Source organism: Peromyscus maniculatus, chromosome 18 (assembly GCF_049852395.1).
Source record: "Peromyscus maniculatus bairdii isolate BWxNUB_F1_BW_parent chromosome 18, HU_Pman_BW_mat_3.1, whole genome shotgun sequence".
Classification (NCBI taxonomy): Eukaryota; Metazoa; Chordata; class Mammalia; order Rodentia; family Cricetidae; genus Peromyscus; species Peromyscus maniculatus.
The window spans coordinates 48,920,508-49,026,380 of NC_134869.1; the positions used below are offsets into that span (position 1 = coordinate 48,920,508).

Sequence of the window (105,873 nt, forward strand, 5' to 3'; positions counted from 1 at the left end):
AAGGACTTGGAAGAAGGAGGTGTTCGCTTTTCTGCCTGCTTGCCTTCAGTCTTGCTAGTGAGCTAATGTATCCTGTGGCTGAGACATTCCTTCTACGGTCGTAGAACCCACGGAAGACCAGCAGCTCTCTGGGAATTCCCAGGTACTCCAGCACCAGATCGGGACTGCTGAGACATCCAGCTACTGAATTCTGGGCCTTTCTGTTGGAGACCGCCATGGATGGACGAGCTGGACCACAGCCTGTAAGCCATTCTAATGAAGTCCCCTTCATGTGTACCTGTATATATACGTGTATGTATACCTACGCTTTCTACGTTAATAATGTATATTCACCCTGACTAACACAGTTGGTGACACTGATGCGCTTCTGTAGAGTGACTGGGGAGAAGTCACGACAGAAACAAAGCTGAGGGACAAACAGGGTTGGCTAGAGTCGAGAAATTCTGAATCAAGAGGCCAGACTGTCACGTTCCTCTTCACTTTTTCTGAGCGAGGACTGTAGATCGGGTTTCTTCATCTGTGAATGTCACAGCGACGGCGATTCTAGCTCTTCTAGAGAGGAGCACGTGAGAAAAGACAGTGAAGGGGTGACTGTATCCTTTCAAGTACTCCTGCAACTGGAAGAAGAGGGGGGCAGGGGCAGAGCATGGTGATCCCAGCCGAGACAGGAGGGGCTAGCCTGCGGTACCCAGCTATAACCCGGCCTCTATAAACAAAATGGGTGGGAAGGTGTGGAACAGTTTAAAAAAAAAAAGTTTCACTGTTGTAAGAACAAGACCTCTGAGCATGTTTACAATAGTACAGTTCTTTAATACCTCCTGACAAAATGGACCCGCATGAGAGCCATGGCTGATGAACTCCTAAGAGTGGGCTGTAATTTGAAGCACTTATCTGTTATTCAACCTCTATTATGAACTTCTTCATCTACAAAATCAGGAATAGAGCTGGAGAGGTGTACTTGATTGAGTACTCACTGCTCTTCCAGGGGACCCAAGTTTGGTCCCAACACCCTGTCAGGTTGCTCCCAACTGCTTGCACCTCCAGCTCAAAGGGATCCCTCACCCTCTTCTGGCCTCCTCAGGCTCCTACATACAATACATACACACAAATAAAAATAAAACAATTTAAAAATAAAATAACAGTACCTACCTCCATACAGTGGTTGGGGATTAATGAACGTATAAACACTTAGGAGTGTGTCCAGTGTATAAAACACGCTCTAACTCCCAAATGCTGGGATTAAAGGTGTGAGCCACCCACCACCACCCCCTTAAGAAGAGGCAGTAGGTTTTGCTTAAGACTCCCCCTGGGAAAGAATTTCAGTGACGTTGATAAATAAATGTAGCTGTTAAATGGTTACACCAATTTTACCCTGCTTCTTCCATTTCCCCTCCTCACTCCAGTCCCAAGTTTTGTTAGCTCTGTTTTGTGGTACTAGGGCAGTGGTGGTCAACCTTGCTAACGCTGCGACCCTTTCATACAGCTCCTCATGCTGTGCTGACGCCAACCATGCGGTTATTTTCATTGCTACTTCATAACTGACATTTTGCTACTGTTATGAGTCATAATGCAGTATGTGTCTTCCAAAGGTCTTAGGTGACCCCTGTGAAAGAGTCATTAAACCCTCTCCCCCCATTGGTCGAGACTCACAACTGCTGTGCTAGGGATTCAAGTTAAAGGTGGTGGGGCAGAGGCAGGCACACTACCACTGAGCTCTATCTCTAGACCTCTTTATTTACCTTTTTGTTTTGTTTTGTTTTTGTTTTTCCAGACAGGATTTCTCTGTGTAGTTTTGGTGCCTGTCCTGGATCTCACTCTGTAGCCCAGGCAGGCCTCGAACTCAGAGATCCACCTGGCTCTGCCTCCCGAGTGCTGGGATTAAAGGCGTGTGCCACCACCACCCGGTTTTATTTACCTTTTAAGATAGGTATAGCTAGCCATTTTGCCCTGGCTGGCCTTAAATTCGAGATCCTCCTGCCCCAGCTTCCCAAGCAGCTTGGATCACAGGCTTGCAGAACAGGCTAGGCCTGTTCGTTCTTTGTGGGAGTCTCTGACTGCATCCAGCCTGTATTCCGTATGTCCTGAACAATCAGGTATTTAATCTAAATATTGAGCTAGGTGTGGCGGCACACACCTTTAATCTCTGTGCTTGGGAGGCAGAGGCAGGCGATCTCTTGAGTTCCAGGCCAGCCTGGGCTACAGAGTTGAGTTCCAGGACAGCCAGATCTACATAGTGAGACCCTGTCTTTAAAAAACAAAATAAAATCTAAATGTTGAATTCACTGTGTTGTTTCCTCTGGGATTAATACCTTTCATTAGGGAGGGGTGCGCCTTAAAACACAAAGTATTAAAGGGGGGTTGAAACATTCCATGCTGCGAGCTCAGGGACATGAACAACTGAAAGGTTTCTGTGTCTTTAAATCCTTTCTGTTCCTGTAAGTAGCTAAAGTAAAAGTCACTGGTTCCCCAAGCTAGCCTCTTGTGTTAACCTTACTGTGGTCTGTCTTCAGCACCCTATCTGCTCCCACAAAGTAAAACAACTTGGAATCAAATAAATAAAACAACAGTTGGAGCCCAGCAAACAACATAAGCACTAGACTTTTTTGTTGTTGTTGAGACAGGGTCTCTCTGTGTAACAGCCCTGGCTGTCCTGGAACTCAGTCTGTAGACCAGGCTGGCCTCAAACTCGAGAGATCCGCCTGCCTGGCTAGACTTCTTATGAACACTTTGTTTTTTGTTGTTTTGGTTTTTGAGACAAGGTTCCTCTGTGTAGTCCTGGCTGTCCTGGAACTCACTCTGTAGCCCAGGCTGGCTTCTAACTCAGAGATCCGCCTGCCTCTGCCTCCCGGGTGCTGGGATTAAAGGCGTGCGCCACCATCGCTCAGAATGCTTTTCTCTTCGTGAGCAAAATTAGTAACATCTAAACTGGGCATGGGGGCCCATGCCTGTAACCCTGGGGACTTGGGACTGCTAGAGTTTAGGCCAGCCTGGGTTAAGTTACAAGAAAAAAAAAACGAGTGACCAGCCTGGGCTTCGGAGTGTGATCCTGCATCGAAAAGCAAAAAACAAGTGAGTAAAAGCGCAGCGAATTTTAAAAGGCAGCCAGCATTCAACAGATCCTCAAGCTTGAGGTCTCTTGCTAGACACGTGGAACACCCCCCCTCCCCGGAAAGGCATTCAAGCACGTGACACCAACACGTGGTCTAAACCTTCCCACCCACGCTTTCCAATCGCTGGCGCCCAGCACTCTAAGCCATCCACCGCCTTGACCAGTCCTCTCTGCAAGACGTGGATGCTGCTTCAAGCCGCTTGCCCGGTTCTTTAAAAGCCTAGCGCGCATCAGGAACCGGCGGAGAGCAGGAGGAGGAGGAGGAGGAGGAGGACCGGATGCGCTCTCCCGGCATGCACCACGAACCCCGCCGACCACGCCCCCCTCCCCAAGCCCCACCCCACGCCGCCCCCTCCCTGCGAGCTCCAGGGAGCACGTGTGCGCGGCCCGCCGCCTGGGAGGAGGAGCGTCGCTTGCGCTTGCGCGCTTGCGCTCGCGCGCGCTGCACGCTGGGAGTTGTAGTTTTCCCCTCCCCTCCCCCGGGGAGGGGGGCGGTGGCGGGAGGGCCCAGCCCGCGCGGCGGGCCGGTCTTGCACTCTTCCCATGAAGCTGCTGCTGCTGCTGGGGCTGCTGGTGCTGCTGCTGGCGCTGGCCCGCGCGGCGCGACGCGGGGGGCGTGCCTCGCGCTGACTCAGCGGCGGCGGCGGCGGCGGCGGCGTTAGCGGGGCCCTTCCTTGCGCAGTGTTCCTTCTTCCGAGGCCGCCGACCCCGCCCGCCGGCTTTAGCCAACCTGCCCGCCCCGCTCCGCGCCACGCAGAGCAGCAGGCGCGCCCGGGGGACGACGCCGAGCGAGCGCCGAGCGCCGCCGAGGCGAGCGCGGCCCGGGCCAGCTCGGGCGCTCTAGCGCGGCGGCGGCGGCGGCTTGGAGCGGAGGACTACGGCGGCGGCGGCGGCGGCGACAAGGACGAGGGCCGCTCGCCGTCCTCCCTGCGTGCGGCGCCGCTCCGGGCGGCCGGCCGGCCCTCGGGAGTGCCGGCGGGGAAGAGAGATCGGAGGAGTGATGGTGACTGGAGGCTGGGGGGTGGCGGGCCGGGGACCCTTGCGGGGCCCGGGCGAGCCCGGGCTTGGTTGGGCTTAGGGCAGGACGGGCGAACGGTGGCGGTGGCGGTGGCGGCCACGTCCCGACTGCGTGGCTGCCGGTTGCCGGGTGTTTCATCACCCGAGTGGCCACGAGGCTTCGCCCAGGGAGGGATCGGGGCGAAGGATCGGGGGGCGAGGCCGGCCTCGGAGGCTACCTCTCCCCCCACACACACCCCACCAACCCCATTTGTGATAGTTTTGGAGTGCGTCCCACCAATTTCAGCTGTAGATGTGCACAAGTTGGTATGCTCCCCACCCCGGCACCCATAGGAGAGGGGGGAGAAATAAGTGATCTTTCTGCGTAGTAATTTGCCAGCACGAACAGCCAGCTCTTCTCTCCCCCTCCTTCTTTACAGCCTTGCAGCAGTGGTGGAGGAGCGTGATGTTTCCCTGTAACCTGAAAAACGAGTACTTTTTGAAAGCCTGCCTTAGTTGTTGCTGGGTGGGGGGGAAGTTACGTTGTATTAAAGCGACATGTCAACTTGATTGTTAAAAGGCTGGAACGATTAAGTCAGTCTCAAACGGGCTTGAGTAGGTGTGGAGGAATTTTCCACGTTGTTCGATGTTTGACCTGATGGCTAAGGAAGAATTACGGCTCCATAGTTATATTTCTTATGTTACAGTATGGTAAACATTTTATACACCCCCGGTTTCATCCACCTTTGCAGGGTGTATAAAATGTTTACCATACTGTAACAATGTTTAAGCCTGCCAGGCTCTGTGGGCCAGCATGCTAAGCGTCCAGTCTTTATTAAGAAGTTACCTTTTTTAACATTAGCTGTAGCTTTTCAATGTCTTATTCACAGATAAGTGAACATTTAATTTTGATCACCCTAGTGCTTTCTCTGAATGTGTAGATGGCGAGTGTTGGTGCGGGATTCCTTCCCTATGGACAACTGTAACAAGTTGGCTTAGGGCTTTTTTGTTGATCATGTGTTTCCGTGAGGCCTTTTTTTCCCCCTCTTGTCAAGATTAGAGTGAAATGGCAAAGCTTAGGCAGTTTTTCTCAAAGTGGAGGATGGAAATGAAGTTTTAGAAGGTTTCTCAATCAGGAGTTTACAGAAATTCTTAAACTGACTTTTTCTCTCTGAGCATTTATAAGAGGAATACTACGTTACTTTTCCTGGTGGAACCATTTTACTTTCCCATCTGTTCAAAATACCATTCTAGTTTAAGAATGCTTCGAAGAGTTCGTCCTGGGTGCCTACCTCTAAACTTATAAGCCAGCTATTAGAGGCATGCTTTGCCTACACTGTAGTCTTGAGGACTTTGCCTCTTTTCCTCTGGTAGAAAGGAATGCATACTTTTTTTTTGTCTCTGTAGCCTCAATTATTCTTTTTTTCTTTTTGAGACAGAGTCTCACTCCAGCTCTGGCTAGCCAGATCAACTGTATGCAGATATACCAGGCTGGCTTTGAAGTCACAGATCCTCTGCCTCTACCTCCCAGAGCAATGAGATTAAAAGATGTGTGCTTGGCCGGGCGGTGGTGGCGCACGCCTTTAATCCCAGCACTCGGGAGGCAGAGGCAGGCGGATCTCTGTGAGTTCGAGGCCAGCCTGGGCTACCAAGTGAGCTCCAGGAAAGGCGCAAAACTACGCAGAGAAACCCTGTCTCGAAAAACCTAAAAAAAAAAAAAAAAAAAAAAAAAAAAGATGTGTGCTGCCTTGACTAATGACTGGGTTTGGTTTGGTTTGGTTATGTATTTTTCTTGTTTGGTTTTGTTTTTCAAGGCAGAGTTTCTCAGGTTGGCTGTCCTGAAACTCTGTAGACCAGGCTGAACTCTCAGAAATCCTCCTGCCTCTGCCTCCCCAGTGCTGGCATTAAAGACGTGAGCCACCACTGCCCCAGATGCTTTTTTTTTTTTTTTAATGACAAGATTGGAATATAAATCTTGGACATAAAGAATTACATGTATGTATTTATCTTACATATACGTGTGTGTGTGTGTGTGTGTGTGTGTGTGTGTGTGTGTGTGTGTGTACACAGCAGTCAATCCTCTCTTTCACCATTGTGACTCTAGAGAATCAAGAGCCTTTACCCCTGAGCCATCTCCCTGCTTCAAACCCAGAACTTTAAAAACCCCCCAAACCTGCCTTTTTAAACCCCAGGAACGTAGTGATGCACATCTCACAGTCCTTGTTCTTGACGGCTAGTGAGGGAAAACTGGCTGGCAGAGCTCGGGAGGGGTACCTAGTCCGATTGGTCGGGTCAGGCAGCGGAGGTCAGAGCCGGATTATTGCGTGAGGTGATCTGTAAACCGACATCGGAAGGCCTCTCGGGGTTTGCCCACACAGCTGAAGAGAGCCATGCACGCGCAGTCGAGTAGAATGCCACCTGAGAGCGGCTGTGTAAATAGGGTGCTGCTGGCCTGGCTGAGTATCGTGCGGAATGCTAGGGGTTGGGTGTTTAGAAGTGTCTGGATCTTAGTCCTGCGGGCAGTCGGGGATTTGGGTTGCCTTGCTGTGGTCTGCAGGTTGCCGTGAGTGGTGAGAGAAGAGGCTGGCCTTTATTCCCAAGGCTCTCAGCTTATATTCTGATGGTGATTCCAAAAGGGACCGTAGAAAACAGGGTAGTCTAGGGATCCTGCATCCTGGCCCGGGTCTCACTGTTTCTAAAAGGCTGCATAGGACCTCTGTTTGTCTCTTGGCCTCTTTAAGTGCACTTCAGTTCTAATAATGAAAAGTAGATAAATAAAGCAGCTTTATAGCTTCGTAATAGGAATGTAAGGCCTAATTTCCTTACCCTCACAGTGTTCCAGAAAATGTCATTTGTGTGTTTGGTGTGTCTGTGTGTGCTTATATGTGTGCAGTTGGAAGCCAGAGGTCTATATCAGGTGTCTTCCTCCATTGATTTTCACTATATAACTTAATTTTTGGCAATTTCATCTATGTACATAATGCATTTTTTTTTTCTTCTTTTGAGACAGGGTCTTAGTGAACCTGGAGCTCACCAGTTTGGCTAGAGGAGCTGTCCAGAAAGCTCTGAGGGTCTGCCAAGTGTTTTCTCCCCACCTCCCCAGTTCTGCCACACCTAGCTTTTCCGTGGGTGCTGGGGAGTCACCTTATGCAGGTGCAGGAAGCCCTTGACTGGCAAACTCTCCTCCCCTGAGAACAGCGTCACACTGTTGGAGTTTGTTCCACGTGTATGCAGAAAAGCATGTTGTGTGTGGAAGAGCTCGCTGTCTTTGGGAGCGTACCGTGTTCCGGTGTGAGGATGTTAGACTCTGTATTGTGAAGTAGATTGCTTTCCGGGGATGTCGGGGAGAGGAAAGCTGGTGTGGGATGGGGGAGTTCTGAGTGAGGGAAGTCATTTATGAAATACATTTCTAGAATTGGCTGGCAAGAGCAGAGACCTGTAAAAGGCAGAATTGGCTCCTTGTTCCAACACTAATGACTGGTTCTTCGCTCTCTAGCCCTTCCTCTTTCCTTGGGTTGCCCTACTGGTAGACCTCCAGGAAGGGTACTAAACCCTGAGGTGAGCCATTCTAAGTGGGTGCCGGGCCCGTTCTAATGGCTTTAAAAGATGTTTATGGTCATCTCTGAGAGTAGGGAAATTCTTACAGCATGAAACCAAGGTCATATAGATAATATTCTCTCCAGCACACATTATGCTCCAGACAAGTCCCAGCGCTGCATGCATCCTTCTAGAAGAGTTACTTTCCTTTCGGTACTTGGCTGGCGAGCTTTGCAGGACAGTACCACCTGAGAGCCTTAATGGCATACTTGTTTAGACTGTACAAAACTAGACACTGGTGTGTGCCACAGGGTCCACTCTGTTCTGGCGAGACATGGGCTCCCTTGATCTCAGGGTGGACTTTGCATCTACAGAGCTGTGTCTTTTCAGCCACTTCTTACATTCCAGATAATCGTCTTTTTGTTTTCTGTGTGCAGATGATTGTGGATTCTTCTGTGGGATTAGAAGCCACGTCTATTGTGATCGGAAAACTCCAGGAATAACAGCAGACATGGATGAACAGGCTCTTTTAGGGCTAAATCCAAATGCTGATTCAGACTTTAGACAAAGGGTAAGTCCATCGATTTAGTCGTTTTTAAAAGCATGCTACCACAAATGTACATGGGAGGATTTAAACAGAAAACACATCTGACTTGGTAAACATCAATAGGACCCGACAGATTTGAGGTGAGTACGTTCTGGATATTGAAACATCAAGGGTGGTGATTGATTTTTGTTAAGTTGGTTGAGCCAGGGTGCGGAAGCCGACTGGCTGGCCGGCCTGTGAGGGCCGGTCCTGTGCAACATCGGTCATTTCTTTTGTTGCAAAGGTGTCACACAGTTACAGAGGCAGAGAACGTTTGCACTAGCGTAGTGCACATTCTACTTGACCCTTGCTCGCCTGGGACTGTAAGTTGCTTTACTCGTGTGTTGTTTAGTCTTTGCAGACTGGAAATAAGCAGTTTTAATATGCCACATCTTAAGTTACATGAAACGATTTCGTGACGTGAAATTCATTAGGAGATGCTGGTATATTCGGGTAAATGTAAGCAATTAAACCTAATAATGTAGCTTATAAATCTAATAAGGACTTTAGCTGAATGATAAAAGAAGACACTAAAAGAACAGGCCTTTAATTAATTTTTAAAGATGTGAGTGTTCCGAAGTTTATGATCAGAGGAAAGGGGGAGTTTTTCTTTCTTCCTATTCCTTGTAGCAAAGAAGGGAACTTGCTGTAAATGAGCTCAAGTTAGCAGTCTCACTAAGCTTTTAAGTAGTAGAAATTTCTTTTAAAGTGGTTTAAAAAAACAAATGAACAAAAACCTCCCAAGTAGTTTATGATATGATAAGATGTATGCCTCTGCTGATAAAAAAGTAACTAGCTCTCCAAATATGGCAAATAATAGGAATCTAGAAGTCAGTATTGGAGCGTTAGAAATCTAGAAGTCCAGGCTTTTTGTATATAAGTGGTTTTATTTTCATAGAGATTTAAGCTACCTGCTTTCATAATAGCTGAGACATTGCAGTTTGACCTTTAGCCTACCTTGATGTTGCATGCTGATTATAATTAAAAGCTCTTGGCTGTTTTATAAGTGTCAGGTGATTGTGGGGTTTGTTTTTATAATATTTTTATTGATTATCTGGGATTTTCACATCATGAACCTCCAGCACACTCACTTCCCGTTCCTCCCAGGTCAACTCCCTCAACCGCCCCCCACCCCCACCCCAAGAAGAAAAAAGCTCAGTGTGTGCTGCCCATGTACTCGCTGGCATGCTCACACTCCTGGGCCAGCCCCTTAAAACTAGTCCTTCCCCACCCACACCTGACAGAAGCCATCAGTTGTGAAGAGCGACACTTTAGCATCCTTATCAAAATTGTTTAATCATAATTTTTATTGATTCTTGGGGAATTTCACATGGTGTACCCCAGTCCCACTCATTTCCCAGTCCCCCCATATCCGCCCTTCACAGTTGCAGAGACCTCCCCCAAGAAAAATTTTAAAATGTTAATTAAACCACTTTGCTCCTCCGTCTTTCCCACCTCTCCATCAGCTCTTGGTTTGTCTTGTTGGCATTGGGAGCTGCGGTGTGTCGGGAAGTCTACCCCTTTGTCCAAGCAGCTTGACTTGCAGTTGTTCATTGCAAGGAGCTGTTGGTCTGGTCCAGAACCTCTGGCTTTGGTCCTCTTCACAATTGTAGGTTTTTCCCGACAGGGTTTCTCTGTGTAGCTTTGGCTGTCCTGGATCTCACTCTGTAGACTCTGTAGACCAGGCTGGCCTCGAACTCACAGAGATCCGCCTGGCTCTGCCTCCTGAGTGCTGGGATTAAAGGTGTTCGCCACCACCGCCCGGCCCTCTTCACAGTTTTTAAGAGTTCTTTTTGGTGGCTTTCTGTTTGCGCTGTTACCTGGGAACTGAACCCAGGCAAGGGCTCTACTCCTGAGCTTTACGCTAGTGTTTTGTAGTGGTTTGGGTTTTAGTTTGTGAGAACAACTTTCACTATGTAGGGTCTTCATCTGAGCTATCTTGTAAGCGTTGTTCAGTTTGTTTGAGGCAGTGTCTTGCTGTGTTTTCTAGACTGACCTGGTACTCAACTATGTAGCTCAGGTTCATCTTGAACTCACAACCGTCCACCTGCTTCAGCTTCCAGGCTGTTGGAGGTACTGCCCCAGTCCACCATACCAGCTTTTCTTGTTTGAAGACATTCTGTTATTAGTGTGCTCACGGCATAGGTGTCGGTGTGAGAGGACAGCCTTGTGGAGAACCCTCTCTCTCTCTTCCCACTTTGCTGTGGGTTCCGGGATCCCAGCTCACACAGGATGCACTTTTGACCTGCTGGGCAACCTCCCTGGCCCCCTTCTTCCGCTGCTCTCCTCTGTTTGTGGGGCTGGTTGGGCCGGGGGGGAGGGGAGGGGAGGGGACTAGGGTTTTACATGTACTTGTTTGGTGGGGTGAGAGCATCGTGAACCTGCCATGGTGTACACATTTGTGTTCAGAGGACAGCTTGTAAAAGTCTGTTTCCTCTTTCTCCACCTTGTGGGCTCCAGGAATCAAAAAACTCACGCACTGAGCCTCCTTGCTAGCTCTGTTATTTTTGTTTTGTCTGAAACAGAAGACAGAATGTAGCCTAAGCTAGCAGTGGAGTAGCCATGTAATTGAGGATGGCGCGGCACTTCTGATTTCCCTGCCTCGGCCTCCCAAGTGCTGGCATTCTTGGTGTGCACCACCATGTCTGGCACTTCCTGGTCGCTGTTTTTGTTGTTGGTGTGAGACTGAAGCTCTCACTGTAACCCAGGGTGGCCTCCAACTTTTTTGATTTTTGAGTCGTGGGATTGTAGGTATGAGTCACCATGTCCAGTTCCTGTCCTTATTTTTTAATGTATTCTTTGTGAATTCTGTTCATTTTGTTTGTTTTTGTTTTTCGAGACAGGGTTAATCTGTGTGGCCCTGTCTGTTCTGGATCTCACTCTGTAGCCCAGGCTGGCCTGAGATCCGCCTGCCTCTGCTTCCCAAGTGCTGGGGTTAAAAGTGTGCGCCACCAATGCCTGGATTCCGTTTTTAAGTTCCAGCACTCAACACTTTACAAATTAATGAATGAGCCAGCGTGCCGGTGTGGGCGGGGAATGAGGGCCTCAGGGCTTGCACGGAGCCGCTCTTTTCTTTCTGTCTTGACCTGGGTTCCGGGAATTGAACTCAGGCGCCTGTTCCCTGCTGCGCCTTCTTAACAGAGACAAAAGCGGAAGGAGTTCTGGTTATTTCCTCCCTCTTCCCCAGCTTTGGCTTAAAACCTTTCATTTAATTTTTCTGAGACAGGGTCTCATGTAGCCCAGGCTAGCCTCAAACTTGCCCTTGAGCTTTGCTCCTCCCACCCACACCTCTTGTACTGAAATAACAGACAAGCACCGCCACACCTCTCTGTGTGTGTGTGTGTGTGTGTGTGTGTGTGTGTGTGTGTGTGTGTGTGGTGCCTAGGATTTAGCTGGGGCTCTTACTCCAGGCAAGCCCTCCATCCCCGGAGCTGCATGCCTGGGCCTCGCTGTTGTTCAGAGGAAGCACTGTTAGTGAGAGTCTTAGCTGATGAACTCCTCCCCTTATGGGGAGTGAAATATTAGCAGCGTGTATACATGACTGCGTTTGCACACTGCCCTGCCTCCCGAAAGGTTCCCAGTGGTAGTCGTGGGATTTGTAGAAACCTGACATTACCAAGGATTCGGGGCAGGCCTCCCCAGACCGCCCTCCACTTCAGATAGCAGTTGTGAAGCCGGACCATCTGCACTTTTTCTGCCCGTCCCAGATTAGTTGTGGGCCAGAAAGCTCTGTGTTCTCTTTTGTTCAGCATTTACCCGTGGTGGGAGGCCGCGTGTGCTCCGAGCACCCTTCCCCGGCCCTTCTGTGGTTGTATTTATTAATATATATTAATATTAATATAATACCTTAATATTATTGCACTTGATAAAAAAAAAAACACTTGGGCACTTCTTCTCTGTCATCTCATAACCCAGTGATGTCTGCAGGGCGATCTCGCGCCAGCTCCTTTACTGAAGGAAACTGTTGTTAGTGTCTAACTGATAACCGGTCACTGATCTATTCTTAGGAACGAAACATCTGGACTGTGCACATATTCAGAAGCCTGGATTAGATGTTTTAGCTGATGTATTAAACCCAAATCGTTGTTGACTATTGGTTCACTCCAGCCTTTGTTTAGTATGAGTAGGGCATCAGAATTAGTATCAACTCTGTTGCTTTGTTTTGCAATCTTTCAGGCCCTGGCTTATTTTGAGCAGTTAAAGATTTCCCCAGATGCCTGGCAGGTGTGTGCAGAGGCCCTAGCACAGAAGACATACAGGTAATTAACACAGATCTCTGTATTGTCTGGAAGGATTGACTTTTCTATGAACATGAAACATTTTAAGTTTTGTTTTGGGAAGTGTTTTTATAAAAACATTTTGTGACTTACCTTTTTGAAAACTGTTAGTAGCATGAAAAAAGAAAAATAGCAAACCAAATTTTTGAGCCAATTCAGAATTGATTTTTTTCAGTCAAACTCTCCTTTTTAAAATGTATTTTTATTCTGTTGGGGTTTTGCTTGCTTGTATGTGTGCCTATGTGTATGCCTGTGTGAGGGTGGTGGATCCTGGAGTTACAGACAGTTGTGAGCTACCATGTGGGAGCTGGGAATTGAACTTGGGTCCACTGGAAGAGCAGTCAGTGCTCTTAACTACTGAGCCATCTCTCCAGCCCAAACTGTCCTTTCTTTATGTGTATTGTGTACCTGATAGCCAGTCCTCACTGGAAGAGAGTACACTAAACATGCCATTGTCTTACGGTTGGAAGTTGGTGAAGGAGGTGATTATTAATGATCTGTATCTTAATCTAAAGCCTTCACTTGGAGTAAGTATATCAATATTCAGCTACTATTGGTGTGGGAACCCCAGTCTTGTCATTAGTATTCATTGCAGTCTTAGGGTGATACTCATAGTCCACCTTGTACGGTTTCCAGTGCGGGCCTCTGAGGAGAATTCAGGAAGGGTGAAAGCAGGTCTCATAATATTTCTCTCCAGCTCTTATCCTCTGATTCCTGAGGCCACGTACCACGTGTGAAAAGGCTCTCCCCTGCAATGTGGCCTTCTGGGTAGTCTTTCTAAAGCGGCAAACGCAGTTTCATAGAAATAGAAACTTGTGTACTCATTTCATCATTGTTTAAGTTAGCTTCTTACTAAAGAAGACAGCCTGGCATGGTGAGGCTTGTGGGAAGCTGTTAGTTACCGGGACACAGCAGCCTGCTGCTGGGAGCGGGAGCACGGGGCTTGAGTGATGGCCCTCTGGCTGGAGTGCTGGGGTGCTGGGCCGTAGTCCTGTGTGGCGGGCACCCTGTGTGGCTGCAGCCTAGTTGGGTTTACTGAGGCTTCTTTTTCTTGAACATCCTAGAGTGTCTGCATTTCTGCTTGGACCACTCTTTCCATAGGAAGCAGGGTCCCGCACAAAGCCTGTCTCATGCACCGTCCATCTGGACTGAGCAGATTCCCGGACTCTAAAGGAATTTTGTCAGAATTGTTGGCTGTATCCCCCTAGGGGGAGTTAGAAATAGGTCTTTTTTTCCCCTCCCATCTTACAAAGGTGGATTTATTTGTGGTTCAGTTTCTTGTGTGAACTTTGAGGGTGGACTGAGCCATCCTACCCTGTTTATGTTGGATTTGCTTGTAAGAGGACTAATTAATAAAGCTTAAGTTTCAGGTAGGCCATGGCGGCACCTTTGATTTCGTTAGTCTCCTGCTGCCCGCTATTTGCCGTCTTGATCTTCCTGATCATTCTAAAGTAAAGCACAGGAATTGTTCCCGGAGCTTTGACTCTCCACGTTAGAGTTTGGGGCAGTGGCCTCCACTCACAAAGCACTGTGTTTAGGGTGTGTATTAGAACACGTGGTTATGTTGCTTATTAAATGTAATGGGACTGCCATGTGTTGTGAATTGTATTTAGAGCACTTTTACCCTGTTTAACTCAGGGCTTGGACCTGTGGCTGATGGGTAAAGCCTTTGCCTGAAATTCATGAGGCCCTGAGTTAGGTACCCAGTGCCATAAAACAAACAAGACAATACTATAAATGAGTAAAACATGATTGGTTAGTAGAAAGCCAGGCAAAAGCCTAGTGTTAGCAACCTCACCGTTGTTACTGGTGAGGTATTTTGCCATTTTTTTCCCCAGTTATTCTCTGATTTTCTAATTTTTTTTCTTTTTCAGTGATGATCACATAAAATTTTTCTGCTTTCAAGTATTAGAACATCAAGTGAAATACAAGTAAGCCTTTTCATTGTTTTTAATCTCAAAGATTTGTTGAGACAGGCATATTTTAATTTGTTATTCTGTCCTTGAGGGAACCAAAATACAGATAGTAAACTACCCGTGTAGAAATTGTATCTGGGCTACGCATGTGTTCTGATTTATTCAGACTGAGTTAGCCAGTCTGCGGGCTTATTCTGTAGACCACAGACCTCAATGCGTGGTTGGTTTAAAAAAAAAAAAAAAATCACATAGCTGTTGTTGAGCGTGAACTGAGCCACAAATCTGAGGTCACTGACTGTAGCCTGTCTGACCGGCTCCTCTGTGTGTTCTTTACGACTGTGTTAATGGACATCCGCAGTGTATTTGAGGAAACCTGGTACCAAAATGCCGTAAAACTCTCCCTTTTGATAGATGAGGTTTACGTTCACCGCTGCCGCCGCCTGCAGCAAATGTAGTCACTGTTGCCTCTTTCTTTCTCAGGTACTCCGAACTCAGCACAGCCCAGCAGCAGCTCATCAGGGAGACACTCCTGTCATGGCTGCAAGCTCAGGTAAAACCCTTCATTCATTCGGTGCCTCAGTCAGCCAGCTGCCCCCTCTTTTATATGTAAAGTGCTGGTCTTGAAGATCACGGGCAGAAACAGCAATAATTTAAGATTGTATTAATAACCAAAACTGCTCTGCTTGCCATAACCTTGTGGACACCTTTCTCTTTTTTTGAGACAGGGTCTCACTATGTAGCCCTGGTTGACCTGATACGCTTGCCTCTGCCTCCCAACAGCCAGGATTAAAGGTACCCACCACCACACATGGCTGAAACTTTAGTTTTAAAAAGTAATTTATTTAGCCGGCAGTGGTGGCGCACGCCTTTAATCCCAGCACGCAGGAGGCAGAAGTAGGCGGATCTCTGTGAGTTCGAGGCCAACCTGGTCTACAGAGTGAGTTCCAGGGCAGCCAGTGCTACCTAGAGAAACCTTGTCTTGAAAAGCCAAAAAAAAAGAAAGAAAAAGAAAAGAAATTCTGTACATGAAGCTTAATAACCCTTGGTTCACACCTGTGTCTCAATACCAGCAGGCAGAGGGAGGAAGATTGTTATTTGGAGGCCAGTCTGGAGTTTGAACAAGTTTTAAAGGCCACCTGAGCTGTTAGTAGACCTTGTCACATGAAAACAAGGCCTAGGCTGGACTGGTGGCTCAAACCTTTGATCCCACAGAGGCAGAAAGCCAGGTGGATCCCTCTGAGTGAGGCCAACCTGATCTACATAGGAAGACCCTGACTCCAAACAGGCAAACAGCTCCCCGCCCTCCCCCAAAAGAGAGAATGTTTGAGTAGTGTACAGATTTATTCCCAACGCTGTGGGAAAATTTAAAAAAAAAAAAATTTTTTTTTTTGAGACAGGGTTTCTCTGTGTAGCCCTGGTTGTCCTGGAACTCACTTTGTAGACCAGGCTGGCCTCGAACTCAGAGAGATTCACCTGCTTCTGCCTCCCGGTCTAAGAGGCAGCCATTAGTCACTTGCTCATCATGTGACTGGTCCCTTGCACCCATGGGTAAATTTGCAGTTTGCTGTGCTGCTGCCAATCTGGGCAGTGTTGAAATTTAATTGAGTTTTTGCCAAATAATGATAAATAGGAAAAAAAATAATGTGCCTTTGAATAGTTTGGATCTAATTTTGTGGATTTTTCTGTTTGCCAGATGCTGAATCCCCAGCCAGAGAAGACCTTTATACGGAATAAAGCAGCCCAGGTCTTCGCCTTGCTTTTTGTTACGGAGTATCTCACTAAATGGCCCAAGTTTTTCTTTGACATTCTCTCAGTCGTGGACCTGAACCCCAGGGGAGTGGATCTGTACCTGCGCATCCTCATGGCCATCGATTCAGAGTTGGTGGACAGGGATGTGGTTCACACATCAGAGGCAAGTCACCATTGAGTGGGTTCTTAACGTATGCTTTGTCAGGAAGGTGAGCATGTGGTGAGGAGGACAGGAGGTCTGGTCTGTTGCATTTCTTTTTGTTTGTTTGCCCCTCCCCCACCCCTCCCCAAATGCCCCCACCCCACCCCTCACTCTCCAAGGCAGGGTTTCTCTGTGTAGCCCTGGCTGTCATGGAACTCAGATCCGCCTGCCTCTGCCTCCCAGTGCTTGATTAAAGGCGTGCGCCACCACCACCCCCCCCAGGCCTTTCGCCTCTTCTTAAACTACAAATGTACCTAGCATCTTGAATTTGCTGGCAATGAAATTTAACCTCTCCCACCACCGAAGATAGAAAATACAGCATTACATTAGATTTTTAAAGCTAAGCCACTGTGTCACCAGAGATGTACACCTTACTTTCTCATAGTTCCGTGAAACTATCCATACTGAATGCTTCTGAACAAGTGAAAAGAAGTAGCTTATGAGTGTGGAGGTCTGTGCTGTCTCCGTGGTCTCAGCCAGTCGTGGCGCCCAAGACCTCTGTCCTGGTCTTTATGCATCTAGACATCTCTCTTGCCTTCTTTTGTTTTGTTTGTTTGTTTGTGTTGGTTTTTTGTTAAGTAGCGCTAGTAATTGAATACAGTGTTTTATCAGTGCCAGGGAATCTTTGCAGCTGAGGTACATCCTTAGTCGAGCCTTATTCCTAAAGTAATGTTTAGTGCTTGTGAACTAAGAGAGCTGTTGCCTAGTGTGCAGGAGGCCCGGGATTTGATCTCTATCTCTTCAACCTAGAAGTAATTAATAAAGAGTGGGAAGTGTAACTGGCTCTTCCTAGCACTTGGGGAACTGGGGTAGGAGAGCCACCCTGAGTTACATATTGACAACCCTGTCTCATGAACAAAAAAGCAAAAACCCCACTGGAAATGGCTTAACTTGTATATAATAGTTTAAGACAATTGTAACTAAAAGATTCATAAACTTAAAGGATACTGTACATTTAAGTCATGGCTGTTTTTTGTTTTTTTTTTAAATAGCTTAAGTATCAGTTTTGTCTACTGTTTAGAAATCATTTCACAAGCCAGGCGGTGGTGGCGCACGCCTTTAATCCCAGCACTCGGGAGGCAGAGGTAGGCGGATCTCTGTGAGTTCGAGGCCAGCCTGGGCTACCAAGTGAGTTCCAGGAAAGGCGCAAAGCTACACAGAGAAACCCTGTCTCGAAAAACCAAAAAAAAAAGAAATCATTTCACATTCTTGAAATTTCTAAATAATGCTTATTTATAGTTTGTATTTAATGAATTAAGTCTGGCACCACAGAACAGAACGGAAAAAGGAAACACAGAGAATCACAGGATGTAATTTTAGAGCAGATAAATAGGAAGCCGTGGTAGGGACTGTTGAACAAGCCTGGAGTTTGGTGCAGAGGAAATCACTGTGTGCAGCTGCGCTCGGCTGTCCTAATCTCCCTTGTCTTTGGGTTCTGTTTGCAGGAGGCGCGCAGGAATACTCTGATCAAAGACACAATGAGAGAACAGTGCATTCCAAGTCTGGTGGAGTCGTGGTACCAGATCCTACACAGTTACCAGTACACTAACTCAGAAGTGCTGTGCCAGTGCCTTGAAGTCGTCGGGGCTTACGTCTCTTGGATAGACTTGTCCCTTATAGCCAATGATAGGTACAGGCGCCGATCACGTTTAAACTGAACTTGTCAGAGTCGGGGTCGGAAACCGGTGAACTGAAAACGTTACGGTCTTGATTTCTCCTTCCCCAGGTTTATAAATATGCTGCTAGGTCACATGTCAGTAGAAGTTCTGCGGGAAGAAGCATGCGACTGCCTGTTTGAAATTGTGAACAAAGGGATGGACCCTGTGGATAAGATGAAGCTAGTGCAGTCCTTGTGTCAGGTGCTGCAGACGGCTGGGTTCTTCAGCATTGACCAGGTCGGTGCAGTTCCTACGTGGGAGCTCTGACAGCTGTCACAGAGGCTGAACTGTTTTCCCTCTGGGTTTGGGGCTGTCCTTGAACTGATGGTAAACCACCGTGTTCTGAGAGCCCCAGCTAACATCTGTGGTGTTTTCCTCGCACACTTAGCAGTACCCATTCTGATACTTTACAGTCAGAATGGTGCATGCATTTTGCAGGTTTGCAGTGTTGATCATGCCCCGAGTAACAGGAAATACGCCAGTTACGCCATAGTGCATGTGACTGTTTGACCCAGGTTAGACCTAGTAGCCATAAAAGTCTTCATTGTAGGCTTGATTTTTAAAATAATTTTTCACATTTTTATTTTATGTGTATGCCTGTTTGTCTGCATGTCGGTCCATGCACCACTTGTATGCCCAGTGCCCAAGGATGCCAAAAGAGGGGGTCAGAGCTCCCGGGACTCGAGCTGCAGGTGGTCATAAGTGGCCATGTGGGTGCAGGTCCTCTCGAAGAGCGGACAGTGCTCCCGCATCCCTGAGCCCGCTCTCCCGCTCCCTGTTCGAGTTTTAACTTACCCGAGATTGACAGGAAGGCTTTTTGTTCTTGCGTGTGTGCCGGGGATGGAGCCAAAGCTTCCCGCCGGCACTGTCACTGAGGCACACCTGAGCCCGGGGCGGCATTTCAGATTTAGCTGCAGCTGAGGAAAAGCGTCTCTAAGAATGCTTTGAGTTCTTTATTGGGTTTCTTTAGTGTGTATGTGTGTACATGTGTACATGCATACACCACGGTGCACGTGGGGAAGGAGCTCAGAGGACAACCTCGAGTCAGTTCTCTCCTCCCAGGTGGGTCTGAGGATGGAACTCAGGTTGTCAGGCTTGGTGGCGCCCGGCCCGGCCCTATGACAGCTTTGTATGGCGATAATTTCAGTAATGTGGCCTTACTTAGTAGGTTCCCTCTTCATGCACCGAAGGTAGTTCTGTGACTTTCTACTGTCTTATTTATTTAATATCTGGGGTTTTTAAGAAAAGGAAATCTAAAATGGGAAAAGTAGAGCCTCTGTCTGAGGGAGAACAGCTTATAGATAACTAGTGAAAATAATCAGGGTCCGCCTGTAACGATGGCAGCGCCCGAAGCAGCAACTATAATAGCAGCTTTGTGTCGGTGTAGGCAGCTGAGGCCTAAGTCACACAGTTCCAGACAGGACTGTCACAGTTACACATGCAGTGCGACACCGTTGGCCTCATAGAAATGTTCAGAAAGTGGACAGTTGGGGAAGGCGGCTCTAAAACGTCTCCCTTGTGAAAGCTCTTCCCTTCCTTTTTTTTTTTTTTTTTTTTTTTTTTTTTTTTTTTGGTTTTTCGAGACAGGGTTTCTCTGTGTAGCTTTGCGCCTTTCCTGGAACTCACTTGGTAGCCCAGGCTGGCCTCGAACTCACAGAGATCCGCCTGCCTCTGCCTCCCGAGTGCTGGGATTAAAGGCGTGCGCCACCACCGCCCGGCTTCTTCCCTTCCTTTTTAAAGTTGGGAATATCCACAGGACTGCCAACAGCGTCAGTGCCTCACGGTGGGTGGTTAAGAGCACTGGCCGCTCTGTCAGAGGCCGAACTACAGTTCTGGGATCCACTGCCCTCTTCTGGCCTCTCTGAGCACCAGGCACACACGCTGCACAGATGTATGTGCAGGCCAAACACCAAACATACAAACTGTTTCTTTAATTACAAAACAAAATAGCTGCTTTTAGAGTACTATTGGATAGTACTGGTAACAGAAAGTTTCACATTCTGATAATTTTCCTATCATAATGATGGAATTGGTAGCTGCTGTCTTAACATTGAATCCTGGGGGCCAGAATGCTCAGCAGATGAAAACTCTTCCCGTGAGATCCTTAGGACTTGAGTTTCATTCCTGAAACCCCTGTTGGAGAAGACTGACCCCTGAGGATGGCACGTAGACACCCACACTGACCTTCTGTGCCACACAGATTACATAACCATTTTTTAAAGATTGAGCCCTGATGGGCACCGCATCATCATGCCGCAGGTCAGAGGTCTGCCTCTTCCCCAGGCAGGTGGTTGTAACTGTGGTCTTTGCTCATTGCCCGTAGGAAGAAGACTTGGACTTTGTGGCCAGATTTTCCAAGCTGGTCAATGGAATGGGACAGTCATTAATAGTTAGCTGGACTAAATTAGTTAAGAATGGGGCTGTCAAGAATGCGCAAGAGGCACTTGAAGCGATCGAGACAAAAGTACCACTTATGTTACAGCTGCTAGTTCATGAGGATGATGATATCTCCTCTAACATTATTGGATTTTGTTACGATTATCTTCATATTTTGAAACAGGTGAGTCGTTGTTTTGTTCTTTTTGTCCAGTAGATTTATAAAGAGCTGTTGAAAATTGAAAATAAGAAAATACCCATAATTCTGGTTCATATGTATATATGTGTGTGTGTATGTGTGTGTGTGTGTGTGTGTGTGTGTGTGTATATAGTGTTAATTACTGTATTTCTTTTGTAGTTTGTTTTTCTTTTTTAAACTTAAGAAATGTAGACAAAAGATGATTAAGTTATTTAGCAGGTGATTTGAGGGCACAACAGTGGCAGTGGCTTCCTGTCTAGCTCATGACTTCCCCAGCCTTGGTCTTGGTCTGGGTACAGTACCTGCAGTGACTCCCCATCCAGTTTGAAAGTGTGGGCCACCCTTTATCCGTAGCACATTCTGCTTGGCCCGTTGATGCTGTTGTACTCAGGGTCGATAGATAGCTGAGTAGACTGAGCATGACAATCCTCCCCCAGCATGTTCAGGTTTGGTTTATATTGGGTTCATTGACTCATTCAAGCTTAAAGTAACTTCTTTGCAAAAGGGTGTAGCTTTCTTCATTTGTGTGTGTGTCCACATGCTTGTGAGTGTGCATTTGTCCGTGTGCCTGTCTTTGTGTTGTGTGTGTGTAAAGACCAGAAGTCAGAGTGGGTCGTCCTCCTTCCTTTCTCTACCTTCATTTTGAGTCAGGCCCTTGGTGAACGTGGAGCTCACTGGCTGTCGGCTGGCTGGTCAGTGAACCCCAGAGTCCTGTCTGCACCCACCCATCCTGCTCCCCACGTGTGCCGCGTGCTTGGCTCACACAGATGGTGGGGATCCGAGTTAGGGTCCTCAGGCTTGTGCAGCAGACACTGTACCGGCTGCACCATCTCCCCGCCACGTCATCCGTCATTGTTAGGTTCTGTTTGCAGTGCTGGAGACTGGACCCAGACCTTGTAAGCTGTGATCTTTGCTTTGTTTTAAGAAGCTGAGCATGGTCATGCATGCCTTTAGTCTCAGCTGTTGATGGGACAGAGGCAGATCTCTGAGTTCAAGGCCAGCCTGATCTATATAGTGAGTTCCAGGCCAACCATAGCTACGTGCTAAGACCCTGTCTCAAAACAGTAAAAACATCCTTTACTGCTGTAAAGCTTAATTCTTTATAAATACATGATAAACAACTTAATCAAATCAATCTTCTTATTGCCCGTGTGTCAAGTTATTTACTAGACATGGAATTACTACATCTGAAGTTGGGAACGCATTAACTATAGATTTGCTGTCATACTACTCAGCAGAAATTTGTGTATTTTATTTTCTTATGCTGGAGATTGGGCCCAGGGACTTGTACATGCTGGGAAACTGCTCTGCCCCATAACTGTACCACCAGCTCCTGTGTGTAGTTTTAGAAGATATTAATTGCTTAGAAAACTACTTCGGTAACCAAGTAGAACATTAGAAATAAATTATTCATTTAACCAATAAATTATTGTTTGCTTTTTATTCGAAGCTTCCAGTGCTCTCGGACCAGCAGAAAGCTAATGTAGAGGTGAGTGGTTTCTTGAAGCCAATGGTAGATTTTCTTCCCCCAAATCAGTGTGTTTACTGGGGTTCTTTAGCTGACTGTGGGTGAGGGGTTACTTACCAGAGCAGAAGCAGCTCAGAGGCAGCTGCGTCATTGAAGAGCCTGCCCAGCTTCGGGTGCTAACTCCCAGAAGCCACAGCGGTGGAGCCGCTCCCAGCAGCCCTCCATGAGTGTGTAACGGGGAGGGAGGGGCTTAGCAAACCTGCTGAGTTGTAGGGACTTGTGAGTTGTGTGTTTCCCGAGTCCCGGGTACCCTCCCTCCAGGACGGATTGTTGTAACTCCGATTTGTACACAGCACCCCACTCCTTGTCTGTTTCACCTCCTCTTCAGGAGAGTCCCTGAGCCCTGGAGTGAGTGACAGAGATGCCTTTCTAAGACTCATCAGTTCTTTGTCTGAAATCTGCCTTGAAATGTAGCTCAAATTCCAGATTAAAAAGAACAATTAACAAATGTTATTTCATTATTAATTTTAGGCAATCATGTTGGCTGTGATGAAAAAATTGACTTATGATGAAGAATATAACTTTGAAAATGAAGTAAGGAAATTTTGTGTCAAAGAAAAACTGGTTTTAATTGTATTGCTTGTTTGCATCAAATTAGTATTTTTTTAGTTTCAGAGCCTTTTAAAACAAGAAATAGTGTTTTAAATCAATCATGTTTATACTGATGTAGTAATTTATGTTAATGTCAGTTTGGGGTAGCACTCATAGAGACCTGAATCCTTCACTGTCTAAGGGATTGGAGAGGTGACTCGGTTGGTAATGTGCTTGCTGTATAAAAATTAGGATCTGCATTTGGTGGCTGTAGACGCCTGAATTTGGTGGTGTGTGCTGTAGTCCTGAGCTGGGAAGGCAAACACCATGAGTCCCTGGGGTACCCTGGCCAGCCAGCCTGGCCTAGGCGTTGAGTCCCAGGTCTCAATGAGAGAACTTGTCTCACACACACAAGGTGACTAGCCCGTGAAGACAGTGCCTGAGATTGGCCTCCTGTCTGCACACACACGAATGCTCGAATGCACTTGTACACTTACACATACATAGAGAATCTTGTAAGCTGGGCTTGGTGGCTTATGCCTGAAGTCCCAGCAGTTGGCAGCCTTAGGCAAGAATATTGCCATAACTGTTGAGCCAGCCTGGGCTACATACTGGGTTACAAGTGAGAGCCTGTCTCAAACAAACCAAAAAGAATCTTTATTAAAAAAAATTTGGGGCAGGAGGAGGGAAGACGGGGGAATCTGTGGTTGGCATGTAAAATGAATAGGAAATCTCTTAATAAAACAAATAATTTACAGGGTTTGGGGTATAGCTCAGTGGTAGAGCCTTTGCTTACTGCATTCAGGCCCTAGCTTATATCTATAGCAACCAAAAGAGAAAAATAATGCTTTGTGACATTGAACCTACAGGTGACAATATTATTGATGCTTTTATCTCAGTTACTAAGAGTGGTAGCTTGAGGCTCAGTCAGTGGAGGAGGAGGAGGAGGGTGAGAATGAGGCTGAACTGGACTTGTTCATCTAGAAGTGTGTCCAGGTCATGAGAGGGTCGCTTCCCACTAACTTTAGGGCCATGGGGTGCTTGCTTAGGTGTGTGTGTGCTGTCAAAGGATGATGGTGATAATAACTAACACATCAGCCCCCGTCCTAACTCTGTTGGCACTTTGGGGAAATAAAAGGTGAATGAAGAGACCAGGCAAGTCTAAGCCGAATGTGGGCCCATACTGGCTGTGTTCTCTGTGTTCTCCCAGCCCTGTCCCCTTGTAGGCTGGGTGTGCCCCAGGCCTTTGATGGCTATGGTGTTTTTTAGAATTACTAACTACGTGAGCAGGAAGGGAAGTGCTACCCAGCATTTGGATTTTTCTATCCAAAGATAAGAGGGCCGAGGTAACTGATGGTTATTTATCAGTATGGTGAGGGTGGGCCAGGGTGTAGCGGTGGAGGTCGGTTCCCTCCTCCCGCCCTGGGCTGTGGGTGAGGGGTGCGGCCTCAGGCTCTGGCCGCAAGTCCTCCTAACCACCGCGCCATCTTGATGCTTTCGACTTGTGCCGCAGGGTGAAGATGAGGCCATGTTTGTAGAATACAGAAAACAGCTGAAGCTGCTGCTGGACAGGCTCGCTCAGGTGTCACCGGAGTTAGTGCTGGCTTCTGTCCGCAGAGTGTTCAGTACCACACTGCAGTAAGTCCTGCCCTTCGAGTAATCTCTTCCCGCTCCTGCTCTGACTGGCCATCCTCCTCCTCACGCCTCTGGAAACGGTGTCGCTTGTGTAATTTATCTTGTGTCCACCTCTGTGCTGTAGATTACATTGCTTGGAAAAAAAAAAAAAAAAAAGTAGTTTGACTTTTTGATCATTCAAGAGATTTTTAAAAATGGTTTTTATTGGGGGCTGGAGGGATGGCTCAGAGGTTAAGAACACTGGCTGCTCTTCCAGAGGTCCTGAGTTCAATTCCCAGCAACCACATGGTGGCTCACAACCATGTATAATTAGATCTTGTGTGTAAGCAGAACACTGTATACATAATAAATAAATAAATCTTATAAAAAAATAAAAAATGGTTTTTATTAGCATGTCAGCTATGCTGGGTTTCATTGTGGTATTTCCATACACGCACTTAATGTAGCCCAGCCGTTTTCACCTCCCAAACTGTTACTTCCCCTGGTCCTCTTGCGCTGTCTTGGTAACCAGTGAGTTTCACCGGGGTTGGTCACAGGAGCGTGGGCACCTTGCCAGTGGCCGAGCCGTTTTGTGGGTGCGTCACTGTCCCGAGTGTTGAGAGTCATATAAAAAGTCTCTGTTCGGGTCTCACAGACAGACACTCTGGTGCCTTGGCAGGAATTGGCAGACCACACGCTTCATGGAGGTGGAGGTGGCAGTGAGGTTGCTGTACATGCTGGCGGAAGCTCTCCCCGTGTCCCACGGTGCGCACTTCTCAGGTGACGTTTCAAAAGCTAGTGCTTTGCAGGACATGATGCGAACGGTAGGTATACTGAGCATCCTTCACTCTGTTGTGCGATAAGCGCCAGGGCCGCCTTCCTTGTTAGAGCTTGGGCTGTTTTTACCGAGGGAGTTTGGATGCTGCGGGAAACAAAGATGGGTTTCTTCGTTGTTTTTCCCCCTTTCTAGTTGGTAACGTCAGGAGTCAGTTCCTACCAGCACACGTCTGTGACCCTGGAGTTCTTTGAAACTGTTGTTCGATATGAGAAGTTCTTCACAGTTGAACCTCAGCACATTCCAAGTGTACTAGTAAGTGCGCGCCTCACTCCCACTTCAGTGATGAGAGACTGTTCTCTGTGACTCCTGACTAATGCTGGGTGACAGGTCTATGTGAATCAGGTCATTAAGATCTTCCCTGCATGTAACGTGTGTAACTTTCCTCCTGTACTCCTGGTCCTGCCCAACAAGTACAATTTGATGTGAGCAAAAAGTGCAGTGTGACAATGAAACCCTTGAATCAGACCAGAAATGATCAGTGTCTCTTTCTGTAGATGGCTTTCCTAGATCACAGGGGCCTGTGGCATTCCAGCCCTAAAGTCCGGAGCAGAACCGCTTACCTGTTCTCCAGATTTGTCAAATCTCTCAAGTAAGTGTCGGCTTCCAGGGCTGGTTGTGAAGTGTGCGCTTGGAGGCAGCCGGGAGTTGAACACACACACACACACACACACACATACACACACGCCCCCAACAGGAGCACTGGGTGTTCGTGCTCTGGCTTCCTTCCTTCCCTGCTGACTGACTGTTGCTGTATTCAGCACTAACAGATGGCTTGTGTGCATACTGTGATTGTTTTGTAGATTCTATAGATTATGATTGAGTGGGTGTTGGTGTAGATGGGAGTAGAGCTTTCCCATGTGGGATCAAGGTATCAAATTCAAGTCTTCGGGTTTGCACAGCAAATGCATTTCATTTTCAATTCAAAGATGGCTGAGCCATCTCCCTAGGCCAGGGTGCATGTTTTTTGTTTATTCGCTTGGTCCTGGAGATGGCAAACTGATTCCATTGCCGCTGTCTACCTCCCAAGTATGGGATTACAGGCTTGCCTGTGATGCCCAGCCTGAAAGTACATTTTTAACATAATCTGTCATATAGAGTATCTGTATAAGTCCTGGGGGCCGGGGAAAGTAGTACTATCGTCTTGGTAATGTATCACTGCAGAGCAGGTGGACTTTCTAAATTGCTCATAAGCTAATTTTAGTGATCAGATTGGCTAGCATAAAACTGAGCCTTGGTTCCTTCCCTTTTAAAGGGGTTCATATTTCAGCAGCTTGTGAGCACATGACTTACCCTTGTTTTTCCTTTTGATCTCATTCAGTAAACAGATGAATCCTTTCATTGAGGAGATTTTGAATAGAATCCAAGACTTGTTGGCCCTTTCTCCCCCGGTAAGTATCCTCTGAGTGTCTTCCCCGGATATCGAGACTGCCTGTGCCATCCTAACCAGCCTCACCCTGCCTCTAACTTGGGGAGGGGAGGTGTGCGCACCGAGTTTATGTGGATCTCTGTATCAAGATTGTTTAGATGACAAGCATAATAGGAATTCGGCAGCGTGGAGCATGTTCTGATTTCTCTGCACTGTTAAACGCAGCAGACATAGTTCATGGAGAAGAGAAGAAATCCAGCCTCTAAATTAGTCTCTAACGTGATCATATTTCTCGTTCCCAGGGCCACTTAACATTGAAGTTTTTGTCTTCAGACTTAGGGTCTAAAACATTCTGTCAGTGTCACTAACTAAAAGGATTGAAGTTGAGATCATTTATAAGTACAGTTTGATTCACACGTGGTTTTTGTTTTATTTTTATTTTATTTATTTATTTTATTTATTTATTTTATATATAAAATATATTGGTTTTTCAAGACAGGATTCCTCTGTGTAACAGCCCTGGCTGTCCTAGAATTCACTTTGTAGACCAGGCTGGCCATGAAGTCCACCTGCCTCTGGCTCCCAAGTGCTGGGATTAAAGGCGCGTGCCACCACTGCCTGGCAGAAATTTCATTTTTTTTTTTTATAAATGCCCGGTTTATGAGCCGATGTGGTGGATGATATTTCCCATCTCTCGTGTTCGTTCTTGATTAAGTAAATGAGAGGCACTAAATGTAAACCCTCGGTTAAGACGAAATTCCCGCCTAGGAGAACGGTTACCAGTCCTTGCTGAGCAGCGACGATCAGCTCTTCATTTATGAAACAGCTGGCGCCCTGATCGTCAACAGCGACTACCCTGCGGAACACAAGCAGGCCTTAATGAAGGACCTCCTGACGCCACTGATGGAGAGGTTCAAGGTTCTGTTGGAGAAGCTGATGATGGCTCAGGATGAGGAAAGGCAGGCCTCTCTGGCCGATAGTCTCAACCATGCGGTTGGATTTGCCAGGTGAGCTCCATTGCAGTTAAATTAAAATGTGAGTCTACGTAGGCCGAACCTCTGCTGTGGACCTTTGTATCATGGATACACTTAAGTGTTTTCAGAGCTCTGATTGTCTAAACTGGCTAGCAAAGAGGGTAGGTCATTTGCTGGCTCTATTTTTACCATGAGAACTGTCTAAATCCTTAGGACTCCAGCTTCTGACTTGAGTGTCAGTCAGTCCTGTGCTTCAGGTTAGCCCAGGTGTCTGTGTACCAGCAGCATACTGCGACATCGTGGCCTCGTTGGTATTGGGGCCTTCAGGAGAAGTCCCGACACTCCTTAGCTGTAACATTGCATCCCAAAGACACCAAGCGGCCGCTTACTTCTTTACCTACATTTTTAACAGCATGAAAATTGGAATGATTGCTAGTAAGTTATACCGGAAGTTGTCGTACACTGTACACTCCAGCGCATTTCAGCGCATAGCCAGGCCTGGGTGATAGGAGTGACTGGGCTGTGAGTGTGATTGGGTTGTTTTCTAAATTTAGTGAGTGATACGTACCGATTACCCGATGGCTTAGTCGTAGTAAGTACATTTTTTTCCTGAAGACTGTATCAGACTTTAGAGCAGCAGATAGACAGACTCAGATTATGTTAACTACATCTTATTATTTGCTTAGTTTATTTAACGTGCTCTGTGATGACATCTGGGAGCAGTCATTTCCACGTGGCCATTAACCACGGAGGGAAGTTATTCTGGCGTAGGGAAGAACGGGAGTCTAGAGTTGGCAGCTTGCCCCGCTGGTGTGCGCCGCGCTGGTGTGCGCCCTGAACTGGGAAGGATGAACTAACCCTGCCTGTCTGGTTTTGGTCGTGCAGTCGAACCAGCAAGGCTTTCAGCAACAAGCAGACTGTGAAGCAGTGTGGCTGCTCCCAGGTGTACCTGGACTGTTTACAGACCTTCCTGCCAGCCCTCAGCTGCCCTGTACAAAAGGACATTCTCAGAAGTGGAGTTCGGACTTTCCTTCACCGAATGATCATTTGCCTCGAGGAGGAAGTGCTTCCCTTCATCCCGTCTGCCTCAGAACACATGCTCAAAGACTGTGAAGCGAAAGACCTCCAGGAATTCATTCCACTCATCAACCAGATTACCGCCAAGTTCAAGGTACCGCAAGCCCTCCGAGTGCTGAGACTCTCGTGACTTAAAAATTAGAGTCTGCATCCTCACCTACCTACCTTACTGTGTGTTGTGGAGGTGGGGTGACTCACACATGTGGAGGCCAGAGGTCGGCCTCCATCACCTTCCACATTAGTCTTTGATACGTGGTCTGTCTCTGACCTTGGAGCTCATTGATGGAGCTACACCGGCTTTCGGGTAGACACTGGCGTCCCTCCCCCATCTTCGGGTACACCACCAGCTTCTCACTACAGGGGTCTGGAGCTTCAGACTCAGGTTCTCATGTGTGTGCAGGGAGCTCTTTGCAGACCAAGCCCCCCTCAGTCCCACCTTTACCTAGTAAATGACCCTGAGTTGCCTGGTCACATGGGTCATGGCATGTCTAACTTTCCCAATAGTCTGCTGTCTGCCACACAGGTAAGGCGAGGGAGATTTCTAGGTTGAAAATAGTACTTTTTTATGTGTATGAGTGTTTTGCCTGCATGTATGTAGGTGCACCGTGTGCATGCCTGGTGCCTGAAGAGGTCAGAAGACAGTGGTGGATCATCTGGAAGTGGAGGTCCAGGGCGTGGAGTTGTGTGCCTCTCTAGGGGTGCTGGGAAAAGGACCGAAAGTGTTCTTTATCACTAAGCCGTCTCTCCAGCCCCCTGAGTAGATGTTTTAATAAAAGCGTTAGTCACTGTAGCTGGAGAAAACCGCCAGGAAGAGCAAGTAAATCCGGTGCTGAGCTCTAACTGAGCACAGCACTGGGACTCGGGTGCTGGGACAAGAGGCTAGAAGTAACGCAGGGCATGAATCAGGCATGAGCTGGCCAGGGAGAACGGCACCAGGCTTTCTGAGTTCAAAGCCTGCCCTGAATGTTTTTTGTGGGTGTCACTCTGTACTCCTCATACCGACCCTCAGTGGTAAGAATGCTGCCTTCTAGAAGAGGAAACGGGGGCCCAGGTAGGATAAGGAACTTAGCTAATGAAAGTCACATATGTAGTTTAATTTTACAAAATTTATTCCTTAGGATTTTTTCCCTTAAGAATTTAAATTAAAAAAAATTTCTTGGTCAACTTTGATTATGAACACTTACTATTTTATCTCAATTTCTTTCATTTGTTGTTTAACTTTTATTAGAGTGTGTGTGTGTGTGTGTGTGTGTGTGTGTGTGTGTGTGTGTGTGTGTGTGTACACGCAGGTGTACATGCATGCCAGAGCATGGAGATCAGAGTCCAGCACTGTGGACTCAGTTTTCTCCTTTCGTCTTTCCATGGGCTCTGGGGGTTGAACTCAGGTCACCAGGCTCGCACAGTAAGCGCCTTTACCTACGGTACCATCTTGCTGGCTCACAACCAAAATTTTAAGATACAAGTTGAACTTCCAAAAGGTTTTTCCAAGACAGGGTTTCTCCATGTAGTTTTGGTGCCTGTCCTGGATCTCGCTCTGTAGACCAGACTGGCCTGGAACTCACAGAGATCCGCCTGCCTCTGCCTCCCGAGTGCTGGGATTAAAGGCGTGCATGGCTGCCACCCCACTCCCCACCTACCCCCACACCCCACCCCTGCTCAAGTTGAACTTCTTAAGATTGACTTTTATGTGTGTGGTGTTTGGCCTGAACACATGCCTCTGCACCATGTGTGTGCATTGCCTGGAGAAACCAGAAGCGGGTGTCATTATTTCTTGGAACAGGAGTTACTGATGGTTGAGAGCCTCATGTGGGTGCTGGGAGCGGAACCAGGTCCTCTAGAAGAGCGGCCAGTGCTCTTAACCATCTCCAGCCCCATACGTGTTGAATTTAATCTTGAGTCTTTGGGTAGTGCGTATGTTTATACATTCATTAAGTTTGTAAATATCCTCCGTAGAAAGCGAAGAGCTTTTTAAACACCCTCTTTGCAGAGCACCCCGTTGCTTTTCTTCATTGCTTCTGAGGTCAGTAACAGGTGCTCTTCTTTCCAGATCCAGGTGTCCCCATTTTTACAGCAGATGTTCATGCCCCTGCTTCATGCCATCTTTGAAGTGCTGCTGCGGCCCGCAGAAGACAACGACCAGTCGGCCGCCTTAGAGAAGCAGATGCTGCGCAGGAGTTACTTCGCCTTCCTGCAGACCGTCACAGGCAGCGGGATGAGCGAGGTGATCGCAAATCAAGGTAGGGATGCACGCCACGCACGCCAGGGTGTCCGCCTAGGTCCTTGTCTCAGCCAGACCCCTGAGCTCCTCGGTGAGTGGACGAGAACAGCGAACTGGTGAGGAGGTGGTCTGGTGGCCCTAAGAGTGTTCAGTACTTTGGAATAGAGATGAGTTACAAGCATGTAGAGCACCTTAAAGTTAATCTGTAGCCAGTTTCTCTTTCCCTGTATTTTTAATTTCTAGTAAGTAGTATAGGGAACGTGTGCCAGAATTGGCCTGACAGTTGAGTCTGACTGGCCCGTTTGCCATCTTGAAATTGAGGGTAGCACTGGCCAACCATGTGAAGAAGGCTTGTTATCACAGGTATCTGGGGGCTGAGCAGGACAGCCCAGTAAGTGCAAAGCCTTCCTGGCTGCACAGAATTCAGGGCCAGTCTGAGCAACTCTTGAGACATTTCCTCACAAGGGAAGAGGGGTAAGCTGGGCATGGTGAGTGTCTCAGCTACTTTTCCATTGCTGTGGTGAGACACCATGACCAAGACAGCAAATAAAGACCTTGTTGTTGTTTACAGTTTCAGAGGGTGAGTCCGTGACCATCATGGCCGGGGTGTGGCCACAGGCAGGCAGGCAGGCAGGCGTGGCGCTGGAGCAGGAGTGAGAGCTAGGCACATGGTAGAGAGAGTTCACTGAGAATACCACAGCTTTTGAAACCTCAAAGCCTTCCACGCCCAGTGACACGCCTCCACCAGCAAGGCCACACCTCCTGATCCTTCCTAAACACTTCCACCAACTGGGGACCAAGCATTCAAATACATGAGCATGTGGTGTCCATTCTCATTCACACCGTCACATAGAGCCTTTAATTCCAGTATTGGTGAGGCAAAGGCAACTACACATCAGTGAGTTTGAGGCCAGCCTGGTCTACTCGGCAAGGTCCTCCCCGCCCCGCCCCCCAAAAAAAAAAAAAGCAGAAGATATTAAAGGAATCCTGGCTTCTCAGTCCTTAGAATTGAGGCGCCTGATTAATAAAATCAGTGGAGGGGTTTTATCAACGCTCTAGACATGTTTTGACATGCTGTACATGTTGAAATGAGTGCTTAAGGTAGTGTGTTTACTTTTGAGATTAAAGTCTGGTCTTTCGCCTCAGGTGCGGAGAACGTGGAACGGGTGCTGGTGACCGTCATCCAGGGAGCCGTGGAGTATCCGGATCCGATTGCACAGAAGACGTGTTTCATCATCCTCTCAAAGCTGGTGGAGCTCTGGGGTGAGAGGAACCTGCTGTTTTTGTTTTGTTTTGAGGTTTTATCCTGACCTCCCCCTCCTCCCCCCCCCTGCCCCCACCCCATGCATACTCTAATCAAGTGGTCCCACGGTGAGCTACACCTCCTGATAACTGTCTTCTGACCTTCATCCCCAGCCTGCCTAATGGGACTGTTGAAATGAAATGGTTAGAGCTGAAATGGAACTCTGATCCAGATAGAAGCAGAAACCGGGGCTTGATTTTTCCCTTTATGTGGACTGACTGACTCTCTTTTTAAACAAGATGAGCATTTATTTGGATTCTCTTGACAGGAGGTAAAGATGGACCAGTGGGATTTGCTGATTTCGTTTATAAGCACATCGTCCCTGCATGTTTCCTAGCTCCTCTAAAGCAGACCTTCGACCTGGCTGACGCGCAGACGGTGTTGGTAAGCACCTCAGAGTCCGTCTACACATGCAGCTCTCTAGACGCTTCTCTGATGACAGGCGGGTTGTTTTTATGTAGACATAACGACTTCAGAGTAGTCACCGAGTCACTTTGCCTGTTTTGGGGACAGAAGTAGGGATGCCACACATTTGGCAGGCGCTTGACCGCTAAGCCACACCCCTCCTCTTCCCTTCTCTCCTCAGTTCCCCCTCCCCTTCCCCTCACTTTGCCTTTGGCACAGGGTGTGCTGTGTGGCCGTAGCTGGCCAGGGTCTCGCTGCACCCCCGCCTGTCTGTCCTCAGACTCTGGGCAGTCTCTTGCCTCTGCCCCCAGAGCGTGGGACTGTATGTCTGTGCCGTCATGCCCCTGCGGTGACAGCAGACACGGCCGCTCTCGTTCTGTGTGCCGGGCCCCAGGTCTCATTTTCAGAGTGCTTCACGTGAGAGATGTTTCTCACTTCTCAATGGTTGGGTAAAGCCATGCTGCTCCATTAGGACTACAGTTGGAAGTTTTTCTTTTTCTTGTATGTCTGTGGGTATTTTGTTTCCATGGATGTCTATGTGCCGTGCGCATGCCTAGCGCCCCCAGAGGCCAGAAGAGAGAGTCACATCCCCTGGGACCAGAGTCACAGCCGGTGGTGAGCCATCGTGGGGTGCTGGGAATCAAGCCCTGGTTCCCAGGCAGAACAGCCAGTGCTCCTAACTCCTGCGGCCTCCCCCCGGCCCCCAGGGGTTCGTCTTTTGCTTTCCTCTGTGTGGCCTGCTTCCTTTACCATTCTTGACTCCCTGCAGGCACGAAGCTGTGTGTTTTCCTTGCAGTAGCGTGGAGGTGGGAGGATAAAAGTTTGGTTTTGTGCGGAAGCACTGCCCATGTTAAATTTTAAACTTCACTTTACAGGCGCTCTCTGAGTGTGCTGTGACGCTGAAAACAATCCATCTCAAACGGGTAAGACTTACGCTCCTTGCTCCGTGTTTCACGGTTAGCCCTTATCTGCTGTGTCTTCAGTTGGGTCTGACTCATCACCTGGAAAAGTGTGTTTTATGAAAGGTCACTTCGGTACTGATTTTGTGGATGTGTGGAAAGGACTGAATGAAAGCAGCGACCATTACCGCCCTTCACATTGTGGGGCACAGGATCATTTCAGTGTTCAACTTCTGTACAGCCAGGGGCTGCCCGTGGGGTGGGGCACGTGTGCCTGTGCCGGCCAGAGGTCAAGGTGATGCTTTCTGTCACTGGGACCTGGGGCGCACCATTAGGCTAGGCTGGCAGGGCATCTCTCAGCGCTCAGGCTTTTGTAACTGAGGTGGGGTTGGGGGTGGAGCCCATCCTCACGTTTACGCAGCAAGTGCTTTGCCAGCTGAGCTGATACTCCAGCCTGTGATTGATTTACGTGTACATTTGTGTGTATCTGTGTATATTTGCTTTTGCAAGACAGGGTTTCTCTGTGTAATAGTCCTGGCCGCTCTTGAACTCACAGAGATCCTCCTGCCTCTGCCTCCCGAGTGCTGAAATTAAAGGCGTGCACCACCACACCTGGCAAATCGATTTATTTTTTATTGTTAGCTGAGACAGGATTTCACACTGTGGCCCGGCCCGGAATGAACTGCTAGTGGTCCTTCTGCCTCAGCCTCTTCCTCACGTATAGGGGTCACAGGTTTAAATGATTAGAGACTTCCATTACTCATAAATACCAAGTCCTTTCCTGTCAGTCTAGTCATGGATAAATCATAAGTGACTTTGGGTATTTTCCAATAACTTGAATTAGGTGCCAATATTTAAAAATAAGTACTTTTTCCTTTTAACAAAAATTGCAATTCTAACTTCTGTGGCCCAGCACAGAGCAGCATTTCCTGAGCTGCAGTTAGCTGCAGTGGCCCGTCCCCCGTCCCCGTCAAGGAACATGCTGTCTTCGCTTCTCTGAGCTGGAGTCTTTCCTTCTGACAGAAGGAGGAAGGAAGGGGAAGGAAGGTTTTAGTCCAACGGCATTTCCTCTAGACCTGTGCTACCCCTAAGTAGGGTGGGGGGAAAATGTGTAAAGGTGAAGACCCAATATTTCAGAATCAAGGGAAAACTGCCTAGGGAGGGAGATGGCTCAGTGGTTAAGAGCACTGACCGATGTTCCAGAGGAACCGGGTTCAATTCCCAGGCCGTCCAGTGTCCAGTCACGCCAGGATAAAATTGAAAAAAAGAAAGGGGGGGGGACGGGACACATGACCCCTTTTTAAGAGGTCACGTACCATGGCATGAAGCACTGCCTTCGCCCCACCCCCAAAGCCCAAGGTCATGGGCGGAGCAAATAACAATAAATAGTGACTTAAATGAGTATTTTAATGGGTATATAAAATAGTATAGTTGGGCAGTGGTGGAGCACACCTTTAATCCTGGCACTTGGGAGGCAGAGGCAGGCAGATTTTGGTCAGTTCGAGGCCAGCCTGGTCTACAAAGATGAGTTCCAGGACAGCCAGGACTATTACAAAATACCAAAAAGATACTCAAAACACCAAGAAAAGAAAAAGAAAAAAACACCAAAAAAGTCTGGGACCGAAGCTGCCTGACTGAACAATAAGCAAACAACAGGAAAAGGCGGACTTTGTCAGATAGGCCTTAAGACGAGGATACGGTGGTGGGACTGGCTTTCCAACCAAAGCAGGGTGTGTGTGTGTGTGAGGTCGGCAGCTGTCCCACGGGGATCTGGTGGGGCTCGGACGTAAGCTTACGGATGTAAGCTTACGGCAGCAGCGACAGCGGAAGAGTGCAGCGGGGTCGGTGCGTGGAAGCTGCGCTCGGAACGTGGACATTTGGAACACCGGGAGGCCGAGTGCTGGTCATGTGGGTCACTGGGGGGAAAGATGTTCAGAGAGCGCTTGGGAATAGGACGAGTACGAAGTGCTTCCAACTAAACGCTGGCTTTGGAGTCCTCATTGTTAGTCTGTCAGAACTTGTAAGATCAGGACAAAAGGAACTTTGCCTAAAGCAACGAGAAAGAAATACCCAAAGATGGGGAGAGATGCGGCCTCAGAAGTGAAGAGTGAGCGCTGGTCTGCAGAGGACCTACCTTCGCACTTGCTTGGGAAGGTTCTCAAGTAGCTCAAGGGATCCAATGTCTCTAGCCTCCGTGGGCAAGCATGCATGCATGCACGCACGTATGCTCTCTCTCTCACACACACACACATACACACACACACTCATTCACAGAGAATACACATACACATAATCAAATATCCTAAATATCCTAAAAATGAGAGCGATACCCAAGTTGTTGGGAATGTGAGTATGAAGTACTTAGAACTAAATGCTGACTTGGGAGTCCTCATTGTTATGTCAGAACTTGTAAGATCAGGACAAAAAAAACCCACACTTAGGCTGAAACAAAGTTAGGAAAGCAAGGACAGAGAGGAGACGTAACAGGAGACAGTGACACTGGAAGATGCTTGGAGAAGGGCTGAGGAGCAGTTCAGAGCGGTGGTCTCCACCATTGCCTTCCATCCAAATTAGTGAAAATCCTGATTTTAACACACACACACACACACACACACACACACACGTATGTATGTACGTGATAATGCGGTTGTATGGGAATGGCGAGCAGTGCATTGGAAATAAGCAGAATGGGCAGGTTAACGGGAAGATGAGAAGTGAGAAACCTTTGAGAACCAATGTAGTGTTCGCTCCCCCCCCCACACACCCAGATGACAGTTCCTCTGAGGGGTCATTAAGTTGAGACCGGGGCCCGTTTAGGTAGAGGGCCAAGAGTCAAGGTAGAAAGAAGATAAAGGAATCCTGTGACTGAGAAGTACTAATAATAGTAAACAGAAAACTATAAGCAATCCGGATGTTAAAGAGGGAAAGGTACGGTTGTTTTGAAACAGTCTTACTCCGTAGCCAGGCTGACTTCATGCTCAGAGTGGTCCTCATGCCTCAGCCTCCCAAATGCTAGGTGTGGACCACTGATTTTGTTTAGGGATTTGCTTTCAGGTAAACCATCAACCTACTAAAGCCCTTAAAAGTTATCAGATGCAGGTCAGGGAAGATGGGTCGATGGCTCGGTCTGTCAGATGCTTTCTGTGCAAGCAGGAGGACCTGTCTTAGGTCCTCAGCACCCACGAAATAGCCAGATGTGCACACCTGTAATCTCAGTGCTGGGGTGGGGATGCAGACAGGTGGTTCACCCCCGGAGTTCACTGGCTGGCCAGCCAAGCCCCATTGGCCCCTCCAGACTTAATGAGAGACCCTGTCTGAAAAATAAGGTGGAGAGCAGTGTATGGAGACCCTGGCACCACCTCTGGCCTCTAGGACGTTCACACACAAGTTACCACAAGACACGAAGTTCACTGCTGTTCTGAAGTATTGAATTTGTTCAGTTTTTCTAGAGCTGTTCTCTCAGGAATACATTGCTAAAGGGAAGCAGTGTCAAAGTGTCTCCTGGGTTTCTAATCAAGGCGGTCTGTTCTTATCCTAATACTGTATCGTCTGTGAAGTGTAGGTGTGTTGGTCTAGCCTCTTGAGCGTTATTAGTGCCCAGAAAGATGACTGGGTTGTCTCTTCATCTGCAGGGCCCCGAATGTGTTCAGTATCTTCAACAGGAATACCTGCCCTCCTTACAGGTCGCTCCAGAAATAATTCAGGTAAGAGCTCTCCTAACAGATCTTGCTTGAAATTTTATTAAATAAATAAATGTGTGTACTTCAAATCTAAATTTTAATTCACAAAAGCCATATGGCATTAGCTTGTTTTGCTGTCAATGGCCTGGAGCCTAGACTAAAATAATCCATGAAATTGAATGGAAGCAATTTTATGTTTTTATTCTACTAACATCCAATACAAATTTAATTTCCTGCCATTCAGTAAATGATAGGTCACAGTAATAGTAACATTGTCTGTAGCTGTACCTATAGAAATGACGTTTTTCCTTTTCTCCGTGCATGTGTGTGCGCATGTGGGGGGGGCTAGAGGACAGCTTCAGGCGCCATGCGCAGGACACCATCTGCCTCCTTTGAGACACCGTTTGTTGGCTCGACATTGTGCTAGAGTGCTGGTCTGAAGCACAGGTCTCCTGGTTGCTACCTCTGCAGTGCTGGGGTTACAGGGACAGGCCACCACACTTAGCTTTTTACTGGGTGCTGAAGAATCCCCCAACCTGACCTCCCATATATTTCCATGTCATGCAGGTTGGAGATACTTAGAAATAGTTGTGTGTGCCACTGTTATGTGTGTCACTGTTGTGTGTGTGCCACTGTTGTGTGTGTGTGACTGTTGTGTATGCCACTGTTGTGTGTGCCACTGTTGTGTGTGTGTGACTGTTGTAATGACTGGGTAGTGGCACTTTTGTTGTGCCTTAGGAAGACACTAAGTTTTGCTACAAAACTAAATATTTTAAAGATCAGAATTCATGGGGCTCTGGTCAAGAGCACTGGCTGCTCTTGGAGAGTACTCAGGTCAGTTCCCAGCACCCACGTGTCAGCTCCCAATCGCCTGACTCCAGCCCCAGGGGCTCCAGTGCCCTCTTCTGGCCCCTAAGGGCTTGTGGTGCACATCACCTCACGGAAGCCCATCTACATAAAAACAGATACACCCTTTAAGAATCAGTGTTCATTACAGTTGCTTTCTTTTCCAGTCCTGGAGTCTTTTGTGCTTTTGAAAAGAAAGCATTCAGGCTGGCCTGGCAGCCCATGCATGTAATTCCTCCACTTAGGAGACGAGGGCAGGGGCACTGTCGTGAGTTTGAACCTGCCTCAGATTATCCAGGGAGTTCTGGCCCCGCTGGGGCTGCCGATGAAAGTCTGTGTGCAAAGCAAACAAAAGAAAAAAGAAGCCATTCTGTAGGCTGCCGACAGTGATCGTAGCACGTGAAGACCCTGCATGGCAGACATACAGTGCAGTGGAGCATGCTTGCTTACCTGCCATGTGCAAGACCCTAGGTTCAAACCCCGGCATGCATGGCAAAGAGAAGAGAGAGGAAACGGGAGGGAAAAGAAAAGAACTTGTGCTGGGGTTTGTGTCACGGTTTTCCTGTTGAAGTCGTTTTTTTGAGGGGGTGGCTAGAAAGTTACGGTGCCCCTTTACACTCCACTTTGTTCACGCAGCTGCCACACTGCTCCTGCAGTAGTGCATGCAGCTCAAGTGGCAGCTAGAGCTAGAACCTCCTGTGAAGGGGCAAACAGGATGACCAACTGACTGCCAGGCCTAAAACTAGCCCCTTACGGATTCCAAGATTTGTTTGCTTCTCCCACAGTGTTCTGGAGGGTTTTTCTCTTGTTGCGTGCTCAGTTAGGTTTTTTCAAGGTTTATTTTATTGCATTAAGAAGACATCACATAGGGTGTACCGTAACATTTTTAAGTCTACTGTACAGTCTTGTTAATTAAAGAACAAAAATTAGATAGGTCTCTAGAAAATCCATTTTACATAATTTAGATTTGTTATTTGTTGGTTGGTTGGTTTCTCGAGACAGGGTTTCTCTGGCTAGCCTTGAACTCACAGAGACCCGCCTGCCTCTGCCTCCCGAGTGCTGGGATTAAAGGCGTGCGCCACCACCGCCCGGCTCGTCATTTAGATTTTCTGCCTAAGTCCTCTTTCCCGGCCCTGGCCACCTCCCTGCTGTGTTGTGATCCTCTGACCCTGACTGCTGTAGAGACCTCATACAAGCAGGAGAATCCTGTCTTTGTCTTTTGTGACTGGCTATTTGACTTAACAGGATGTCCACAAAATTCTTCCCTTTTTGTTTTATATAGCAAGATTTCTTTTGTATGCGCATGTGTCCATGTATGTGCAGGTGAGTGTGAGTGAGTGAGTGAGTGTGTGTGTGTGTGTGTGTGTGTTGTGGACACCAGAGGTCAACCTCGGGGATCATTCCTTGAGAGCCTCCACCTTGTCTTTGGAGACAGGGTCTCTTACTGGGACCTGCAGCTCCCCAGTGACCTAGGCTGGCTGCCCAGCAGGTCCGAGACCCTCGTGCCTTTGCCCCACCGACACTGGGATTACAAGCTTGTGCCACCGTGCCTGCCTTTTAATGGGGATGCTGGGGATCAAACTCAGGTCCTTCTGTCTGCACAGAATTACCTCACCAACCGTCTCCCCGGTTCCAAGGTTTCATTTCTTACAGTAGATAGCGAATGGTCCGTTCTACAAATGAACATTACTTTGTTCATCAGTCCATCAGTGAGCATGTAAGTCGTCTCTACAGCTCACTGTACCACAGTGCACATGAGCTAAGTGCTAATCTTGTCTACAGATGCTGAGTTCAGTTCTCGATAGATACCCCAAAGTAAGATTGCTGGTAGTTGTATTGGAAAGTTTTCATAGCCTTTGTACTGAACTAGACGGAGGGTAGTATGTGCTTAGAATGCTTGTGGGGCCCAAGGGTCAATCCCTAGTTTGTTTAAAAACAAACACTTAAAGCATACCAGATGCCATGTGTATTTGCACTAACAGTGTGTGTGTGTGTGTGTGTGTGTGTGTGTGTGTGTGTGTGTGTGTGTTTTGTTGTGTGTTCTCACTAACAGTGTGCACATTAGGGTTTCTCCACATCCTTGCTGACTGACTTGGTCTTGTGTTGGGAGTTTGTTTGAATGTGATGAGATGCTGGCCTCTGATCAAAACCCTTCACTCCCTCTCCCAAGCAGCCACACTGTCATTCATGTGTTCCTGTGCCGTTACTTCAGGCTTTCTGTTTTTCTTCTTCTCTTCCTCCTCCTCCTCTTTTTCTTTCCTTTTGAGACAGGGTCTTGTGTTTCCCTTTGTCGGGTTCTGGAATATCATGAGCCGTTGTGCCTGGCTTTGGGGGTTTGGTTGGTTCATTTGCTGGTGACCGACCATCCTACCAAGTCTGAGATAACACACTGGTTTTGATTTCTTCCTCCCTGGGGACCCAGAGAAAATGAAAGAAAACGTGTCAGGGTTTAATGTTTGAAAATCTTGTATATAACCTTTGGGAGTAAGAATTGGTTTGACTTGATTTTGATGAGCTGTGATAGTACTAGAGTGGATCTGAAGTAATATTACTGCCCATTGTTAGGAGACAGGATGAAGAAAGTGTGGTATATCCCTGCAGTGGTTTATTTAGCCTTGAGGAAAGAAATCTTGTCCTGTGCTACCACATAGGTGACACTGGGGACACTGTGCTAAGTTGGGCAGAAAAAAACAAACACACAGCAGAGGTCCAGAGTAGTAGGCCTCATCACAGCCGAGAGCAGAATGGAGGCTGTGGGGAGAGAAGCGAGGGGGTGTGGGTCAGTGGGCACAGGCGTTGGTTTCTGCAGGCTGAGAAAGCCTGTGCGAGCTGCCGCACACGAGGTTAACACTGTACTGTGCATGTGAAGTGGCTGCCATGGTAAGCTGTGTTTGTGTTCATTGCCCTCAATTTAAAACAAAAAGGATGCTGTGGGCTTGCATTAAATGGACTTTCCTATTTTCTTCCCTCCTTGTCCCCCCAGGAGTTCTGTCAAGCGCTTCAGCAGCCTGATGCTAAAGTTTTTAAAAATTACCTTAAGGTAGGTATTTGGGGAAGGTCCCCGTCTTTATACAGCGAGGTAACGTTTGAGGGTGCAGAGTTTGACTAACTCACTCACTTTGGGGTCTCTTTGCCCTAGGAAGATGTAATTGCAGAAGTTTTTATGAATCCTCTTTGAACTAAGCTATTGAAAAAGATAATTAGATATTTATACTAATTGTCTAAAGAGCCTGAACATATGGTATAAAAATGCCTGGGTTTGGGTTTTCTTGTTGTTTTATAGTTTTATGATGTAATTAAATGGGTATTAGAGGATGGAAAGAAAAGGAATTTTGTGATTAAGTTGCTGATTAAGTTGAAAGGATCTGAAAATACAGAAGCAGAGGTATAAACCACTCGCTTATAGTTCATTTTGAAACATTTGGATGTAGAGTAAACAAAAGGGATCCCCTTGGATCTGGCCAAGAAGGCTGTGTTTTATATTCAAAAAGCATTAAATTTTATAAATAAATAAAATTAAACACCTCAGTTGGTGGTGACACCAGTAATCCCTGCACTTGGAAGGTGGAGGCAGGAGGATCACAGGTTAGTTAGTGGTCAGCCTCCGCTACCTAGTGAGACCCTGTCTAAACAGAGAGAGAGCAGGTGGAGATTACTTTTTCCTGCTTACGGCTGTTTTTTATGTCCAGACACCAGATGGTGCTTCAGGTACCAGTACGGGCGAGTTCCCTGCTCAAGGAGCGCAGTCACTGTGCCAGAACCAGAGCTGGTTCTCACGTGTACTTGGTACTTCCTGTGCACAAACTGAAAAGCAAAGCCCTGTATGCTACATTTCTTGGTAACAAGTTATGAGTGAGTGGTTGGTTCCCGGGCTCCACTTAGTAGAATTCTTCGGGGGTTTTTTTTGTTTGTTTTTGGGTTTTGGTTTTTGGGTTTTTTTCGAGACAGGGTTTCTCTGTGTAGCTTTGGAGCCTGTCCTGGAACTCGCTTTGGAGACCAGGCTGGCCTCGAACTCACAGAGATCTGTTTGCCTCTGCCTCCAAGTGCTGGGATAAAAGGCGTGCGCCATCACTGCCCGGCAGTTAGTAGAATTCTGAAGTCAAGAGCTGTAGGAGATGTAGGTCAGAAAAAAAAAAAAATAGCACAAACTAAAGAGAATTTATGTCGAAAGCATTTGCTATCCTTTTCAATTCTAACATTGTCCCTCATCAGTTATCAGCATAAAGGAAACTTTTTTTTTTTTTAACTTTCTTAACACCGGGGGATAAGAAGGAAAGCACCTGTGAAAATGAGTCCTGGGTAGGAAGAGGAAGTCCCAGGGCTCTGCAGAAGGCTTGTCTCGGTGTTGTTCACATGCACAGCACTGACGGGCTTGGCGCAGCTCCTCAGTGACGGAGAGCCGCGTATCAGTGTTAGCGTCTTTCTTCCTATCTGGCTGATCACTGTATCCATTCTTCCCTGTTCCCTTGGACGGCCTACGCGAGCTCACTCAGTGTTCCTTCTCTGTGACAGCCTGGCTGGTCTATCAAGTGGTCCTTCATCCATTGTTCTTCCTGGAAGTCCTGTTGACTAAGACAAGTTCATGCTGCTCATCTGGGGTCTCAGTTGTTTTCATAGTCTGATGTCAGACCGGGTTTTTCTGTCTCCTGTAAGAATCATCTTTGCTGTTGTTCACCTCGGCCTTATTCCTGGTCCTCCACTAGGAATTCTGTGCTGGTCTCGGCTTGCCTTTGCCATGCTCAGTTCTGGTTTCTTCCTGGTGATGGGACAAACACCATGGCCAAGAGCAACTTAGTGGGGGAAGAGTTTACAGGTCACAGGCCATCGGGAGGGCATTCAAGACAGGAACTTGAAGCAGAAACCATGGAGGACCATGGCCTGCTGGCTCGTCCCAGGCTAATGAGTAGCTAGTTTTCTTACACAGTCCAAGACCGCCTACCCAGGGATTGGCGTTGCCCACAGTTGGGTGGTCCAGCCTCTATCAGTTAACAGTCAGGACAGTGTCCCATGGGCCAGTCTGATCTGGGAAGTCCCTCAGTCAAGACTCCTGGGGCCTCTAGGCTGTGTCAACTTGACAGTTAAAGCTAACTAAGACAGCCTTCTAGGAAGGTTTTCTCTTGCTCATTCAGTGGTCATTCTTACCACTTTTGGGTTTTGGTTTATTTGAGACAGGATCTCTTATGTAGCCCAGGCTAACTTAGAATTAATTCACTGTCTTCCTGCTTTGGCCTCCCAACTCTTAGGAAGGATCTCCCGTGTGAGTCACCGTTCCCATCCTCTCTCGCTTAGGTTGTCGGGTGAACCCCGCTCTCTAGGTCTTAGGAATATGATGGTGAATACGGTCCTTCTCCACGAGCTCCCTGCCTGCCATTGCCATCTCCAGCACTCAGTCAGTGACATCATTGCAGAAGCACTGCATTGCTGGGCGGTGCTTAGCATGACTTCTAGTCCACGCTTTTATCTCAAACATTGAACTGGAAATAGCTTTTAAATCACCGAATGCATAGTAAATCTTTTAAGGCTTAATATTTCTGTCTTATCTTTGACTTTTTTTCTTCCTTGAATTTAATATTCCACTGTTAATTTTCCCAGTACATCAAAAGCTGTCTCCTCTGACTGCCGTTACTCCTGGCAGTGGTCTCTGTTACCAGGGTGACGAGCCTTCAGAAGCCTCCAGGGCTGTCCTGCCTGACACCGCTGTTTCACTGCTGTTTTACAGGTGTTCTTCCAGAGAGCAAAGCCCTGAGGACTGGATTTCCCTGTCCTGTGTCAAGACCAGGAATTCTGGCTCATAATTTATCAAGAAGCAGTTTTGTGTGCCATTACCCCGTCTTTTAACATGGTTCTGAGCTTATTGCTGTGTATGTGGGATTTTCTGTAAAATGGGTGTAATTTTCCCTAAATACAGGTATGTGACAACAAGAAAAGTTGCCTGCATGCCCGTTTAAATTGTTTATGTAAAAATGCTGTTAAAGACATAGATTTATCCTAGTACCTTAATTTTTTTCTTTATGTGAAACTTTAAAGTTCTTTATAAGAAAAACTATAGCAGTGGGAAACTGACTAACAATTGAATGTCAAGTTGGAAATGTTCAGTTTTATGTGTGCACACACATAACTATGGGGTAACAATCAAAACATAATTTTCTGTAGACAGCCGTTACATTTCTTGAAACTGTTTCAATGCCAATGTGTATTCTATAAGAGAATGGGTTCCTAAATTAGTCCGTTTAAAAGTAGGTGCTGGTGTTACACATTTTTTATAAAAAAAAATAATAATAAATTTTACATAGTGAAATATACCAAGTCTTCTCCGGAATTATTATAAATAGCTTCATTTCCCCACCTCAATCAACTCTGATTTCCCACCTAAAGGTTTGCTGATACAAATGTGGATGCCTCCTTTCACTGACTACGCTCCTGAAGGTCACTCAGCTTAGGTCTGTTAAGTTAGCCTTTTTAAATGCACTAGAAACCGGCTCCATGAATCTATGATAGGATTATAAATCCCAGTGTTTTTCTATGAATTAGGTGTATCTAGAGCACAGTAAGTACACCTAGATTTTGTTTGTTTGTTTTTGTCTTGAGACTGGGTCTCGCTATATTAGACCAGGCTGGCCTCACATTCAGAGCTCTGCCCGTCTCTGCCCCCCAGCTGCTGGGATTAAAGGCGTGCATCACCAGGTCTGACCACCTGTGTGTTTATGACTTTGTAGTCAGTCGCTGCTTAAGTACCACAAGTACTGCTGCGTGCTATAGGAGAGAGCTAGAAAAGGCGTGGGTGCAGTAGGAACAGCAGAAAAGAGACAGAACAACAGCAGCATGGCTATAAGCATCGAAGCTTCCATTGTTAAGGCCCAGATCTAACTCCCAAGCATGCAGAGTCCCGGGTTCCAGACCCAGCACTGCATAAAAGTAGAGGGGGAAATAGGGAGGAGAGCAGAGGTCCCAGGCTGTCCTCAGCTACATAGTGAGCTTGAGGCAAGTCTGGGCTACATGAGAACCTGCCTAAAAGTATATAGCAGGTAGAAGCCTGATGGATTGCTGAGAGGGAGTTGGGGGTATGGTACTTAGTGGTAGAGTGCTTGCTTGAGAATCTGAGTTCAGTCCCTACTACCACAGACAGACAGGGAGCAGACAGAAAGATTTCAGGAGGGAGGTGTGTGTTGTCCGTGGACTTGTGACCCGTGGATAGCCTGGAGTGTGTGTGTGTGTGTGTGTGTGTGTGTGTGTGTGTGTGTGTGTGTGTGTGTGTGTGTGTGTACCTACGTACATCTGTGTGTGTGCTGGGGGTTAGGTGGATAAGAACCTTTTTTGAGAGTGTCTTCCACTGAACCTGGAGCTCAGCGTCTCAGCGAGGTTGGCTGGCCAGCAGACTTCCTGCCTCTGTGCCAGTCCTCAGGTTGCAGATGGTGACTGTACCAGCTTTTATGCGGGTGCTGGGTATCCAAATTCGGTCCTCACTCTTGTTCAGCAAGCACTGAGCTGCTGAGCCCCAATTTACTCTGAATTGTGCACGTGGATCTTTCTCTGATTTTAACTCCACAAGAGATAGTCAGCATTTTCCTCCCATTATAAAATAAAGGCAGTAAAATGGACAGCTAAGAATAGTTCTATTGAGTGATAAAACTAGATGAGTGAAGTATATAATACTTCAATAAATAATGATTTTGTAAAAAATAGGTAAGTGGGGCAGGTTTGGTGGCTCATGCTTATAATCGCACCATTCAGAGGAGGCCAAGGCCAGTCTGGACCAGAGTGAGACTCGGTGTCAAAAACAAAAAAGACAAGCAAAACTGGGTGTTTTTTTTGCTATTTTCCTGTGCACTGAGGTGTAATGGCTTCTGTCGCAACAGTGATTGCACAAGGTATTGTAGTGAATAGCACACGTGGTAGTGAACAAGACCTTGTATACTGTGGACTCTGGACCCAAGTTAAGTAGGTTCCAACGCCACTTACACCAGTAACTGAATTTAGGACCTTGAGCAAGTTAAATGACTTCTCCCTGCCTTGGTTTTCCCCTCAGAGATGGGGGAAATAATGGTAGCTACCTCATAACTTGTTAAGAATTCACTGAATTAAAACATAGGCCTCAGTATTAGCTTGTATTACTGTACTATTGAGTCTGTACATGGCTCTTTAAAGCCCCACAACAGAGTAACCTGTGTTTAGACCTTCGGGATCAGGCCGTGGAAATCAGAGTGTAGACGTCAGGAACTTCATGTCAATGTAATAATCATGTATAAGAATGCTCATCTTCATTCCTCGAGGTTACCGTCACGACAGGAAACTGTCCCCTCATTAGGTAACCTTGTTTTTAAGAGCAAGCACCCAAATAATTGTCTCAAGAGCCGACCTCACTTGTTACAGGTGAGAACGCAGAGGTGGATGACTTGGGTTTTGTGGTGGCCGTTGTAGTCCCATGCCCAAAGCGTTTGTTTCCACCTCAGAGCTTGCTAATGGGCTCACCGGTGGCTTGACTTTTGGAGAAAGTACTGTGTGGTATTTTAATGTGTATCACTTATGTGGTAAACATGTGAAGTCCTTTGGCTTAGTCCTATTTCCTCCATCATTTTTGAGCTGTGGGTTTTTCTGACTCGGAGGGACCTGTCACTCATGTCATGATCAGAACTGAAATAGGTTTTAATTGTAAGCAGAAAGTGCATTTACTGTTAGAATGATTTCATTGCCTAAACTGTTGAAAATTCTAATAAAATAACTTTCTTTCTAAGAACTCCTTGGATTGGGCCTTTTGTTTTTGTTTTGTTTTTTTTAAATCTTCATTTTGCATGTGATGAAAACAGGCCTAGAGAGTTTCAGGTCCGGAGTGAGTGGAGACTTCGGCCCCTTGTCTGTTCCAGCGGAAGCCTTTGCCCTTAACCTGGACCATCAGTGTAGATCTGCTCTAGGACCCACCCCCTTCCCTTCCCTACTCAGAAGTTAGACCTTCGATCCACTGGAGCGAGACCTGGCCATACTGATCACAGTACTGGGTTACGTGGTCAAGTTCAGTGCGTAAACTCTCCAGCATTCCCAGTTTCAAGAGCAGAATGGACATTATACAGAACCGATTCTTGCTCATGCAAGCCAAGTGATGTTTAAATCCAATCCAGCCCTCGGCGGAAGTCCTCGGCGGCGGCCAGCATCCTGCGGACCTGAGACTGTGGGCGTCGCCAGCTCGCCGCACTCACCCTGCGGTGCAGAGAGTTCCCGACCTCCGCCCGCCCGCCCGCGGTACGGTAGGCGCCGTCCCGCACCGCCGACTGCAGCTGCAGCAGCCGCCACCGGAGAGATGAAAGATGCTCGGCCGCCGCGGCCCCATAGGCCCGCGGGAGTGCGCACGCGCAGGCGCGCCCCCCACCCCCTCCCGCCGCCGCCGCCGCCGTCGGTCACGTGCTCCGCGGCCCGGGCTGGCGAAGCCGGAAGTAGCCTGGGGCGCGAGCAGGCCCCGGAGCCGCGGGCTGTGCGCGCCGGAGAAGGGACTCGGCTGGGTAAGCGGGGTCGGGCGGAGCGGGCCGGCGCGTCCCCGGGGGTCGGGGAGGCGGGATGCTGCGTCAGAGCCGGGCCGCGGCCCGGAGGGGTCCCGCAGCCGCGCGCTCGCCCCGCCTGGGCCCTGGCGACCCGGGCCGAAGGGAGGGCTGCCTGCCCGCCTGCCTGCCTGCCCAGCCCGGAGTTGACGCGCCGCTCCCACCCTTGGCCCAGCTGACGACACCGGGGTTTAAATGGACTGGCAGCCGCCGTCGCAAAGGTTGACTCACCCGAGGCTGCCAGCACGAGACGGGGCTTGGGGTTTTTGTTTGTTTGTTTGTTTTGTTTTTTTTCATGTGCACGGACAAAAAAAAAATAATGCAAATCCCCATGTTGTCTTCTTCCTCTTCCACCTAGCTTGTGGGTTGATTTGCCTAATACATTTCCCTGGTGTTTCCTGCCAGTCGTCCCAAAACAGGTTCTCCCCGAGAACTGTCAAATGCATCATCAAAACCCGACCTTTTCCCCACTCTGGAACCTCGGCTATCTGTCGAATAAATGGTTGGCTTGAGTTTGAGTTTGGAAACCCAGCAACTTTGTCCGTGCACCATGCCACCAAACCTGTTTTATCCCTGGTAACTTTCGTTTTAAACAATTAAAGGAAGTAGACTGACGACAGCGTCGCCAGTATTGTACTTGTTGAATGCCAGTTTACACACGCTTGTCAAAATTTGGGGAGACTTAATAGCAAGCGTCGGGTGGGTGTGCTGAGTCATGTTTTAGTCATGAGGGGGTTATTGGAAGAAAGTTTCAAACGATCACCGTCGTGGACCCTTCTTTTTTACATTGGTGTATAGAAAGCAGGTATCTTAGCCAAGTGTGTTTTTAAATTATCCACTCGCTACACATAAGTACTCGATGATACTGTCATTTAGTTATCTGACAGCAACAATGTAACATCAGCTAGGGAAGGTTTTCCATTACATATTTGAGTTTACCATCTCTTGAATGAAATGCAGTAATTGGTAAATGCATTTATTATTTATGAAAAGGGAGTCTTATTCACACACACACACACACAGGGCATCTGACTAGTAGTGAGTATTATTATTGCTTACTTCAAATAGATTGGATGGGCAATTATTTATCTAAATTGCATAGATGATAAAATTATAAAGATAGCTGGTGTATAAGAGCTTGGTGACACTTGGACCCTTGGCCATTTTCTATGTTCCTAACCATCCTTGGAAGACTGCAGTTCTAACTTACTGGAAGTGGACTGTAAGATTTTTGTGGTCCAAACTTAGAGCAGACTTGGAGGAGTCTGATGTGTCGAATGTGGGTGCCATTTTTTTTTCCAGTTGCACAGCTTTCCCGTGTTAAAAGGACACGTCTGCTCTTGGTGCTTCTTAAGACTTGGGAATATGTACTTGGTGTGTGTATACCCTGTCTATTTAGAAGTTAGGGGAATGACTGCTTTGCAATGGTTTTTTACATTTTATTTATTGTGTGGGGGGGCTCATGCCTGTTGTGGCACAGATAGTCCTTTCCCTCTGCCGCATGGGTTCCAGACACTGAACCTGGGTTGTCTGGTGTGGCAGCAAGCCCCTTTGCCCACCGAACCCTTTCACTGGCCCAGGAACCCGTCCTTAAGCAGCGTCAGAGGAGTTATTGACGTTTCAGGAATAGCAAGTTCTAGACTTCCCAATTACAGTTTCTGTGTAGTCGAAATTTTGCACGATGGAACTATTACGTAGTGATGATTGCTTTCTGTTCGTATTTGTGCTAATGTAGGCTATAAGAAGACGGACCCCCCACCCCACCCCTGTGTCAAAAAAAAATCAATGATTAATCTATTAATCTTTCAAAACAGTTGGAGGAGATAAGTAGTCAGTATTACTCTAATTGGCAGAGACAGTATTAGATAATGGAGGGATTTTTTTTCCCGTTCTGTGATGCAAATTCTATTGAATATATGGAGAAAAGAAAGCCCGACATGGGGGGGTAGAAGATAGGGCTCGGTGTTGAGGAGCCCTTGCGGCCCTTGTGGAGGGTGGGCGTGGAGCAAGTGGCTCACAACTGCGTCTCACTCCAGCTCCGGGGAGTCCAGCCTTCTCCCACCCCTGCAGCAGCACACACACAGACCCACACACTCATATGCAAAAAAAAAGCCAGATCTACCTGTAATTCTATCATTGTGGAGGCCAAGGCAGAAAAGCAGGCAGGGTTATACAGAGAGCTCTAGGCCAGGCTGGGAAATCCGGTAAAACGCCATCTCCAAAGCACAGCAAAAGCAATTGAATGCGTGCCAGTGGTTTTAATATCGTGGGTTTGTTTCTGTAGTGCCCCCAGAGTGTTTTGTCCTCTAATATCGTTGGAAACCTTTCTGACACTGGACTGCCCATGCACTCCTGCTCGGCAGTAAATAATGCATAGTCCCCCTTCGGATGAAATGCGGCTACCGTTTGGTTCTTGGCGGTGTTATTTCCTTACCAGCCTACATGCAGATCTCTTCTCTCCCCTCAGCGTGAGGAGAGGCGCCCGAGCAAGCCGAGAAGATGCAGAGTACGTCCAACCATTTGTGGCTCTTGTCTGATATCTTAGGCCAGGGGGCCACTGCAAATGTCTTCAGAGGAAGACACAAGGTGGGTACAGGGCTGTCGCTCTTTGCCTCGCTTTATTTTCTTCCGACGAGCACGTGTGTATGAAAACGTTTGGCTTTGTGACTCTGACTTCCTTTTGGGAAGGGAGGGTCTAAAGAAAAAGGATTGTATGATTTTTGTGATTACTTAAGATTCAGTTTGGGGAGCCGGGCGGTGGTGGCGCACGCCTTTAATCCCAGCACTCGGGAGGCAGAGCCAGGTGGATCTCTGTGAGTTCGAGGCCAGCCTGGGCTACCAAGTGAGTTCCAGGAGAGGCACAAAGCTACACAGAGAAACCCTGTCTCGAAAAAACAAAAAACAAAAAACAAAACAAAAAAAAAAAAAAAAAAGATTCAGTTTGGGGAGGGGGCAGTGAACACATCTATCCAGTGGTGAGTTTATGGGATGGGAAAAACTGGAAGTTGATTGGAAAGTATTTCCTTCCGTCCTGCTTAACTTCCCGATGGTGACGTGTGGTAGAGGGAGGCATGGTGGGCAGAAAGATTTGCTCAACCAAGGGCTCATGCTGTCTCCAAAATAACATCCTACTCACACACCTTTAATCCCAGCGCTTGGAAGGCAGAGGCGATGTGAGTTCGAGGCCAGCCTGGTCTACAAAGCAAGTTCCAGGACTTTGTGTTTGTTACACGAAGAAACCCTGTCTTGAAAAAAAAGTACAAAATGGCGTCCTCCAAGGTGGATTGGTGGGAAAGGAGATTCTCAACCTGGAGACCAGAGTTAGAGGCTGTGCCCCGGTGGGAGGCAGTGTGCTCTGGGAGAAGTGGGAGGGAGGTAAAAGGATTGACCTCAGCAGCAGGTCGAGAACCCAGGCGGGTTGGATGAATTCTGTATTGGAGGATGAAATTAAAGATAACTACCAGGAAAATTTAAAATGGAGAAATTGAAGATCATGTGCAGAAAGCTGAAAAAATAATAGAGTGGGAATTGCTTTTATGGGTCAAATAATGACACAGGAACCCTGAATGTATTAGTTGGGAAGGCTCCTCTGTTGTCCCGTAGCTTTGAGATTGCCATTGAGACAGGCATGCATGGGTGAGGGACTGCTTCCTCTGGGGAGAGAATATGGTTATAAACAGCTGTATGGCTCGTAAAGAATGAGTCATCGATGTCATATGGATGGCTTTTAGCAGTTTCCTCTTAACCCTGGAACTGTGCAGGCATTCTGAGTCCTTATTTAAGTTCACTTTGATCATGCTTCGATATTTATTTGCTAGAAATTGTTTTTCTATTTTTTTGCTTTGTGCCAAGAAGCGAGTAAGGGAATGTAGTGTTGGAAACACACCTGAGCTCCTGTCTTCCTTTGGGTCAAGTTACTAGAATGGTTACTTTGTGTCGGGCACTGTGGGGGCCTGGGGTCGTTACATTATAACCAAGTTTGCTTGTGTATGGAGGGGCCTTTAGGAAGGATTTAAGTTGGAAACTAAATGACAGTCAGTAATGATAACTTGGTTGGCATGTGTTTAAAGTGCTGGCATTACTAGATAGTTTATCTACTGGTCCTGTATCTTCAGTATCCTTCGCGTAAGTACCTAGATATGGTAGATGCTCTGAAATATTCACTGGATGAAGGAATAAATGGATGGATGAGGTCAGCACTCGGGAAGCAGAGGCAGGCAGATCTCTGTGAGTTCGAGGTCAGCCTGGCCTACAGAGCGATTTCCAGGATAGCCTCCAAAAGTTACACAGAGAAACCCTGTCTCAAAAAACAAAGATGTACTTTTAAAATATATTGTAGGAACCAAAAATAATAGATTTGAGGAGGATAAGAATGGACCTAAGAGGTTTCTATGATCCAGTTTATTATTTGGTCATTAATCTCTCCAGAGATGTATTTCCAGAAACCAATGGTTGTTCTTAGTAACTTCAAGTATTTAAGACTGTACTAAAAAGCAGGATGTGGGGTGCAGGGTATTGAAGACCACAGTCTGCTCTTGCAGAGGACCTGGTTCTAGTCCTAGCACCCATATCAGCTGGCTCCAGGGAGAGCTGATGCCTCTGCCCTCCAAGCACGTGCACCCGGTGTTTACATACCTGCACACAGACCCTCACGTACCCCTGCTGTTGCTGGAGGGCTTCTCTCCAGGCTCCACCAAGCCCCACAGACCCACAATCCACATATAAAATAATCACTCAGACGCTTATATTACTTACAAACTGTATGGCCGTGGCAGGCTTCTTGTTAACTGTTCTTATATCTTAAATTAACCCATTTCTATAAAACTATACCTTGCCACGTGGCTGGTGGCTTACCGGCGTCTTTACATGCTGCTTCTCCTGGCGGTAGCTGCAGTGTCTCTCCCTCAGCCTTCCGCTTCCCAGAATTCTCCTCTCTCCTTGTCCCACCTACTTCCTGCCTGGCAACCTACTTCCTGCCTGGTCACTGGCCATCAGTGTTTTATTTATATAGAGCAATATCCACAGGATTGTGGGACTGCAGGGCTTGGGGAACCTGGAGAGAAGCCCTCCAGCAACACCTGCTTAGAAACAGTGCGATTGGGCTGGAAGGCTGCCTTAGTGGTGAAGGGTTCTAGCTCTCTCAGAGGACCCAGTGTGATTACCAGCATCCACATGGCAGCTCATGGTCTGTGCCCAGTTACAGGAGATCTTATGCTTTCTTCTGCCCTTCAAGGACACCAACAAACATACATGCAGGCAAAACACCCATGCACGTAAAATAAATGTAATAATAAAAAAGTAAAGGAAAGATAAATCTTTTTGAAAAAAAATCCTGCTTCCCCTTTGGTTGTTTAAAAATTTTTTGATCATGACATTCACCCTCTGTGTACTGCTCTGGACACGGTGTTCTTCAGTGTACTGTTACTACAAATATATGGATTATTTAATCTTTAAGACAGTTTTATTTATTAGTGTGTGGTATATGTGTGCAGGCACATTGCCATAGCATACATGTTGGAGGCCAGAGGGCACCTTTTGGGAGTCAGTTCTCGCCACCGTTGGTCCTGGGGATCCCCGAGCCAGGTCATCAGGCTTGCACAACACGTACTTTTATGCACTGAGCCACCCCCCTGTTCTCCTCGACCTCAGTCTTCCTTATTGAAGCCGCCACTCGCTGGCTGCCGTTTTGGCGGATGGAGTCTATGGGTATGATAACCGCAGTGAAGGTGAAGAGAAGGGCCTTGAAGAAAGGGCGTGCAGACCCTGCAGGTCCTTATCATTCGTATAACTGTGACTTGTGGCAGTGAGTGGCCGATGGCGGCGTAGGCGACCGAATGGAAATGGTGCATTCCCATGGTCCCGTTCCCTCACAAACCTTCCCGGAGTGCGGACCCTGGGGCATCGATACATTGTGTGTATTGATACATTGTATCGTTCCCACCTCTTTCTCCTCCCTTAGAAACCTCGGGTTTGATCTGGCTCAGCTGCTCAAGGCAATTACCACCAAATGTAACAACTTAAGTCTGGTCCTCAGGTCACACTGGTGGGAAGGAAATTGACTATGCGTACTGCCCTCTGACCTCTACCCATGTGCCCATGCCCATACACACCCACGTAGTAAAATAGTAAATGCAGCCAAGCATTTGTAAGGAAAAAGCCGTATGTTAGACTAAGTTTGAGACAATTAGAAGGAAATACACACATCTTTGTACTTGGTGTGACTTGGGCAGTGGGGGTCGTTTAGAGATGGTGGTTGGAATATTGATAGTGAGAGGTTGGAATATTGATAGTGAGAGGTGAGATTAGTAACAGCAGCAGGTAGTTTTAACCGATAATGTTCCGTGTGAGAGGAGGAGGCATTGGCATCTATGGGAAGGGGAAGCACAGTCCAAAGGAGAGGCCCTACTCGGCGTCCTGAAGCAGGCCATGCTTGAACCCCCAAGAAGAACTGGCTTTGAGGAGATTCAACCTTGAGTAAATAGGGGAAAGTGAGGCTGAATGCAAAAAGGCCCATGCTGGCCACCGGGGAGGAGCTGGCTGGTTCCAGGGTTGGAAGGAAGTGGGCGGGCCTGGGTGAGTTTAGAGCCAGGGGGAGTTTGTGCTGCTGAAACCCTGCAGCATGCCCTGTCAGTAGGTCCTCGCTCCTCTGGAGGTCGCTGATGAAGGCACAAACTGCACCAGCCACCCCCCACCCCGCGTCTAGGTGGTGAAGTTGAAGACAGGTGTGCAGGCAGCGGTGGCTTGATCAACTAGGAAGTCCACGGTTACCTGCAGGGACGTAATGCAGCCAGGAAGTCCACTGGACCTCTGTTCTCAGGAGTCCCAGCACACGTGATCATAGCTAGTGACAAGAGTTTCTGAAAACTGAATTGCATTGCTTTGATAATGTTGATAAGAATTTTGTAGAGTATAATTTCCCATCTCTTTCTTCTTCTTTGTAAATGTTTGGCTCTGGGAAATTCTTGGAGTTTCATTTTCTGCCTTGGAAGTTTCCCTTTTGACACCAGGGCTGTTACCTTCTGCTACGTGAATAACTCTCTCTGTCACTGGTCTACCATTTGTAAGTTCTGTTTGTAATGTCAAGAACAGTGACCTTTGGAGAATTCCAAATTGTTTACCTTCTAGCTCTGGGAGCTCGGTCTGAAGGGTGCATGGTGTGCCGGGAGAGTACAGATGCTGTGGCATGTTCGTGACTGACTCCTTCCTCCCCTTTGTCTTGTAGAAAACTGGTGATCTATATGCCGTCAAAGTATTTAATAACATAAGCTTCCTTCGCCCAGTGGATGTTCAAATGAGAGAATTTGAAGTGTTAAAAAAACTCAACCACAAAAACATTGTCAAGTTATTTGCTATTGAAGAGGAGGTAAGTATCCACCAAGCTTGCCGTTATGTTGTGGCTCCCACTCAGAAGACAGGGTCTAGCAGGAGGTTACAAACACCGTGTCCCCAAGAGTTCTGTCCCCCGCATTTCAGTGGGCAGAGACTAGAAACAAAGAGTCAAGAAGGGAAGCCAGGAAAGGTCCAAGAAGGAGAGGTGTAAAATGGGATCACTCGTGTTACATGTGACAAAAGGAAAAGAAAAGGTAACGAGGAAAACTCACGTAGTTATAGAAGAACAGGCTGGAGAGATGGCTCCGCAGGGAAGAGAATTTGCTGCTCCTCCAGAGGACCGGGCTTCAGTCCCCAGCACCCACGGCAGGCGGCTCACAACCACCTGTGACGACGCAGCTTCAGGAGATCCCGTACGCTCTGCTGGCCATTGTCGGTACGCAGACACACATACACATAAATAAAGAATGAAATTCTTTACAACAAAACAAAAAGACACTGATAGAAACATTTGTAAATGAGAAAAATTCATAGTAATTTAGAGATTAAAGTCTTTATTATAAAAGAATTGATTTTAGGAAAAATGGCAAAAATTAAGTGTATCATTAGGAAGAAATACTCTAGAAATAACGAAGTGAAGATCTTTTTGCTTTCAGACATGAATATTCAACAAAGATCTTCTCTTAAAATATTATTGTATATGCCTTACAGTTCATTCCTAATGATTTATTAGGGTTGATCAAGTATAAATTATAGTTTCATACATTAAAATGTGGATTGATATCCTGATATTATAGTAATGATTGAAGAGCTGACTAAGTTAAAATGCGTGGTATAGTGAAGAGAGCAGTATCGGCTGAGAACTCCCAAGACCGAGTTCTCGGCACAAAGCCAGGCATAGTGGTGTATTTCTGTAATCTTAGTACTTGGGACACTGAGTCAGAAGATTTCTGCAGAAGCCAGACCAGCCTAGGCTGCAGAGTAATGTCTGACATTGTCTCAGAAAACAAAAACAGCAGCAGAAAATCAGAGTAGCCTTCCAAACTGCCAAGCTGTGGGATTTTTCTTTTTCTTTTTCCTTTTTCTTTCTTTCTTTCTTGTTTGTTTGTTTATTTATTTGTTTTTGAGACAGGGTTTCTCTGTGTAGCTTTGGAGCCTATCCTGGAACTCACTCTGTAGACCAGGCTGGCCTTGAATTCACAGAGGTCCACCTGCCTCTGCCTCCAGAGCACTGGGATTACCTGGCGGTGTGAGATGTTTTTATAGGGCTCCATCATGTTCTGCATGGTGGACCTTTGTCAGAATATATATGATGTGTCTTAAAGCCTCCATAAAATCAAATTGTTAGCTGAGTGTAGTGGTATGCTCTTATAATCCAAGCATTTAGGAGAATGAGACAGGAAAAGCAAGGATTCAAAGCTAGCCTGAGCTATGTAGTTAGAATGTGTCTCAATTAAAAAAAGGGGAGGGGGGCTGGCATGAGGGCCCAAACTTGTAATCTTAACATTCAAGAAACTGAGACAGGAGGATTGCTGATAGTTTGAGGCTAGTCTGGACTATAATGTACCTTATCTAAATTTTTAAAAGAAAAGAAAAATCACATAATTAGCTACCCACTGGCTAAAGTCCTGGATCAAAAACACGTCTTTCAAACAGATTTCAAGGGCCAGAAGTCATTTCCAAAAGGGAAAGTTAGCTGGACGTGGTGGCAACACACATCTCCTCCCAGCACTGAGGAAGCAGAAGCTAAGAGGTCTCTCAGTTCAAGGCCAGCCTGATCTACAGCGAGTTCCAGGCCAGCCCGAGCTACACAGTGGCATGAATTATAGAAAACAATCGATCTTTTTGTTTTATAACTGTTTCTCTTTTCATGACTACTGAACAGAGAAAATAAAATACATTAAGGAAGTATTTGGGGGCTGGTTGGGTTAAAAATTTTTTAAAGGACCAAAAGTCAAAAATTAATACTAGATTTTAAGATTTACTCAAAATTGCAGATTGCTAAAATTTGTATCTGATCACTGCATACTGTGTAGTTGGATGAGGTTCCTTCTTCCTTATAAAGCTGTTGTGTTGATGATGCATTTTAATTGCCCGAAATGGAAATGTGCCAGCCAGAGCTTTGCTGAGAGACCCAGCTGTTCTGCCCCCCCAGTTCTGTGTCTGCTTCGTTCTCCTTACGCTTTGTTTTCAGTTATATGTATAAGTGTACATTACTGGTGCAGGTCCCTTGAAAGCCAGAAGCCGGCGTCGGGTCCCTGGAGTGCATGTGCAGGCAGTCGTGAGCTGCCTGACGTGGGTGATGGGATCTCGGGTCCTCTGCAAGAGCAGTACATGCTCTTAATCATCTCCAGCTCACCCATTGCTCTTTAAGGCCAGCACTCCATTCCTTGAAGTAAAAGTGCTTGTCATAAGAAGGAGATTTCCTAAATATGTTGTTATACAGAAGAAACTAAATGATTTGAACAAAAACATTAAACAGTGCAACCATGATCTTGTGGTTCAGATTTAGCTAGATTTCAAACTGATTTGTCTTCCAAACTCCCCGTTAGTTTATATATAATATATCTATATATTCAGATTTATTTTTATTTGTGTGTGTATGCTCACATGTGTTCCAGTGCCTGGGGAGAATAAGAGACATTGGTGGAACCCCTGGAGCTGGAGTTACAGGTGGTTGTGAGCCACGCACTGTGGGTGCTGGGAGCTGCACTCAGTTCTTCTGGAAGAGCAGCAAGTGCTTGTACATGCTGAGCTGTCTCCCAGCCCATCCACTTTGTCTACTAGAAACTGGAAGCTGTTTATTATGTAAACATAGCATTTGTTGGCCGGGCGGTGGTGGCGCACACCTTTAATCCCAGCACTCGGGAGGCAGAGGCAGGCGGATCTCTGTGAGTTCGAGGCCAGCCTGGGCTACCAAGTGAGCTCCAGGAAAGAGAGAAACTACGCAGAGAAACCCTGTCTCGATAAACCAAAAACAAACAAACAAACAAACAAACAAAAAACATAGCATTTGTTAGTCCTGGAATCACCATAGCTTCGTCATTGTGTCCCATCCTACATCTGAGTGAGGCCAGGTAGACAAGTGCTGCCCTGCAGTCAGATTTGATGGTTTCCTGTCGATTCTCACTCAGTGACTTTGTTTTCCAGACGACAACAAGACATAAAGTGCTTATTATGGAATTTTGTCCATGTGGGAGTTTATACACTGTTTTAGAGGAGCCATCCAATGCCTATGGACTACCGGAATCAGAATTTTTAATTGTTTTACGAGATGTGGGTATGTTTATTTATATGGTTTTATACATGTTTATTTATATGGTTTCATAGTATTTTATTTAAAGATTATAAAATGAAGTTTAATTTCCTATATTCAATCGAAAGACTTTTATACATGTTTTCTCAGAAACCATACCAAAAGCACAGTGCCTAAAAGGAAAATTAGACAAAAAAATTGACTTTATCAGCATTAAAAACTTACTCCAGGGCTGGAGAGACTACTCATCTGCTAAGGTCACTGGCTGCTCTTTTAGAGGCCCAGGGTCAGTTCCAGCAGTTCAGCTTTGTGCTGCCCTCCACAGGCACCAGGCATGCATGTGGTGCACAGATACACCTGCAGGCAAAACACCCATGCATGAAATAAGTAAAAGTGGACAAGCTACAGCTTCTTTGAGATGGTAACTGAAAAGAGAGCCCATAGGATAGAAGAGTTTGTAGATCACACCTAAGATGTCTTGTCCAGACACCCTACCAAATACAGTTTTAAGATTTGTCAAAGGATTTGACCAGATATTTGTCAAAAAAGAAGGCTAGAGAGATGGCCAATGAGTGTATTGCAGAGTGCTCAACATTATTAATTGCTGAGGAAGTTGTAATGACAAACCACTTCTTCCCATGAAGATGGTCAAATCCAGATAACGAGAACAGGCATTGGCAGTGGAGAGTGGGATCTGCTGTGCATCACTGCAGGGCTGTAGAGCGAGACAGCCCCTAGAAAACAGTTTAACAGTTCCACGAAAGACTACATGTAAGATAACTGTATGCCATAGCCATCCTAACAGGCTTACACAATAATTAAAAACACACCCACATAAAATTTTACACATCTGTGTTGTAGCATTACTCATAATGGCCAATAAATAAAATCAGGACAACAAAAATTCCATCAGCTGGCAAATGGACTAAGATGTCATTTACCATATAATGGAATATTACTCATTGATAAAAAGAATGAAGCCCCATGTGGTGGGGCAGGTCTGTGTTCCCAGCATTCGTGAGGTAAAGATGGAAGGATCGGGAGTACAAGGGTGTCCTCTGTTACCTGTCAGGTTCAAGACCAGCCCTCAGCATGAGACCCCTTCTCTAAGACGAGAAACATACAGTCACACACACACACACACACACACACACACACACACACACACACACACATCACATCACATCACATCACATCACATCACATCAGCTTATGGTTCTAGTTTTTGCTGCTGTGATAAACATGACCAGAAGCAACCTGGGGAGGAAAGGGTTTGTCTGGCTGACACTTCCTGATCACAGTTTGTCATTGAGGGAAGTCAAGGCAAGAGCTGAATCAGAAACCACAGAGGAACACTGCAGACCAGCTTGCTCTCAGGCTTGTTTTCAGTTCCTTTTCCTGTGCCTCCCAGGGCCGCCTGCCCCGGGGTGGCCCTGCCCACAGTGAACTGGGCCCTTCCATGTCACTCAGCAATCAGAACATGTCACAGACATGGCTGAAGGTCAGTCTGATGGAGCCATTTACCAACCGAGGCCCTCTCTTCCCACGTGACTCCAGCCTGTGTCGAGTCGGCAAAACTAACCACGCAGAGCATGGTAGTTTGAATGTAACTGGCTCTGAGCTGATTTTGATTTTATAGGGGATTACAGCTAAGAGATTGCATGAATCTCAGAAGAGACTTTGGACTGTGGACTTTTCAACATTGTTGAGACTATGGTAGACTATGTGGACTTGTGAAGTTGGACTGAGTGCATTTTGCATTATGGTATAGTTACAAGCTTATGGGGACCAGGGAGTGGAGTGGGGTGGTTTCAATGTAACTGTCCCCCATAAGCTCATAGGGAGTGGCACTGTTGGGAGGCGTGGCCTTGTTGGAGGAAGTGCGTCACTGTGGGGGCGGGCTTTGAGGCCTCTTGCTTAAGCTTCACTCAGTGTCACAGTCCTCTTCCTGTCGCCTTCTGATCAAAATGTAGCCAGCACCCTGTCTGTCTGCACATGGCCATGATGAGAACGGACTGAACCTCTGGAACTGTAAGCCAGCCCCCCACCAATTAAATCTACAAAGTGTCCTTTTTAAGAGTTGCTGTAGTCATGGTGTCTCTTCATAGCAATAGAGACCCTAAGATACATACATACAAAGCAAAAAATCCATTTCTTAATTGAAAAATAAAATTGAAGTCTTGACACCTGCTAAAATGTGAATGAATCTTGAAAGAATACAAAATGAGAGAAGCACGAGACAGAAGGTCAGAGCCACAGTGTCCCATAATCCACTCACGTGAAGTCACAGAGTCAGTCCGTCCGTAGAGACAGAAGGTCAGAGCCACAGTGTCACATCATCCCACTCTCAAGAAGTGCACAGGTCAGTCCGTCCGTAGAGACAAAAAGCCGGTGAGTGACTGCTTAGGGGACATGAGAGTGTCTGCTCGTGGCTGTAGAGCTGCTGTGAGCAGGCAGAAGTGAATGGTCAGGCATAAGAAATACACACACACACACACACACACTTCAATTATCCTGTTAGTTTCTAGAAGACAAGTGAAGTGACACCTTCTTGGGAAGCAGGGGGTAAGTGTTGAGGAGCCAGGATGTGGTAGGTGCCTTAGTCTCAGCTGGGGGCCCTGCCTGTCCCCACAGTGTTGGTGCCTTTGCCCTCAGGAACACAGACTGACTGGCACCAACCGTGAACACGTCCCCACGGAAACAAGGATCACACCGTGCCCCCCCCTTGCCGCTGTCTTACTGATTTATATGTTGAAGCCAGTTCATTTTTTGTGACATTTTCCCCAAAGTAAAATAACTAAAGCAGGAGCTGGACGTGGTAGCACACAGCTTCTATCCCAGCACCCAGAGGATCGCTCACGGTGGGTTTGATGCCAGTCTGGTCTACAAAGCAAGTTCCCGAACAACCAGGCTGTTGCACAGAGAAACCCTGTCTCGAAAACAGCAACGACAAAGTATAAAACTACGGGACCTTTGTTATTCTCTCTGCATCTCCAAAGTAGTTCAGGAAGTCATCGCTTAAGACTCTTGCTCCGTTCGCCTAATAGTTATCAGAGACAGCAGACTTCCGTAGTCCATAACTCTTACCTAAGACTCCTTGTGGTTAACATGAGATTGCATACATGCACACTCGTGCACGGGGTGTGACCGTGTGCATGTGGGTGTTTGTAGAGAGGGGATCTGTTTCTTAGAATAACAGGGCGTAGAGCCAACTCGTAGAAAGGCTTCAGTTTGAGTGACTATGCGTATCCTACCCGTGAATGTGAGATGTGTGTACAGACAGAGGCCTGCATTCCCATTCCCTGTGTCTTGTGTCTCTTGCTGAAGTGGGTGGAATGAATCACCTCCGGGAGAACGGCATCGTGCACCGGGACATCAAGCCGGGGAATATCATGCGTGTCATAGGGGAAGATGGGCAGTCTGTGTACAAACTCACGGACTTCGGTGCCGCTAGGGAGCTGGAGGACGATGAGCAGTTCGTGTCCCTGTACGGCACAGAAGAGTATTTGGTAAGTCGCGTGTGACTGGAAATGTCACTTTAATCACCGACCCGGTGGATGGATTACACACAGGATACTGGTCACGAGTCTACAAAATATTACACAACCTTATGACAGAGACTCCGTTTTCTGTTCGGGTGAACATGGTGGGTAAGAAGGGAATTGGGGATCGCATCCTGAGTCATTTTCTACTGGACAGTCTCAGAGGCGTCCTCCTTGCGGTAACTGTCAGCTTTGGTCTCAGCACTTGAGAGGCAGGTGTGCCTGGGTGAGGTGGTCAGATTCCCCGGAGCTGTGTTTTTCTGTTCTAGCATCCTGACATGTATGAGAGAGCAGTGTTACGCAAAGATCATCAGAAGAAATACGGGGCTACAGTTGACCTCTGGAGTATCGGGGTGACGTTTTATCACGCAGCTACCGGATCACTGCCATTTAGACCATTTGAAGGGCCTCGTAGGAATAAAGAAGTAATGTAAGTGCTTTCTCCATCTAAAATTAGAAACAACTTTTTTTTAATGTATATCATCTTATTTCCCCATATGTTTGAGGAAATGAAATTGATGAAAATTGCCTTTTTCTGATACTTGACGCTACCTAGATTTTACTAAGAATGTGGCCTTCTAAGAGTGTTGGCATAGTTTTCTAAGTCATGGTTTGTTTGCTGTTGTTTTTTTAATTTTATTTATTTTTATTTCGTGTGCACTGGTGATTTTGCCAGTATATATGTCTGTGTGAGGGTGTCGGATCTCCTGGAACTATAGTTACAGACAGTTAGGAGCTGCCATGTGGTGCTGGGAATGGAACCTGGGTCCTCCGGAAGAGAAGCCAGTGTTCCTAACCACTGAGCCCTCTCTCCAGCCCCAGAACCAAGTAAATTGAATTCCTGCCTTCCATTGAACTGATTGACCATCGTAAAAATTACATTTGGGGCTGGGCAGTGGTGGCACACACATCACAGCACTTGGGAGACATAGGTAGGTGGATCTCAGCAAGCTGGAGGCCATCCTGGTTCCAGGACAAGTGAGTTCCAGGACAGCCAGGACTGTTATACAGAGAAACCATGTCTCAAAAAACCAAAAAATTAAAAAAAAAAAAAAATTACATTTTGGCAGTAATTTTTTTCCCTGTGGTTGCAGGTTCCATCCAGAGATAAAGCATTTCGGTAGTGTAGAAAATAATTTAAAATTTTTATTTTATGTGTATAAGTGTTTTCCTGCCTGTATGTCTGTGTACCTGGTGCCTGACAGGCCAGAAGATGCCTGGAAGTGAAGTTACAAACGGTTGTGAGACGTCGAGTTGGTGCTGGGAACTGAACCCAGGTCCTCTGGGGAGAGCAGTCGGTGCTCTTAACTGCTGAGCCATCTCTCCAGCCCCATAGTGTTGTATGCATTTATATGCTGCCATATGATTGGAGAAACGAGCAATACACAAAGTCACTAATAGTAAACCAAAAAAAAAAAAAAATCAAAGAAAAGATGGAGAAATTTCTGGAGTGAAATTTCTTATGTAATTCATCTGTACACTGTGTGTGTTAGGGTCTCGGTTGCTGTGATGAACACCAGGCCCAAAAGCAGCTTGGGGAGGAAAGGGTTATTTTACCTTACAGCTTGTAGTCCAGAGCGACAACTCCTGTGGGCAGGAACCTGTGGGCAGGAGCTGGTGCAGAGGCCATGGGGTTCTGCTCACTGGCTTTCTCCTTGTGGCTTGCTCACCTGCTTTCTTAACCTTTCAGGACCACCCGCCTAGAGTCGACACCACCCCCAGGGGGCTAGGCCCTCCCTTATTGATCATTGATCAAGAAAATCCCTTACAGATTTGCCTGCTGGCCAGTGTTACAAAGAGGCATTTTCTCTGTTAAGATTTTCTCTTCCCAAATGTGTCTAGGTTTGTGTTAAAATAGTCAAAGCCATTCAGCCGCAGCTCCCTGAATGCTGGAACTGTATACCCACCATCCCCAGCTTACCCACTTGCGGGGGATTCACAGTAGTCACATTGTAAAATTAGTCTTTTATTTCATCTCAGAAAGTTGAGGACGAATCATATTTTTCCTTTGGTTGATTTAAGGAAGTAAATAAAACAAGTTCAGATGCTTTTGCTAAAGCTTGGGCATTTGCATGCATGCTAGGGAAATACCCCATGTGTACGTACATCGGAGAAGACGTCCACTAATTGCACTAAGATGTTGCAGTGTCAGCCTGAGCGTGCTCTACACGGTGCCCTTTTTATTAAAACCCTCCTTTAGCAAAGGCCAGGCCTCCTTTGTTTCCTCATTAAATGTAAGTTGTCCCTGACAGTTACTCCTGTTTACACAGATACATTTTTAAAGCAATGACGACCTAAAAGTGGGTGAAATTAAAGTGTGCTGTTGGAGGAAAGGAAACATGACTCAGAGGCCACTCCATGGCGCTGTGTGATCCCTCAGTGGGCAGTTATATGTTCCGGGTGTCGTTATCTGTGCAGAAATGCACCTCTGTGCCCACGCTGTGCACTGTCATTATTAGTGACCGTTGACTGTGTTCCGGGTGTCGTTATCTGTGTAGAAATGCACCTCTGTGCCCACGCTGTGCACTGTCATTATTAGTGACCGTTGACTGTATTGGTGCATGGTCCACCCGTCCCGTCACAGCCTTGTTACTCCTGCATTGAGTTTTCACAGGATTAAGGTTTACATGTGACTCTTAGAACAGTTAGACTTCTGAAGAATTTGCATACCTTATCAATGCTGTCATTAATTCTCTGCACTTCTTTTTTGCATTAATTTATTCCTTAATAATTGGATCCAGCACATGTGAGGACACCTTATTTTCCACATTAATTTGGGTTTTTTTTTTAGACAGAGTTTTTCTGTATAACAACTCTGGCTGTCCTGGAACTCCCTTTGTAGAGCAGGCTGGCCTCGAACTCCACCTGCCTCTGCCTCGCGAGCGCTGGGATTAAAGGTGTGCGCCACCACTGCCAGGCTAATTTCTTTATTTTAAAACATCTCTTGAGGCAGAAATTATAGATTGATTTGCTCAGAGCACATTTGTTCGGATGATAAACTGAAAACGATCAGACAGAAATACTGTCCACTGGCTGTAAGATACTGACAGTTGATGCTGAATGCTTCCGTGCAGATACAGGGCCTCTTAAAGGCACAGCACGTCTGAGACCGAGAGTCCCACTGCCCTGACTTACCACATCCTCACTCTCCCCTGCTCCCCAGCCAGCCTGGCTTCTGCTCATCTATTTTTCTGTTGCAGTCATCAGTTTGGCTTTTCCCTTCAGCACATCTATTCCTGCGTGTGTGTCCTTCTGACTATGCAGAGGATTTTCCCAGTCCTGTGCTATGTGTAGTTTTAGCTCCCTCTTTAAAAAAGTAATTCTCTGCCTCATTTTGCAGTAACTTTATAGTCTGTTTGACTGTGATAATAAGGGTAAAAAAAGATTAAGCGCTTTTTTATAGTCTAGTGATTTCAGTGACAAAGCTTTTGTGTGTGTGTTTGCCCCATTTTTCAGATGGAAAAATTAAAGTTTTGGTGTGAACATCAAAATGCTGTTCATTGCTCTCCGGGCTCCCAAATGAAAATTAGTTATGACATGTAGCTAGTATTCCTACAATTACTATTCCGCTTCCGTCAGTCAGATTCTCAGTATTTTGATTGTTTGGTGGATCCCGTGGCCCTCATGTTTGCTCAAGTAGATTGTAGGTGCAACTGAGGAAATACTTCTGCAGAGTCCATTGCTCGGCCATGCGGCAATGACCTGCTCATCTTATTCTGCTGTCCTCCCAGGTATAAGATAATCACTGGGAAGCCTTCTGGTGCAATATCTGGGGTACAGAAGGCAGAGAATGGACCCATTGACTGGAGCGGAGACATGCCAGTTTCCTGTAGTCTTTCTCGGTAAGTGACTTTGGACATTTGTGTTTAATCTCTTTATGGCCTAAAAATCATAAGCATGTTCAAATATCTGAGCATATTTTTGGGCTGCCTTTGTTATTTCTGTCGGTTTGTATTTTGAGGCAGGGTCTTGCTATGTAGCCCAGGCTAGCCTTGAACTCAGTATGTAGCCCAGACTGATAATCCTCCGGCCTCTACGTCCCACGTGCAGGGATAACAGGCATGGACCACCACTGCTGGCTTTTTAGTGTAATTTTATTTTGATTAAGTTGAACCATGTGATTTTTTTTTTTTTTTTTTTTTTTTTTTGCATTTGGGGTGATGTAAACATTCTGAGCTTTAGGGATTATCTCCTGAGGATACAGGCATGTGCTCTTAAGATTGGTTCTCATTTGTCCTGAAATTCTTGCCAATGTAGGACTCATCCTAAGGACATGTATGCTGACTTTCATACTGATGGACTACAAATAGCAGTGTAACTAGGAGGAAGTTTTTCCTGGCGGGGCTGGTACATGTCTTTAATCCCAGCACTCTGGAGGCTCAGAGACAGGCAGATAGATCTCTGAGTTCAAGGCCAGCCTGGTCTACAGAGTGAGTTCCCGAATAGCTAGGGCTACACAGAGAAACCCTGACTCAAAAAAACCAAAACAGGAAAAACAACAACAACAAAGCAAAAAACACTACAAGTTTAATATTCTCCTTATTAAAAAAAAGTACTCGGGTTATTCAAAGAATTAAAAAGTAAGTATTTCTAGCCTGGGCATAGTGGCATACACCTTTAATCCCAGCACTTGGGAGGTAGAGGCCGGAGGGTCTCTCTGAGTTCCAGAACAGCCAGAGCTGCATAGTGTAGCTCTCAAAAAATACCAAAAAAAGAAAAATTAGCATTTCTAGTACTTTTTCCAGCATTTTAAATGTTTACAGGGTCTTCCTTAATTTAGCAGTCAGAACCCTAAAAAATATGTCAGATTGTCCCAAAGAAAGGATTACTTAATGTCAAATTGAAAGTAGCTGGACATGATGGGGACATACCTATAAACCCAGCACTCGGGAAGCAGAAGCAGGAGGATCACCATAGGTTCAAGGCTAGCCTGGGCTACATAGTTCTAGGATGGCCAGGGCTGCATAGCAGTGAGTCCCTGACTAAAAACAAAGCTAACTGACCAGACGGTGGTGGTGCACGCCTTTAATCCCAGCACTTGGGAGGCAGACCCAGGTGGATCTCTGTGAGTTCGAGGCCAGCCTGGGCTACAGAGTGAGATCCAGGACAGGCACCAAAGCTACACAGAGAAACCCTGTCTCGAAAAGCCAAAACCAAAATAAACCAAAACAAACAAACAAACAAAAAAACCAAGCTAACTAAAAAAAAAAAGCTGGGTGGTATAGTTCCTGTCTGTAACCCCAGCATTTGGGGGGCAGAGGCAGAAAGATCACCATGAGTTTGAAGCCATCCTGGGCTACATAATGAGTTTCATGATATCCTGAACTAAACAATGAGATTCTATCTCAACCACCCCACCTTCCAACTCATGGGGGGGAAAGTAGCAATACTACCCTGTTTCATTTTTTTACTTTTTTGAAAAACATTTTCTGAAAGTAAACTCGTATTCTGTAACTAGATTTGCCAAAAGAAATGTGTCGTATTGGTGAGCAGAACTTTACAGTTAGAGCAATTTGTGTTATGTTTGATTTAGGCAATATTACACTTAAGGTTAGTTATTGTATCACTGAGTCGGTGATGTCATGGCCTGAGTTCCGGACAGACGGCTCATTTCTGGAGTAAAGCAAACCTCATCCGCAGCAGCGGATTTCAGCCTAGCAGACTTGCATCAGAATTACTAGACTTGAAAAGGTGCTGTTCGTGATTTTCGTTTGCGTTAAATGGCAAAGATTTTAATTAAGTAACTCTAGGAAGCAACAAAAACCCCTTCTAAAGTGAGTGAACTGAGAAAGAAAAAGTTAGCCATGCTTCCTGTATGTGTCAGCCAGGCAGGAGGGCAGGAGGGAGGGAGGGAAAACACAGAGCAACACGTGACTAAGCCTTCACAGAAGGGAGCCCGTGGGGGCCATTCTCACTCACCCACAGGCAGTTCTTTTGACTTGTGTTCTTTGTAGCTGTTATGGCTCTGTGCCCTGGCTCTCCCAGGTAACTTTGTAAATACTGTTTTAGGGGTCTCCAGACACTGCTTACCCCAGTCCTTGCCAACATCCTTGAAGCTGATCAAGAGAAGTGCTGGGGCTTTGACCAGTTCTTTGCAGAGACTAGTGATGTACTTCACCGAATGATAATCCACGTTTTCTCCCTGCAACAGATGACAGCGCATAAGATTTATATTCACAGCTATAATACGTAAGTGCCTCTGTGTTCTTCTCCTGTCTCTGCATTGTGTAATGTAATGCACGTCTCCTCAGCCAGGAGAGCAAATGGAAAGACACCTTACCTTCATCAGCAGCACGTCTCATTGGGAAAACTTCACTTAAATGCTTAGTAAATTCCTGATCACTTATTGGAAGTAAAAAGGATTAATTTTCTTAAATACACAGGTAAGTTACTTTGTATTTAAACTGCAAGTTTGACAGAGCTAATTCAATGACTTCTTTCGGGTGCCACGGACTGGTAAAAATGAGCTGTTTTATTGAAAGTATACCCTCTTTAAAAGCAGAAGTGCGGGCAGTGGTGGTGCACGCCATTAACCCAGCACTGGGGAGGCAGAGGCTGGTGGATCTTCAGCCTGCTCTACAGAGCGAGTTCCAGGACAGTCAGGACTATTACACAGAGAAACCCTGTCTCCAAAACACAACAAAAAAGCCCAAGTTTTAAATATAGTGGAGTTTCTAAATTATTTACATAATTAGCATAAAAACTTTATGAATACTGAAGAAATAGTCAACATTTGTTTTGCATATAATAAAAATACTAGGTGATTTTAAAAAATACACATGTAATAAGACTACATATGACTAAATATTCACCTGAGTATAAAACTGGGGACGGGATTACATGGATTGTATCCAAGTAAATATATTTAGTGGTGACAGTTTACTATGTTGCAAGGTGCTACGATTGAGAGAGACTGGGCGGAGAGTCCAGGCATCTGTCCGGGTTACTTCTTCTAACTGCCTGTGAGTCCTCTACAGTGATGTCAGAGCAGAATGAAGAAGCTGCCTGGGCTAGTGCAGTTTGGGAGATAGGGCAGGAGGATCACCACAAGTTCAAAGCCAGCCTGCTCCACAGAGAGAGTTCCCAGCCAGCCAGTGCTATCTAGTGAAACCTGGCCTCAAAAAACAGCCACCGCAGCCGGACAGTGGTGGCTCATGCCTTTAACCCCAGCACTCGGGAGGCAGAGCCAAGCGGATCTCTGTGAGTTCCAGGCCAGCCTGGTCTACAGAGCGAGATCCAGGACAGGCACCAAAACTACCTGTCGCAGAAAAAAAAAAAAAAAAAGGCCACTGCTCTGCCTCTGCCACCCCAAAAAAGAGTCAGATTCAATCTTTGTGCCTCAGTCCGTTCTGAATTTACATTACAGTTTTGCTGTCTCATGAGGCTCATGAAAAGGGGTTTGGAGACTCAGCCCGGTGGTTAAGAGCACTAAAGAGGACCCAGGTTTGATTTTCACCACCCAATCTAAAATAGAAGAGAAAAAAGTGCTGTTGTTGTTGTTGTTGTTGTTTTCAATTCATGAAAAGAGGATTGAGGTGTAGCCGCTCATTAGAGAATGTCTGCATGCATGACGCCCTGACTTCAACCACAGGCACCAGAAACTGAAAAGAAAAAGAAAATATTTACATGTTAATAATCTAATAAATAGATCTAATACAAAATAAACAAAATACAAAGCAGCAATACTAATGTAACCTTAGGTTGTTTTGGTCACATTCTGGTTCTTTATAGCCTGAGTCAACTGGTGTCATTGTTACTGGACATCCACTTGAGCTTAAAATAGCATCCAAACCTGAGCCAACCAAACAGTGGCTGGAGGCCGAGCCACGTCACAGTGCTAACTTTCTTTGACCTTGTGGACCTGTTCAGGGGGAACTTACCTTTTCCCCTGAAACATCGTTCTGAAAATACTCTAATTTCTTAGCGTGTTTAACAAAAGTTTGATAGTTGTGTGTCAGGTCTGTTCTTGGTTCTGCTTATCTATGTGACTTGGTCTTCAACCTAAAGATACATGATGGGTCAGGTTGTGTGAGGTTCCCAGTTTAGTACGTTTTTCGTGTCCATATGGGCGAGTCGGTGCTTAGAAGAACTGTTCAGGCCCTAGAAGCCGTCCAGATGGGTTGTTTTACCTTTAACTCCACCCAGCATTGTATCTCCCTTTAACTCCCCCACACAGTGCGGCTGTATTCCATGAACTGGTCTATAAGCAAACCAAAATCGTTTCTTCAAATCAAGAACTTATCTACGAAGGACGACGCTTAGTTCTAGAACTTGGAAGACTAGCCCAGCATTTCCCTAAAACCACAGAGGAAAATCCGATTTTTGTGGTGAGCCGGGAACCCCTAACTACCATAGGATTGATATATGAAAAAAGTAAGTACTGGCCAATAACAAAGCAATCATCTGTCACTGTAAGAGTGCTGCTCGTTTCTATAGAGTTGGTACTGATTTTAATGTGGGACTTCCTGTAAATATTAAAAATCTCATAACAGTTTATAAAGATTACAAACTTGAAAGGCCTCATAATTTTCTTCTTTTCACTTCAGTATTTCATTTTGTGAAGTGATAATTTGTCATGTTTTACTGTAACTGCTTTTAGTGTTTTGATAACTCCCAAAATAACATTCCTATCATCAAGTTCAGCAAATATTTATTCTATCTAGTATATGTAGGACATTCTGCCATTCTTTAGAATTTAAGAAAAAAATTAGATCTACATCTTTGAAATTTTTTAAATTGTTTGTTCTACTGGTGGGAAAAAAAGAGTTACCCAGAATTTTGCATCCATTTTGAGACTTCACTATTGAATTTAGATTGAAAGACAGGTGTGGAGTTCAGTGTATTAGAATATGTTTAACAAAAAAATGAGGCTTGGAGCTGGAGAGACGGCTCAGAGGTTCAGAGCACTGGCTGCTCTTCTAGAGGACCTGGCTTCAGTCCCAGCATCCACACGGTGGCTCACAACCATCTGTAATGAGATCTGGTGCCCTCTGCTGGCCTGCGGGCAGACATGCAGTCAGAACATTGTATACATAGTAAATAAATAAAGAAATCTTTTTTTTTTTTTTTTTTTTTTTTGAATGAGGCTGGCAAGATGGCTGGGTGGGTAAAGGTGCTAATCCCGGAAGCCTGGCACCCCCTGAGTTCAGTCCCAGAGGCCATGTGAAAGGGAAAGGGAGAACCAACTCCATAGTGTTGTTCTCTGGCTTCTCCGTTATGCCATAGCATGTGTGCACATAAACTGTTCCATTTAAGACGTAAAAGGAAGGAATGAAACACTCTACAAATGAAACATTGGAGGTGGCTGTTGGGGCAGGAGCATTGCCTCACGCTGGTGTGGGGGTGATGCATGCGTGCATGCCACATGGACGAGGTCAGAGAAGGATGTTGGCTGTTGTGCTCTGTACGCTCTGCCTTATCCCCTTGAGACAAAATCTCTCACTGAACCTGGATCTCTTTCTTTTTCTTTTTTTTTTCAGCTAGGCTGCTGGTCAGCAAACCTTGGGGACCCACCGGTCCCTACCCCTCAGTGCTGGGGTCACAGGCACAAACAGCTGCCCTCAGCTTCTGACACGGGTGCCCGATCTGAACTTAGACCTCACAGTTGCATGTCAGGCCCCGTGACCCACTGAGTCCTCGCCCCAGGCTTTCCTCTAAAGCGGGGGAAAGTACAGTGGAGGGTCGTCTCCCTTGTGCATACATAGTTGAGGCATTCTGCGTGCCGTAGAAAGAATACAGTGGTTGCTCCCAACACTTTTGTTTCTAACTTGACTCCTTTGTTCATATTTCAGTTTCCCTCCCCAAAGTCCATCCGCGTTATGACTTAGACAGTGATGCCAGCATGGCCAAGGTTAGTGTTTGACGGATTTATCAACATATTATGTGTCTGACTGAGGAAAATGCAGACAGTTTTCCTATTGAAAGTATTATCCACTCCACGTTGTTTTACATTCCAGTTTCCTTTCTTGAACTCAATGAGAGGAAATCCTCTCTGTTAAAAGATGTTTATATGGTGTCAAGACTTGAAATATTTATTCCAGTCACAGCTGCCTAGCTTGTAGACATTGGTCATTTATTTACCTGACGTAGATCTGAAAGCCTGAACGCCTTTGTGTGGAAGTTTCTCTTGCCTTGTCCGCTGCCAGCACCCAACACCACCCTTCTTTTCCTCAGGCAGTGACGGGCGTCGTGTGTTACGCCTCTCGAATAGCCAGCACCTTGCTGCTCTATCAGGAGTTAATGCGGAAGGGGATCCGGTGGTTGATGTAAGTAAGAGACTGCAGTCTGAAAAGCCTGCTCCCCACGGACCTCACTAGACCGGGGGCCTCACGCACCACTGACCCCCTGCCACTGCGGGCACTTAGGGGCACAACCTGATTCTGAGAGGCCACATTTGTCTTCACCCCCTCGGCGTTATCTTTGATTTCCGTCAATAGCCTAGGGAGACATGGGGATGGACAGTCTGATTTGAACCTGCCCAGCTCTGGGAGGCAGACAGTCCTCTTTCAGAGGACCTGACAGGATTCATTAGCTCCCTCGGAGAACTTCGACTTGGCAGTGACACCATTAAAGCAGTCTGTTTTCTAGGGTGAAGGCTGCACAGTCTTCCTCCATGTCCTGTCTGTTTACACCCACTCCTGTTTAACAGACTTATTGGGCTGTAACTTATACACATAGAATTCATGCCTTTAAAATGTCCAAGTCACGGCCTTGAGTGTGGCAGAGCGATGCACCCATTTCATCACCTCAGAAGTCCTGTGCCCATAGCTCAGCTGCCCCCAACCTTATCCGTCAGGAGCACACCATGGACTTGACTGTTTGAGACGCTGCATGGATGTGGACGCACACCTACGGGTATATACTCATCTTGACAGGACTTGAGAGGCTACACATTCCTTTTCCTAACCGCTTACTGTGGTTAAAATTCCTTTAAAAATACAACGTGAGGACGTGGGTGTAGTTCAGGTGGAAAGGGCTCGCTCTGCAGAAATGAAGACAAGCTCAGCCCTCGGACCCCCTCTCCTCTGTAAACAAAGGAGGGGGAGGCACAGTACCCCAGGCTTGTGACCCCACCCTGAGAAGGCAGACGGGTGGCTCACCCAGCCTCGCTGGCCAGCCAGCCTGAATCGCAAGTCCCAGGTCTCAGAGGAAGACCCTTCTGAAAAAAGAAAGGTGGGTGGCCCTTGAGGAGAGACACTGGTACACACACACACACACACACACACACACACACACACACACACACGGAAGATGTGTATGATTCAGGTCCTTTTTTAACTTTCTGTGGTTCCTGAGGGTCATCTTACACTTACACACACACACACACACACACACACACACACACACACACACACACACACGCACACAAGATGTGTATGGTCCAGGTCTTTTTTTGACCACCTGTGATTCATGAAGGTCATCATTCACACACACACACACACACACACACACACACACACACACACACACACACACGGAAGATGTGTATGATTCAGGTCCTTTTTTAACCTGTGGTTCCTGAGGGTCATCTTACACACACACACACACACACACACACACACACACACATACACACACACACACACACACACACGGAAGATATGTATGATCCGGGTCTCTCTTTGACCTTCTGTGGTTCCTGAAGGTCATCGTTCCATCTGGAAGAGAACATGGGTCTCCTTGAGAACTGTGCTGCTGCTGTACACATCAGTGGTTGACTCCTCATTCTGCAGATGTGCAGTGTGACTTGGTGACAAGGGACACCAGGGAATGCTTTCCTGACTCACCTCACTGCAGTTGCTGGGGACCTAATGCTTGTGACAGCCCGTGCGTGCTTACACCCATTCTTTCTTGCACAGACACGTGTGTACTCTGTGTCATTCTTTTTTTTTTTTTTTGCTTTTTTTGAGACAGGGTTTCTCTGTGTAGCTTTGCGCCTTTCCTGGAACTCGCTTTGTAGACCAGGCTGGCCTCGAACTCACAGAGATCCGCCTGCCTCTGCCTCCCGAGTGCTGGGATTAAAGGCGTGCGCCACCACCGCCCGGCTTCTGTGTCATTCTTATACTGGCTCTTGGTGTTTGAGCCAGGGGCTCACTGCGTAGCCCAGACTGGTCTCATACTCATGACCTTCCTGCCTCCGCCTCCCAAGAGCTGGGACCACAGGCATTTTGCTACCTCGGCTGGCCCTTAATGGTTTAGGTTTCTTCCCTGTGACTAGTGTTGTGTCACCAAAGCGCACAACCTTGGGCTGGGGACGACTTTGAGTGTGTCATAGCTCCCTTCCTAAGCCTGGTTTTCTGCCTCCACTAAGGAGCTTTGTGCTGGAGATGGCTTAGTGCCGGGATGGATGCCTTAGTTAACTCTGGGATGCCTTAGTTAGCTCTGGGATGCCTTAGTTAGTGCCGGGATGCCTTAGTTAGCTCTGGGATGCCTTAGTTAGCTCTGGGATGCCTTAGTTAGCTCTGGGATGCCTTAGTTAGCACTGGATGCCTTAGTTAGCTCTGGGATGCCTTAGTTAGCTCTGGGATGCCTTAGTTAGCTCTGGGATGCCTTAGTTAGCACTGGATGCCTTAGTTAGCTCTGGGATGCCTTAGTTAGCTCTGGGATGCCTTAGTTAGCTCTGGGATGCCTTAGTTAGCGCTGGATCGCTTAGTGTTGGATGCCTTAGTTAGCTCTGGATGGCTTAGTGCTGGATGCCTTAGTTAGCTCTGGATGGCTTAGTGCTGGATGCCTTAGTTAGCTCTGGGATGCCTTAGTTAGCTCTGGGATGCCTTAGTTAGCTCTGGGATGCCTTAGTTAGCTCTGGGATGCCTTAGTTAGCTCTGGGATGCCTTAGTTAGCTCTGGGATGCCTTAGTTAGCACTGGATGCCTTAGTTAGCTCTGGGATGCCTTAGTTAGCTCTGGGATGCCTTAGTTAGCGCTGGATGCCTTAGTTAGCTCTGGGATGCCTTAGTTAGCTCTGGGATGCCTTAGTTAGCGCTGGATCGCTTAGTGTTGGATGCCTTAGTTAGCTCTGGATGGCTTAGTGCTGGATGCCTTAGTTAGCTCTGGATGGCTTAGTGCTGGATGCCTTAGTTAGCTCTGGGATGCCTGAGTTAGCACTGGATGCCTTAGTTAACTCTGGAATGCCTTAGTTAGCTCTAGGATGGCTTAGTTAGCTCTAGGATGGCTTAGTGCCAGGATGCCTTAGTTAACTCTGGGATGACTTGGTTAGTGCCAGCATGGCTTACTGCCAGGATACCTTAGTTAACTCCCGCATGGCTTAGTTAGTGCCAACATACCTTAGCTCTGGATGGCTTCAGTGGCAAAACTGGTGCTTGGCATGTCTAGAAGAACCAGTTAAATGCGCCAAATACACACAGCATTTTTTTTTCCTGTTTTTCTGTCACTGATCAGTGGCTCAGTGGTTTTTATTAGTTTTATTTATTATAGTTTAAGTTTAAAAAACCTTTTTCATGTAGCCACAACGTCAGATTTTCTTTGAAAGGGTCCTCAGTATGTTAGGCTTCATGGCCACGCGATGTCCTCTTTGTCTAGAGTAATGATAGGCCGTGAAACGGACTCTGGCCTTGTTTGCTGACCGCTGTTGTAGTCCAAAAGCCCTCCCGTTAGGTGTGATTCCCAGTGCCACCCTCTTCGGAGATCACAGGTGCTGCCCGGAGTAGAAAATTAATTCTAATGGCGTAAACGTTACACAGCTTGTTTGTAAGCTTATAGATTAGCTTTTTATCTTTAATTTTAATGCCTTGGGTTTCTAAACTTTAACCTAATTTCTAAAATTTTACCTAACCAGTGATAGTCTGCGAAGTATAAATGCCCAGATGTGGAAGAGTCACACAAATGCTTTTGCTTTTTTTTTTTTTTTTTTAAATTAAGCCTAATTACAAGAGGTTAACAGGCTGGCTAGAGTATTATCTGACACAGATATGCTTTTAATGGTACCCTAAAAAAATGTGATTTGGCATTTAAAATTTATGAAGTATGTTTGAAGTAGAATCTCAGTGTAATTAGTGGTCATCCAAACACAGAACATAACTAATGGGAGAGCACTGTTTTCAGTGAGCTGGTGAGAGATGACTACAATGAGACCGTCCACAAGAAGACAGAAGTCGTCATCACGTTGGATTTCTGCATCAGAAACATTGAGAAGACTGTGAAAGTGTGAGTAGATACCACCCTGGGCGGGACTGAGCTCTGTCTTCATGGGCCCCAGCATGGCGGGGCCCGGTGTGCCCTGTGATACCACCCTGGCCGGGACTGAGCTCTGTCTTCATGGGCCCCAGCACGGCGGGACCCTGTGTGCCCTGTGATACCACCCTGGCCGGGACTGAGCTCTGTCTTCATGGGCCCCAGCACGGCGGGCCCGGTGTGCCCTGTGATACCACCCTGGCCGGGACTGAGCTCTGTCTTCATGGGCCCCAGCATGGCGGGGCCCGGTGTGCCCTGTGATACCACCCTGGCCGGGACTGAGCTCTGTCTTCATGGGCCCCAGCACGGCGGGACCCTGTGTGCCCTGTGATACCACCCTGGCCGGGACTGAGCTCTGTCTTCATGGGCCCCAGCACGGCGGGCCCGGTGTGCCCTGTGATACCACCCTGGCCGGGACTGAGCTCTGTCTTCATGGGCCCCAGCACGGCGGGGCCCGGTGTGCCCTGTGATACCACCCTGGCCGGGACTGAGCTCTGTCTTCATGGGCCCCAGCACGGCGGGGCCCCGTGCCCAGTGTTTGGTTCGTGGAGCAGCCCTGGATCAGTGGCTGCTCCGTCTCAACAGGGGAAACACCAGGTTTCTTTCTCATAAGGAATTAGCATCACTGTTTTGATGGCATTTCCCCCACCTTTTCTGAGTGGCGAGGCAGTGGGTGGCAGAGCTGAACGGGAAATATAAAACCTCCATCAACTCAGAGAGTAAGAAGCTGGAACAGCCTTTTGGTAGTGTTTCTGGAATTTTAGAAACAACTTTTTTGGGGGGGCCACTGAGATATTGAGTGGGTAAAGGTGCTTACTGCCCAAGTGTGGTGACCTGAGTACTGGCTTCAGAACCCACATAAGGCTGAAGGAGACAACCAGCTCCACAGTCTGACCTCCATATGCACGCTGTGGCATGTGCAGCCCATGCCTTGTGCACGCACACATAACGTGAACCCTCATAAGAGACAACCAGCCGGGCGGTGGTGGCACATGCCTTTAATCCCAGCACTCGGGAGGCAGAGGCAGGCGGATCTCTGTGAGTTCGAGGCCAGCCTGGGCTACCAAGTGAGTTCCAGGAAAGGCGCAAAGCTACACAAGAGAAACCCTGCCTCGAAAAACCAAAAAAAAAAAAAAAAAAAAAGAGACAACCAGCTCCACAGTCTGACCTCCATATGCACGCTGTGGCATGTGCAGCCCATGCCTCGTGCATGCACACATAACGTGAACCCTCATAAGAGACAACCAGCTCCACAGTCTGACCTCCATATGCACGCTGTGGCATGTGCAGCCCATGCCTCGTGCACACACACATAACGTGAACCCACATAAGAGACAACCAGCTCCACAGTTTGACCTCCATATGCACGCTGTGGCATGCACACACACAAAACGTTAGTAAGTTTAAAAAGCTACAGAATTTTCCCAGTGATTTTTAATTTATTCTTATTCTTCTATCTGAGAATGTATTTTGTAACAATGATAATTTAAATTGCCTTTTAGAATACACTATTTATACTGCAGGTTAAATATAATAAATGCAGTCAATATGTCTAAGTGAAATACACATTTATAATATACATACATAATTCTAAAATCTGGTATTTTCACCGTTATCCTGACATAACGTGATTTGAAATTAACTTCCTTCTCTATTTCATCCTAATCTGCACATTTATAATGGAAGTCAATATGGGCCGATTCTCAGTGCATGCATTCCCAGAGTCCCAGCAGAAATTCAGATAGAGTCAAAGCATGATGTTGAAGCCCTACTATTCCTTGGCAGTTCTTCCTGTGACTAAGATCACTACTGAGGAACTCTGGGGTAGAGAGCATACACAATGTGCTCTGTCCTGGGCTGGAAGGGGTACCTGCCAGGTGACTTCATCGGATGACTCAGAATGGCATGGAACTTAAAATAGAGGAAATGCTTGTAGAGTTGTCCACAAACTATTCTCTGACCACCGTTGACCACTGGTACCTGGAGTCACGTAAAGCAAAATCCTCAGATAGAGGGGAGCGTCTGTGTGGGGAGCGCCTTCTTTAGGGAGGCGGCAAAGGTTTCTCAGAATCTCTCAGCATAGAGACCTTGAGTTTCTCAATCTCTCGGCATAGAGACCTTGAGTAAATTTTTATTAAATGATTATAATAATAAAATCCACTTCATAAACTACCTCTAAAAATCTGTATTTGTTACACTCATTTTCTGGTGATGTGTTTTTCATGCAGATATGAAAAGTTGATGAAAATCAACCTAGAAGCAGCAGAGTTGGGTGAAATTTCAGACATACACACCAAACTGTTGAGAGTAAGTATCGGCAAATTACGACAGCTACAGGGCAGGTGAGAGTTAGTGTGAACTCCCTGAGGAAGGGGTGCTTCTCTGGAGGAAAAAGTTCCTCCTTCTGTTTTTAGAGACTGTGTGTGTGTGGGGGGGGGATTATATTTTATTTTATCTGTATATATATTCTTAGCAATATCTATCTAAGATACACAATTTTTCTTATTCTACATATAAGTTATATGCACACACTATTTCTGCCATTCAGTTCTTTGTACTATTTCCAAATGCTTCCTGTATTCCCACCCCACATTTTCCGCATTTTTCCTTTGTTTTAATCCTTAATGCTGTTGTGTAATAATGGACGTTCATAGTGTGGTTTTTCCACACGCAGTCAAGTATGGGTGCTTAAACTTGGTTAGAAATAACTGCAATCCAGAAATATCAGATCTCTTTAAAGAGGAAAGGATTTGGAGTCCTCAGGCAGTGGGTTATTTCTGTAACTAGAAAAGGCAGTAAGGACACAGATTGCTGAACACAAAATAGAAGGTGTTGGAATGGATTTCTCCTTCGTGCAGAAGTCCACACAGTTATGTACTGTGGGAGCAGGCTGCCCTTCACCCAGACATTCCTGATAGGCTCCACAAGGCCTTTCAAAAGGACAGATTGTTTTCAGGTTATGTGCATATGTGTGTGTGTGCTCTGTGCGTGTGTGCACGGGTGTCCCTGCCTTCCTTTTCCAAAGGATGAGTCACGGAGGAGTAATGCTTGTAGTCTAGTGCCTTGGAGTTGGCGGCGTTTTAAAGAGGATGAAAATGTCAGAATGCATCACATGTTACAAGTCTCTGTCCCATGAATAAAGCTTTCACGTTACTTATTTATACACTTTAAATGATATTTGAAACGTTGGAAAAATATTTAGGAGAGAAAATGATTTAAAAGTCAGAGACAAGGGGAGGAGATGTAGCTCATGACCTTGAAAGGATGCCCAGCCTAGGAACTCTAATTTAAAATAGCAATATGCCTGCCAACCCCCAAACAACAACAAGCAGTCATTAAAGGGGCCTGTGAGTGTCCTGTGTGGTGTGTGAACGGCAGCAGGATCAGCCTCACCTGAAAACAGACAAGACAGCAGAGACCTTCGAACAGACTCTGATGCTCTGATGACCATTCCTGGTCGGGCCTGCTGACCTAATCCATTGTTCTCTTTAGCTTTCCAGTTCTCAGGGAACAATAGAGAGCAGTCTTCAGGACATCGACAGCAGGTTGTCTCCAGGGGGGTTGCTGGCCGACACCTGGGCACATCAGGAAGGCACTCATCCAAAAGACAGAAAGTAGGTTACAGCCTGGGGGTGATTTCTGTTCCTGTTTATTTTCCTTTGTTGTATCACTTCCAATAATTTACTTGGGTTTTTCTTCCTTAAATAGCGTAGAAAAACTACAAGTCCTGTTAAATTGCATCACAGAGATTTACTATCAATTCAAAAAGGACAAGGCAGAGCGCAGTGAGTAACGTCTGCTGTGGGTTCATCTAAGGCGCCAGCTGCATTACTGTGCGGGGTTTTTAAGTGCAGCTACTGTAGATCTGTGTCAGAAAAGAGGTTGAAGGTACTAGAAGTTATTGTCAAACCAACCTTGTACATATCTTAAATGAAGGTCACGAACCCTAGATCTTCTGGAGGCAGGCAGGGAGCACACAGGAAACGGACCTCTGAAACAGGGGCCCTGCTCTGTCACCCCTGTGTTGCCCAGGCCTCCCTTTTAAAGAAAAGCTAGAGATAGGAGCTTTATTAAAAATATTCTGACTTAAATGTTGACAGTTTTTCTTTTTAAATCATAACTTCATACTGACCAAATTAAAGCGTCGACGGGTCATATGTAGCCCATGGGCCCCAAAGCTTTTATACCCACTTCGAACTCTTAGCCTTTTTGAGGCAGTGATCTCAAAGGAGGAAATATAGCACCTGTGATAGTCAACTCTACACTAACGAAAGTACGCTTTTTCCATTTTCAGGACTAGCTTATAACGAAGAACAGATCCACAAATTTGACAAGTAAGTATCCAGGTTGAATTAAAACGGATTCTTTTTGCTGCTAGTTTTTTATGTGGTGATATTTTATTTGTGTTCTAACAAATAAAACTTATCTGGGAGTCAGAGAACAGAACAGCCACTAGATTAGACATAGAGGCCAGACAGTGGTGGCACACACTTTTAATCCTATCACTCGGGAGGCAGAGACCTGTCTGGATCTCTGTGAGTTCAAGGCCACCCTGGGAACAGAGCCCAGTGTGGTGACACACGCCTTTACTTCCAGGACCAACCATAGAGGTCTGGAGGTCTGTACAGACAGACAGGAAGTGATGCAGCTGGGCAGAGAGAGGAAGGGAGATGGCAGAACAGAAAGGCATATAGGCGTGGGTAGACAGGAAGTAGGTCTCTTTGGCTGAGGAAGGATCTCAAAGTGGTAAGAACGTGGCTGGCTTCTTTCTGCTTTTCTGGTCTCTCAGTTTTTCACGCCAATTTCTGGCTCCTGGTTTTTATTAATAAGACCGTTTAACGTTTCATCTTACATTGTAATATCTTTAATTCTTCTTAAAGTTGGGATTCACCGCACAGTTCCACTGTGGGTGCACATTGCTCAGGCCCGCTCACTGGTCCCCAGTGTGGAGATCCCTAGGAGAGGAAGAGGACTAGGAGGAAGGCCCGGTCTGCTGGCTCGGCTGGCTCTGCCTCATGCTGTGCTGACAGAGGGCAGCCAGGAGGACCCTGGGGGCCAGCGCAGCCTTCTTCACCAACTCCAGCCGATGGGTGTTGGGGCTGGCGGTGGCTCCGTGGTGAAGAGCACTGCTTTTCCAGAGGGGATGAGTTCAGTGCCCGGGCCAGGGGATTCCCCCCTGCCTGTGCTCCAGCTCCGGTCCACAGTGATCATAGAGAACGTGAACTTTGTGTGTTTGAAGTGTGTAGCATGAATCTTAAAAGTTCTTATTAATAAAATCAAACCCGAGGCCAGTTATTGGGGTGAACACTGGAAGGTCAGAGAGACAGAACAAGCCACAGCTATCTCACCTCACCAGTTCCTCAGCTGGTCCTATTTCCTCAGCTTGGAAGCCTCTGAGTCCTCATCCAGAATGAATCTCAGCTGAACTGTATTGCTCCATAGCCTGAAAGCTTAACCAGCCAAATGCTTAACCAGCCAAAAGCCTCTAGTTTCTTGTCCTCACGCCTTATATATCTTTCTGCTTTGTACCACCACTCCCTGGGATTAAAGGCGTGTGTCACCATGCTTGGCTGTTTCCAATGTGGCCTTGAACTCACAGAGATCCAGAGGGATTTCTATCTCTGGAATGCTAGGATTAAAGGCGTGTGCTATCACTGCCTAACTAGTGGCTTTTCTGTTCTCTGACCCCAGATAAGTTTATTAAGGTACACAATATTTTGGGGAACACAATACCACCACAGAAGTGGGTTGTTTGTTTGTTTGTTTGTTTTTTGAGACAGGGTTTCTCTGTGTAGTCCTGGACGTCCTGGAACTCGCTCTGTAGACCAGGCTGGCCTCGAACTCACAGAGATCTGCCTGGCTCTGCCTCCCGAGTGCTGGGGTGAAAGGCATGCGCCACCATGTCCAGCTTGAAGTACTTCAGTTGGAGGTAGAAATAGTGAGGTTATGCTCAGCCTCTGGCTCCTTCTAACTTGCAGACAAAAACTGTATTACCATGCGACAAAAGCAATGACCCACTTTACAGATGAGTGCGTTAAAAAGTATGAAGCCTTTCTGGATAAGTCAGAGGAATGGATGCGGTAAGGAGGATGCCCTGGGACGGGAGGGGGCTGTGCAGTGCAGGGTGAGCCGTGTAGAAGCCGAGTCCCAGGAGGCTGCTTGCTAACGGACTCCCCTCGGTTTTCAGAAAGATGCTTCATCTCAGGAAACAGCTGTTATCTCTAACCAATCAGTGCTTCGACATTGAAGAGGAAGTGTCCAAGTATCAAGACTATACCAACGAGGTGCGTCCCTGAGTGCCGCAGGGAAGGAAGAGTTTTGCTGCCCGAGGGGACAGTGTAGTTCCGATGACTGTCGCCAGAGACGTGGGACATGGTGTCTGCGTTCACTTCCATGCGACATTCACGCATACTGCATGGATGTGTGTGTGTGTCTGTGTGTGTGTGTCTGTGTGTGTGTCTGTGTGTGTGTGTGTGTGTGTCTGTGTGTGTGTGTGTGTGTCTGTGTGTGTCTGTGTGTGTGTGTGTGTCTGTGTGTGTGTGTGTCTGTGTGTGTGTCTGTGTGTGTGTGTGTGTGTGTGTGTGTGTGTGTGTGTGTGTGTGTGTGTGCGCAGTCAGAGGACAACTCTGGGGGACTGAGTCTCTTCTCCCCCGTGTGGGCTCCGGGGTGGAGCTCAGGCTGGCAGCCCTGGCAGCAGACACCCGTACTACTGGCCCATCCCCCATTTTTTTTCTCTTTTAGATGTTGGACAACTAGAAACACTTGATAATTCATCTTTTATTGTTTGTAGGGAAATCTGTTTAGAGGGTACTGAGCTCTTCAGTACTTAGCACTGATAGTTTTGAAACAGGAATTGAAAGCTGGGCTCGGGCTGCAGACCCGTGGCTGAGCACTGGCCAGCATGCACACAGTTTCCCTGCAGAGCGGGTGTGGGATCGGCCTTCCCGGAGCTGTACATGCTCTGGATCGGCATCTGTGCCTTGCCCAGGGACTGACACATTCGCCTTCTGTTGTAGTTACAGGAGACTCTGCCTCAGAAAATGCTGGCGGCCTCCAGTGGAGTCAAGCACGCCCTGGCTCCCGTCTACCCCAGCTCCAACACGCTAGTGGAGATGACTCTCGGGTGAGCGGCTCTCTTGGAAACTGGAGTGGGGCCACGTGCTCCCGTCTCAGCTTGAAATCTCGTCCACACATCTCAAAGTCCTCCATGTTTACTGTGCTGGGTGGCATCTCCAGGCTACTGAGATTGTAAACCTAAAGCCACGCAGACACGCTTCTAGGAGGTTGACCGTCCGTCTGCTTTCCCCTCCAGGATGAAGAAGCTGAAGGAGGAGATGGAGGGGGTGGTGAAGGAGCTGGCCGAGAACAATCATATTTTAGAACGGTGAGTGGGCCGCAGCTGAGTCATACGCCACAGCCGTCCGTCCGTCTGTCTTTCTCTGCTCAGAAGGTGTGGCGGTGAGAAAGGGGTGGGATGAGGAACTCGTGATACCCTTTGTTTGGCGTTGATTTTTGTTGTTATTGTTTTGGTTTTTTTTTTTTTTTTTTTTTTTTTTGGAGCTGAGGATCAAACCCAAAAACTCTTTTTTTTTTTTTTTTAAATACTTATTATGTATACAATATTCTGTCTACATGTAGGCTTACAGGCCAGAAGAGGGCACCGGAACGAATTATGGGTGGTTGTGAGCCACCATGTGGGGGCTGGGAATTGAACTCAGGACCTCTGGAAGAGCAGCCAGTGCTCTTAACCGCTGAGCCATCTCTCCAGCCCCTTTGTTTTGTTTTTGATAGGGTCTCACTATGTAGCTCTGGCTGTCCTTGAACTCACAGAGATCCGCCTGCCTCTCTGCCTCCCGAGTGCTGGGGTTAAAGATATGCGCCACTACGCCTACTTATTTGACTCCGCACAGGATCTCTTTCACAAGAGTCTTCCAGTTTGGGGATTCAGTTTCCCCTAAGACAGCAGTGCTCTGAGGGGTGCTGAGAGGCCTAGAAGCCCTCTGCACACCTCCTTGTGTTTACCAAGGAGGAAAGGAAAGTCACCTTCTAAGAACTGTGCTTGTTCATCTCAACCCAGCACAGTTCAAAGGTACACTGATGTGACCCCTCCATGCTGGGGCACGACACTGGAAGATGTCTCCCACAGTTCAACTAAAGGCAGAAAACTGCCTTCTCAGTGGAAACCGTGCAGTTGATGTCACGGTCCCAGACCTGGGCCGTGCCCTGCTCAGTGCTCATGGGCGCATGCATGATGCTCGCTGGTGTTCACAGTCCCAGGGCTTCACTGTGTCCTGCAGTGCCGGCTGCCAGAATCCCTCAGCTTCCCTTGACTTAATCGTTGGTTACTGTGTACTCAAGCGCCCTTGCTGTGCTAATTTTCCCCGGACTTCTCCTCCCCCCCCCCCCGCCCCCCCCCACTCAGTCACAGGAGTCAAATGTTTGGAACCAGAAGTGTTTAAGGCTCCTGGAGTTTTCCAGATAATGAAATGTGGAGATGGCACCCAAATATAGGCATAGCACTTATGTGTGTTTCATATATCCCCCATACACATGAGCCGAAAATGATTTTATATAGGGTTTTGGTATGCCTGCATCATAAAATGCAACTTGTCACAAGAGGTCAGGTATAGACATTTCATTTTGTGGTACTTGTCAGTACTTGTCAGTACTCAAAAGTTTCAAGTTTCGGATTATTTCAGGATTCAGATTTTAACATAGTGGAAGCCAAGGCAACAGAGAATATTGTACATCCTGTGTGTACATGGACATCCTGGTTTTACCTCTAGGAGTTTATATCTGAAATCATTCTGACTCAGTTTCCCTCCTAATCATCTCGTGCTATTCCAGGGACACCACTTCCTCCCTCTAGAAATATGAATTGTCTTAAGACGCGCTTCCTTCCTCCCCTTGACCAGTTCGGTAGTCTTCACAAGGCTTCCTGTTTCCCTCCTGCCCTCCTCCTTTCTCCTGAAGCTGGGCAGGGAGCCTGACTTGGTTCTGCAACCACAGACCTGGTGTTTACAGCCAGAATAATCTTCTGAAACAGTGGATAAGTATGTCCCGCCCTTGCCTTGAAGACTTCTCGTCAGATGTGATGGTACATGTCTTTCATCCCAGCACTCAGAGGCAGGGACAGAGGGATCTCTGTGAGTTCAAGGCCAGCCTGATCTACAGAGCAAGTTCCAGGACAACCAGGGCTACACAGACAAACCCTGTCTCAAAGAGAAAAAAAAAGAAAGGAAGGAAGAAAAGGGAAAAATCCTAAGCCCCTGTTGTCTAGAGAGTGCAGTCTGAATCCGGGTGTCCTTGGGGAAGATGGCGTCTTGGTCCTGACCTGGCCACCAGTGTCACTGCCTTCTCCTCCCAGAATAACATTCTGTAAACGAGGCTCCATTCTTCACTCTCTTTGGAGTAGGCCATTCTTACCCCTGTACTTCAGCTTATAAACCTTAGCGCCTCACTTAGAAAACAGTCTCCAATTCTTGTAACATTGTAATTACATCACTTCCCATTTCCTCTTAAAAAGTTTCCCCAGGTCAGGGGATGGCGCTTGCCTCAAGCCTGACGCCCCACATGGCAGAAAGACCTACCTTCCACAGTGGTCCTCTGACCTCCAGGAGAGCACTGTGCAGGGTGTGTGTGTGTGTGTGCGTGCGTGCATGCGTGCGTGCGTGCGTGCGTGCGTGCGTGGGCAGGGCAGGGCAGGGCATGTGCAGTGTGCACACAGAATGGATAAATACATGTCATTTTCAAAATACATTTTCTTGAACATCGTATTATTGTTTGTATGTGTTGGGATGTTTTGTTTGCTTACATGTCTGTGTACCACTTGGAGGCATGCTCCCGGAGGAGGCCAGAGAAAGGACGGGCTTCCTTGGAACTGGACTTACAGATAGACGGTTGTGAGCCATCATGGCGGTCCTGGGAACCAACCAGGGCCCTCTGGACCACACAGCCAGTTCTCTAACTGCTGAGCTCTCTCTCCCCCCAGGAATGGTTTCATTTTTGTTTTTGTTTTGTTTTGTTATTTTGTTTTATGAGACAGGGTTTCTCTGTGTCCTGGATCTCACTCTGTAGACCAGGCTGGCCTCGAACTCACAGAGATCCACCTGCCTCTGCCTCCCGAGTGCTGGGGTTATGGACACATGCCACCACCACCACCACCCAGCCTTTTGCCTTGTTTTTATTTTAAGCTTCCCCAAGCCACTGGATTGTATTCCTTCGTATAATAATGCCCCTCGTTTTCAGTGAGAAGGAGAGCAGATCACAGTTGCTTCAGTTATTTAAAAATAACTGTTCCTAGGCCAGCCAGACGGTGCAGCACATAAAGGCTCCCACTGTGCAGGCCTGGTGACCTGAGTTCAGTCCCCAAAACCCACGTTAAGGTGCAAGGAGAGAGCTGACTCGAAAGTTGTCCTCTGACCGCCAGCTGTGTGCCCTTAAATAATAATAATAACAACAACAACAACAGTTCCTCTGAACTCTGTTCTGTAATTCTTCTCTGGAGAGCTGGGATGTCAGGAACTGGGGCACAGCTCATTGACAGTTCTTGCCCAGCATGCCTGAGGACCCTGAATTCAGTCCCCAGAATACGGGGACCCTGGAGAGCACATGCGCGGGTCTGCTGAGATCGTCTTTCTTCTGTGTGTTTCAGGTTTGGGGCCTTAACAATGGACGGTGGCCTCCGCAACGTGGACTGTCTTTAGCCTTCCAGGGACTCTGGGAAGTTCTAGTTTGCACAGGAAGATAACACTGGAGCTCGAAATGAACGCCTTTCTGGGTGGTTCTTATTTCTACAGTTCAGCATCTGATGAGGTCGTGTAAATATGTACACTTTGTAAATACAAAAATACATATATATATATAAATTTTTGGCTGCTGTTCAGATGTAATTTTGCCTTTCCACATTTGTAAGTACACAAGGCAGATTGACCTCAGTGAGCTGTAGAAGAAGCCATGACCGGCCAGTGCTTTGGGATGCTGTCCCCAATCCTCCAAGTGAGGCTGGAGAAATCCATTGCTCGGTGCCTAAGGAAATATTTTTTAAGTTGGCATCCTTCGAAATAAGAAAGGACTGATAGTTTGAACGGTGGGGTGGCGGGGAGCAGAGCCGACCCACTGTTCCCAGGGTCAGCTCCTTTGACGAGGATGAAGGGGCATTGTCTCACTTGACGAGGATGAAGGGGCATTGTCTCCTTTGACGAGGATGAAGGGGCATTGTTTCACTTGACAAGGCCCAGGTCTCAGTTCTCCTCGTACATTTAATTTCAGGTGAATTATTGAGCAAAAAATTTAAAGTGAATTCATTGTTTAAATTATTCATTTTTCCTTTGCTCATAAATGTGTAATTGCCATTCATAGTCTACTATCATTTCAATATTTCTGTACTTTAATTCTGCTAACTGTTTCATGAAATATTCTGCTTACTATTTCATGACAGAATAAATTTCTCAATTTTAATGTAAGAAGCTTGTGTGCTTTTTGTGTCTCTGGTTAGTGAAACAAAATGAGGTATTACTGTTTTTTAAACTGATTGACCTACCACTGGGCCACACCCCACCACTGAACCACATCTCACCACTGAGCCACACCCCACCACTGAACCACATCCCACCACTGGACACCTCAGCACTGAGCCACACCCCACCACTGAGCCACATCCCACCACTGAGCCACACCCCACCACTGGGCCACACCCCACCACTGGGCCACATCCCACCACTGAGCCATATCTCATCACTGAGCCACATCCCACCACTGAACCACACCCCACCACTGGGCCACACCCCACCACTGGGCCACATCCCACCACTGAGCCATATCTCACCACTGGGCCACATCCCACCACTGGGCCGCATCCCACCACTGGGCCACATCCCACCACTGGACCATATCCCACCACTGAACCATATCCCACCACTGGACCATATCCCACCACTGAACATCCCACCACTGAACCATATCCCACCACTGAACATCCCACCACTGGACCATATCCCACCACTGAACATCCCACCACTGGGCCACATCCCACCACTGGACCATATCCCACCACAGAACATCCCACCACTGGGCCGCATCCCACCACTGGGCCACATCCCACCACTGGGCCACATCTTCAGTCCACAAGTTGTGCTGAAAGGAGCCAGGCTCCTGGTGATGGGAAATTATCCTCAGAATATTGGATGTGGTGGTGGCGCTGTCCCTGTTATGAACTTCATGCTGTACAAAACGAAAGGTAATGTTTTCCTTGGGAAACTGACCTGGAGTTCCAGGCGGAAGGAGTGACTTCATCAAGAAGTTTATCTGTCCATGAGGATTTTGATTGGCCTGGATTTGGGTTTGTCAATGTGTTGACGGACAGTTAGACAGGACCTCTGAACTCTAAAAGACAGTGGAGCCGTGCAGCAAACTGTGACCCTGAACTGAGACGCATCAGCGTTTTACATTACTGTGGGGCTGTACAGGAGTCTTCAGGGTCACACGCACCCTGTGGAAGTAAGAGTCTCAGAGGACAGGGGCCAAAGGAGGGTTTATCCCACACTCCCTTTCTTCACTGAAGCCAGCTACAGTGGCTCACATACCTGCAGTTCTGCTGTTCGAGAGGCCGAGGCCGCTCACTGGGCCAACACAAGCCGGGTCCTGTCTCAAGGAGAATATCAGGGCCAGCAGAACGACTCGGGGAAAGATGATTTATTCCAAGCCTTATCTGGGCTCAGTCCCCGGGTAGAAGGAGAGGGCTGACTCCATCAGTTGTCTTCAGTCAGCCACACAGCCACCATGCCACACATACCCACCAGGTAGGTGTGTTAGGAAATACAGGCAGTGTTTGTGGACAGACACTGTTGAAACATTTGAAGAAATGCTTAAGAATATTGGTTAAGCCAGGCATGAGGACACACTCTAAAAGACAGTGGAGCCGTGCAGCAAACTGTGACCCTGAACTGAGACGCATCAGCGTTTTACATTACTGTGGGGCTGTACAGGAGTCTTCAGGGTCACACGCACCCTCAATCCCAGCACTCAGGAGGCAGAGGCAGGCACATCTCTTGAGTTTGAGGCCAGCCTGGTCTGTAAAGCAAGATCCAGGACAACCAGGGCTATATAATGAGGTCCTGTCTCAAAAAAAAAAAAAAAGGTCAACAACAACAACAATTATGTTATTTTAGCTAGATTCCCTTTCCCATATCACTTTGAAAGAACAATTTACCCGAAAAGCCTTAAACTTACAGGTTTTGTTTTGGTTTTCTGAGACAGGATTTCTCTATATAACAGCTGTGTTGTTTTGGATCACACTCTGTAGACCAGGCTGGCCTCGAACTCACAGAGATCCGCCTGCCTCTGCCTCCCGAGTGCTGGGATTAAAGGCGTGCACCATGGTAACATGCTGTCCTATCATGTGGCTTTCCTTGTTATTTTCAGGATGGCTCAAATAGTCAGTCTGGCTATTTTAGGAACCAGAAAGTGTAAGGAGAGGGGACAAGTTTGTATCTTTTGACTCAAGCGGAAGGCATGGAGACTGACTGTTGGGCGTTGATGTCTGCTGAGAGGATAATGGTGCAGGGCTAGATACAGCAGCACACTCAGGAGGCCAAGGCAGCAGAGCCCCAAGTTCAGGGCCAGCCCGGGTACAGCAGTAGAACTCTGGCACAAAATAGCATGATGATGAGCCGGGCGGTGGTGGCACACACCTTTAATCCCAGCACTCGGGAGGCAGAGGCAGGCGGATCTCTGTGAGTTTGAGGCCAGCCTGGGCTACAGAGCGAGATCCAGGACAGGTTCCAAACTACACAGAGAAACCCTGTCTTGGGGGAAAAAATGATGATGATGATGATGGTGGTGGTGGTTTCTATAGCACTGTAAAAAAAAAAAAAATTGAAGGCTAAAACAGCCCTGGAAAAATCTTGTTCTTTTACACATTTCTTGACTCCAGAATTAGTCAAATTCTTTTTATCTAGGATAAGTTCTTGCCAAGGTGAGAAGCACACAAATCAAAGCACACAAATCAAATGGGACCAAGGCTATGGCACTAGAGGTACACTGTCAGCGCTAACTCCTAGGGACTGGTGGTCCAGGACAGGCCTGTTGGGGGCTGAGTCCGCTAATACGCAGCATCCTGTCACTCCTCTGGAAGTAACTGATGAAGGAAGTCGGGCCTGCACCTGAAAATTCCCCAGTGTTGCCTTAAGCCAGCGGTTCCCTTGAGACACCATAAAACTCTTTAGAAAGAGCACCTCCATACAGTTTCTAGTGACGAGGGTCCGAGTCCAAAGGACCAAGCCGGGGGTGCCAAAGAGGGGATGTAGGACTAACAGATGGTCATCCCCCAGGCACGGTGGCTGAAAGGGAATTCGCGGCTACAGTGTCCCTCGGGTGTCACCGCTCTGTGGGAACGCTGTGTGGGGAGTCTGCAATGCTTCCACTCAGCCATGGCCAAAAGCCATGACTATCAGAAGGCTCAGCAGCTCTCTGCCTGCTTCTACAGAGCTCCAGCTTGCTCCATGAGCCAGAAATCCAGGTTGCCCTGGAATCAAAGCGGAGGAAAGTTGCTCTGAGCTAGTGCTTAACTTAAAACGTTTTCTTTTTCTTTTACCAAAATGGAACCTGCTCCAGTAAGGAAGAAATGAAGGTCTTAAATCCTTTTAAAATACTGACAAGGTCATCTGAGGGGGACTGAGAGAACACAGCATAAAGCAATAAGGATAGCCGTTTTCTATACTCCTCTGGATCCAGCTTCTGAAACTAGAGACAGTTTCCTTTTAAAAGAAGAAAAGCATCCTTTGCTTTTGGTGAACCCTAATTTGATCCTGTTACTAAAGATCTCTTAGAATGCCCAGGTCTGAAACTATGCATCAGGCCAAGTGATGGTGGCACACACTTTTAACCCCAGCACTCGGGAGGCAGAGGCAGGCAGATCTCGGTGAGTTCGAGGCCAGCCTGGTCTACAGAGCGAGTTCAGGAAAGGCACAAAGCTACACAGAGAAACCCTGTCTCGAAAAGCCAAAACAAAACAAAAGACAGGAAGTGCAAAAGGAGATAGAAAGAGAAGGGAGTGGTCCTGAGGGGCTGAAGAGATGGCCCAGCAGTTAAGAACGCTGGCTTCTCCTGCAGAGGTCCTGGGTTCAGTTCCCAGCACCCATGTGGTAGCCATCCTAACAGCAGTTCCAGACAATCCAATGCTCTCCTCGGCTCTTTGGGCATCAGTCCCTAGTGTACTGAACACCGTACATACATACACACATAAAAATAAACCTCAAGACAAAAGTGACTTTGATCTATACTCACCCAGGAAGGTCGCTGTCCAATTCAGCAAGAAGTATAAAGTGTTAGGCCTGGTATATTCCACCCATCTATTTTTCCTTGGGTTAATGTGTTTTGTCTGGTTGGTTAGTTGGTTGGTTTTTTGGTTTTTTAAGGCGGGGTTTCTCTGTGTAGACCTGGATGTCCTGGGACTCACTCTGTAGATCAGGCTGGCCTCGAACTCACAGGGATCGACCTGCCTCTGCCTCCCGAGTGCTGGGATTAAAAGTGTGCACCACCAACACCTGGCAATAAATATTTTTTATGTAGAAGCTACAATTGTTTTCTCTCTGCCGTTCTTTTTTAAATTTTCTTGTGTATTTTATTATTTTTTTATGTTTTGCCTGCATGTATGTATATGTTGTTGAAGGAGGTGTGGCCTTGTTGAAGGAGGTGTGGCCTTGTCGAAGAAGGTGTGGCCTGGTTGGAGGAAGTGTGTCATTGGGGGTGGGCTTTGAGGACTCCTATGCTCAAGCTGTGCCTGGCTTAGACCACTTCCTGTTGCCTGAGGATTAAGATGTAGGACTCTCAGCTCCTTCTCCAGCACCATGTCTGCCTGCACATCACTGTTGTAGAACATTATTTTAAGATGTGTTACATTTGTTTATGCTGTGGAATGTAGCTCGAATCTTTAATGGTATTTCAATAAAAAAAAACCAAGAACCACATTTTGGGGTAAATGCTGAAAGATCAGAGAGACTAAGGAATAAGCCACAGCCACCACCTCTTACCTCTAGGACTCCTGAACAAGCTTTTAGTTCCTATCTCCTCACACCTTATTTACATTATTCTGCCCAGCCATCACTTCCTTCCTAGTGCTGAGATTAAAGGCATGTGACTCCCAAGTACTGGGAAGCCAGAAGCAGACATTGGATTTCCTGGAACTGGAGTTACAAATGGTTGTGAGCTGTCATGTGGGTGCTGGAAATCGAATCCAAAGGTCCTCTGGAAGAGCAGCCAGTGCTCTAACCACTAAGCCATCTCTCTGGACAACCCCGCTGCAGTTCTTGCTGATGGTTCTTCACACAGACATGGACAAGGCTCAGAAATGTTCTCATCAACAAAAACACACGTTATACATCATCCACACAGTCAGAAGACAGGAAAAGACATGCCAACGGTCACCAGAGGATACCAATCTGATTAGAACCTCAAATCTCATGAAACAACTCCTAAAGCTCATGAGGAAGGGCCAAAGAGATACCAATGGGAGTCCATGTTCAATACTGGCTTAAGTCAGTCTCGGGAACCTCCCATTGCTCTGTTCCCATCAGCCTCAGCCCCGTGAAGACAAATCTGTAGAGGACCTCACACCCGAGGAACCATGGAAACAGGAGAGACCTGTCATAGGATTTATTAAACAGTGAAGTTTAATAACATGTAAGTGAAGCAGAGTGAGGCAGTGGGTAAGGGTGTCCAGATCCCATCCAGACTGTGAAGGTCACCCAGCTTGTTTCCTAGGAAACCACGCAGCTACATGAACATGGAATGCCATGTTGTGAAAATCTCATCATCACATGGATTGGAAATCAAGGCTGCCCTTCTGTGTCAAAGCCACTTAGCTCCTCAAGGACTAGAATGAGATGTCTCATCCTTGATGTTATGTCAACTGGCAGGTCTCATGATGCATGCCCTAGGGACATTTCTGGGGAATCATTATGATATTTTACAGTCACAATGCATCCATAAGTATCAGCATTGTCTGTTTCTAGTGCCCAACTCTGCTGAGCAGTAACAGACAGTTCAACTTTCTCAGTCTGCCTTAGTTAGGGTTTCTATTACTGTGAAGAGACACCATGACAACTCTTTTTTGGGGGGAGGGAGGTTTCGAGACAGGGTTTGTCTGTGTAGTTTTGGTGCCTGTCCTGGATCTCTCTCTGTAGACCAGGCTGGCCTTGAACTCACAGAGATCTGCCTGGCTCTGCCTCACAAGTGCTGGAATTAAAGGCATGTGCCCGGCTGACCACGGCAACTCTTGTAAAGGAAAAACATCTAATTGGGTGGCTTACAGTTCAGAGGTTTACTCCATTATCATTATGGCAGGACATGGTGGCATGTTGTTGGGTTTTTTTGTTTTGTTTTTTCTCTTTTTTTGCTCTTTTATTCCTTTAGGGAGCCCACTACCAAGCTCCCAAATAAATCACACATGGAGGCTTATTCTTACTTATGAATGCCTGACCTTATCTTGACTTGTTTCTTGCCAGCTTTTCTTAACTTTAAATCATCTCACCTACCTTTTGCCTCTGGGCTTTTTCCTTTTCTTACTTCTGTATATTTTACTTTCACTCTTACTCCATGGCGGGCTGCGTGGCTGGCCCCTGAAGTCCTCCTCTCCTTGTTCTCTCACTCTTTCTTCTTTCTTTTTTTCCTCCCAGATTTCCCCTCCCATTTATTCTCTCTGTCTGCCAGCCCCGCCTATCCTTTCTCCTGCCTCACTGTTGGCCATTCAGTTCTTTATTAGACCATCAGGTATTTTAGACAGGCACAGAAACACAGCTTCACAGAGTTAAACAAATGCAACATAAAAAATAATGCAACACATCTTTGCATCATTAAACAAATGTTCCATTGTGGTGATATATTGTGTACCCTAATAAAATTTGCCTGAAGATCAGAGAGCAGAACAAGCCACTAGATTCAACATAGATGCCAGGCAGTGGTGGCACACACCTTTAATCCTAGCACTCAGAGGCAGAGATCTAGCTGGAGATCTGTGAGTTCAAAGCCACCCTGGACTACACGAGATTGACTCAGTCTAGGAGAGAAACAGAGCCAGGCAGTGGTGGCACACACCTTCAATCCCAGTACTTGGGAGTCACATGCCTTTAATCTCAGCACTAGGAAGGAAGTGATGGCTGGGCAGAATAATGTAAATAAGGTGTGAGGAGACAAGAACTAAAAGCTTGTTCAGGAGTCCTAGAGGTAAGAGGTGGTGGCTGTGGCTTATTCCTTTGTCTCTCTGATCTTCCAGCATTTACCCCAAAATGTGGTTCTGGGTTTTTTTTTAATTGAGAGACCATTAAAGATTCGAGCTACATTCCACAGCATAAACAAATGTAACACATCTTAAAATAATGTTCTACAACAGTGATGTGCAGGCAGACATGGTGCTGGAAAAGGAGCTGAGAGTCCTACATCTTAATCCTCAGGCAACAGGAAGTGGTCTAAGCCAGGCACAGCTTGAGCATAGGAGTTCTCAAAGCCCACCCCCAATGACACACTTCCTCCAACCAGGCCACACCCACTTCAACAAGGCCACACCTCCTAATGGTGCCACTCCCTATGAACTTATGGGGGGGGGCAGTTACATTCAAAGTACTGCCCAGACCAAACTAATTTGTAGCCTTTCATTAATAATTGCTGACTTTTTAAAGAAAACCTCCATTTCATTTTAGAAACAGCATCCATTTGAACCCCAACACCATGGAAAACTATTTTCTCTGAGATGATAAAAAGATTAGTTAGCTATTCAGTCATTAGATAGCTATTCAATCATCTCTCAGCATAGCTGTTTTTATTTTTACCTTTTGTGTATGGGTGTTTGGCCAGCATGTATGTACGTGTACCACTTGAATGCATGTGCCCGTGGAGGTGAGCAGAGAGCTTCTGATCCTCTGGAACTACAGTTACGGATAGCTGTTAGCCACCACGTGGGTGCCTGCAGTCAAACCCAGCCCTTTGCGAGAGCAATAACTTCTCTCAACTATGGAGCCATCTCTCTAGCCCCAGTACACAGTTTTGTTTTTTTGTTTTTTTTTTTTTAAATCAAGCCAGGCAGTGGTGGTGCACGCCTTTAATCCCAGTACTCAGGAGGCAGAGCCAGGCGGATCTCTGTGAGTTCGAGGACAGCCTGGTCTCCAGAGTGAGATCCAGGAAAGGCACAAAGCTACACAGAGAAACCCTGTCTCGAAAAAAACAAAAAAAAAAAAACAAAACAAAACAAAAACAAAAACAAACAAACAAAAAAAAACCCAACAAAAATTAAATAATCATAAAATGTAACAATAATTTCATCATCCACAGTAATGAATACAAAAATAGTAATAATCAGAAAGTCAGAACCTTTGGTGGAATGGGGTTTAGTTCAGTGCATTTGGGGACTCGCTGCCATGAGGGTTCCGTGCCGAGATGAGTCAAAGGAACACTGCCTATCTTGTCTCCTCGGCAACACCCAAGGTCCAGGAGCACATTAAGGTTCTGCTATGAACCGCTCAAGCTGCTGACTCACTGTCTCCTGACAGTTCAAACTGAGTCTGGGCCTGAGCTACCACACCACTGTAGATGTAACCAACCGTCTTATTAAATAAGAAACACAGAACCAATGCAAAGAAGAAAGCCAAGAGGTCAGAGCTAAGAGCTAAAACCTTACCCTTCCTCCTGTGGTGGTCCTATCTCTCCAAACCAGAGCTACTTCCTGTGTGTCTGTCTTTTTATAGTGTTTCTGTTCTGCCTTCTCATTGGTTGTAAACCCAACCACATGACCGCCTCGTCACAGCCTGTCTGTACAGACCTCCAGGTTTTCTATGATTGGTATTGAGATTAAAGGCATGTGTATCCAATACTGGCTGTATCCCTGAACACACAGAGACTTACCTAGCTCTGCCCACCAAATGCTGGGATTACAAGCATATGCCACCACTGCCCTGCTTTCCTATGGCTTGCTAATAGCTCTGACCCCAGGGGCAACTTTATTTATTAGCATACAAATATCATTTTAATACAAATAAAATGTCACCATACACCACTTCCACACTTTTTGCCTGGTCATTGCCCTCCTCCACACCCAGGATGTTCAAAAGGCAAAGCGGTCCAGAGGGAGAGGATGACAGAGTCAACCGAAGTGTCATTGTGTGATGGGGACACTGTCATACCACACACACAATACAGAGTCTGTAACTAGAAACCCTCCAAGTCATAAGACTGACTGCATGGATTTGTGATTTGAAGACCCCCCCCCACTGTTGTGCCCATGTCTCGAGACCCCTCCCCCCCAAACACGACCACCACAGAGCCAACATCCGATGCAAGTACAAAGGGGTTTATTAAAACAAGCAAGCCCAGGCTTGGTCCGCGTCCAACACTCTGGCTAGCCAGGTGCAGGAGGACGGCCCTGAGCTCTCAGAAGAAGATTTTTTTAAAGGGAAAAGCTGCAAGCTAGGGGGTACAAGCCTTTGCATTTCAGGGTCATACTTCAGTTAACAGGAACATTTAGCCAAGAGAAGAACTACAGAAGACAAAATACAGTTGGAGACTCTCCCATTACTATTGGAGACTTGGAAGGATTAAGCCTTCATTTTAGTTACTTCTTGGCCAGCAGCCTACCCATCCTGGCATTGGGGGGTCGCTTTGACCGGAGTCTTAGCTGGGTGTCTGTGTCTCTGGAACTTGGTTCACCTTTTACCTTAGTGCTGTTAGGAAAAATGGAGTTTGTCTTGCTCGCTCACCAAATATTATCCCTTTTAACTCAGTCTTCTCCAACAAAGGGCAATTTGGTGGAATGGCTTTCCAAACTAAACAGTATTGGCTCTAAGGGTGATAGAAATTCAACCAGGGGTTACCTGACAGGCACTGGGGAGGGCTAACCACAGGAGCCAAGAGCAGTAGCAGGAACTCGCCACATCTTGGGGTGGTGGGTATATAGGTATGGATGTCAAAAATCTCCCAGCCCAGCGGGGCGGTGGGAGCGCACACCTTTAATCCCGGCTGTCAGGAGCCATAGGCAGGCGGATCTCTGTGAGTTCAAGACCAGCCTGGTCTACGGAGCGAGTTCCAGGACAGCCAGAGCTACACAGAGAGACCCTGTCTTGAAAAAGAAAAGAACACCTCCCAGCCCAATTCTGTATTTTACGTTTTGTGAACTATACCCCAAGGGCATGAATCTGGGTCGGGTGGCATTGTGGCTGAAAGGACTAGCTAGAAACAAGCTGCCTTGACCCGTAAGCCTGCCCACCACCTCCTACGTTCCTCACTCACAGTACCTGCCTTGTAGGGCTGACGGAGAAGACTGAGTTAAAAGGGATAACGTGTTTATACATCAGAGCCTCGCACATAATATATACTCAGTAGAGGTTTTCTATTTCTAGTTATGATGGTGCATGTAGGAAAGTAGTTCATTTTTAAGTCCTTTAAAGCCAAAAAAAAAAAAAAAGCCTAAATATAAATGAAATAGAATTTGATGTTTAGCTCCCCAGATTCCTGTTACTATTTCTGCTAGATAAAAAGGCCTGAGGTCATAACTGAAAAGAGGACGGCGGAAATAAACAGCAGTGAAGAACACAAGACGGTGGGTTGCTGGGCAGGGCCCTCCTCCCGGCCAAACTGCTCGCCTGTGTCTGCTTGAAATCCATCATCACGGCTGGCCTTGTTGACCGTGGGCGGTCCCTCCTAGAAGGAGGGAGCCAGGATGATCCTCAGCCCCTTCCGCTGAATACTTAGCCGTTCCTCCCAACCAGTTGTTTGCATTTCTGCCCTGATTGCTTGCGGCCTGGGGGTCTGGGGGAGGGACTAGAGGATATGATCGGGAGAAGATTGAAGGGGGCTCCATCTGCTCGGTAGTGGGAAACCATCATCCACGCTGGGCACACAGTTTCCAGTGAGGAGGGTGATTTAAAATCACTCATGCTCCTGCCCGTGACCCTTCCCCACGCTCTGTAAGTAATCCTCAGAAGCTCACTGGTTCTCCAGGGTGAAACTGAACTTTGGTTTGTCATTGGGACCTCAGGAGGAGGAGGAGAGGGTTGATGTTTTGTAGTGCCCCTACTACCAAGGACGAAAATCCTCAAGATAGATGTAGGTACAGCCTCTGTGGGGTGTTGAAATAGGAATGGCCCCCATAGGCTCAAGGGTTTGAATGACTGGTGGTTAGGGAGTAGCACTCACAATTAGAAGTGCCTTGTTAGAGTGGGTGTGCCCTAATTAGAGGAAGTGTGTCACTGGGGGGTGGGCTTTGAGGTTTCAAACACTCAATCCAGGCCCAGTGCCATTCTCTCTTCCTGCTGCCTGAGGCTCCAGATGTGGAACTCTCAGCTCCTTCTCCAGCACCATATCTGCCCCCATGCTTCCCACCACGTCGATAATGGACTGAACGTCTGAACTGTAGGCCAGCCCCAGTTAAATGTTTTCCCTTACAAGAGTTGCTGTGGTCATGGTGTCTCTTCACAGCCATAGAAATGCTAAGACACTCTGAGGAGTCTATATTAAAATCTTAGAATAGAGAAGGTTCAAGCGTGTACAGGTGCCAGAGATGTCTACAAGCATCTACAGGAGCTAGAGATGGCCTTGTTCAGAGTAAGGGAAAGAAGGGGTTACCCAGGACTCCCAACAGCTCCAGGTGTGGTTTTCTGAAGAAAGGTTTGCCATGTGCTGCGCACTCTGCTGAAGATGGCTTGCAGGGACAGTCATAGAAGACTGGAGAGTGGGGCACCTCGACCAAAACAGAAGCTCCGCAGTGTGACAGATCTGGATGCAAAGACCTACCCCTCCACACACCCAAGAGCTAAGCCCCATGTCGCTCCTCTGGCTGCCACACCCAAGTGAGGCTTCTGACGCTTGTGACCAGCCCCACAGTGATGGGCAGTTGTCCCCCTGTACCAGTTATGGTCCCAAAGGAACAGGGAGATGGAGTCAGGGCGGGCAGGACTGAGGAAGGACCTCCAATGGGGATGTTATCTCACCCACTGGAAAAGGGCAAAGAGAGAGGGTTCACGTCCTCTGGGAGGCTGAGATCGGGGTCTCAATCCAGTTATGACATTCCTGCTCCTGTCCACCTCCCCCTACACCACTTCCCATGCGGTATGTCCTCAACCCTGGGAGGTACACTGTCCACACAAAGGCCCTAAAAGTAGGCAGGTTCCCTAGGCTAGACCTCAAGGTAGGAAGTCTCTCTTAATGGTGACAATCTTTTTTTTTTTTTTTTTTTTTTTTTTTTGAGACAGGGTTTCTCTGTGTAACAGTCCTGCCTGTCCTGGAACGCACTCTATAGACCAGGCTGGTCTTGAACTCAGAGATCCACCTGCCTCTGCCTCCCCAGTGCTGGGGTTAAAGGCGTGCGCCACCGCCGCCACCACCACCACCACCGAGCTTAATGTTGACAGTCTGAACTGATGTTATAATGGTCAAACATGAGTTGTGGATCCTGTAATAGGCACACAGGAAAATCATAGTACTTCCTCCTTCCACGAACCTTCTGGCCTGGTTTTCACAGCAATGTCACCCACTGTCTGGGTAGCTGCCATCGTCTGTACTGAAACTCTGTGACTAGCATGGCTGGCATTGTCAAAAGGTAACTCCTTCAGGGAACGCACAGACTCTTAAAGCCGAACAGAAAGTCTTTCTAGCCAGCTGGTGGCCATACAGGCAACTCCCCCAAATCATGCAGCACCCTCCCTGGGGCTGGAGTATGTACATGGCACACCTACATACATGCAGGCGAAACACACATAAAATAAAATGAACAAATCTAATAACAATTTTTAAACATTATTTATAATTAGGAAGGTGGCTCGCTCCATAAAGGGTTTGCTACGTAAGCATGACAACCCGATGGCAGATCTCCCAGACCCGAGGAAAAGCTGGGGGTGGCAGCCCGTGCCTGTCACCTCAAGGATGGAGGGGTAGAGGTAAGAAGCATCCCCTGGACGTGCCGATCAGCCAGCCTAGCCAGACTGGTAACCTTCAGGCTCCGTTGAAAGGTTCCGTCTCTAAAATAGGGTGGAGAGCAGCTGAAGAGGACGCCTAACGTCAACTCCTGGCCTTCACACACACTCACACGTGAACACGTGCACATGTGTACACCACATGCACACACTGGAAGCTAGCAAGCTGAGAGCCGGAGGTGCAGCGTGGTGGTAAAGCATGCATGGCACATGTGTGAGTCCCCCAGCTCAATCCCTAGCATATGACACTAGCGACATTCAATAAAACAGCCAACTTTCTGGAAGTCCAGGAAGCATGAACATTAATAAACACCCTTGGAGAGGCCCTGCGCATTGTTCGCCAGACAGATCTGGAAAGAGAACTCAAAGGAGGCCACCCTTTAAAAATGCCACAGAGCCTGTGGTGAGGAGAGGTCTTCGGGCACAGAACCAACCCACCTCACTCCCCTAACACCACCCCCCTTTGTCTCTCTCTCTCTTCCTCTCCCCTCCCTTGGCATATAAAACAAAAAGCAGAAATTTAGTGGAGTTTCTGATCTCCAGATGTCAAACAAACCCACAATGAAGCTTCATCTGGGATCCTGCTGAGGGGCGTGGGGAAAGGGGCGGGTCGGCAGGGATCCAACTTCAACGGCCCTCAGCCGCCAGGCACTGCCACCACGGTGGGCCTTGGTGATGAAATGCATGGGTAAAATGTTTAATCCCTTGTCCGTCCCCAGCCTCCCCACCAGGCTCAATGTGCACACAGCAGCGTAGAAACATTACTCATGTTTCTAACCTCAGCTTCTTGACATTAGCCATTTTGAAGTTGCCAACTGTCTTAGTCAGGGTTTCTATTGCTTCAACGCAACACCATGACCAAAAGCAAACTGGGGAGGAAAGGGTTTATTTGGCTTACACTTCCTCATCACTGTTCATCATCAAAGGCAGTCAGGACAGGAACTCAAGCAGGTCAGGAACCTGGAGGCAGGAGCTGATGCAGAGGCCATAGAGGGGTGCTGCTTACTGACTTGCTCCCCATGGCTTGCTCAGCCTGCTTTCTTACAGAACCCAGGACCACAGCCCAGGGTTGGCACCACCCACAACGGACTGGACCCTCCCCCATTGATCACTAATTAAGAAAATGCCTTACAGGATTGCCTACAGCACCATCTTATGGAGGCATTTTCTTAATCAGGGTTCCCTCCTCTCAGATGACTTTAGCTTGTGTGAAGCTGACATAAAACCAGCCAGTGCACCGACTCTGAAGTGGTCGGGACAATCTGAATTCTTAGGCTTTTCCCCAGGATGATTGAGGGCTTTTTGTTTTGTTTTGTTTTGTTTTGGTGATGATGGCTATGGAAGTTGTGGACCAGGACCAGGCCAAACCAAGAAACGAAGGAGCTGTAAGTCGACCTCATCTCTGAAACCACCCTGTAGGCTGTGGAAACTGCCCACTTATTTGGTTTCTGCTAAAGAAGTTGGGGAGTGTAGGTGTTTACCTGTCTCTGGGGGTGCGGCAGGCTGTTATTTGTGAGGTAGGGTATGCAGCCCAGACCGGCCTCAAACTCAGAATCCTCCTGCCTCAGCCTGTACCACCACATCTGACGCCGTAAGACAATCTTGGTAATGTGGCTTATGGGATAGAGAGATAAGGAAGAATTATCTTTGTGCCCATGAGCACTCCCTCACACTACTCTGGGACACTCTGGGGAACCAGAAAGACGGTTGCTTCTAAAGGAGTCACAATTCCCACATCCAGCCTTCATGATACAGGAGAGAGGAACAGGGAGCCAGGTACTGGCTCATCCCAGAGAGAGCAAGATGCTCCTCAGGTCGGCCATGGCTCTGCCGTCTCTGGAACCCCTTTCTCTGCTAAGCTGTGGGGGAAACAAACGGGCTTCTTTGTGCCGACGTCACCCTGCAGATAAAGATGTCCCTGAGGTCCTAGAAAACTGTCTTTGGGCTCTCCAGGCACATCAGCCTTCTGCAGGAATTCCCTGTGAAGACCAGCTCCAGGCTGGCACGGGAGTCAGAGTTCTGAGAGGCTGTGATCAGGGACAGGGAACTCTGGGATACTTGGAGGAAGGGAGGATTGCCACAGGGGCAGATGCTCTCAGTGAAATGTCCTCACCAAAGCCCATCCTCCCTTCCTGCATCCCAAGCTTGAATTACCAGAAAGGATGAAGGTGGTGGGGAGGTATTCATAAGGGGCTCGCCTGGGATCCTATCCATCAGCCATACTGCCCCCCACCCCCCCACCCCCCGTAGCTAGAGTTTTCCTGCCTGGCCCACAGTCAGGACAAATCTCTGTCACCCACCAGTCCCACAGCCGCTCAGACCCAACCAAGTAAACACAGAGACTTATATTGCTTACAAACTGTATGGCCGTGGCAGGCTTCTTGCTAACTGTTCTTATAGCTTAAATTAATCCATTTCCACAAATCTATACCTTGCCACGTGGCTCGTGGCTTACCGGCATCTTCACATGCGGCTTGTCATGGTGGCGGCTGGCAGAGTCTCTGACTCAGTCTTCCACTTCCCAGAATTCTGCTCCTCCTTGTCCCGCCTATACTTCCTCCTGCCTGACCACTGGCCAATCAGTGTTTTATTTACTAACCAGTCAGAGCAACACATTTGCCGTACAGAACATCCCACAGCACCCCCTCCCCCCTTTTCTTTTGGTTTGGTTTGTTTCAGTTTTTCAATACAGGGTTTCTCTATGCAGCCCTGGATGTCCTGGAACTCACTCTGTAGACCAGGCTGGCCTCGAACTCACAAAGATCAGCCTGCCTCTGCCTCCCGAGTGCTGGGATTAAAGATGTGTGCCACCATTGCCCGGAGACTCTTTTTCTATCCTCACATACAGCTTTTCAACAGGCCTGACTCTTGTTTGTTTTTTAAAGGGGGAAAAAGACTTATTTTGTATGTCTGTGATTGAGTGTATGTACGCTCGTCATGTGTACACGTGTAGGTGCCAACAGCTGGAGTTACAGATGGTTTTAAGCTACCTGATGTGGATGCTGGAAATGAAACATGGGTCCTCTGCAGAGCAGTAAATGCTTTTTGGTGGTTGTTTTTTTTTTTTTTTTTATGTATGTATATGGGTAATTTGCCTGCATGCTCAGAGGCCAGAAGAGGGATCCCTTGGAACTGTGGGTTACAGGTGGTTGTGAGCGGCCATATGTGTGCTGGAAATCCATCCCGAGTTCTCTGCGAGCGAGCAAGCACAGCAAGTGTTCTGAACCACTGAGCCATTTACCTGCCCCAGGCCTGACTTCTGCAATACATCCGTGACTCAGCCACCCACATGCTCCCTCTTCTTTTCGGCCTCTTGCATCTCTGTCTGTTCGGCCTCTGTAGAGTCCTGGTGAGCCTTGGTTTGGAAGAGGAAAATGGGCAAGCAGGTAACAGTGGGAGCATGGGGTGAGATTCCTACAGACTGAGAGTTCCTTTGCCTCTGCCTTTTCCCCAAGTCGGTTTTCTCTTGGGCCAGCTTTGGAGTCTACTATGTTACTGCTGGGGTGATCAGAAACACACAGACCTCCCGCCAGGACAGATGTGAGAATCAAGGTCAATGGCTGTCTCACTGAGACTGTGATATACATAGAATGGAAGGTGGGGCTGGGGTCTCCTCAGGAGGCTGAGGCAGGAAGTTCAAGGCCTACCTGGGCCACAGAGAGAATTCAAGGTCAGCCTGATCAACTCAGACCCATCTCAGAATAAAAACTAAAGTAAGGAGGGCTGGAGATGGAGCTTGATGGTCGAGTGTTTGAGCAGCAAGCTTGAGGCCTTGAATTCGGTCTCCAGGGCACCCCATAACCTGGGCATGGTGGGTGTGAGGTTTGCTTTTATTGACATCTTGACAAACCCTGGAGCAAATCTCAATGAGAGGTTTTATCTAGCTAAGGTTGGCCTGTGCGCATGCCTGTAACCGGTTTTCTAAACTGGATGAATCAAACCGGAAGACCCACCCTGCATGTGAGTGGCTCCATTCCCCTGTTTTGGGTGGTTGTCTTGTTAGGGTTTCTATTGCTGGGATAAAACACTGAAAGCGGCCTGGCGGTGGTGGCGCACGCCTTTAATCCCAGCGCTCGGGAGGCAGAGCCAGGCGGATCTCTGTGAGTTCGAGGCCAGCCTGGGCTACAGAGCGAGATCCAGGACAGGCACCAAAGCTACACGGAGAAACCCTGTCTCAAAATAACAAAAACAAAACAAAGCAAAAAAACCAGTGAAAGCAGTTTGGGGAGGGAAGAGTTTATTCAGGTTACATATCCCAGGTCACAATCGCTTGAGGGAAGCCAAGGCAGTTACATGGAGAGGGGACTAAAGCTGAGACCCCAGGAGAGGGCTGCTTCCCGGCTGGCTCAGCCTGTTTCTTATACACTCCAGGACCACCTGCCTGAGGGGGCACCACCCGAAGTGGGCTGGGCCCTCCCGTGTCAATCACAGGCCAATCTTACGGAGGCAGTTTCTCAACTGAGGTGCCCTCTTTGCAGATAACTCTAGCTTGTGTCGAGTTGAGAGAGAGAGAGAGAGAGAGAGAGAGAGAGAAAGAGAGAGAGAGAATAAATCAGGACAGCGGTGGACTGTATGAGCAGAAAAAGTGAGCGGAGCACTTAGAAGCATGCTTGCGGTCATTTCCAGGGAAAGGCTGTAACTCCGAACTGAAAGCTAAGGCAAACCATTTCTTCCCTATTTGCTGTTTGCCTGAGCGGTTTACCACCAAGTCTCACGACTCAAGCCTGGTCCCTAGGAGAGGTCCAACTGCCTGCTGCCGCAAGCCGTTCCTCCGACTGCCATGCAAATACCCGCACGCACGCACACACACCCCAATCAATCAATCAATACAAAAGAAATTAATATTAAATTAGAAGCTCTTATTTCCTGCCCAATCCAGTGTGTCCCAAACGTCAGTTAGCATCAGAACACACCGATCTAAGGAAACCCGCTTCAGGCAACTGGACCTGGAGAGGTTTTCGGAAGGTCGCACAGGGGAGTTGTCAGGAAGGCCTGACCAGGAGAACTTGGGTTTCTCTTCTAACTAGGCCAGTTCTTTATTCCACGTCAAGCCCGCCGCTCTGACGATGTTCTTTAAAGGCGTTCTGAAATGTTCTGAAAGGGAACATCCTTTTGTGAGCCTGACCCAAGGAGACCGAAATAAGCTTGAATCAGCTGCAGAGGGGCCCTTCCCCTTAGCCTGCAACAGAAAGGTCGGGAGACAGCATGTGCTCACCTCACATCGTCCCTGCCCCTGCCGCCCTGAGTGGGGTTCACAGCAAAGCCCTGGGGGTGGGGGTGGGGTGACGCAAGCTGAGTGACTCCTGGTGGCCTCACAAGCCTGACCTGGGACACTTCCTCTTTCTCAATCTGAGTCCCCTCGGCTGTAACATTCGGATAGGCATGTTGAAAAAAAAAATGATATCTAGAGAAAGCGCTTTCTATGGCAGGTACTGGACACGTGCATTTCTACCCGAGAGAAACCGATTCATACAGCAGGAACCGGTCATATATGCATTGTGCCGGGCTTTAAACCAGTGGTTCTTAACCTGTGGGTCGAGACCCTTTTCACAGGCGTCTCCTGGGACCATTGGAAAACAGAAATATTGGGGGCTGCAGAGATGGCTCAGAGGTTAAGAGCACTGACTGCTCTTCCAGAGGTCCTGAGTTCAATTCCCAGCAACCACAACCATCTGCAATGAGATCTGGCGTCCTCTTCTGTATGCATAATAAATAAACAAATCTTTTTAAAAAAATGGCCAAATGGAAAACAGAAATATTTACATTACCATTCGTGACAGTAGCAACATTACAGCTATGAAGTAGCAATGAAGTAGTTGTATGGTTGGGGATCACCCCAACATGAGGAACTGCATTAAAGGGTCCCAGCCTTAGGAAGGGTGAGGCCCACACTGCCTTAGACCGCACAGCACTAGAGGTGAAAGGTGATTCACTTTTTTTTTTCAAGACAGGGTTTTCCTGTGTAGTCCTGGCTGTCCTGGAAATCCTTCTGTAGACCAGGCTGGCCTCGAACTCACAGATCTGCCTCCCAAGTGCTGTGATTAAAGATGCAGCTGAAAATGAACCTGGCATGGAAAACCGGCTACATTTAGAGGGAATCTTTTAAATATCTTAGTCTTGTTGATTCTGCAATTCTCTCTCTTTAACAAACACTGCAATTACCTCCCAAAAGTCAGTTTTTCCAGAAATCAAA

The 105,873-nt window shown here is 47.1% G+C and overlaps 2 protein-coding genes across 3 annotated transcripts; both read left to right on the forward strand.

Moving 5' to 3' along the window:
- The first annotated feature begins 3,951 nt into the window (after window positions 1-3,951).
- Xpot (exportin for tRNA) lies at window positions 3,952-44,186 on the forward strand. 2 transcript variants are annotated; one of them, XM_006973340.4, is made up of 25 exons: window positions 3,952-4,112; window positions 8,080-8,213; window positions 12,405-12,487; window positions 14,380-14,436; window positions 14,902-14,971; window positions 16,115-16,333; window positions 17,818-18,002; window positions 18,099-18,267; window positions 20,354-20,590; window positions 22,056-22,094; window positions 22,605-22,667; window positions 24,178-24,302; window positions 24,958-25,102; window positions 25,249-25,368; window positions 25,611-25,705; window positions 26,435-26,504; window positions 27,251-27,489; window positions 28,342-28,627; window positions 30,581-30,770; window positions 31,898-32,014; window positions 32,323-32,438; window positions 33,335-33,382; window positions 36,991-37,062; window positions 40,868-40,924; window positions 43,604-44,186. In XM_006973340.4, exons 2-25 carry the CDS (start codon window positions 8,154-8,156, stop codon window positions 43,628-43,630), a joined length of 2,889 nt encoding a protein of 962 aa, XP_006973402.1. In that variant the 5' UTR covers window positions 3,952-4,112; window positions 8,080-8,153; the 3' UTR covers window positions 43,631-44,186. The 2 variants fall into 2 exon arrangements, with proteins under 2 accessions (XP_006973402.1, XP_006973403.1); XM_006973341.4 differs by having other exon boundaries at window positions 3,972-4,112; window positions 27,254-27,489.
- Window positions 44,187-47,252: 3,066 nt separating this feature from the next.
- Window positions 47,253-87,194, forward strand: Tbk1 (TANK binding kinase 1). Its single transcript, XM_076554173.1, has 21 exons — window positions 47,253-47,375; window positions 49,879-49,997; window positions 54,634-54,774; window positions 57,891-58,020; window positions 61,324-61,505; window positions 61,808-61,968; window positions 65,270-65,380; window positions 67,548-67,727; window positions 69,715-69,911; window positions 71,330-71,388; window positions 71,712-71,803; window positions 75,598-75,699; window positions 77,955-78,033; window positions 79,219-79,340; window positions 79,435-79,511; window positions 80,021-80,060; window positions 81,705-81,806; window positions 81,914-82,010; window positions 82,743-82,849; window positions 83,039-83,110; window positions 86,381-87,194. Exons 2-21 carry the CDS (start codon window positions 49,911-49,913, stop codon window positions 86,430-86,432), a joined length of 2,190 nt encoding a protein of 729 aa, XP_076410288.1. The 5' UTR covers window positions 47,253-47,375; window positions 49,879-49,910; the 3' UTR covers window positions 86,433-87,194.
- The last annotated feature ends 18,679 nt before the right edge of the window (window positions 87,195-105,873 follow it).

Coding starts and splice junctions, on each gene's coding strand:
- Tbk1 (XM_076554173.1), top strand. CDS start 49,911: ATGCAGAGTACGTCCAACCATTTGTGGCTCTTGTCTGATATCTTAGGC. Junction 78,034..79,218: donor TACACACCAAACTGTTGAGA/GTAAGTATCGGC, acceptor TGTTCTCTTTAG/CTTTCCAGTTCTCAGGGAAC. Junction 80,061..81,704: donor CAGATCCACAAATTTGACAA/GTAAGTATCCAG, acceptor TCTAACTTGCAG/ACAAAAACTGTATTACCATG.
- Xpot (XM_006973340.4), top strand. CDS start 8,154: ATGGATGAACAGGCTCTTTTAGGGCTAAATCCAAATGCTGATTCAGAC. Junction 8,214..12,404: donor ATTCAGACTTTAGACAAAGG/GTAAGTCCATCG, acceptor GCAATCTTTCAG/GCCCTGGCTTATTTTGAGCA. Junction 18,003..18,098: donor TCCCTTATAGCCAATGATAG/GTACAGGCGCCG, acceptor CTCCTTCCCCAG/GTTTATAAATATGCTGCTAG.